At 42.7% G+C, this 144,179-nt stretch overlaps 1 protein-coding gene across 3 annotated transcripts; it reads right to left on the bottom strand.

Annotated features, from left to right (window-relative positions):
* Positions 1-19,819: 19,819 nt before the first annotated feature.
* Positions 19,820-92,893, bottom strand: UBE3A (ubiquitin protein ligase E3A). 3 transcript variants are annotated; one of them, XM_055141243.1, is made up of 12 exons: positions 92,755-92,893; positions 75,528-75,647; positions 71,775-71,819; positions 57,191-57,495; positions 51,218-52,464; positions 41,310-41,454; positions 37,835-38,040; positions 37,180-37,344; positions 35,869-36,024; positions 35,713-35,786; positions 29,769-29,912; positions 19,820-28,585 (listed from the first exon to the last, which is right to left on the bottom strand). In XM_055141243.1, the coding sequence occupies exons 2-12, from the start codon at positions 75,545-75,547 to the stop codon at positions 28,465-28,467; spliced, it is 2,628 nt and encodes an 875-aa protein (XP_054997218.1). In that variant the 5' UTR covers positions 75,548-75,647; positions 92,755-92,893; the 3' UTR covers positions 19,820-28,464. The 3 variants fall into 3 exon arrangements, with proteins under 3 accessions (XP_054997218.1, XP_054997219.1, XP_054997220.1); XM_055141244.1 differs by lacking the exon at positions 75,528-75,647 and having other exon boundaries at positions 92,755-92,891; XM_055141245.1 differs by lacking the exons at positions 19,820-28,585; positions 29,769-29,912 and adding an exon at positions 33,710-35,295.
* Positions 92,894-144,179: the final 51,286 nt, after the last annotated feature.

Raw genomic sequence — 144,179 nt, forward strand, 5'->3', positions numbered from 1 at the left:
TCTTACAGAAAGGTTTTCTAAGTTTCCCTGGGGTAGCTTAAGTAAGGGATTTTTCAAAGTGGACATTTTAAGTATCAAAATATGGCCATTCTGAATTCAGTTGGTCCCTGCCACTACACACACACACACACACACACACACACACACACACACACACACACTTTAGTGTTTGTTGTTGCTGCTTGCTTTGTGTTGTTTGTCTAGTGACTTTAAAAACTGCCTTTGTAAGCTCATATTCTTTGTTATGTGTGACGCTAAATTCAATGTTGTTATGTTTATAGTGCTTTCAAATTTTCAACAAGTTTCTGGAACAACCCCCACCACAAAATCAATGAAAAAAGGAAATGGAGAGGGGATGGTTTTGAAAAAAATCTTTCCTGTCATTGCACACTTGTCTATCATTTGAGTCGCCCACCAGCATTTAGTCTCAACTGTCTAGCATCAAGTGGACATTCAACACCTCAGGGCTTCTCTGGGTCTGAGTTCCCCTGTGGAACTGCCTATGACCTTTAGAAGTCCTAGTGTACACGGGAACTTTTGCAAACCCACTTCAATGTGTCACGACTTCTCCGTCATTGAATCACAGCACTTCAAATAAAAAGGAATTATTTGAATACGACTGTAAACCATAATTGTTGAATAAACTATATATAAAAAAATAAATAAAACTCGTATTCCCCACATAGCTCCTTTCCCCAATCTCCTCCTCTCCAGCACCTTCAAGCTACAGCTGCTGTTCTCCCCCAATGGTTGTGCTTTGCCTACCCTCTTGCTTCCAAGATCAATTTGTGTCTTTCATTGTTTCAGGCACTACCCAGCCCACCCCAAGGTGAGCCGGGTGAACCAAAAGTTAGCCCAGGCGCTTTCAGGTGGTCACAAGACAAGTCACAACTTAAGATTACCATTCCTGAGTGCACTGATGATGAGTGCGCAATTTGTATTCGTTAAGTCACATTCAAACGTGAGCCGTCGTGGTGTTTGCCAGCAATCGTGTATTAAAAACAAGAGCTACGCTGGCTTTCCTGACCCTCCTCATAACCTGTGCTAGAGTTGGCGGTGCTGCTTTCAGGGCCACTTGCTCGCTAGCACTGTGGGATAAGATACAGTTGACTGGTGACAAACTGGGAATTTATTGTCTCTAAGAATTCTTAGACTAGCAGTCCAGCATCAGGGCTCCCACAGCCCTCTCTATGGCTGGTAGTAGGTGACCATCTTTTTCTTGGCTTGTTTTGGTTTTGGGATCCACACTACACCTGTGTTCATGTTCAGTGCTCCCGAGAGTGTCTGGGGCAGTACAGGGGAGTGAACCTAGTTCAGTGCCTTATCCCCTGTACTATCTCTCTGGTCCCACAGTCTCCTTTTTATGTCTTCATATGTTATGTTCTTTAACAATTTGATACTGGCACTGCAGTGCGCGTACAATCAAATTGGAGCCACCAGTGGTACATTCTTGTGTCAACGACTTAAGCATACACCCGTCTGCAATGCCCAAATTTCCCCATTTCATAAAGACAGCAGTCAGATTAGGTCAGAGCCCACCAAAATGACCTTGTTCAGTGGACTTAGTATCTTAACCAAAAAAAATAAACAACATTCCAATTTGGGGGCAAGAGGACAGGTATACAGATCCATCTAGAACATTCCATATTCTGAACCTGCAAGCATGCATATTATGTTTACTCCATCTGAGAAGACCTAACCCACTTCAGAAATCAACTCTGAAGTCCAAGAGTCTTATTCAAATCAAATATTGCTGAGGCTTAAAGTGTGAGTCCAAACTCCTTTCTAGCTACCAACCTGTGGAACCAGCCTGGTCCTCTGGAATAGAAGGAAAGTGCCCAACAAGGCCTTTCCTGTCAGCATCATCCCATGGCAACATTTCCACCCACAACTCGGACGGGTCACAGATTTGCCTGAGACCCTGTCAAAAAGGAGATGAGAGAGCCCCCAGCAGGGGAGCAAAGTCAGGTGAAGAAGAGGTTTCTCAGCTGCAGCAAAGAAGACAGAGGCTTAAAGAAACTCACTGAGGCAATGGGTGTGTATGTGGGAGATGATGGGGGGGACTTAATCAGAAGAAACTACTGATCAGAAGAAGATACTGAGCACTGTCCTGAAACAAGGGGGTTATGCCAAGCTCCTGGCACCCAACTATACAATCCTATTTTTATTACACCTCAGCACTTCCAGCAAAAGACCAAGTTGCATATGGGTCAGAAGCAACAGGAGGAAACTCCTCCATGGCTGCCTCACATCTAGCTGCAGGATACCATTCCTGGGGCCAACTCTGCCCTTCCCAGGCCTTTAGCTGAATTGAAGGGGCAGCTGAGTGACACTTGCTTGGCTGACTGCCAGTAAGTGGGCTGCACCTCCCAAAGCATTGGCGCTGGACAACGGGGTGTCAGGCTCTGCACTTCCTTTCAGCCCCAGAGGGCACAGTGTGTGATGCAGCTTCCAGCTACCTCTTGCATCCACCTCCTTATACACACAGGTTGCCCAGCAGGCATAGTCCTGCTGGTCCCCAGGTTGCCCGGAGACCACTGGGCACAGGTGAAATCAAGTCATTGCTCAGCCTTTTACAATCCTGGCACTTTGGTTCCTTGAGGCACTGGTCAGCTTGCAACTCAGCCCCCAAATGCTGAACAAGCTTAGGGAAGCTCCACAAGCCAGAATTCCTAGGAAATGCTACATAAGAAGTTGGTGTAAAAGGCATGTACATAACCAAAACCTTGTACCCGAGGTGCCCAACAGGCCTTGGTACAGACCTATCACTGGGCAAATGTGCTGGCACAGCCCTGGTTACTACACAGATCTATCTGAATTGGTACACAGACACTGTAGACAAGGGAACATTTGGTGGCACCAACGTTCCACACTTGGTGCCACCAGCCTTGCAAACACTGGCAACACTCCCCTCAGGATACCACCCATGTCTGCTGGACTTTGACTGGTCAGAGATGCTGGCACATGCAAGTACCCTAGGAGTGAGGAAGGCCAGCCCAATAACACCGTGGCTTCTGGACTCATGACCGTGACCTTGACTGGCTGCCCAAAGGCACAGGCATTTGTGAGCCCCAGGTCCGAGGCCCCATCTGCCAGATCACTGGACTTTAGTTGCTACAGCACACTGTGATTGCAGGTTCCCAGCACTCAGCCAGACCCACCACACAGAGATCCTTCTCTGGAATATGTGATCATGAACTTCAGATCACTTCCAGACTGGCTGGACTCAGACATTCACCGCTCGCCCACAGGTAGAACCAGGCTTACATGAAGGCACGGAAGGGTTTGCCGACTGATCCCTTTACCTAGCGATGACCTCACGGATGAAGACAGAAGCCTGAGATATGGCAGTTTTCTAAACTCCCTGATGAAGATTGAGCAATAATATAAATAATACTCAAGTGAGGAAATGAAAAAACTCAAAAACACTCACCCTGCACACAACAGGCTCTGGTTTGATCCCTGGAGTTACATAAGATCCCCTGAGCATTTTTAAGAATGGCCCCTGTGCACAGAGCCAGGAGTAGTCCCAAATGCCCCCCAATTTTAAAAAATACAATGAATAAAACGAAATATATTTGTTAGCACAAAGAAAAGCAATATTCACATCCTGGAATCCCTGTAGAAGAAAGGGACTGGAGAGTGAGCGAATGGGCCAGGGCATGATGCTTCCCAGAAGTGCAGGAACTATCCCAAGCACTCTGGGTTTAACTGAACCCCTATCCTCAAATAGAGAAAGGAAGAGGAAGAGCTAGTGGTTGACAAAATAAAGCTGAGGACCGAAGTTATAGTACAGCGAGTAGGTCATTTGTCTTGCATGCTGCAGACCAGGGTTGATCCCTGGCATCTAATAATGTCCCCTATCACTTCCAGGAGTGATCCCTGAGTGCAGAGGCAGGAGTAACCTGTGAGCATTGCCAAGTATGGCCCCAAAACAAACTAAAACCCAAAACAAAACAAAGCTGAAAATTTTCCCCAAACACATCAATCCAGGGTGCTCATAGAGTCCCAAACAAAATAAACCCAGATTAATAAGATCACTTACTAGTAAAATAGCCAAAAGGAAAGATGAAGACTGACACCTCAAAGCAGCAAGGGAAAATGAAAAACTTAAGTGCAAGGAATGCTCCTGACAGCAACCAACAAACTATAGACCAGAAGGGATGTGGTGTTGAGCCAGTGTGGAGTGAAAAAGACCTGACTGACTGAGTCTTTTTGCATGTGTGAGTCCCTGGGTTCAATTCTCAGAACTAGGAGGAAGAGAAGAAGGAGTAAAAGACATCCCTCACCCCACCCTACCCCATCCTACACTATCCAACTAGGTTATTGGTGAAATTCTAAGGAGTAACAAAAGTGTTTTTCTGCAAACAGTTCAATGAACTCTTGGTCACTAACCAAGAACTGTGAGAAACACTAAATGGCTTCCAACAGAAGTCAAAGAAACTCCACTCAGAGGGACTAAATGCATTTTTTTTAATGAAAAAGAAAATCAGTCCATCAGTGTCAGAAGAAGCATGAACAAAGGGTCACCTGAGGTGAACTTGAGAGATGTGATTTCTTTAACTACAGAATGCCATTTGCATCTAGAACTTTAGGTGCCAACTTTGTAGTAACTGCAAGACAAAAATACTTAGCGGAGACAGGCAGCAGCAAATGAAAGAAATCACTGCAACCATGTCATACAGGTGTGGAAAAGAAAGGGAACGCAGTGAGGCAAAAACATACTGCAAGAAATTCCCTCAGGTCATGTAGAAAATGGCGATAAATTCCTTGATCTCAGCAGTTTCTCCAGACAGCAGTGGCCTGGGCACAACCAATAAAACAGAGTGGCTGGACAGGTCAAGAAGCAAACTTTAGGGGCCAGAGAGGTAGTACAGCAGGGAGGGCACTTGCTTTGCACCCTGGCATCCCATAGGATTCCCTGAGCACCACCAAGTGTAATTCCTGAGTGTAGAGCCAGGACTAAGCCCTGAGCATCACCGTGTGTGACCCAAAACAAACTCCATCGAGCTTTACCCTGGCATGCAACTGACCCTGGTTCAGTCCCTGGTACCACATACAGTCTCCCAAGCACCACCGGGAGTGACTCCTGAGCTTGGAGCCCCAAGTAAGCGAGAACCACCAGGTGTTGCCCCCCTCCCAAATTAAAATTAAAAAATTTGGTGCCAGAAAGATAGTTACAGAGAGGGCAGGGCATTTGCCCATAATGCTCTCCGTTGTAGGTTGACCCGGCTATATCTTTAGCATTCCATCAAATCCCCTAAGCACTGCCAGGAGTAATTCTCAAGCATCACCAGGTGTGGCCCAAAAACAAAAAAAAAATAGGAGCTGGAGGGAGAGTTCAGTGGAAAGGTGTTTCCCTTACACACAACCCACCCAGGTTCAACCCCTCTGCACCCCATGTGGTCCAAAAGATTGATGAAATGAGTTCCTGTAAGAATAAACAAGATCTGCAAACCCTTCACTAGACTCATAAATGAAAAAGAGAAAATCCTAAAAATATTAAGGGACAGAAATGAAAGTGGAGAAGTTATACCTAATACCACAGAAATACAAAAGATCACAAGAATTACTACAAACAATTGTTCACTAAATTGGACAACTGGGAAGAAATGAAGTTTTGCATTGTACAACCTCCCCAGATGAATCAGGAGAAAATATAAAACTGAAACAGATCACTTACTATTGAGGAAATTAAAACAATTAAAAATTCTTCTTCAGGGTCAGAGCAATAGTACAATGAGTAAGGTGATGCCTTGCACACAGCCAGCCTAGGTTTAATCCTTGGCATCCCAAATGGTTCCCAGACCCCTACCAGGAGTGATCCCTGAGTGCAGAGACAGGAGTAACCCCTGAGCACTGCCATGCATACATGGCCCCAAAGCAAAAACTATAAAGCTCCTCCAAAACAAAATCCTGGGTGCAGATAAATTACCACTCCCCTAACCAACCAACTACACCTTCTCTCTTGCCGACTCCTTTGTTTGGGCTGAAAGTTCCTGCATCTCCATCCTTCACAGCCTGCTGTTTCTGCCCAACTTCCACCAGAGCATTGCTTGCAACTGCCAGTATCTCTGCAACTCATACTATTTCTGGGGTTCAAGTATGTTCAAGTGCCATTGTACTTCCTGATGCTTCACGTGCCAGGAAGGGATCCTATTAGTATCCCCCTTTTCAGCACATCAGTCGACAGTTCAGTGAATGTGACACTCTTATGTATGCAAATCTCCCTGATGACTTCATGTCATCTGAAGACTGAATATGGATGGGGCAGCTCAACATGTTCCCTCCTTCACTGTCTCTCCACAGAGTTTAGATTGAGGACACCTGAGAGCAGATCATGTAAGGATGAGGGGGGAGAGGAAAGAGCACAGTGTGGATCTTCAAAGCTGAAGTGTGTTTTTGCAGCCCTAGGCCAGAGAGTGGGACTCAAGTGTTTGGCCAACCTCAAGGAGGTAACTCAGCTGTTAATTTGATGCCAGTTTGGACTGATGACACCTAACAAGGGCTAGAAACAACTTCAGTTCATGGTGCATTTTCCTGCCCATGAGAATGCCTTTCACCACCTTCCACAAGGATTACTGCACTGGTCTTAATTCTCTCTGGTCTCCTGTAATAACCTATCCATGGACATGAGAGGCTCTAATTGTCCCTCAAAAAAAAAAAAGTGTCTGCACAATCATAGGCGCTGTGGCTGTCCTACACAGTGTGAAAGGGATTTCCGACAGCCCTGCCGCTGCCCTGCTCTACAGGTATCATGGTAATTACTGGGGCTGAAGAGAGTGCAGAGGTCGGCCCTGTTTTGTTCCCCACATACAGTCCCCCAGGCATCACAAATGGAGCAGGATTTACAGGCAAAACAACTCAGACCTGCTGGGCATGATCAGGACACAAAGGACTCTGAAAGGTGCAAATAATCTCCATCAGACATCACCTATCACGGAGTCTGAAACAAGCTTCTGGTTCCTGACTCCATTGTCTGCTCCACCACCAAGACTGGACAGCAGTGCCTTGGTGGCCAACAAACCGTGGAAGGGCCACTGCCCATGGTAGTGGCTCTGTGGCTGCCAGGTGGATTGGGTCTGAATCATAGAACCAGCAGCCGTGCTGTGTTCTGGGCAGCTTCACAACCCCTAAATACAAGTATTTCCTTGGGTATAGCTGTGTGCCAGGAGAAAAGTAAAACACCCGCTTTCTTAGCCTTGGGCAGAGAAAGAGAAGGCTGCTCGAGTCTGACCAGGGCTGTCGGGATAAGAGCCATGACACAGACTGGGTCACTCATCCAAGTTGCCAAATTTACAGACAGAATTTGCACTGTATTGTCAGTAGACTCTGAAATGTCAGCTTCCTTTTCCTTTGTAACGTCAGTTTGTGTTTTGTCTTTGTTCAGTTTCATTTGGTGTAAGATGCATCCTAATTTTACTTTTTGTGTGTGTTTGATAGAGTTTCCATCCTATGCCATATTTCTAATTCTATAGTGACCCAAGAAAATATTGAGTGTAATTCAAACACTTTTATCACTACAGTAAAAGCCACATTCATTACACAGAGAGTTTAGAGGGTACAACTCAGTGGTACTTTATACAGCCACACATAGTGCAAATATAATCTCCACCTAGTTTCCAAGTATTTTTATTACTCCAAAAGTAGCCAGTATCCATTAGGTAGCTAGCACTTATTACTCTTTCTAATGGCCCCTGACAACTTATAATCTGCTTTTCTGCCTATAGATTTACTAATATAGGGTATTTCATACAAACAAAATTTTGTTTGCAAATGGAACCTTTCAATTGAGTTAGTGTGATTTTTTCAAGGTTTGTCTGTGTTGAAGCATAAACCTTATTATTTTTATGCTTCACTAATACACTGTATGGGGATATATCTATATCAATATCTATATATAATATATGCACATTTCCAAAAATAGTTGATAAATGTTTGGCTTTCTTCCTTCATTTTCACTCCAGTAAATAGTGCTATTTTGGATATTAGTGTAAAAGTGTTTTTTGGGTTTTTTTGTTTGTTTTGGCGTTGCTCAGGGCTTACTTCTGACTCTGTACTCAGGGATCACTCCTGGCAAGCCAGAGGGACCATATAGGGTGCCAGGGATCAAACCCAGCGCTGTCCACTATACTATTTCTCCAGCACCGTGGTATGTTTTTATTCAAATAGTACCAATACCTCTTCTGTGCAAAGGGATATGATTCTGACATGCAGAGGAGGCCTGAAGTCATGGAGAAGAGGCAAAATACAAGATTAACAACAATAAAATAGAACAATCATGGCACTCTGTTGTAATAAAAGTTATGTAAATGTGATCTTGCTATTCTGGACCGTGGCTGCTACAGGTATCTAAATTCACTAAAAGCTTATAAAAAGTGCTTCAGTTATTTGGGGGTACCTATTAGAATGTTTGGATAATGCATACTTATATTAAGTTTATTTAGAAACCACCAGACTTTTCCACTGTGGTTGTTTTGTTTGGTTTTTGGGTGACACCCAGCTGTACTCAGGAGCACTCCTGGCAGGCATGGGGGACCACTTGGGTGCTGGGAGTCAAAACTGGGTTGGCCATATGCAAGGCAAATGCCCTCCCACTGTCCTAACACTCTGGCCCCAGGACTGACTTCTATTCTTGTGACAGTGGACGAGGATGGCTTGATTTCTCCCATCACTCAACATAACTTCTACTGCTTTATTATAGGCTTCTAACGGGTGTCACTTGGAGAGTGGGGCCATGTCTGGTTTACTCCCAGCCACGTCCTCAGGGGCCACTCCTGGGGCTTACTCTCTGTGGTGCTTGGGAGACCAGGCTGTCCCAAGGACCAAACCTAGAGTTCCAGCATGTGAAACATAAACTCCAGTCCTTTGGGTCTCACTTTTGACAGACATTTAATGAATAGTGACTGTTCACATCTGCTCATAGACATACACCTGATTACTGTTGCTTTAATCATGTGCCTACTTCCTTAAACTCAGCTAGTACTAATATTTTTGTGGGTTCCTTAAAATTTACTTAGTGATTTCCAAACTGGATATATTGCAAAATCAAATGAAAAACTAAGAAAACAAAAAGCAAACAAACAAAAACTACTTCCTGGGGTAAAGCTCAACTAATTGTGCTGTGTAATCCTCACAGGCTGATGCATTTGGTTTGCTACTATTTTGCTTAGAATTGAGAGGGTCTGGGGAGGGGCCACACCCAGTGATGCTTAGGGGCTATTCCTGACTCTGTGCTCACCAAGTGACTTCTGGCAGTGCCCAAGGTGTCAGAGGATGGAACTAGGGCTCACAGCATGCAAGGCAAGTGCCTTAAGCCCTGCCCTTTCAGCCCCTGAATTTAAGACTTTAATATATGTGTTTGTAAGTTGATATTAATTTCTAAGTATCCTTTATATGCTTATATACCAGGGTAATGTTGACCTCAGAAAAGGAGTTAGGGAGCAGAAAAGTCTGAGAAGAATCAGTTGTAGTTTTGCAGTTGTTCAGATGAGCTATCCGGTCCCGCTCTTTCTCTTGTTTGGGAGTTGTTTTGGTTTTGATTCAATATATTTACTTGTCATAGGTCTTTTCAGGTTTTCTACTTATTTCTGAGTCCATATGATAGTTCTTGTGTTTCTTGATACCTTTGGAATCAATATTGATAGTTTGAGTTTCTTGATAGTTTCTTGATATATCCCACTTAACAGTAGTGAATTCACTGACACACATTATGATTCTTTGCTTTATATATACATTATATTTTACTTTTGTCAGGTCATGTGTAATGTTTCTATTTGAGTATTTCCTCTTTTTGTCATGGTCAGTCTAAAGGCTGGTCATTTCCTTGATCATTAAAAATAATATATAATTTTTCTATACTATGACCACCCAATCCTAAATTTCTTTTTCTATTGAGTTTACCTTGTTCTTATTTCTCTAGTAGCAAGATAATAAAGTTAGGTTATTTATTTGGGGTACATTTTATACTTTTAAAGCATAAAATCTCTGCATTTCAGTTCATAAGTTCTCACAGGCTGAACTTTTGTTAATATTCATCTCAAAGCAATTTCTATTCTTGGGTTATTTCCTGGTAATTATTTTTCTGAAACTGGTTCATTTGGACAGATTTGATCTATGTCCGGCTACCAATTTTTGTATTCTTCTACTTCGTCAGAAGCATCTGATACTTGTCTGATTTGGGGTGTTTTAAAATGGCACTGGGCCTCTGTTAAGTTGATGACTTAACAGATGGTCTTCCCTGCATATAAAGTGTGCAAGAACAAAAGTTTCTGTCTTTCTGCTGCTGCGTGACATAATGCTGTGTGAGCTGTGGTGTACTTAGTGGCAGAATCGCCCCAGGCCCCAGTTTCAGTGTCTCTGTTGGAGGAAGCGGGTCACTAGATCCAAATATTAAAAGTATTGTTGAACTACTTTTCCTTTTTGGTTTTTTTGTTTGTTTTTGGCCACTTGGTGGTGCTCAGGAATGTTTTGGACCACTTGCTGGCTCTGCATTCGAGAATCATTCCTGTTGGGCACAGGGACCAAATGGGGTGCCAGGGATTGAGCCTGGGTCTGCCGTGTGCGAGGCAAGTGCCAGCCACAACATTCCAGTTTCAGTGCCTAAGGGAGCTTAACTCTAAATTTGTTTTATCTGAATGGAGTCAGTGCAGTCAGTCTTCCCATTGGTTGCCTTTACACGGAATGTTTTGCATCCTTTCCACTCTCACCTGTGTCTATAGAATCAAAGCGAGTCTCGTATGGCCTTCTGTTTCTTATAACCTAGTATTACCTATAATTTCTTTGATTTGATTTTGGACCACGCCCGGTGGCGCTCAGGGGCTGATTCCTGGCTCTGCATTCAGAAATGAGTGTTGTTATTTGTTTTTACTATTTTTGGTTTGTTTTTGGGCCACACCAGTGGTGCTCAGGGTTTACTCCTAGCTCTGTGCTCAGGGATCACTCTTAATGGGCTTGGGGGACTTTATCGGGTACTGGGATTGAACCTGGATTGGCTACATACAAGGCAAGCATCCTGTCCTGCTGTATGATTGCTTCAGCCCCAAGTTTTACAAAGGTGATTTTAACGATTTTCAATGTCCTTGTCTGCCAATCCAAACAAGCAAATTAGAAGATGCCTGACATCATTAGGCATTAGGAAAATGCAAGGCTGACACTGCACCAACCTCACTATACAGTTCTTAAATTTGGTGAAGATGTGGAGAAACTCTCAGACATACTAGCGGGAATGTTAATGGCACAGCACTATGGGAAACAGTTTGGTAACTCTTCGGAAGACTATGGTATGGCATAGAAATTCTATGTCTAGGCACACACCCAGGAGAAGTGAAAACATAAATCTAACCCCAAACTTAAACACCAGTGTTCATTTTCAATGTTCACCACATTATCCATAATAGCAAAGAGAGTGGGGATACCCAAATACCCGTCGACTTACAAAGGAACAAGTTGTGTGTACCTATTCAATTGAATATTTCTCCAACAATAAAATATATGAAGTGCTGACTATTCGTACTATATGAGTCTTAGATACTTAATTCTAAAAGACACACAGGGCCATATGTTATGATGTAAAATGTTTAGGGTAAGCTAATCCCAGACCACAAGGTAGATCAGTGGTTGCCTAGAGGGTCAAGGGCTAATGAGAATAAGTGATAATGGATTTAGGATTCCTTTTGTAGGTGATGAAAATGGTGTAAAATTTGGGAATGAAAACTCTGTGAAAGTGCTAAAACAACACTGTAAATTATAAATGGGCAAATTGTGTTATTTTCCCACCTTGAGCTTCATGGGTTTGATCACTGAATTCAGGTCCTGATTATGATTAATAATCTGATGAGTACCATTTATCCCACACACACGAGAGAGTGTGGTTCAGTGTGAAAACGGACAGATTCTACATACATGTGAGAGTGAAAATGGATAGATTACCAAAATGGCCAAAATGTTCCTAACTTAAAGATGGACATACACACACACGAGTTATGTAAAAGAATCCTTATAAAGACTAAGAAAATGAACTATTGGGGAAATGATCAGAGTCTAGTATCCTTGTCTTTATATACAGGAAGGTGAGTAGGTTAGATTTGAAACTGGAAAAATGGCCTGGAGCTGAGTGCAGACAGTGGCTCAGAGCCCTAATTCTTTATGGATTCCTTGTGGATCTTTATCATATGATGAACGAAGATCGCCTCTTTGTTTGGGGACCACACTGGCTGTGTGGCTCAGGGGACCCTCTGTAGTGCTGGGGCTCAAACTGGTGTCGGCTGTGTGCAAGGCAAGTGCCTTACCTCTTGGACCCTTTCTTCATCACCTCTCATCACCTAAGAGATACTGGGAATGGGCTCAGAGTAAATGTTACAGGGATTCTATGTGGACACAAGTGGCCAGATGTCTCTCTGTTTAGGTTGCTTTTAGTTTTTTGCCCAATGACCATCAGTATCAGCTGAGAGGAGGACGCTCTTGACCCTCAAGGGAAACAGAACTCACAGCCTTTCATGAAAGGCTACAGAAGTTCTCCCTCCCTTGTGATTTTGGGATATGGTACCCATTTCCGGCAGGGAGAATAACGCCCTCCCTTCTTGGCTGGTGTTCGTGTCCCTTGTGGACATGAGCCCATCCTCTTGGCCACTCCAGGGGAAGACTTTCTCAGTCTCTCTGTAGAGACTTCTGGTTGACCTTTGCTGTGGTAGCAGCTTGGAGTCAGGCTGCAGGCCTGGGAATGCCACCTTGTTGGGGAATTATCTTATTCCCATTCCCCAGAGGCTCTGGGAAAATAAGAGGCAATGAGGAAGCTCACCATGGTCCTCAGGCCAGGAAGAAGACAGGGGCAGAGGCAGAAAGATGGCAAGTCTCTGAGAAATGACGCAAAAGGGTCCTAGAGGAGTGAAATGGTGTGAGACCATCTCCAAGCTCATGTACAGGAAATGAGGGAGCAGGTAGTCAGAGCAGTGTCACAGAGGCCGGCAGTGTCCCAGGACTCTGAGCATGAGGGCCTGGGCACACAGAGGTCACTCAAGCAGGCATCTGATGTGGGATGAAGATATGGTCACCAAATGAATTTCAGGGCAGCGGTGACCTGGTCATGTAAATCCCGTGTAAGCCACACTCAGACACCTGGTTGCACACTTAGAAATCAGGCGAGTTTCTCATGTTACTGCTGGTCACCCCCACTCAGGCCTTCCTGATCCTTTCCTCTTTCTCCAACATCAGCAACCCTGGATGCACATTCTGCACCCATCATCATTTCCAAGGCCATGCTGCGTTAATGGGGTGAGGTAATGCAGAGGGAGGCTTGTCTTATACAAAAATGACCTGGATTTGATCCCTGACACACCACCTAGGGTCCCTAAAGCCCTGCTAGGAGTGGCCACTGACACAGCCAGGTGTGGCCCAGGCCACTCCCAGAAAAAAATGAGTGTTAAAGTCACTTTAACACAAGAGTGTTAAAGTCTAAGGCCTTTGACAACACTACATTGATTGCAGAGTATTGGGGGTATTTAGAAGCTGGATTCCAAGGGCAGGTGGCTCTCACCTGCAAGCAGCTACCATGGCCAGCTAGTCTCACACAGCTGTGTCTTTCTCTCCCTGGGCCGTTTCTGGGTGCAGCGCAGGGCTCTGCGGGCTGTGCAAAGAACACTTCTTCTGGGTAAGGGCTCAGACTAGACAAGAGCACCCAAGGAGAAGGACAAGGTAGTCACCAGGCACTGCTGAGTGAATGCACTCCTTTCCTGACTGACAACGCCGCACCCAGACCACCAAGGTGGCTTGTTCCTGCTTGGTTTACGGGGCCAGAGATAGAACGGGGTAAGGCGCTGGCCTTACACGCAACCCACCCAAGTCTGATCCCTGACACTGATGATGTCCCCTGAGCACAGAGCAGCCAGGACTGAGCCCTGAGCACAGAGCCAGGAGTAAGCCCTGAGTACAGAGCCAGGAGTGAGGCCTGAGGCACCCCCAGGTGTGGCCTAATCCTCTTCCCCCCACAAAAAAAACACCCCCAAACAATAAATCAGCAAGGTCAAAGGATAGAGGGTGAGGGGGTGAAGATTGTCCCACAAGCTGCCTCCGTGTAAGAGGGACTCTGAAGAGTCTGCTCGGCTAGGGAGGGAACTTCCTGAGGCCACGCAGGGCCCCTCACTTCCATTAGCTGAGCACAGCTGCTGTGGTCTGATGAACCTGAGCCGCAGGGCCAGGAAAGATACGGATTCTGTGCCCATGCTCTGCCACCCACAGCTTTGTGCATTTGGGGGTTGTGCAACCTTCCGGAAGGAGCAGCAGCAGGGGTGCTGTGCCTGTGTGCAGACGGCTGTGGGCATGCATCCTCTTACCCCGGGCTGGGGCTCCTGCCAGGGTCTCACCCCAGCCAAGGGCAAGGCAGGGGGTCGTGCCCCGATAGATGGACCCACTTATCATGCCAGAGCCTGGCTAGTTCAGGGGGTCCGTCTGCCCTCCAAAGTACAGCCCTAGAGTGGGGGGGTGGGGGGGCTGAGGCAGGTGAATTCCTGAAAACTGATTTGAATCTCTTGGTAAGTTGTTTAGGTGGGTCCAGTTTCCTCTCTCCCATCCCCTCAGTTGGCTGATGAAAGTACCGTGTGGGAGCAAAGAATCAGGTCCGTGGGAGTCACCACAGCGCTGTGTTTTATGGGACCAGAGGACAGCACAGTGGGGAGGGTGTTTGCCTTGTGTGACCCAGGTTCAGTCCCTGGAATCCCAAAGGGTGCCCCAAGCATTGTCAGGAGTGATTCCCGAGTGCAGAGGAGTTAGCCCTGAGCGCCGCCAGGTGTGACCCCAAAACCCAAACCAAAGCCATGGCTCTGTGGGCAGGAGAACAAAAGGGGACTCTGAGGCTTCTGGGAGGCCCAGTGCTCCCCAGGGACAAGCACTGAGATGAGGCAGAGTCCAGGTGATGGCGTTTGCTTCATTCGCGTCCCCAAGAATGATCCTGAGGGCACAGAGCCAGGGGTAAGGCCTGAGCACTGCTGGGCAGGACCCAACCTCTTCCCCCGACTCCCCAAATAAAAACTAAAAAGAGAAAGAGGAGCTCCAGGGAAGAGGGAGGAGGGAGACACAGAAGAGGAGCTGGCCCCGGGGGTCTGCAGGCTGCAAAGGCAGCGGTCAGTGGAGCCGGAACACAGATCATGGTTGTGAAAAGGCCATAAAAAAAAAGGAGAGGGGCCGGATAGTGTAGTGGGAGGCCATAGGCAGGCCCCAGTTTGCACAGGGTCCCCTGAGCAGTTCTGTGACTAAGCCCAAGCACTACCCAGTCTGCATTCCCCTCATGCCTTTAGGGGCCTCGCAGAATAGAGTGAGGGTCGGGCATCTCCAGGAAGGAGCCAGGACAGTTACAGCCCTGACACGCCCAGGCCCAGGTACTGCTAGGGTCAGCCTTGGTGGCCCCCCACACCTCTGTGCCAGGAATGGCCCTCAGGCCCCCACGTGTACAAAGGAGTCTCAGCATGGAGTGGGAGGGATAGTGGCTGCCACTGCCCAGCCCTGCTCCCGGACGGCCGGGCATGGAGACTGGGGCAGCCTCAGAGCCCCGTGGCCCCAAAGTGGGTGTTCTTTGATGCAATCTGGGTCTACGGAAAAGAGACTTGGGGTCCCTCCAGGACCCTCAGGCACCTAGCCCCCAGAACTCACACCCATGCTGCACAGTGTTCTGGAGAACAAACACTGAGTTCTGAACAGAAGCCCATGGGCATGGCAGTGATCCTGCATCACCGGGCAGGACCCAGGGTAGAACCCAGGCATCAGGCAGCCAGAGGGCCCAAGACATGCTGACTGTCTCCTGGAGATGCTCCTGGCCCTTGCCAGCTGCCCCGGGCATGGCGCTGATGGGGGGCGGAGGGATCTTCCTCCATTCTGACCTTCAACTGGAAGAAAGAGACTCTCCTGCAGAAGCAGCTCAGCTGCCTGGAGTCCAGGAAGAGAGCCGGCGCCAGAGCCCGGCTCCTGGAGCAGAAGGCCTTCTACCGGCAATGCTGCCTGAGACTCCAGATGGCCGAGCTGGCCCACGCCCGGCTGCTCGGCAACAAGGAGCTGGTCAAGAGGCTCACGGCCAGGACCGCGGCCAGCTGCACCTCCAGGACGCTGGCGGATGAGAGTGAAGGGGCCGTGAGGGCCATCGTCCAGAGCAGGGGCAACAGGGGGCGCAGGAAGCCTTCCCGTGATGGCCGGACAGGCAGCAGCCCCCCCACCCACCAGACTGTCCACTTGCCTCACTGCCGTCCACTGCTCCAGCCCGCTGCCAACCAAGGGGCTGTCTCGGGCTGTTTCCAAGGCCACTCAGAGGGCAGGCCTCAAGGAAGACAGTGTAAGAACGGCCCCTTCTTTCTGGGCTCTGCTCCCAGCCCTGGTGTCTCTGGAGAGGAACGGGGGGTTGCACACGGGGAGCTCCTGCGGGTCTGCCCCTCGGAAGAGGCCTCCTCCTCCACAGACCTCTCAGACACATCCTCGAGCCGCGCAGAGCGAGCCTGAAGACGCAGCCGCAAGCAGGACCCCCAAGGGCAAGCTTCTGAGATACACAGTCTACAGGGACGGGGCTACACAGCACAGAGAGAAACAGGCCACCCCCCTCAAGCACCCCTCACACCCTGGCGAGGCGCAGATGGGCTGGGCACAGCCGCCTCGGGACCGCCCACAGCAAAATCTCCAGGCTGGATGGTGCAGTTTCCTGTGGCACAAACATTTTTTCTTCCAAGAATCTCCCCCCAGCAGCCCCTGGAATAAAGGAGGTGAAGGAGGATTGTATGCTCAGGGGTGTGGGGCCTGGGGCAGCAAGAGGGCGGAGAAGCGCCCTGGAAGAGTCCAGAAAACACAGCGGGAGCAGTTCCGTCCCCAGAAGGAAGAGATGCTTTCTCTAAGGTCCCCGGGCTCCATCCCGCCCGGGTCCCCTTCCTTGAGTCTCTGACTTAATGCCCAGCCAAGACAGGACCACCTTGACACCGCTCAGATCAAGGAGAAACATTTGTTCCTGGGCCCCAAGAAGCGGATATCAAGGTGGGCCTGGAGTGTAAGACAGCACACCGCACCCTTGGCAACCCCCTGAGCAGACCCCCACACCAGCACAGCGGGGGGTCACCACTGCGGAGCCCCAGAGCCAGCACCACACTCTGCTGAGGGCGGCAGAGGAGACTCTGGTTCTGGGAAATGTATCTTTCATGGGTGTCATTCTCCTTGTAACAAAGAAAGAAGCGAGAGTCAAAGTGAAATCACTTAGGGTTAGGGAGAACCTTAGCAATGCTCCTTCAGTAGCTACGGGAGGGAGCAAGAGTGGAATCCTGGCTCAAGTTTCTGATCTTGCCACAAGGAAAAGCAAAAGATTTGGTCTGAGAAGTAGGGGGTGATCTCTCTGCTCCCTCCAGTCCCCTCCCGCAGTGAGCCCTGAGACGGTGTAGTTGGCAAAATCCTTCCAATTTGAAGCATCTCTTAAGTGAGGAGTGGGCAGGAATCCTGTTCCTTTGGGGGCTGGAGCTGAGGCCACACCTGGTGGTGCTCAAGGGACACTCCAGGCTCTGAACATGGGGGTGGCTCCCAGCGGTGCTTAGGGGATCTGTGCAGAGTGGGGGTCCCTCCTGGCCTCCTGCAGGTAAAGCAAGTGTCCCAGCCCATCAATCCATCTCTTCAGCCATTTGAGGTCTTTTTCCAGCCTTAAATTTCTATGGAGTGATAGTACAGTGGGTAGGGTGTTTGCCTTGCATGTGGTCAACCCGGTTTCAATCCCCAGCATCCCATATGGTTCCCTGAACACTGTCAGGAGTAATCCCTGATCATCTCTGAGTGTGACCCAAAAGCCAAACAGTCAAAGAAAACGTTTCTATAGTAATTTTTTTTAAAACCAAAGTTGGTATTGGTGAGGTTTCCCTTGTGTGAAACAGAACATCAGTCTTCTGTCCCTTACTGCCAGAGTAGAGGGGTAAAGGCTCTTGCCTACATCCCACCAACCACCTAAGGGGCCCTGAGCACTGCCCAGGGTCATCCAGATAACAGAACTCAGAATAGAACTTCTAGGCATGATCCCCAGGCAAGTGTTCTGCTCCTCCTGAGCCAATTCACATGTGACTTTTGGAGGCAATTTGATTTTATAGATTAAAATACTTCTGATGAGGGGCCAGGTCAGCTAGACAGTGGGCCTCGTGTTGGTCTGGCATGCAACTGACCCAGGTTCTATCCCTGGCACCACTTAGGGTCCCCCGAGCCCTGCCAGGAGTTACTCGAGTGCAGAGCCAGAAGTGACCCTGAGTACAGTTGGGTGTGGCCCCCAAACAAAAAAATAAAGCAAAAACAAAACCAAAAAAAGGTGTATGTGGGGTGCTGGTGGTTTTATTGGGCAGGGCAGGGCAAAAAGCAGAAAACAAAAAAATAATGCTTATGCATAGAGAAAACCATTCAGAGCTGTTGGTTCCATGCATCCAGGTAAAACTGTCCTTTCATTAAAAAATATTCTCAGGGTTGGAGAGAGGGAACAGCAAGTAAAGAAAGTGCTTACCTTGCATACAGCTGACCCAGGTTCGATCCCCAGCCATATGGTCCCCCGAGCCCTACCAGGAGTAATTCCTGAGCACAGAGCCTGGAGAAAGACATGAGCAAGGCCAGGTGTGCCCCAAAATTAAAAAAAAAAAAATTACAAAAATGTTCTGTGTTGGGGCCATTGAGTAAAGAGACAGGAGTAAGCCCTAAGCACCACCAGGTGTGACCCAAAAACAAAAAAAAAAGAAAGAAAGAAAAGAAAAATAGAAAATGCTCCTTGCTCAGGATCAGAGATACTAGAGGGGTAAGTTGCACACAGCTGACATGGGTTCAACTCCAGGCAGTGTTCTGTCCCTGGAGTGTGGACAGGAGTGAGCCCTGAGCACCGCCAGAAGTGATCCCTGAGCACTGCCAGATGTGGCCCAAAGACAAAAAGGAACGCATTTGACTGTTATGAAGTCACTTAGAAAAATGGCATCTCCCCACCTCATCCTCATGGAAAACAAACTGGTTTCCCCACAACCAGGTATGATAGATAGGGTGGGGCGTCTCTGGATACAGGAAGAGCATCCAGATTCCCAGCAAAGGCACCCCACCACACAATCTTATAGCATCTCTGACCGTGGTACATTCTGGGGCCACCCGGAAGCCAATCGGTCAGGCCACGTGGCTCTGCAAACGCCATCTCCCTCATGGGTTCCTTGGGAAGCAAAGGTTCCTCCTATCTCACGGAGATTAAAGAGGGAGTCGGGCCGTGACAGTGCCGTGGAAAGCTCAGGTAGTTTGGAGAATACAGCAGAGTTGTACCAATTCTCCTTAGTGAAGGCTCATGTCATTTTCACCAGAGTGCCAGACCTGAGCCCGGGGAGCGACTCTGAGATGCATGTTTAGCTTGTGGGGACAAAGGCCACGGCACGCTGCAGTGAATTGGTTGCTGTCTCACCTGTCTCACCCCAACACACGTGGTGACTCTTTTGGGGTAACAATGCCTCAAACATTTGAATAGAAAAAGGGAAAGGGCTGGAGTGATAGCATAGCAGGTAGGGGGCTTATCTTGCACACGGCTGACCTGGGTTCCATTCCTAGCATCCCCTATGATTTCCCCCAAGCATGTCAGTAGTGATCCCTGAAAACATGGCATAAAACCAAAAAAAAATTGAAACAATGAAAGGGGGAGGAACGTCAAATCTCTGGCCCCATGTACAGTCCTGAGCGATTCCTGAGCCGTCTGGAGTAAGCCCTGAGCCCCACTGTGCGCCCCCCACCCCAAAACCCCACATTTGATCTCACTGCCATGCCTTCTGCCTACTGTCAAGTAGGTCCAAGCTACTTCTGCCCTGCAGTGATGTCTCCTAAAAGTGGGGGGGGGGGGGGGGGCAGAGGCTGTACCTCATGGTTTGGGACTCTGTATATCCCATGGCAGAAGTTCGGGGTTCTTTCCACGTACCTGCTTCGTCTTCCACGGATGACATGCCCCTGGGTGTAAGGATGGGGCCGGGTGCAATGTGCAGTAGCACCATCTGGCGTGTCAACACTGTGCTCAGAGCCTGGAGCACTGGCAGAGGCGTGGGCAAGCCTTGGCCTTCCCTCGTTTGCTTCCTTGATCACTTAATGGTGTACAGATGAGACCAGGAGAGCTGCGTGCTTCTCAGTGGTCTCTCCTGAGGGGAGATTGCGACTCATTCACCCCACAGGGTCCTGTTCCCTGCCTTTATGGCCCCTTCCTCTAGACGGCTCAGCTGTGAGTTGTCCCCTCTTGGTGTCTCTGCTGAACCCGTGCTCTTAAACACCGTCTGCATGACTCCACTCCTCAGATGTTCAAACTACCCGATCCAACTCCCAAGCCTGCTCCTTTCCAGTGTAGACCCAGCAGTGCTCCGAATGTGGAGACTCGGGGCTGATCCCTGCCCCAGCCCAGTGCCAGCCACTAACATCCTCAGGCCTCCGAGGACCTTCCAGGGTCACGGCAAGTCTCCTAATGGCACTCCTTATAGTTAAGACCGTTAAGACCTCCCACCTGCACCAGCAGGTGCAAATCTGAGCTTGGCTTCTCAATTTCTGCAAAATAAAGTCCCGAGTGCTTGATGCAGCATGCATGCCCCCCCCACCCCCAGCACTTCTTCAACCTTTTACACCTTCGGACCAGCCCACGCGCAGGAGCTGGGCCCTACGGCCTGTACCTGTGTCCTTTCCACCCCCCCATAGAGCCCCATGCTCAGGCAACACCCTCCACAAGTCCTCATAGTTCGTCCCTACCCACGGGTTCAGATGCAGTTAAGCAGCCAACCCCCTATTGAAAGAAAAAAAATTGGGGACTTGAACTCCCTGCTCGAATTGTACTCCTCCATCGATCAGCTCTGACTGCTGTGTTTAATGAGACAGTCTGAATTAACATGCTGGTGCCAACACACACCACCTGTGGCTCAACCCAGAGCGGGATTTGACGTGTTTCAATCTGACACCAACTGAAAGTCGGGGAACCTGAAACCCGCCCACAAACCTCCAATGTGGCAATGTTGGAATTCATGAGAGAGGAAAAGAATATCAGAGCTCAGCAGGAATAGGGTTAGTGGCAAGTGTTTGGAATTTCTCCAGGGCAGATTTTTTCCCCCCTCCATTGTAGATATCACCACTTGGTGATATCTACACCAAGTCCTTTTCACCGTTTGGTTTACTAAATGCGAAGAGGTGTGTGTGTGTGTGTTCAGTGAGCAGAGCACCCCCACCCCCCTGCCCCACCTGCCCAGCCTCACTCTATATTTTTCCAAGGGATGCAATCTCTGACCATGTATGTTTCCTGGTCCAGTCCAGGGTGCCAACAAAGCCCGGGCTCTGAGTATTGGTCCATCCTAGAAAAATCTGCCAGTGTTAGCAGGGAAGAGAACGTTGACGCAGGACTTGAGAACCCTGGATAGAGGGGCACAGGCAGTCAGCATCCTCTTTCCCCTCTCCAGCTGGCTTTGGCCCATCCTAGGAAAGGGGCTAGGGGCAAGGATCACCTTCCTCAGCGGGGGCAATAAGCCACGACATGGAGCTTTCGAGGAGAGGGGGGCTGTGGGGTTTCTTTCATGGCCTGCACCCTGCAAGGACATCCAGAGACTCTCTGACCTTGCTGGTAGCATCTGGCTTTCTCACAGCGGCCGGACACGAGGAAAGCCATAAGCGGGGGGCAATTTTCAAGTCTTGGGCTCCAGCAGCCCCACGTGGGCTGGAGGAAACATTCACCTCTGCTCACAGCCGTGCCACGGTCCGAAAAGCACACTGGGAAGTTAGGAACCACAGCAGGGTGCCCCCAAAGCCCTGTTCTCATTTGAAACACGCTTCATTCTGTTAAGATGAAGAGACACTCCCAACTCACTCTCTTTCCAATTTTACCCTGATATCAAAACCAAGATAGAGCAGTTAGGTCAAAAACAAAACAAAAAAACTGAGCAGTATTTCCTGTGAACATAATGCGAATATTCCCTGAAAAGTACCAGCAAACCAAAGCCAGTAGCATATGAAAAGGCTTGTGTGCCCAGGATGAGGATTCTAGGAATCAAAGCAAGGCTCAGTGGTACATTCAGACCCGTCAGTGTGATATACCCTCTTCACAAACTAGGGAATAAGAATGGGAACAACATAATAGAAGGAGAAGCAAACTCTAAAACCCTTTTCAACAAACACACTACCCAATGAAGAACTGAATGGAACTCCCTCCACCGGGAGCAGAGCACCTCAGGTGCCCAGAGCTCGTGGCAAGGAAAACAAATACTGGCTCCTAAAATTCAGAGCGAGATTTTTTCCTCAGTATTATACTTGCCATATTAAATCAGAGAGGAAAAAGGGAAAAGGAAATCCAGAGTAAAATGAAAACAAAACTATTCACAAGGTGACCTTATATATATAAAAAAAAAAACAACCCACGGATTTTTAAAAAAAAGAAACTAAAGTTCAGAAAAGCTAGACATAAGACCAATATTTCAAAACTGCATTTCCATAACAATCCAAACAGGAAATTTAGAAATTTATAACAGCACCAAAGGAATAAACAACTTATCAAAGTAATCAAGGGTTAAAAACTGACACCATTAATGAAAAAAAAAATAGAAGATCTTAATCAAATGGACATTTTATACTTGTGTGCTAGAAATCTCTGTACTAAAATAACAATATCCCCCAAATTAATCTGCAGCTTCAAATTAAAATTTCTAGCAGCTTGGTTAGCAAAAATTGCCAACATGTCTCGATTCATATGGATCAGCTGAGACCCTGAACAGCCAGAGAGATCTTTAAGATGAATATTCCAAATTCCTAACTATACAAGTAATAACAAAGCTACAGTAACGAAATGGTACTGCATAAGGACATAGATCAGAGGAATAATATCTAAAACCCAGAATGAAGCCTGAGGGTGTAGGACACAGTCCAGGGGTCAATGGGGGGGTGCCTGCATTGCACCTGGCACCACGTGGCCTCCACCATCATCATGGGGTGTACCCTGGAGTACCACTGGGTGGCCTCGGGAATCTGCTGCACCCCAGAGCCAGAGCAGTACATCCTTGCACTGTGCCAGCTGGCAGAGTCACATGGGAGGCCAAAATAAACTGAGAAGTAGCATCAGACTCCTATAATGCGCCCGATGCAAAGGCCTAAAGACGAGCTAAAACTGCAAGATGAGTCTTCATGACTGAAACTAGGCACCAGGCAACATTTAAGAACAAGCACCCAACTCACAACAGACAACAGGCAACTGACTTGTGTGTATTGAGGGGCTCCATCAAGACACTGGGAAAGTAGGGAGAAAAATGGAGAGAAATATTATCTATGTACTCAGAATAAAATTGTCAGCTCTAAATAGAAAACAACTCAGTTTAAATGAAATGGGAGCAGAATTTGAAAGCCTGATTCAGGCAAAGACGGACAAATGCCAGAGTCTAGGTTCTGCTACCATCACTCAGGGAAGTTAAAACCGAGATCATGAGGTGTGACATCATTCCCACTAGAATCCACTATTCAGTGTTCCCAAGCTGTAGAGAAACAGGAGCCCCCAGAACTGGTGGGAGTCCTTGGCCACTTCTGCAAATGGTATGACGGTTCCTTCAGAGGACTGGGCATGGGACCCGCAACCCCACTCTATATATGACCCAAGAAATGAAGACTTACACACCCACATAAAAACGGGTACACACATGTTCAGAGTAGTAGTATTTATAAGTCAAAAAGCAGAAATAACACAAATATCCATCAAATGAACAAAAAAATATATCAATACAATATTATTCAACTATAAAAAGAAATTTAAGTACTCATACATGCTACAACATGGATGCACCTTGAAAACACTGTTCTGAGTTGAAAAAAAAGCCAGACACAAAAGGCCAAATATTGTACGATTCCATTGATACGAAATGTCCCAGACAGGCAGATCTATAGACAGAGAGTAGGCTAGTGGCCACCAGGGGCTGAGGTGGACAGGGAAGGGCAGCAGAGGGGCAGAACAGAATCACTCCACATGAAATGGGTCCTTTTTTTTGTACTTTTTTTCTTCAGTGATGAACACATTCTGGAATTATCTAATAGTGATGACGGAACAATTTTGTGAACACACTAAAAAGCCACTGATTGTAATTTCTGAGAGAGATCATGTCTGAAATTTAACTGACAAGTAAGGGAAGCCTCCTTCCTCCATCTGAGGTGGATGAAGGTCGAGTGCTCAGGAGCAGCTCAGCATTGGTGCACCTTGGTAGGCCCCAACTCCGCCTTCCGGGGCATCTGTCTCGACCTCGGTAAATCTTAACAGCAAGTGGTGGGTTAGGCAGGGCCAGGACTGAACTCCAGACCTAAGACTCTGAAGGCTATTAAGCCCTCCCCACACCCACCCCCAGTGACTGCTGTGGGCTAAGCACGAGCCCACCTGTTTCTGTGTTTCCTGGACACTTGAGGTTGGCTAAATTTGAGAATCCCAACCGGAGGGTCAACTCGTAGCGATGGTTTGAGATTCTGGCAGAGCAGACATTCAGCACAGTAAGTGCTTCGCTTAATGCTTGCCAGAAGGAGCAGCTGCCAACAGCGGGACGTGTGTAGCTGCAGAGATGATGGCCATATGGGGAATCCTTTTGCCAGAGCACATCTGGTGGACAGAGCTGGGGAATACAAAAATCTTGCTCTCAACAGTAAGGGCGTTGTCCTTTTGGTCCTGCCCCTTCCTAATCTAGCTTTCCACAGCTGAACTGACACCTCCTCAAGGAACAAGTCCTGATCACTAAAGGCTCAAAATACTTAAAAACAAGAACCTTGGGGAGGGACAGAGGAGGGAGAAGCAAGGAGTCAGGCCATCTTTAATGAAAAACAAAAGCAAAAACACCGAAACAGGACGCTTCATAGAACCAGCTCGTCCATGCCAGGCTGTTTCCAGGCATCCAGAGTGGTGACTGACTAGCTGAGCCTTGAAGGTCAGAAGGATAAAAAGTGAACAATCTTCATATTAGTAGTGTTTGCTCACATTCCTCGGAGTGGGGCTAAGGGACCCCAGGACTCCTGCCCATCAAACAGGAACCATGTGTGCCACCATGTCTGTGTGGGTTGAGGTCAGAGGCACTTGGGGAGTTGAGGAATCTTTAACGGTTAAGGTGCTTTGAAAAACTGGGTTTTCAGGAGAACTTGAGGAACAGGAAGTAACTGAGCACAGGTGAAAACATTAGGTGGGCTGCAAGTTCTGAGGGGGAAACTGGAAAACAATTTGGATGCCAGACTTGGGAAATTCATTCAAATGGGAACACTAGTGGTGAGGAAGGGAATTTTGTAAATCTGTAAAAACAGTTTTGTTTTGGCGTGATATAAAAAGTCAGCTCAAGGAGAGAGGTGAGGAAGCAAGGGCTGGTAGGGGCAAAAGGAGGAGCAATTTTCAGGAGGAAAAAAAAAAAACACCTTGATAAATGGAGGATTTAGGGATATTGGTAATTGGCCCTGGTTGAAGTTGATGATTTCAAGCAAACAAACAAAAAAGGCAGGGATGCTAACTGAGGTAAAAGAAAGAGATCCTGGGAACAGAATCTTCAGAAAATTCTTGAGGATACTCAACAAAGCTGTGCTGAAACCCCAGCAGAGCTTCTCAGGGCCAGAGACAGACACTGCCAGGCTATAGCTCTGTGTCGCTTGTAGTTAAGTATCCACGCCACGGAGGTAATCAGGAAAAAAACACCAGCAAGTTCCACCTGAGGCCTCATTTCCTCAAGTTTCTGGTTGACATTTACCTCTCAACATAGGTACGTACATAGCCCAAAATACAGCTGGGCAGTTTGTGACTGAACTTTGGTGGGGGGCCATGCCCAGCAGTACTCAGGGATCATTCCTGGGGTCTCAGGGGGGATGAATCAGGTCTGCTGTATGCAAGGCAAGCGCCCTTCCCGCTGTGCTATTACTTTGGCCCCTGTAACTGGATTTGATCACAAATTAACTGAGGCCCGGTATAGCAGCAGTATATAATGTTAAGAAATTCAACTATTGCCTGGTGCCAATAAAGTTTGGCTACAAGCTGCCTCTATGTTTTGAACATTTTATAACAACTGATTAAAAAAAGGTATATTTTATTTAGAATGCCAATTATGTCAGCTTATGGTTCTTTTTATACCCCCATTCCTAAGTTTCTGGGAATTGTGAGCAGATTCACAGAAAACAAATGTAGCTCGGCAAAAAGAAAGTAATTTATAAAGGACATTTAAAACGGAAGGAATAGTCATTACAGTATAAAAATTCTACTGTTTTCATCTTTCTTAACATATTATTCAGTGACATTCTTTAAAGTAGTAGTGAAAAGGTGATAAAAGGAGTGGTAAAAATCCAGTACAATTAATCATCAAACAAATGAGAGCAACTAGTCCGGCACAGTCAAGGGCTTTTTCTTCTAAATTATTTTTTAGGGGTAGGTTTATTTTCAACTGTTGAAAATCTATTTGATGTGAATTCTACATTTCATAAACTATATTCCATTACCATTCAAAAACTTTCATACAGATATTATGAGAATTGTAGAAATTCAATACTGCAGTGATAATAAAACTTGAGAACTGAAGAGCATAAATTTCTTCACGAATTTATTATATAAAATGCCCCCAGAATATTCGATTTCTCCTCTTCTCACTTTCATTATACATAAGCACACAAATGAGGCCTTCACAGTGATGAGAGTAGCATGAGGCCCCCTTGAATCAGGTGATGTACACAGACCTTACAGAATTCTAAAGGCTTGCCCAGAAAAAAACACCATGTTACCTCATCACAATATGGAAAGCATTGTCATCTTTTCCCTCTAAATGATGGTGAAAATGCCACTGTTTTATTAGCATTATGGTACAGAACACTTCTATATCAATTACTAAAAGAATTAAAATGATCCTGAAAGACATCCTTTTTCCCTCCAATGATTTAAAAGCTGCGTTTTTCTTGCCAATTTCAAACAGACCGTCAGGCTGATCTGTCAGTTAAAACAATCATCAAGGCACAAGCTCAGCATATCAGCTATCGCTTGTAGTGAAAGGATATATCAATATGTCTCTCCTTAGTTAAAAATACATAATCCTTTTATTTCATATTGCAATAAAAGAAAGGAACATCACAGACACAGAAGGCTACCATGGGGGAACTACTCACTTCTGAATGTCCAGGGAGTCATTTAGACCTATTGGTACTTTGCCACAGTACACCAAAGGAATATTTAACACTTTTTTTTTTTAAAGTAAAATGTAATCTTTGGGAATATACGATGTGAATAGGTTTTCAGAGGAACAGTTCCGTTCATTTCCAGGTCTCTTGTCACTACTGTACGATTCAGCACGACAAGGCACAGTACTCACATCCTTTCCATTATGTTCAAACACTGATCATGTGCCTTGATAAAATGGCGAATCAGACAGGTGATGGCGACAAAAAGGGAAAACTTTGGATTGTCTATTTAAAATGCAGGTAATAAGTCATGGGTTCAAATTTATTTTAAGTGCACTTTCACATGCTTCATGTTCGTAAGAAACAACAAACTTCCTGACTTTCTTGCGACAGGCTTGACTACCATTTCATTTGGCCAAATGCACTTTTCCCCAGTAAACTTAAAACAACAACAACAATAACAACAACAACAGCAACAGTAACAACAAAAACAAACGAACAAAAATATATTCCCTGTCCTTTCAAATGCTAAGAAAGAGGGTTGGCTACTCAGACAGTTCATTGCAGGACACATGAGGACGACATACCGTGGCATGAGCTGTTTTTTTTTTTTTTTAATTTGTTGTGCTGTTACTAAAGTCAGGTTCTGAGGGCTGCAGTGAAACATTCTAAGTTCTCCCTTCCATCTTTATTGATTCTCAAGATTTTGCACAGAAAACTCTTTGGGGACTAGAACAGCAGCAAAAGCATCACACTGTTTCTCAAGACTTCAAGTTTCAAAAGCAAATTGTTTAAAAAAAAAAAAAAGTTCCTGATTAGAATTAGATTAAATGATACGAGGGGGGGGGAACCCACCCCAACAAATACCCCCCCAACCCTAAAAACACCAAAACCAATAAAATAAACAAAACAAAAAACCTAGCACATACTTGAAGGTTATGTGGTCTACAATTGGTGGCAATGTTTTTTCTTGGGAGAGTAGTTTTGTTGGTAAATATTTTTTAAATAATCAAAAAGGCTCAACCTCAAGCAGTAATAAACACAAGCAAAAGTGATTTAACCCTTAAAATAAATATTCAGCAAAAACTCTCTGTACATACAACGAGTGAAAGAACAACACTTTCACGCAAAAAAAAAAAAAAAAAATTTGTTCATACAAGTAGCTGAAATATGCTGTTCCAGCCCACAGATCCCCAATCAGGAAGGGCGGCCCGGACACAATGTCCGCTCCAGCCCACTATCTTACAGCCTTCTGGAACGGGAGACTATCACCATCAATTTATCCCTCGTGTTACATTTATTAAAAATTTTAATTTCTCTTCTTTTTTGTTGGTTTTCTTTTTTTCTATTTTACAGCATGCCAAATCCTTTGGCATAAGTGATGGCCTTCAACAATCTCTCTTTAAGTTTTTCTTTGCTTGAATATTCCGGAAGTAAAAGGACATTAAAGCAAGTATGAGATGTAGGTAACCTAAAAGGGGGGGGAAAAAAGAAAATTAAGTTCTGGGACACATGTTCGAGCACAAGAAGCCACTTTAGACAGCGTATTTGAGATAATGCAGCGTGAACACTAATGCAAATTATAGTACAACCTACCAAGTATCAGGTTATCTGTATTTCATAAGTCACTTGATGCTCATGATGAAAATGCACTCCATCTCCTAAGTATTGTATATACCAAGGGCTGACTCTTACTTAGCTATATCTTTTCTCCTTCTGCATCTTTACAACAGAGTTCAAGTTACAGAGACGTTAAGGAACTTACACTTGAAGGAGAAATGATTATTAAAGTCTGGATTTCCAGAATTCAGAGTTTGTGATCTTCAGTTTATCAGGAAGTTTGGGCAGGAATGCAATAAATATACATTGATACTATTATATGCATATAGGATATTAAAAAGATGCTCATACATTTAATAATTTAAATAGGCCAGGCCAGGCCAGGCCAGTCCCTACTTGCCCCAACAGTGCTCCAGTGTTTCTCAACATGGCCCCAAGTGGGTCCATGAGGCATTCAACGGGCAGAAAGTGAAAATGGTGTAAGTGGAGGGCCATGAGTCCGGGGACCAGCCAGGATGGGGGAACCACATGAAGGTCAAAGGGAGGCCATAGTCAGAGAAACTGAAAAAATAATGATGACTCTAAAATTAGGAATTCAAGGTTAATCTAATGCTGAACAGGTATATCTCCTGAACCCCAGTGAACTCATCTGTGATTATAGAACAAAGCTTCCAACCAAAACATCACTGTACAAGAAAAAGTCACAAAATTCTAAACCAAGTGAGTTTTATAGTCATTTTTAAAAATAAGATTAGTACTGGAACTACTTCCTCAGAAAATAACAAGATGGGGGCCAGAGTGACAGTACAGCAGGTACTGAGGGTGCATGCCTTGCACACAGCTGACTGGGTTCAATCCCTGGCACCCCATCATGTCCTGTCCCACTCCCATTTCCACCAGATTGATCCCTGAGTGCAGTCAGGAGTCAGCCCTGAGTAACAGTGGGTCCCCGATAGTTTGCTGGCTTCCCAAACAAAAACAAAATAGGATATTCTCTGAAAAACTTTCAAAAAATGACAAAGAGCTTTTTCTGATAAAAGGGAAAGTGTGCTAAAGGCACTGGACAGTTCACACAGACACGATGCCATCCTTACCTTTCTGTGTCTGGGCCATTTTTGGCTATGATCATCTTTAATTTCCCCAGTCCGCCCACAGGAGCTCTGTCTGTGCCTGTTGTAAACTGCAAGAAGAGTCTTTTCTGCTCATCTGTAAATGAATGAACGATTTCCCAGAACTCCCTATCAAGAAAAGATTTAATAGTTTAGCTTAGCATTCTTTACAACAAATGCTAATAAAAGCTTATGACCTATATGTGAGACAAGTAGAAATTGCTAACAACTATATAGTTATCCCTGGCGAATTAGGATCTAGGAATCTCATTTATACAAATGTATCCTTAGGAAACATTGTTTTATTTTATTTTTGCTTTTTGAGTCACACCTGGTAGTGCTCAGGAGTTATTCCTAGCTCTTTACTTGGGAATTACTCCTGGCAATGCTCAGGGGACCACATGGGGTGCTAGGTATTGAAGCTGGGTCAGCTGCATGCAAGGCAAAAGCCCCTCCCCAACCCCTCTACCGTGCTATTGCTCTAGTCCCAGGAAATGGTCTTTAGAATGTAAAAGATTCTAACACATTATTAAGCCAACTATGATATAATCCCAAAACACAGTGAATGACAAATGAATCCAAATTTCATGAATCGTGAGTAAAGGAAAACTGTGAAAGGCACCTGCTTGCATGTGGCTGCTGTGATGGAGCCCAGATCCAAACCCCAGGCATGGCATGTTGGGCCCCATTCTGAGCACTGCCAGGGGTGGGGGATTATTCTAATAGTTATGCCCTATAGCAGAATGATTTAATCCTTTATGGTCCTAAAATTCAAGTGTAAAAGCATGTTCTAAGAATGACTATGTTCACTAGTTACACTCAGGGTGTCTGGCCACACAAGCCCAGTTTGAACAGAAGTGTTGCCCTGCCACGGGGAATAGAGCAAAGTGTGTTTTCTCTGAGGAAGGTCTCTGAGGCCCTCAGCCCTGAAGAGGAAGACCAGAGGGGGCCTTCTGGACAGACCCTGCAAGCACAGGAGGTGGGCAGGTAGGTGCGCCAACAGGTCTCCATAATCAGATTGGATGCTTCTGACTCAGGTTCCATTGCTTTAGCTTAAAAGTATTCCCTTCCTATGTGTTATGCTCTACACTAAAATGTTAAATTACATGGCCAGAGTACACACTGGCATGTGTGGTCCCAGGTTTGACCCAAAGCATAGTAGTAAAACTGAAAGAAAATAGTTAGCATCACAATCTTAAGTTGGCAAAAAACCCAATAAGCAAAGCCAGAAAATATATTTTCAAAGAAAGAAAATGAATTTTCAGACTTTCCAGTTAGGTTCCTACTCCTCTACCTAATATAGTCTAAGAATGAGGAAAACAGTGGTTAACTAAATAAAGAATAAGACTACTAAAATACAAAACGCTCTTAAATACAAGACACCCACCCTCATTCATGATGGGGGAAAGAACAAAATAAAACCACATTGAATTAAGATTTCTCCACTGGCAGCAGGTAGACACCTGAGTTTAACGACCCCAGGGTTGGGCAGTCCAAGAAAACAATCTACAGACTGTTGGTGCAATGCCGGTGCCACTGACTGAGGAGAGGCTTCTACTCACAGGACAGCTGTGCCTGCCTGCAGCAAGGATTCCCATGCTCTGCTCGCCATCACTTCGCTGTGGCACTGATACAGCAGAAATAATCCCAGCTAATACATGACAGCACTTTTCAAAGGCCTTTTTTGAGGAACAAAATCACCAAAAACCAAACTCATCACGTAGTCAAGAGTCAATGCAGGCGCCAGTGAGTGGATCAAGACGCCTACTTCTTCACAAGAACTGAGCATTGAAAGTAGGTAAAGGGATATACATGATATCATTCAGCACCTGTATTACAAACCATATGAGAGAGAGAGAGAGAGAGAGAGAGAGAGAGCGAGCGCAAGAGCAAGAGGCCTGCCATAGGAGCAGGTGGGCAAGCAGGGAGGGAAACAGGGGACACTCGTGTTGAGAAATTACATTGGGGGAGGGACAGGTATTCAAACACTGTATGACCCAATCATGAACAGCTTCATAAAAATGGATGGATGATAGATAGATAGATTAGATTACATAGATTAGATAGAAAGATAGATGAAAGAAAAGAAAGAAAGGAAGAAAGAAAGAAAGAAAGAAAGAAAGAAAGAAAGAAAGAAAGAAAGAAAGAAAGAAAGAAAGAAAGAAAGAAAGAAAGAAAGAAAGAAAGAAAGAAATGGTGGAGGCCACCTCTCAGCCTGAGCAGTCCCACATCCCAGGGCCAGCACTAGGTCATTTTCCTGGGTGGCCCTGCAGGGCTGAATACTGCTTGGAGACACCCATTTTCCCCCACTTCCCAGAAAAAAGTTCAAGAGACAGTGCAAAATCTAGTCATACCAAGAACCACAAAAATCACAAAGAAAAGAAGATCTACTGCCATCAACATTAAAGTAAAAAGATACTGCAATTATCTAATAAGATAATTGTAATGCAATTATCATAAAGATAATTCAACTAACAATCACAAACAAGCTCTATTGTTTCACAACTAAAATCTCATCATAGAAAAAGAAGTTACAGTAAGAACAAGCCAAATGGGAACCACAGGATTGCAAAGAAACAGTAGGTGAGCTCAAAGGAGATGCCAGAAGATCTGAAGTAAAAACAGAAAGTCAGAGTGCAAACAAAAGGAACATCTTAAGTACATGTTTAAGAACAAATGATGATTCCATACTGTGTCACAGTGACCCAGAAAGAACAGGTGAATGGAGCCAAAAAGATGTTCTACAGCTAAAACTTGCCATATTTGGGCAAGAGGAGAAACCCCCAGTTCCAGGCGCTGAGCGAAGCTCATCAACAAAACTTATCCTCAGGAGTAAAGAGGAAAACAGTGACAGAGGGACAACCACTACACAGTGTATTTCATCCATCAGTCTTGGAAGATTGATGACACACAGTGATACAAGGTGGAGTCTTGAAGCCACAGGGAAAATGGAAAGAGCAGAACCAGACTACTGGTAAGTCTAATAAATTAAGTTTCAGTGACAGACAAAATGGTTATGTTAGTGCTTAAGACAATTATATTTAACAAAGAAGCCTAAAAAAAGTTTCCACATTTCACTGACAAGATGACAAGAGTAAACAGCTATAACTCATAATAGAAAACCTACAGCAACAAAGAATACCAATAAAATATTACACAGCAATAAATACCACTATAAAACCAAGAAGGAATTAAAAAACACGCTTACATGGCTTAGTAATCCAGGGTAGGCAAAAACAGGAACAAAAGCAATAAAATAGCTAACTTAAGACCTAAAATATCGGTTATTACCATAAATACAAACGGTTCAAATATAGTGATCAATAGCAGGGATTGACAGTGAGAATAAAAAATTAACTGAAAGACTTGTGAGGTGGGTGCAGCAGTGCAAGGCTGGGAATTGAACCCACAACTTCACACATGCAATGCCTATGATTTAACCACATTCCAGCCCCAGTTATATGACATAAGAAGCTTATTTCAAATTCACAGAATAGAAATCTGTAACATAACTGAATGGGGGGACGAGGGGTGGCAAATGTACCCAGAAAATATTTTTTACAAACCAGAGGCAGGGGCCAATTGGGGGTCGGGGACATAGTATAGCAGGGAAGGCATTTGCCTTGTAAGCCGTCAACCCGAGTTCATTCCCCAGCATCTCATATGGTCCCCCAAGCACCACCAGGAGTGAAAGTGCAGAGCCAGTGGTAAACCCTGAGCATTGCTGGTTTGGCCCCAAAACAAAAAAGAAAGAGAAAGCACAGCTGGTAAGGGGGCATGATGGCACTTAGCCAATCCGGGTTTGATCCCTGGCACTGCATCAAGCACCACCAGGAATGATCCTTGAGCACAGAGCCAGGTGTAAGCCTTGAGTACTGCTAGGGATGGTCCATAAACAATACAAAACCCCCACAAAACACAAAGCCTAGAAAGTTATATTTATATCAGATTCACAGCAAAAACAATTAAAAGGCATAACTTACAATGATAAAAGGTGAAATCCACCAAGAATACATAATGATTCTCAAGAGAAATGCACCAGAAGTCTTGAAATACACGAAGTAAAATACAGAGAAATGTTAAAATAAATAAACAAAATAAAAACACCAAAAAATAGCCCTATGTAAATGTACCCAACTGATTTTTGACAGAAAAAGCACTAGTCTATACTAGAATAGACTAATATATACAGAATTTAGTACAGAGAAATTACTCCCAAATTCAACAGTAAAGACAAGTTACACATACACAATTACACTGCATTTGGTTCCAGAGAAATGAAAGCTGTGTACTTACACACTGCTCTGGCTTGGGTCGGGGCCGGGAGGAAGAATACAGAGGTCAGGTGTGGTCTCGTGCGCCCAGCCCCAGCCCAGCCCCACCACTGAGGCAGTGACTCCAGGCACAGACATGGGTGTGGCCCAAACCACCTCCCACTGCCCCAAAATAACCCAAACTGCATGTTCACAGATTTTTAATCAAAGCCCCAAACCAGGGTAAAATAAATCCCTGCTGAATCAATAGTATTCAGCAATAACAAGAACAAACTCTAAGTGTAGACATTTGGGAACACAGAGGAGCCCCTGCAGGAGCCAGGCTCTGTCCCTGGGCATCGTGCCAGGGGTGACCCCAGAAGGGCAGGAGACCGGGTCCTTAGAAGGAAGCTTGTCACTGTGGGACAAGGGCAGAGGGGACGCTGAGCAAGGACTGGGTGCTGAGGAGGTAGAGTGATATGCATGACACCCTGTCAGGAGTAGTACTGTAGACCACAGTGCCTGCTTGGGAGACTGGCTGGGGGGAGGGGAGGAGGCACAAGGAAAACTGGGGACAATGGTGGAGGAAAGTGGACACTGGTGGGGTGACGGGTGCCCAAGCACTTCCAGATATGACTGAGACCTCCACTCCCCTACCCCATATTAAAACAAACAAACAAACAAAAAAACTAGAGGCTTTTCCAAAGAATCTAGGAGATGAAAGAAGCAAATCCCAAAATATGACTTATAAAATCCATTTACAAAATTGATAAAACATTGGAAAACTGAATAGAACCAATCACGTTAACAGAGAGGATCAGTCTAATATGATTAAAATACAGTCCCTGCTGCTCACCACGCTCTAAAATGCAGAGCGAAGGGCACTGAAGAGAATCATGTATTCACATAGGATCTTCTCACATACATCAAACAGGAATCATGCTATTATAATAATGCTAGGTACAAGATAAACTTTTTTTCCACAAATAAAAGCACCAGGGTATCTTCCGCCATTCTCAGAGAAACTTGCGGCTCCGACAGTCTGCTCCATGTGAGTCTCGAGAGCACACTCTGATCAACAGTGCGTGTTCCCAGAGGTGCAGCCGTCTCCAGCTCTCCCTGCATGTCTTCTCACGCACCCCACCAGTGGGCACCCAACGTGCATTTTTTTTACCAATCTCAGCAGGGGAAGAGGAAGTTGGTTTCTTAGGAACAGACAGCACGGTATAAAAAGCAGAATCCAGGAGGAAGCGGTTGAGCTGGAAGCAGGTAAAACAAGACATTTCTGGCTCTTTCTGTGAAGTTGGGGCTCAGCTTTTCAAGTATAAAACTAATACACAAACACACCTTTCCTGAGTATCCTTGTGTATCAGTACATAAAAAGTGTGACCTTTCACACAGAAGGCCTTCCAACTGAATAGGGAGCGAGATAGCCGGAGTTGAAAAGGAGAGAGTCATAAGTGGCAGTTCTTGCACAAACGTGCATTTCCAGCCACTCAGAATACCTGCTCAATTATATTCATGACATAGAAGAAAAGTAATGACATGCATGAAACTTTCAGGATAAAAAACAATACAAGCTAGCCATTATACTACACAAAGGGAAACTGGTAGAGAATTCATAAGCTTGCTCCCGAGAGACAAAGGGTTAAAGGTCATAAAGTTAAACATCTCACCTAATCAGAACAGAGTCCCTGGTATAGCCGCCATCATATTCTGTAGTTTCTTCTAGTGCTTGGAAATCTAAATTCTGTAAATTTGAGAAAATATGTCAACACTTTTTAATCACACATTACACACAAAAAGACTGCGCAACTCACTGGCTATCTTACCCGGCTTCCGCAGATGAGCAATTCTATTTCTTCTGGTCTAAACAAGTACTTTAAAGGCGATTCATTGGTCACCATATGGAAACCTCTCCGAAAAGCCTTGAACTGTTTTTCCACTGACTTGTTGAGAATATAGTCAGAATAGAGATTGACAAATTCCTGCAAGAAGCAGTCATAAAAACTTCTTATAACATGCTTACACAATGAGACAAAAAGTCACTGTTCTACAAATATGACTTTTTTTTCTATTTTCCCTAAGGAAAAAACATTTGAGATTATGTGAAAGATCAAACTTTATGTACAAAAATACCCTCAACAACTTCAGAGTTCTCTGACAGTCAATATCAAACTTGTAAAAGGTCATGCACAAAACCAGTCAATACAAATGTCAATTGTGATAGTACATTTTATTGCTAAACAATACAATTTAAAAAAATTGAGCTGGGGGCAGCGGCGCTACATCTGGCTGTGCTCAGGGCTCTTTTCTGGCACCGCACTTAGGAATTACTCGGGCAGTACTCAGAACCACACATGGTGCTGGGAACTGAACCCTGATCAATTGCCTACCTGCTGTACTATCTGGCTCAGCAATACAATGTTTTAAAAATGCATCTTTGGTGCACAGTTGAGGTTCTCCACTAGATGTGCTATTGCAGAGACAGTCAGTCAAGTAATAAACACGCCTATTTATAAAAAAATACTTTTTCTAACAGGAACCAAACTATTTTCAAGAAAGTGCAAAATAATGGATCTTATTCTGTTGCTTAAAAGTCTCATACTCTATTTCAAAATATTTGAGAAGCTGCCTAAATGTACACAGTTCAGCAGAAATGCTAGTGTTTGGCTATTGTACCAAAAATTTTATGAGAACATCATCTATGTATTTTATCAAGCATTTAAATATTTTTATTTAGCTTTATTTATATAATAAGTGAAGTATTTTATTAAAATCTGTTGCAAATATTTTGTACATTAAATGCATTTATCATTCGGTTGTAGGACCAGTCCTCAGGAAATCTTGTCTCCCACCTCGCCACCTAGTGTGAGCTACAGCTTTTCTCTGTGCTCCACACTAGTTACAGAGTCAATGACCACGCAGATACCCATTTTCTTCCTTTAAAAGAGGAAGTGTAGAGCCGTCTGGGCTCAAACACCAGCTCAAACTGCGGCAACTCCTACCTTCCTTCATAGTCCAATGAAACTCTTGGGGTCTTCTACGGAAACTATTTGTACTGTTTCTTTAAAATTTATGAGCATATATGTGCTAAAGTTCTGAGAGAGACAAAAACAACAACGACATATACCATTCATTACCTTCCTGTTTTCATTTGTGATCGGAATCTTGTCGCCATTCTCCTTAAGATCATACATCATTGGATTACCAAATAGATCTGTCTGTGAGATCTGGAAAGTGATCATCATATCCTCCTCCACGCTCCCTTCATACTCCAGTAGATCCTTTAGACTCTGATACAGAACCTGATAACCAGAAACAGGAGATTGAGGCTACCACCAGACGCACCAAAGACAGCAAGAGCATTTTTAGTCACTCTTCCTGAAGAGACAAACTCTCTGTCAGTAACAACCATAGCTCAAACTGTGTTTGCAGGATAGAAACTGACAGACTGTGTGTCACTGGTGCTACCCCTCTCTGCTGAGAACCCACGTCACCAAATAGGGGCCAGTTTTCACACTAGGCTGAGGGACTGCAAACTCCAAGCCCCTACCCAGGGCCATTTCACAGCATTTCATTAGAATAAAAAATGTTTATGAACAATTCTAAGGATGCCATCTTACAAAACCTCCCCACAGCTATTGAAGTGTTCATACTGGAGACAACTAACAAATTTATCTAACTAAGTATAGATGAAAAGATTCCAAATGGAAGCTTTAAGTTTTTAAAATATCAATTAAACTCTTAGTTCTAAAATAGTGTTCAAAAATTCAAAGAAGAATGGCAAAGACTTACAGGGTGCGAGTCTCCCAAGTCACGGAAAGTTCCTTTTTTCCCCATTAACTTCCTGTAGACAACCATGGGAAAATGTACATCCAAAATACAATTATTGTAAATAGCCAGGCCCAACACTATGCCGATCAGAGTGAACTGCCCCTCAGTTTCAAAAGAAGATGGATTAAACCAAAACAGTTTTGTGGCTTCATCATATGTGAACATACCTGTAGAAATGGTTTAAAAAATATACATTATTTTATATCTTATAAAAGAATAGCAATACAAATAATTATAATCCAAAGTGCATGACAAGGAACACAAACTTTTTCTTTTTCTCTTTAAATTTTTTATTAGTGAATCACTGTGAGGTACAGTTATACGAACTTTTTCTTAATAACAATGGCATTTGAAAAACAAAAATTCAAATATATGTGATTGGTATCAATTGTGACAAATTGTATATAATTCTAAGAACCTAGGGAAATCATGTAATGAGCAATTTTGCTAACATTTTATACGAAATTAAAAAAATACTCTTTTTCTTTTGAAAGGTTTTGGGGCGACACCCAGCAGTGCTCAGGGCTTACTGCTGGCGGTACAGAAGGACAAGACGTGATGCCAGGGATCAAATTCAGGTTGACCACTAGAGTAAGGGAAGCACTTTATCCACCATACTCTCTTAAAACTCTGAAAAATATTCTATTAATTCAAATTCTCTAATCTACTAATAAATTAAAAATTAGTTTACACCTACACTACATATACAGAAAGGCTGAAAAGTGCAAACCAAACTACCATACCTTGAAAGCATTACATTTATAAAAACAAATTAATCCATACATACTGTTTAAAAAAAATTCCGTATTTCATTCATAATTCATAAGGAAAAGTCTGCCTTTTCCCTAAAACTGCACAATGTTCCCATAAAGTTCCTACACACAAAATCAGATAACAAGGAGATAAATTGAAATAACTTGCTATGCTTAATTATGAGCAAAATAAAATAGTATCTATAGTTTTCTCTTTCACATTCACTATACAAACCCCTAACTTGGAAGCCAGTTTCAGTCTAATTTAAAATTACAAATCTTCAGGGCCGGAGTGACAGTACAGCACCCGCATGCAGCCAACACGGATTCGATACCTTGAGCCTAATAGGAGTGAACCCCAAGTGCAGAGTCAGGACTAAGCCCTGAGCACTACCACGTCCACGTGGCCCCAAACCCCAAAATACATACATACATACATACAGGCATGTATGCTTAAGAAATTAGGACTCTGGTTCTACCTAAATGAATAACCATTACTAAAACAAGATTATCTTCTTAACCAAAGTATCTAATAAAATATCTATGGATAAGTATTTCAGAAAAAAGTTAATATTTTTAAGTTAACAAACATTTGTTAAAATGTGTGTGAAACAGGGAGTATTTTAAGAATTTGGTCTAGGGAAAAAGGAATTTCCAGTACAATAAATTTCAGAAATCAACACAAACATATAAAACAGTTTAACTTTAAAGATGTTTCTTCACTTTTCATTCAGTTAAGTACAAATTTTAAATGTCCCCTTCATCATTAAGACACTATTTCTACGGCACTATAACACTCATGAAAGAGCGGGCACCAGTAACAACTTATTGTTACTGTCTTTGGCATATCCAATACGCACGGGTAGCTTGCCAGGCTCTGCCGCGCTGGCTCAATACTCTCAGTAGTTTGCCGGGCTTTCTGAGAGGGGCGGAGGAATCGAACTCGGGTCGGCCACGTGAAACGCCCAACCGCTGTGCTATCGCTCCAGCCCAACACTCATGAAAGAGTAGTTTAAAATTTATCCAACTTGCACTTGAATTCAAATTTTAAATCTAGAAGCTTCATTTAATGGTAAATATGGCATCTAGCAGGGCCAAGAATTGTCCCACAAAAAAGCAGAACAAATTGATAAATTTGATGTCCGTCATCAAGTGCATGCCTGGGGTCTGAAGAGCAACAAAACAGAAATTAATCAAACACCAATTACATAGTTCACTAGTCAGCTGTGTCAAAAATTTCAGTCCAATGAGAATCCATTTGGGGGACATTTTTCAGGATCCTGGAAGAAAAATGCCATGAAACTTAGATCTAAAATAATCCCTCCAATCAAGTGGAAAAGCCTAGTATTTCTGCAGCGGGACTGTGAGGATGGCAGAATTCAGGAAACAGTCTGGCAGTCAAGGTTCCCACCACTGCACACTACAGAGGTGATCCTGGGGGACCAGGGACTTCCCCTGAAGCTGTCCAGCCCAACTGGCTGAGAATCACTAAACTGGTTGATGAACAATGCAGAGTTCTTCTGACTGGGAGAACACGCGCCCCCTCCCCACTAAGCATTTTTGCACATTATTCTAACTTACAGCTAATATTTATCATTTCTAAACATATCAGATAATAGAACATTAGTTTAAAAAGCTAAGGAAATGTATAAATTAATTTTTACTTCTAAAAGGTGATGGTCCTATGTGTCTTAGTTTATTCTGAACAAATTACCTACAAAAGATAGTCTTAAACAGATACAGGCTTAACTTTGTCACGAGCTTCAAAAGTCAGCTTCCATTTAAGATATGTGTATCAGTAATTATATAACAGATATCAAGAACAGTAAAAGAACAGAAAAAAAAAAAACTCTATGAACACACGGAGAATTAAGTTCGATCCTCGAAGCTCTACATTACATCATCAAAATTCTATCACTCTATTTAAGAGGAATCCTGTGTCTACTACGCTCTCAATTTTAAAATCAAAGCAAACCCTGAGCTAAGTGATTATGTTTAAGAAAATCAGGTCCAAATCATCCAGGTAAATCCCCTTCCTGCACTATTCTACCTAAGCCACCCCTGAGATTCAATCCCTTTAGCACCTGACTGTCATCAGTCCTTCCAACTGTTCAGTGAAAAGTCTTCTAGGAAATAGATATTACTAGATCAGGAATGTAAAAAGGGTCCTGGAGTTTACATTAAGCGCCCCCCCCCCTCAAATCCAGTAGCAAACACACCTTTTTTTAGTTCTTGGTATGTTTGGGGGTTACACCTGGCTATGCTCAGGAGACGTTTGTGGTGTTGGGGATCAAACCTGGGTCAGCTTAGTGTAAGACAAGCACTTTCCCTATTGTACTAGCTCTCCAGCCCCTAAGGGATGTTTTCAACTAAAACAAATGAAATCCTTCAACTGCCCTAATGTGCTAAAGCGTTTTTAATTTCATTTCTCTAGGAGATAACTTCCTATATTAAAATACTTAGCTAAGATATCTAAATTTGAATAAATCTATTCAACTTGAATAAATGAGAAACTGGAATAAATGCGTCCAGGAAATCAGTCCTCAAAACATACTAATTCAGTCATATCAGAATCCATAAAGAAATCTGCTATCACTCTTTATACTGAAAACATTTACAAACCTGATAAAGTTTTAATTCAAAAAGACTCAGCACACCATGATCACATGGTTTTAAATACTCACCAATATCAGGATTGAAGATTTCTTCCACAACTAGCTGAAAAAATTCTTTGGAAACTCCTCCCTCATCAACTCCTTGTTCTCCCTCAAATTCCACATACAACTGCTTCTTCAGGTCTGCGGGGTTCTCCATGGCAATCATCTCTAGCTAGTGAACAAAAAGAGAAAAACAGATTGCCAATTTAGAATAAAAGCAAAATAAAAATAAGAATAAAGTTAAGGAGTAGGGTTAGAGAGCAAACAAAAAAGACATTTTGTTTTAAATGGAGCAGGAGTCAGTAAAGGCAAAGATTCAGTCTTTCATTACATGGAAAATCAGGACAGACAATTGAAAAAGGATTACTTTCTACCTATTGATGTAGACAGTAAAAAAAATGTGTGGCTCTGTTATTAACAAGCAGCAGAAATCTAAGGTGACACAAGAGGAAAAAAAACCTAGATAGCAAAATGACTATTACTCAAAAGATTTTTAGCAAAACCAATGCAGTATAAAAGTTTGATATCAAAATTTCTTAGGAATAATTCTGCTTATTTTTATCCCCAAAATAACTTCATTGACTCTGGATGAATAAACATGACTCTGGTCCCTTAGTAAAGTAAAAGTATCAGACTTTTTATATAATTGAACCTTTCATATTCAATTTATAAAATACAGGTGAGACATGTTTGCTTAGATACTCTAATAGTTACCATACTCTATACGTTCCTGCATTTCAACTATAAATGTTTACCAAAATGGTATTTAATGTCTATAAATTAAAAATACTCTAAAATTAATCTCATAAAAGATAAAATGAGTCTAATGTGAAATGATAACCACAGGTTTATTATTTAACATATCTGAAATTTACTAATAATATGCCTGATTAGTCATCGAGTTCTTATGTTAAAGTGACCTTACATACTCGTTAGCTCTTAAAAATAAATCGGTATTTAAATGTGGAGTGTGTTCAGGTTATTGCAATTATTCCAGCTCAAATTTTTAAAGTAAGTGTGCTACAGTCCTGCAGTAGAATTACTCTAAATAACAAAATCAATTTGGACTCAGTCATCTCTGTAAAAAAAAAAAAATCTCATAAATTCATAGGTAAGTCATTTGCCTTAGTGGACTACAACCAACAATAGAGGGGAAATAAGAATGCACTAGAATGCACTGCTCATAGCAATGGCCAGGTATTATTTTGAGAAACCTTTAAGAAAAAAATGTACTGATAAAAATGAGTATACTGGGTGCTATTCAAATACTACTATTCTGGGGATGGGGATGGGGGTGGGATGGGGTGGCGAGGAGATGTTTGCAGTCAACAATGCTTTAAGGGCAAAAATTAAAATGATCACCTGATTATTGTTCAATTTCTAGATTCTATGATTTTGAGTATACAAATAGTACAGTGGGTGCACAAATAGTACAGTGGGTGTGTGTCTGCCTTACACAAGGCCAACCCAGGTTCTATCCCCAGCATCCCATATGGTCAATCTGTGCACCACTAGGATCCCTGAGTGCAGAGTCAAGAGTAAACACTTGAGCATCGCCAAGTGTAGCTCAAAACCAAAATGAAAAGCCCAAACATTAACTTACTTTTGAAATAAACTGCTGTGGATTAAGTCAGAATATCTCACACTAGTTCCTCCTGGCACTTAACTGTAAACCTTTACACAATGGCCTGGGCACCATTCCCAGCACCACCTGGTCCCCCAAACACTCTGGAACATGTGACCCCTGCCCCCCATCAAGCACTGAACCAGAACCAGCCCCCAAGCAGGTGTGGCGCTACCCTCTGAACAGAAGTCACTTTGCAGTACAGGGCCCATGATTTGAAAATAATCCAGGGGCAAGAAATGATTATAGTTGGAAATAGTCTCTCGTCACAGACTATAAGGATTCTGAAGGCTAGAGGCACCTTCTTAGCTTAAATGTGGTACCTAGTACGTCAGCTTCCCACACAGCCATTCCATACCAGCTGCCTGGAGTAGGAAAACACAATGTTTCTATATGCCTTCAAGACACAAAAACAAACCTGCCTGTACCCAGGTGTAATGTCTCCACGGATCAAAAGAAAAAAATTTCAAAATGAAGCAATGGAATTACATCAGTGAAACAGATTCCTCTGGAAGGATAGGGATCTGTGTGTGCAAGTTCAGCTCCACAGGAGACGGACACCCCACGCTAACTTCTGCTCACTCTTAGGAAACCACTGCACACCCGCCATTTCTACCAACTCTAAGGCCCCCATGTCCAAAGAACTTATGCTATATGGGACCTCTAACTGTACACATTTAACTTGCTCTATCTCTGCTTTTATTATCACCTGTAAAGTGGGCATGATGTGTTGTAATATGGAAGTCAATGGCATGCAAAGCACTTAGAAAACTCACAACAGTCTTCTGGACAATGAGCTCCTGTGACTGGCTCTATACTTCCTTACAGCTTGAAAACCTTGACTCAAACATTACAGGAAAAAAAATAATCCATTGATGACAACATAGCGCAGTTCTATGCTGGGTGCATCTTACGTCTATCAGTTAACATTCCCCCAAATCTCATGCAATTAGTAATGCAGCAACCACAGATGGAGACCCTGAGAAAACGAGCTTCGTAACTGAAAGTCCCTCAGCCAGTGGCAGAACTGACTCTGACCCAAAAGACTGCGTGACTGCACTCAACTGCCGCTTCTTTGTGAAAGTAGCAACAATCTCCTCTAAACTGTGAGTGCTTTACAAACTTCTGCATATGCTTCTGCCTATTTTCCAAAGTTTCCACAAAATAATGTGGTACTGTAGCACTGTTGTCCCGTTGTTCATCGATTTGCTCGAGCAGGCACCAGTAACGTCTCCATTGTGAGACTTGTTGTTACTGTTTTTGGCATATCGAATATGCCATGGGTAGCTTGCCAGGCTCTGCCGTGCGGGCGAGATACTTTCAGTAGCTTTTTTTTGAGGGGGGGGTCACACCTGGCGATGCACAGGGGTTACTCCTGGCTCTGCACTCAGGAATCACTCCTGGCGGTGCTCAGGGGACCATATGGGATGCTGGAAATCGAACCCGGTCGGCCGCATGCATGGCAAATGCCCTACCCGCTGTGCTATTGCTCCAGCCCCTACTCTCAGTAGCTTGACGGGTTCTCCGAGAGGGACGGAGGAATCAAACCTGGGTTGACCCAGTGCAAGGCAAACGCCCTACCCGCTGTGCTATGGCTCCAGCCCTCCATAAAAATAATACAAATTCCTTTTGATTCAGATGTATACAGATGTAAATACACCAAAAACTTGTGGAAACTGATTTGGTGGTAAAATTTCCCTTAATTTTAATCATTCTCTGATATATACCAGTGATTCTATAAATTACTATATCTTATGTAAGCAGCCTATCTTAAAAAAAAAGTTTTAATTGTGGTAACACGATTTAGCAATCATCATTTGACAAAAGCTACTTTTAAGCACTGCATTTTTCTTTTTTTTTTTTTTTGTTTTTTTTGGGTCATACCCATGCATAGGGGTTACTCCTGGCTCTGCACTCAGGAACCACTCCTGGCCATGCTCAGGGGACCATATGGGATGCTGGGAATCGTGCAAGGCAAATGCCCTACCCACTGTGCTATCACTCCAGGCCCAGCACTGCATTTTTCTTTAGAAAATAAGAAAAACCTCAAACCCAGTGTTCAAGTAAAAAATGATTTAAGAATCAATTTATAAAAATATATCACTTTATGTAGTATACGCATACCATTCAAAACTGAATTTTTTTTTTATCAAATGCTGTCTTAAATGCAGTAGGGCATTTGGAGATTAGAGGACTATGTCAATGAACATTCTGAACAGTGGTGCCTGTATTCATCCTTGCCACAGCAGGATATTTGGAGATCAGAGGAATATGTCAATGTACATTCTGAACAGTGGAGTCTATATACAACCAGAACTCATTTAGCATAGACTTGGAAAGTTTTATAAATTTTTAAGGCGGGGTATTTTTTTGTGCTAATTTAACAATTACTGTCACTGTCATCCTGTTGCTCATCGATTTGCTCAAGTGGGCAACAGTAACGTCTCCATTGTGTGAGACTTGTTACTGTTTTTGGCATACCGAATACGCCACAGGGACAAAGAAATCGAACCCAGGTCAGCCACATGCAAGACAAAGGTCCTACCCGCTGTGCTATCGCTCCAGCCCAATTTAACAATGAGACTGTCAAAATACTACTAGGGACAAAAAGAGACTGGATGTAATAACATCTACCACTTCTTTCATATGACTTCCTCTTCTTACTAAAACTCATCATTTCATCAATTGTTGGATGAAACAATTTTAAATTTCTGAACGTTAAACTAGCCATGATGATGAAATCCTAATTATTTTCTTTAAAAAAGACCTGATTAGGGGCTAGAGAGATAGCACAGCGGGTAGGGCGTTTGCCTTGCACGCGGCCGACCCAGGTTCAATTTCCAGCATCCCGTATGGTCCCCTTGAACATCGCCAGTAGTAGTTCCTGAGTGCAAAGCCAGGAGTAACCCCTGTGCATCGCCAGGTGATGCAAAAAGAAAAAAAAAGACCTGATCAATGCACTCCCAGAATACTGAGGTAAGAGGACATTTCAAAATAGAAATATCATACTTGTCAGATTGGTGAGGAACAAAAGAAAAATACCGTTTTTCAAATCTCATAGGATACTGGGCTGTTGTTCATGTAAAATCCATCCTTATCTACAGTTGAAATTCTTTGAAGACTAAGAATAGTATTTAGTCTATTTCATACTTCAGAATACCCAAATTCTGTACTAATGGCTGTTTTAACGCTTCAATCTCAGTCAATGGTTGACTCCTCTCTTGTACCTGAACTAGACTACAACAAGATTTTTAGGTAACTCAATTAGACTCAATTTTCTTACCAATTAACCACTAACAGAAAGTTTGGATGATTAGCAGGTAAATCACATAATGACATGGGTCTAGGAGACTAGGAACCCGGGGTTTGAACCCCAATTTCATCATTGATTTCTCTGTCAGAATCTGAGTTTCATTCAGAGAGCTGCAGTACTATACTAAGAAATTCGACAGATTCCATTCTTTGAAATTATTATATGATGCTGAGAACAGACCCATTTTATTATTCTACTTTGAAAAAACATTACAGCTTTATCCTGATTAGAATACGATTACAAGAAATAAAAAGTCACTGCATACACCACACCATGCAATGTGTAGGATACAATGAACTATGGAGAGAAGAACAGAGTTTTAACAGTGTTCAAGCATTGCAGGTAGGTGGACAGAAAATCCAGGTTAAAGTTTGTGCTTCAACAATTACAAGGAAAATGCTGAGACAGATAATGCTCTCCAGAAAAGATGGAAGTCATTCTCAGAAAATAATATGGAGAAAAGTTCGTGCTTTTCACATGTTGCCAATATTTTCATCTATTCATCTCGTATTTTTGAACTTTCTTAACCAATTCTACATTTCCAGCTCTCCTTCTGGTCATAATTTTTAGCTCTTATTTCAGATTCCTAAGACTCCTAATCAGAACCACAACTCTTGCTGTCATCATCTCCTATTCTAAGTCTGCTGTTCTCATCATCCACTTATACAAAGTCTAGCTGTCTCCTACACATGTTTATAAAAATGCTTTTTTACAAACGTGTTTTCGCCGATGGCAACACTAGGGATCCTCCCAAATAAGAGGTCTACAGTTTGGCTTTGTGAGTTACTTTGGGGTGTCAAAGAAACAGAGATCCCAAGATCATGCAATAGCACCCCTAGTCTGAATCTAGAGGATAGAATGCTGGATTTAAAAACAAATTTATGCTCAAATGGGAAAGCATTTGGACTGATGGCAATCCCACTGTTTTCTCAGAGCCTCACATCCTAGTCCTCTCTTTATAGACTTAGACCCTCTTTCTTAGGGAATGCTTACAGGAAAATGACAAAACATTTACCGGAAGAATCTAGAGATAAATATTGTCTATGAAATACTGTAGAAAACCTCCTAAATCTCAAATACAAGGTGGGGTTTAGGTTGTGTGGATCATTGTGCCATTTTCCTAAGGAACAATAAGCAGAAATAGGGAAAACAAGTCCTGGAGACAAGCTACAATAATTTAAGCAGGGCCATAAATATAGTTCTGTGTTCTAGAAAAAAAATTCTGTTGTAAAGACAATTTTATCCTATTTCGTTGCTTCTAAAGTTCACTCTTCTGATTATACTATACAATAACCCCTTGTAGTTAATTGGAAGAATTTTTCCTTTCTTAGTGATAATAAAAATAATAGTGTGCTTAAAATCAGTCTCTTAGATTTGATAGAATATTGTAAAAAAATAATGTTCTGGTAATCAAGGACAGTTCCTCTAAACTCTACACATAAGAAACAATTTTTCGCTAGCCTAGTTCAAATCACATAGCACATGAAAGCAAAGAACATGTTTTTCTTTGAAAAATGTTTCATTATTCCTGTAAGTTACTACCCTTTCCTTCGAAGCCAGTCTTTCCTACAATTAACTGAAAGTAAGACCCAATTAAAAAAGTATCCAACTAGTGTCATTTATATCATCACGCTTTTCTGACCCTCATTAATGACTACTACACAGATGTGCCCCTAAGGGTCCTCTTTTATTTTTAAAGGGGAGTGGGGGAAACACACCTGATTTATTCCTGGCTCTGTGCTCAAGGATCTCTTCTGGCAGGTTCTGGGACTATATTAGATGCCAGGGATGGAACCTGGGTCAGCCACGTGTGAAGCCAGTGTCTACTCGCTGTGCTATCACTCTGGCCCTACCCTAAGACTCTTCGAGCTTTAACTATTTCTTTACTGAGTCCAACATAGTGCTTCTCATTTCCTTTTCTCTTCCTGACCCTATGTTGTAGTTTAAAAGAAGCAGGTCCTAAGAAGTGGTCAAGAGGTTTATTTCATCTAACTGAACTCAAAGAAAGCAAGAGGCTTAAAATGTTCACACCCATCAGCACTGGCAAGATTAACCCAAGATGACCCTAAACCACTGTTTCTTACATTTTCTAAATTTTTTAGGTGGGTGGAATGTTGGGGAGGGGGCACTGGGCCACACCTGGCAGTGCTCAGGGATTACTCCTGGCTCTATGTTCAGGAATCACTCCTAAACTATGTTCAACAGATCATATACAGTACCAGGGATTGAACTGGGGTGGGCCTCTGCAAGGTGATCTCTCTAGCCCCCACTTTATCTATTCTTTGTTGCTAAACTAATATGACTTATTAAATTTTATCTGCTATGACATTTAAAAAAGAGCACTGTAGCACTGTCATCCCCTTGTTCATCGACTTGCTCGAGCGGGCACAAGTAACATCTCCATTGTTAGACTTGTTACTGTTTTTGGCATATCGAATACGCCACAGGTACCTTGCTAGGCTCTGCCGTGTGGGCAGGATAGGTACTCTCGGTAGCTTGGCGGGCTCTCTGAGAGGGACTGAGGAATCGAACCCAGGTTGGCCGTGTGCAAGGCAAACGCCCTACCCACTGTGCTATCACTCCAGTCCTTTAAAAAATAAGCATATAATTAGTTCCAAGGCCTACTCTGATACTTACTTTTTAATAAAAATCTATGTGTAAAATCTACATAGTGTTAATATCCAGAATCCCCAAGAAGGTTCTCAGTGGTCACAATTCATCTTTATCTTTGTGCTGTTGTTATCTCTCTCCCTCTCTCTCTCACACATGCACACACATTTTTGAGGTTTTGTATCACATATGGCAGGGCTCAGACTTACTCCTGATAGTGCTCCAAGATGGTCTGCAAAGCCAGACAGACACCTTCCCACTGAACTCTCTCTCTGGTCCCCACATGATTTTACAGGCAAACCGCTTTTGTGGAATGGTAATATTCACTTATAGATATTATCAACTGATTAATAATAGCAACTGATTATCAACAGATAGGTACAATAATAATAAATTTTAAAGTAATTAAACAGAACGGACTAAAGGTTAAGTTAGCATAATTAAATACTTCAGAATGAACATTATATTAAAAACCTAAAGACCTTACTTAAAATCCTTTGGGGCTGGAGAAATCATAAAGTGGGAAGTTCGCGTGCCTTGCATGCAGCCAACCCAGGTTAAATATCCAGTACTCCATCGGGTCCCGTGAGCCCTCTGAGTGATATGCCCTGTCTGGAGTAACCCTGAGCACAGCCAAGTGTGGCACTAACAGTCTCTCACTCCCCAAAAATAAATCACTTGACAAGGTGGGAAAGATAGTACAAGTAAGGTGTTTGCCTTGCATGCAGTCAACTATCCCAACACCCAACATGGTACTCTGAGTCCACCAGGAGTGAGAATCCCTGAACACAAAGGAAGGAGTAAGCTCTGAGCATTGCCTGGTGTGGTCCAAAAACCAAACAAGATAATTTGAAAAACAATAAAAAGTACCTAATCTTTTGTTTGCACGTAGCCTTGCTTTTACCAGGAAAGGAAATGGGACCTAGGGGAGAAAAATAAGCCTGGGTAAACTGGATTGGATTCTTCAAAGAGCTTCTGAAAGGCCAGGTTTTTGCTAAAGCCAGGTCCCAGTCCAGAAGCCCAACAGAAAGTGTGCACATCAGCATTTGCAACCTACTCTTAAGAATGGAAATGCAAGACAGACCACAGTGTGTTTTCCACAAATCATCATTCGTGCCCTTATTACTCCAGTAAGGTTAATAATAATAATCTGATTACTCCCATGAACTCTATAAAGTAAGTTACTGGCTACCCAACAACCATTATTAACTATATTAATTATCCATGAAGCGTGAGACTACGTAACTAAAATGATAAAGGCATAGAAACCAAGTGATGGTAACAGTTCTCCGAGCAGTTACCGTCCTTTTACTGTCTCTGATGAAAAACTGCCTTAACTTCTTGAATGTCGACTTCTTTCCTCAAGACAACATGCCTCATTTTTCTGAAAATCAGTAATAAAAGACAAGAGGGGCTGGAGACAGTCCAGGCGGGGAGGGTGTTTGCCTTGTATACAGCCAACCTAGATTTGATCCCCAGCATCCCATATGGTCCCCTAAGTACCACTAGGAGTAATTCCGGAGTGCAGAGCCAGGAGTAACCCCTGAGCATCACTGGGTGTGACCCAATAAGCCAAAAAGCAAAAACAATACACAAACCCCCCCCCAAAAAACACCCATAAGAACTAGACTATGTTTTAAACAGCTGTTTTAGGTGTCCAACAATTAGTTCAATTTTATGAACTCTTAAGGCAATTCTAAAACATCTTGAAAAGTTACTATTCCCTAGTTCAGCCGTCATGGGTTCTACTAGTATGGAATAATAACTGTCTCTACTTTAGCTAACATTATACTTTATTTACAGTAGTTAAAAAAACATTAGCAATGATGGGTGTGTATAACAAATGGTATGAGAATAGCCAAACTCTGCCTATTAAGCACCTCAGGACAAATGTAAATGTTGGAACAAAGTGACTGATAATTTCTATCTTCTCCTGAGGCCCATGTCCAGAAGTTAGGAGAATTCTGTAGTTCCCCATGTTCTCCCAGTCAGCACTCGAACTAGGCTGGTCAGCCAGGGCCCATCCATATTACACACTCCCAGAACAGGATCTCCAGCAACTCTAAGACCCATGGGAGTCCCTCTGGATAGTGCAGTGTGAGTCAACTACCACCAGGAGGCAAGGCAGAGGTGTGCAGTGATGAGTGACCCAGCAAGAACTCCCTGCCTAATCCATTGACCTCACAGTCAATTTGAGAGAGAGAGTGTATGCTGGTGTGTGTTCACCAACCAATTCTAAATTTTATGTGAAGAGGGGATGTGTGTTGTGTTTTCCAATGTACCAAATGAATTCACTCAACTACACCAATCTTCCTACTACTTTTCTAACATAGTCATAATGCTTTTATTTTTTTGTAGTTGCAATTTTTAAACAGTAACCCAACTTACCCGAACAAGAGCATCATCTATAATATGGTCACGTCTGACTTTGAGTCTCAAATATGGATTCAATTGCTGTCCTTGAACCAAACTGTAGAGAACAGTGATTCTTCGTTCACTGTACATGCGAATTCTATTGTCATAATATAATCCCAAATTCTTTGTGACAGCATTCAGTATAAAGGGACATGTCATGAAAGAGAATTTGTTCTCTGTTTCTACTTTGAAAAAAGTATAATCTTTGTCCATTTCTAGAACATCATTCAGTGGTTCATTAATAAACTCTTCAAAGGGGATAAGTGGTTTCCGACAATCCAGAGTTTTGACACCCAGTTCAGTTTCCAGTGGGTCTACTCGTGGCCCTTTCTTATTTCTCCTTTCCTCTCCCAATAGCTCCTGAAGTGTCAGCTCACTGGACTCTGGGATGGGCTCCTCATCATCTTCCTCATTGTGGCCTGTGTCCACTTCCCCTCCTACTACATTTGCATAGTAAACCATTTTCAAGCACTTTGAAGCAGCAACAATAGCATCATCATCGTTCACGAGATTCCGACTGTTAAACTCATTGCTTATAACTTTGTAAGTAATAAGTTGCTGAAATGTCTCCATCATTCTCCGAATCTGGTCTGCGTTGTACTTAGACCACAATCTAACCAATTTTCCTTGGGCAGCCAGGGGTAGCTTACTCATTGCTTTGCAAAACAATGGCAAAGCCATTTCCAGATATTCAGGACTATGGAGATTTCTATTCTCCATTACAATAATGAACAAATTCAGATAATTAGGATCTCTGGAGTACACATTGTGATACGTCAAGTCACATTCCACATTAGGTGACAGATATACAAGTGCATTGAGAAAGGCAGTTTCTATTTTTTCATTTGACAGCAATCTAATATAGACCCTTCGAATGGCCTCGATATCCACAGACACATCATCAGGGCCTAGTTTGTGTAAATTGTTTTCTCCTTGTGGGTTCTCACTTATTCTTGAGGAAGATGCTTCTGAATCTTCTTCCATAGCAGCAGCAGAACATGCAGCCTTTTCCTTTTCATCTTCATCTTTGTCTTCATCCTTGCCTTGAAGAGATTTCAATTCTTCCTTGGTGTGTTGTTTGACTTTCCGAAAGCTCTGTACCAATGCTTCAGCACTTGAAAAAACTCTTCCAATAACACGGATTAAAGGGGAATAATCCTCTCTCTCTCTACATAATTCAAGAATTTCATATACTTTCTCTTCCGTTAGGTAAGTCACATCTAGAAAATTATAGCAGAAAAAAAGAAAATTTATTTTCATAATACTTGTAAAGCTCCTTTTCAATAAGCTCAAAAGTTAAAACAGCCAACTATTTGCACTCAATCCCATTTATGATTTACAAATCTTTTTTTTTCTTTTTTTCTTTTTTGGGTCACAGCCAGTGATGCTCAGGGGACCAGACAGGATGCAGGGGATTAAATCTGAATCGGCTGCATGCAAGGCAAACCCCTCCCTGCTGTACTATGGCTCCAGCCCCAAGTCTCTTAAAAAAATAATATTTAGATTCACACACACAAAAATACTATTTAGATTATATATTTTTACCTTTTTCAAAAGCACCTCTAATCTTCATAATTGCATTCACTACAACATGCAGCTCTAATTGTAAGCATGAAATAGGATGGCATGGGATAGTTAATCACAATACACCTTTGACACCAATACTCAAGGGTTTTCCTGAGATGCCCCATTCTGATTTTTCTGTTCTCTAATAGTAAGATTCCTAAAACACAGGGTTTTCGAAAAATTCTTCTAGTATCTTCTTTTGGAAGTTATTCCTCCCCTACTTTCGAATGGACTATAAAACACAACTAAGTTATTTTTGATGGGCATTCCATGGATGACTAGGAAAATTAATTTTGATCAACAAACACTGTCATTTATAGTTAGAAGTTAAGCTGGAATGTACCTTATGGAACAAAACAGTTACTGAACAATCAAAAGCAATACTAGGGAAGGCAGCAACTGCTTTATTTACAAGTGAAATGGACACTACCATGGGGTGCCCTTCCAGAAGAAGGCAACTGATTAACATACAAATGAAATGGAAACTATCATGGGGTGCCCCAAGTGCTCACCCACCCTGGGCACAGAGCTGGCCCACATTTCCTGCCTTCCTGGTCTTCTGTAAGAATTGCTACTTGACTTTTAGGCCACAGCATTTCTTCTTCCACTCTGGGATGGAAGGGTCAGTGAGTGTCACCCTACTGCCTGCCATGCTCTCGGATGAGTCACACAGATCCCTGCTTATGTTTAATGAGCAGTGCTCCTTTTGGGTTCTATCTGACAAAGCAGCCTAACCAATCATAACTACAACAGACCCTTTCCATTTCTATCATATATTCAGAATCTTAGCAACTCCAGCCCAGCCACCCTGTTGAAGCTATGCTTAGTCCTTCTGGGTACTGTGCTAGAAGTTAGATTAGTATACTATCATTTCTGCAGGCAGCAGTGTTTCATACAAGGGAGTGTTACACTACTATTTTTCCATGATGCCAATTCTCTCCTATAAAGAAATAGTACCAGAAAGGCAAAAAGGACAGACAGACATGAAAGGATAAATCTAGTATAAACTTCTGAGACATTTTCAGTTACTAAAATGTGCACAAGGTGAAACTAAACTAATAAGAGTACACAGAAACAAGAAGAGCGAGGATTTGACCAGTGTCATCTCTATATATAAATAATTTATTTTCTGTAAAGCAACATACCTGAATTGTTACTCAAGATGACAGGCTGATTCTGAGAAATATTATTTCAACATATGAGGATTTCTGGGAAGAATGTCCACTCTGGTAACTCTCAAATGAGGCAGGGCCCTGCACTGCCACCTTTGCCCCTGGACACTTGCTGTATTTATCTATCGTTACTGCCTTTCCGACAAAACCAGAAAAACTATGGCACTCATCCTCTTCACCACTCCAATTATAAAATTCCCTTTTAAGTTTTGATTGTGATAACTAATATTTTGGAATAATTTTTCACCACACAGGTCAGTAAAATCATTATCACACTGGAAGAAATAAAGAGCTCCCCAAGTTAAGTTAAATAACTTTCTGATCAGTTTTGCATTTGAAACAATTCTCTGTATTTAAGGCAACTGATAAATGCAACTGTAACTGCATTACCTTATGTTGAAATAATACTTCTCAGAATCAGCCTGTCATCTTGAGTAACAATTCAGGTATGTTGCTTTACAGAAAATAAATTATTTATATATAGAGATGACACTGGTCAAAAAACAGACAACTAACAGAAATCAAGCTATCTCTTTGAAATAATTAAATATGCAATTAAATACTAAGAGGATAATTTTTGTCATACTAGCAGTCCAGTTTTTATTGTGATAAATGGATCCTTATTTCTGTACTGTACAACATGTTCAATGTCTTAAAACAGGTAGCAGGAGCTCAGCAGTAGAGAAAGTCTTTGAGTTCAATACAAGGCAACTCCCGCACCCAAAAATCTTAATACTCCATACAGTCCAGTGTTTTTTTTGTTTTTGCTTTGGTTTGGTTTTTAGACAACACCTAGCCATACTCAAGGAACCATATGGAGTATAGAATGCCACGAATCAAACCTGGGTCGACCACTTGAAAGGCAAATGTCCGACCTGCTGTACTCTTCACTGCTGTACTCTGACCACTTAATACAGTCTTTATCTCTGGGCTAAAATAGATGTTTCACAGCAAGTGACCACAGAAATGGCCACCAAAAATTAAAACACAAAAACAAACCAATTTGATAGCACCAGAAATCTGCTCCATGTCCCCTACTACTGTATTGGCACTACCTGCAGAGTTTCTTCTACTAAAAGGCAACTTCTGTAATCTCGTCCTGAAAAGCAAAACTAGGTTTATTTCTCGTAATTTTAACTTTAAAATATTTAATATTCTTTTAGGAAGAGGGGAGACCCTCCAGTGATACTCAGCAAACCAGGCTGGTTGGCATGAGGATGCCAATCTCTGTGTGACAACTGGGAGCCCTGTACCATTTTCCTGGTCCTAGTACATTTTTTCTAAAATAATGTAAACCCCCAACATAATTTCCTACTATATAGCTAAAACACAATCAATACCTGTTATAAGTTAAGTGTCCTGGTAAATGTAAAACATCTGCTTCCTAATCTTCACAGCATAAAGTTATTGACAAAGAGCTGCTTGACACATGTATCGTCAATCATACTGAATGCATGTGCTTTACCAATATGCCCTTTGTTGAAATACAGTGCCCTTCAGAAAATTTTCCTCCAGAGTTTTGTTTAGAAATGAACATGCATAGAATTTGGAAACCGTAAAAAAAGAGGTGGTCTACTGAGAAAACAGACATTCTAGCACTGTATGTCTGCGCATAATGTGAAGGATGCACAGTTCTTCTACTTAAAAAACCTAAAAGGAAAAATTTAGAGTGGGCTATTATAATACTTATGGAATGCTATAACCAAAACTAACAAATCAATGTTAGCATTCATGCAGTTATAATTCCTAATAGAAAAAAATCCTAATAGTAAATGCAGAATGTTACCAAAAAGACACTAGCATTCTGGGTGAAAGTGTAAAGAAGTGTGACAATGACTAACTGCTGGAACATCTAAGGACAAATAGCACATAAAGACAAGGACTATCCATCCACTCAACAGACTGGCCAATTCTTGGAAAATTGCCCCGTTGACTGGCTGCATTTGACTGTGCCAGCACAGTCTCTATGCAGCAACTATTGTTCTACAGTATATATTTGCTGGAGAAACATGTATGAAACTGTGTACCTTCCACAATATACACAGCTAATTTATAGTAACAGAACTATGTATTCTGAAATAAAGTTATGGAATTACAGCTCGTGGAAAGCTGTAATAATTTTGTAATTTATTTAAACTTGACTTAACATATTACTGGAAATTTTAAAGGTATATTCCGAGCCACGCATGTCAAATAAAAAAATCTCTTAAAGGGGCTGGAGCAATAGCACAGCGAGTAGGGTGTTTGCCTTGCACGAGGCCGACCCGGGTTCGATCCCCAGCATCCCATATGGTCCCCTGAGCACCGCCAGGGGTTAATTCCTGAGTGCAGAGCCAGGAGTAACCCCTGTGCATCGCCAGGTGTGACCCAAAAAGCAAAAAAAAAAAATCTCTTAAAAAACACTGCCTCTGGTAGCGCTGAGCCAGGACAATAATTCAGAAACCTGTTTGTTTACCTTGTTACTGATTACTTCCACTGAGAGAAAGAAAGAGGATATAATGATCACAACCAATTTAAAGCCCTGAATTATTCAGAAAACTAAATAAGGCCTAAATGAAAAGTCACCAATTCAAGTCCTGCTAGCATGAATGTATCAAAGACCTGGAAGACAACTGAGCAGGTTATAAGAACAACATATAGGAGGGGGGGTGGGGGGAACCCCACAAATTACTTCTCAAGTATCTATTGTAAAATAAGAGAGTAATACAGAGGGTATGCAGTTTCCCTTGTATGCTGCTGATTCAAGTTTGATACTCAGCACTGGATATGGTGCCATTGAGTCTTGCCAGGAGTGATCCCCAGAGCACAGACCAGATGTGCAAAACAAAACAAAACAAAAGCAAAAACAGACTTGCCTGCCTCTGAAAATGGGAAAACCTCCAGTTTCCTCTGTTTTTTTTTTTTTTCACTCCACACAAGGCAGGTTCAACTATGTTAAAATTTAAGCAGACTTTGTGACCTAGTCCAAATGAATATCTCACTTAATGTCTTTCTCCTAGAGGAAACATTTACGTTCCAAACAATCTATCCACAAAGAAATTTTTGGATTGTAATCCGCTTCTAGAAACCACTGAACATTAAAAACCCCACTTCTGCTATCAATCTTTTCAAATTATTGCATAATTAAGACAGAAAAGCCTCACACATTATTTGAATCTCCAACGTAGTCGCCACTCAAAAATTCTCCATTGTTAATAGAATAGCTTACCTTTAAAATCATCTCTAGCTCCTTGACCGTCCTTCTTGTTCATTTTTATCTCAGAACAGTTGTTAGAGGCACCTTTTGAGTTTTCAAGGTAAGCTGAGCTTGCTCCTTTCTTGGAGGGATGAGGGTCACAGAGTTTTGCATTAATCTTATAAAGCTCAAGGGCTTTAATAGCTGCTGCATTGTTATCCATACGAAGAAAACTTGGACAGGAAGCACAAAACTCATTTGTGCAGGCCTCATTTCCACACCCCTCAGTTAACTGGTGGTAGTAGCGTTCTATTAGATGCTTTGCAGCTGCTCGCTTCCTGTACCAAACATTTAAATAATAAGCAGAGTGATTAGTACAAAGCTCAACAGATCATCACAGCAAGGCAACAGTCAGGCACTGACATAATAAACCGCTAGAGTAAGAAAGAGCAACTGACCACATGAAACTTTATAAACTAGTAACATACTTTCTATTTCCTAAAGTACTATCACAGACTATCATTGCTCATCCAAATCATTAACAGCATATGCTTTACTTTTTAAATACTGTTTTAAGTGAGGGGGAGGGGAACTTGATTATATACTGTGCTTAAAATGTAGCAGAAGCTACATAAATCACAAAGTTTATGGCTTAAAGTTTATTTTATTACTTTTTCAATTAACATTGGGAAATCAGTTTAGTATCAGTCTAATTTTCCTCTACATTGTTTCAATAGTCTATACATACTTGATTTAGAATAGAAATTCCTTTACCAGGAAAAAAAAGAATTTTATTCTCCAACACCCATCAGATGGGAAATTTAAAATTAGCTTATTATAAATACCCAAAATTTGTATGTAGATGTGTTCATTCAGTGCAACAGAATGGCAATGCATACAATCTTGAGCCCAAAACATATGACTGAACCTCTTTATTAATTCCATATCAAAGACTCACAGAACCGGTGAAGAGCATTATTGCAAAATATTACATTCTTATGCTTCTACTATCTGTTGATTTAAGATTTAAGTTGTCTACTGGGTTCAAAGAAACATAACAATTATTCATTTGGTCTGAAATTCACATAAAATAAAAATATAAAAATTCTAACTATAAAAATTTATCTAACTCTTAAAATGTTTTTATATTTTTCTAACAGGTAGAACTAAATTGCAAATGGCATTAAAGTTACATCTAGTTAATCATGAGAAAAAGAACAGGAAGCAAATGTGTAGTAAATAAAGGAAAGAGCAAGACCAAGCAATCTTAAGTCTAAAGGAAACACTCCTGTATCTAAGTGACAAAGGTAAGTAACAAAGAGTAGCCACTCAAACATAACCATTTCATTCCATTGCTTCTATTTTTCAAATGTCTCAATGCAAACTCGCCACTTCTCATTACACGCAGAGAAGGTAAAAATCTCTGAAACACACATGAGCATGACTGTAAAAGAGATCTGTTCACTATATGCAGCTACAAATAACCCTAATTTTATAAAAAAAAAAAAACTATTCTAGATACTACTTAAGTGAAAGTGGCATGAAAATGGCAACCAAGAAAACACAAAAAGAGGGACTGGAGAAATAGCACAGCGGAGAGGGCGTTTCCCTTACATGAGGCTGACCCGGGTTTGATTCCCAGCATCGCATATGGTCCCCCGAGCACCGCCAGGAGTAATTCCTGAGTGCATGAGCCAGGAGTAACCCCTGTGCATCGCTGGGTGTGACCCAAAAAGCAAAAAAGGAAAACACAAAAAGAATGTAACTCACTAACTACTAAATATCCACTGTCTTATCAAAGTTTATTTGCCAAGTTAATTGTGATTTTGAAGAAATTATTGTTTTCACATTAGAAGAAAAAGAAATATAGAATCTAGAACATTCAAGTACAGTTTACAGGTTGCTTTCTTCTATAAAGAATGCGTGATTAATACCACCCGCTTCCAAACTGCAGTTGCTTTCTCTAGTGAGAATAAAAATAAGCATTTTCTTTCTGGAGGAAAATTATGAACTTGTATCATCTTTAAAAATGAGTCAGAGAATGAATCATATGAATCAGAGATCCACTTACAGGAAATAACTAGACAACTTTGCAAAACTGTGCTGTTTCTAAGAAATCTGGGGGTGGGGATACCATGCCCAACAATACATAATTATGTAAATGAACTGACAACAGTTCACATGAAAGAATTGAAAATGACCCAGGCCAGAATCGGACAAAGGAACACTCTTCTTTCTGTACAGAGTCAGGTAGAGTGGTGAAGGATGAAGCTATCCCCCTCCTTGATGGAGTGGGGATCAAGCTGGCACCCCACACACAGCAAGGTCTGTGCTCCATCACACTCCCTCTTTGAGCAACAGCTCTAGCTCCAAGACGATTTCAAGTCTTAAAAATCAGTTTCTGTTTTGTTTGGGAGACACACCTGGCAGTGTCAAGGGCTTCTTGGCTCCTTCACTCTGGAATTACATCCTGGTGGGTTCAGGGGATCATTGTGGGATGACAGGGATTGAACTCAGGTGGGTCGTTTGCAAGGCAAATTTATCTGTCACAGATAAAGCTATTTCACTTTAACTTCACAACTCAGAATTTTCTTTAGTCCACAGTGACAAGACAGAATGGAGTTAAAAATCACACAAAGCAAACGAAGCAAAGTGCAGAGCCATGGCCACAACAGGAGCCTTGGGGGTCTCCCCACTCCAGACCATTTCCACTACACTGAGGCCATCCATTTAAAAAGGATGGCAGTACTAAAACCGTCTACGCAGAAGTGCCATAAATAATGTGTGCATGAAAATATTATTTTAAAAACCACACCTCAAAAATAATGGAATCTCTGCTTGGTATCGCATATGCACTGAGGGTGGAGGTAGGGATGGTCTAACGGAGAGAAAGGTTGGTAGGTGAAAGCAAATTAAAAATGCAGGCTTATAATGTCAACTGCAAAATTATTTTAAACTTGCTTCATTTGTGCCTGGCTGATTGCTCAAAGGGCAAGAGAGTGCTGCCGCTGCATGATCAGCTCCCTGAGCATTGCTGAACCAAACACAAGGAAATCTTTGGAGTAAACACTTTGCTAACTACAACTTCAGAGAAGGCAGTTCACCTGAACGAGGAAATGGTCTCACCCAATGAGAGAGGGAGAAAGGAAGAGAGAGAACAAGATCTCCTACCACATGAGAACCACTTACTTACAGCCTTAACTAGTGATAAAAAGGAAGAGGGAGAGGAGTAATATGCTGACCATCACTTACAAAGCAACTCAACTGGCCTGGCAAGAAGACTGCCTGTAGGAAAACACAGCAACATTCCCAGCCCTGAGGCGAGGAGAAACAAAGTTGCCAACAACAGGAGAAAGAGCTAGGACAGAACTTAAAAGGCAATGGGAAAATAAGAGATGAATACAAGGACCAACATTAGGTCATAAAAAACTCGAAGAACTGAGATAGGATCATAAAACCATGCTTTCAGAAAAGAAAGCTGGGTTAGTGAACATCTGGCAAACAAGACTGGAATCAGAATCTAAAACAGCAATGACAGAAATGAAAGGAATGATGACTGTGACATGAAATGTAAACTGATGTTGGCCAAAGTACAGACTTGTAAGTGATAAAAAGACAAAGATAAAAAAAAAATCATAAACCTAAGTAGAGTGACATTAATTGACCACTGACTTTGACTTACTTTGGAGTTGAAAAGAAAAGATGTAAGGAACTAAAAAGTCAGAAATGAAACAGCAAACGTCCAAAGCTTGATAGTCCAGAAACTAATAATCACTACTCACCTAACTTCCCTTTCTAGAATGCAATCTTTGCAAATACTCTGGACCCTTTCCCTAATGCTATAGTTAATGCAATGGTTTCAAAGAGAGGACAGTGATTTTCTAGACAATTTAGGCCTTAGAGAAATAGAGCTGATGAAAAAAATCTGACACAACTGTGGTCAGGTTTAAGGTCAAGGTCTACACCAAAACAGTGAACTGTTTACTCAGTCATCTACAATTTTGAGCTGGTCATTTCAAAATTCTACCATATTATTATAAAAATATTTTTTCATGAAAATAAATTTAAACATAAGGTTTTTTGTTTTGTTTTTTTTTTACTGTATGAAGTGTTTAACAGGAACTCAGAAAATGTGTTAATCATTACGATCCCAATGCCCAGGCTGCTTGTTGTTATGGTGAACACAAAATAAAACTGCAGAATCAAGTATTCACATAAAATTACAGTAAAAGTATAATAATCCAAAATGTATCTACCTCCCTCCAATGCAGATTTTAAAGAGCAAGGAACACAGCACACAATCATCAGAGTTGTGCTCCTATTTAATTCTGAGATAATACATTTTGATATCTGGTTCTAATTCTAAAACTTTGTTTATTGTGGGCCAGGCAATATATGAAAAATTCTTCAATAATGATCTGAGTGGTCAATTATTTTGCAGCTATATGGCTGACTGAGTTTTTCCAGAAGGCGAGGAAACTTTGAAAACGGAGTAAATTTGCTAATAAAAATGCTGTGAGATCTTTTAGTTTTAGGGTGAGAAAATCCTAGATACTGACTTTCGGCAGCTTTATTCTAAGGATTATTTAATCAAATTATTGCATAAAGTTAGCGTTGTATGAATAGTAAGTGAACCAATAGGTATGTGTTTCCTACCAAATGACAAGTTTTCCTAAACAAACCAAGTGAATTGTAGGAATACTAAGTTTCAGTGAACAAAAACTAACTGGGGGCGGGCGGGTGCAGAGAGTCAACACAGCAGGTAAGGCACCTGCCTTGCATAGAGCAGACCCATCTTGTCCTGGAGCCCTGTCATGGTGATTCCCAGGCACAGAACCAGGAATAAGCCTGAGCACACTCTGGTGGAACCTATAAAACAAAAGTAAACAAACCAGCAACTAGCCAGGAATGACTACCAGCAAGACAGACAAAAAAAAAAAAAGTCAAAAAGTCAGTCAAGAACAGTCACACTGGAAAAAAATGTTTCAGCTGCCTTTCACCCACCCCAGCGCTTGCATAGCTCATAATCCTGATAACAAAACCAAATGCCCAACTTCATCCCTGGGAAAATAAGAGACCAGATTACAGTATCTAACAGTGCACGATTTCAAGGGGTGCAAAGATAGTCTTTAAACCTCCTACCACTGCAGGAACAACAGGCAACACATAGCTGCAAATAGCTCCTGTTCCCCTGTCAGCTTCTTACAACCTTTAAGGAGGATCAAGACTACTTAGAACAGTTCCCAATCAGACATAAGACTTTAGTCTCTAGGCCAGACTAAATGATGAAGGCCTTGTCTTCCCTTTCTAAAGGGCACTCCCTGAAAACTGAAGTGGATGCTTTTGCAAATGCAAAATCTATAACAACAAACTAGGCAGATATACAAACAAATACACACACCCCCACACCCCCCCCACACCCCCCCAGCATAATGGTCTGAACTTTGTAATGTAACCCTGTACTAACAGAATATGCATTACCTTAAGGAAATACAATGAGCTACAACAGAACAGACTAAATGAAATCATGAGACACAAATACAAGAATACGTACACCAACAATAATTTTTAAAATATGCACAAAACCGAAAGAACTTATCGAAGTTAAGGACATAGTCAATGAATTAAAGAAGTCACAATGGGTGATCAGAAGTTGTTCCACTGTCAATAGACTCGATTTAAAATGAATCTTAGTGAAGTGGAGGGACAGTACAGTGGGTAAGGGTTTTGCCTGGAATATAGCTGACTCTAGTTAGATCCCTGGCACCACCTGATCTCCTGGTCCTCTGGCCTTTTCCTGAAAACACAGGCTAGGTTGTCAGAATCCCTGGGCGTCCAGAACCTGTGGGCCTCCTGAATGCTCATGGAGGCCCAAAATAAAGAAAAACATTTGAAATAAAACAAAACAGATTTTTTCACTGTATAATACGGTATGTGATAATCCCACAATAACTACATAGAAAACAGAGATTCACAAAAGCAAATGACATACAAAGAGTATAACCAAGTGTAAGAAATGGAAAACAACAAAAAAGCAGTAAGTTCTTCCCTACAGTAATTATTTTAAACAAATGAATTAAATCCACAAATCAAAAGAAATAAACTGAACTTAAGTTTTTTAAAAGAAGTGAATTCATACGCTATGCACATAAGTCAATTTATAAGAATATTTAGACTCAAAGTGTAAGGAATGGAAAAGTCAACCTTTACAAATGGTAATCAAAAAAGAGTATATGAGAACAAAGAACTTTAAGTCAAAATTGTCATAAGAAAAATGTTTATATCACTATAACAATTATATATAAAATCTACATAGAATGCATATACATGGTTTATGGTTCATGTTTATATATTCCATATTATAGTACATATAGTCTGTTACATGCCTGCCAATTCATTCAATAGAAATTCATAATATAAACTCAATGTGAAGATCATATTCATATTTTTAAACATTCATTTAACAGAAGAGCACCAAATATATAGCAAATATCAAACAAACTGGAGAAAGGTTAAGTAGTAAAATAACAGGACACATCAATAACAGACAGATCAACCATACAGAAAATCAATCAGGAAAACAGAAAGTAAACAATACAGACACAATGGATCTGAGACACAGGCATGCACCCCATCTAACAGAATTCTTGTTTTCTCAAAGGCTTATGAGAGGATTTTCCAGGGCTCATACCAAGTAGCTTTACTCATCACAAAAGAATTGAAGCTAGAAATTAAAAGGAAAACTGTTGTGAATGGACATAGTCTTGTACAATCAATGAATAATAATTTTTTAAAAATCACAACAGAAATTAGGAACTACTTAGGACAAATGATAATGGGAATAAAACATAACCAAGTGTCTCAGATGCAGAAAAAGCAAGACTATGAGGGAAGTTTAGAAATATGAAAAGAACCTGAAATTAACAACCTAACTTTGGACCTCAAGAAACCAAAGTAAATAGATCAAATGTAAATAATCAACATAAATAGAAATTAGTGATACTAAGAGTTGTTTTTTGCAAAACAAAATAAACCAAGGGTTGGTTAAAAAAATATTTCAAATTAAGAAAAGCTCTAGCCTGTAACAACTTTTGCTAAGTCAACATTTCCACTCATTTTACTAGACCACGTGGAGAAACCATTTGTTATTTACCATTCAGACCAGCCTTTCCCGATTTTCTGTTCTTCAGAGCCTTCCTTTCTTTAATGACCAAAGTATAAGGGTCCCAGGGACCAGCCATTACACCTCATCCTTCAAATAGCCTTTAAATAACTTAATCTTTAAGACTTTAGCAATCCCTTCCAAGGTCTCCCTTTAGTATGATGTAAACCATTTCAGGCCCCAGTACTATTCTAGGGCCACTGGGCTATCCCACATGGGCTTTCTTCAAGGAATTTAGCTGTAAAGGAGAAAGCCAAAAGGCTTTCAAGGAAATGCAGAGTCTGATTTTACTACGGGGACCTCAGAGGTATATATAGAGACACCTTCAGCCACATGAATCAAATGAGGTGAGTAAGGACTGTCATCCCTTTGCTCATCAATTTGCTTGAGCGGGCACCACTAACGTCTCCATTGTGAGACTTGTTACTGTTTTTGGCGTATCGAATATGCCATGGGCAGCTTACCAGGTTCTGCAGTGCAGGCGAGATACTCTCAGTAGCTTGCCGGGCTCTCCAAAAGGGGTGGAGGAATTGAACCTGGGCCAGCTGCTGCAAGGCAAACACCCTACCTGCTGTGCTATGACTCCACCCAGAATCTTTCAGATTAAAGATAAATACTATGAGTAAAGGCCCAAGGCCCTGCCTGAGGACATGGTTCTATGATAAGTGTCAACAGTTCAATAGCACAAAGCTCAAGGAAGAACTGAAAATAAAGTGAAGATACAGGGAGAAACCAGATTATGGGGTACTTTGTAGTGGTTTACAACCACCAGCCCATGGACTAATGCCAAGCCACTGGTCTGCAGGTGTAAAAAGGCTGAAACCACCACTTTGTAGATATATTAAAGCACTCTGATTTTAACAGAGGAGCAGTGGGATAAAGGCTAATGGCACTCTCACCATAAAATGCAAACACGGGCCAGAAAGACTGCTTCAGTGGTCAAGGATGTGTGACCCTAAACTTAATCCCATGCACCACATGGCCTCCAAGCACAGCTAGATTTGGCCCTGGTGGCTCCAGAGAACACTGAGCCTTTCAGCCTGCGTCACAGGACCAAACTCCCCAGGAGTGGTTCCAGACTGCTAACTTCCAGCAGAGCACTGCAGGACGTGACTCACAAAGACTTCTTTAATGCATATATATTCCACTTAGCAAGAAATTTCATATTTCTACACCATCATAAACCACTAGATAAAACTTGCAATCAACTGACCAATGACCAAGTCAAATTCATCTTAAGTAACTTTGCTTTCTAAAACTTGGATCATAAATGACGAAACTAGAGACAATCCAGTTAGGTGATTACTGCAATAGACCAGTCAACAAAGTAGCAGAAACAAAAATATATATACAAAATGTATTTAAGCATAGTTTATAGCCGGTCAAAGAGTGAGAATAGCTCGTGGGAAAGAGGTAAAGCTACAAACTGAAGTGGTAATAATATGAACAATGAGAACCCACTAACAGAGAGTGGTCCTCAATTAATCCTCTATTATCCCTAGATAATGGGAGTAGAGACGCCAAGAAAGCATCAAAATGCTCTAGTAGCTTTTAAGCTGAAAGGAAACACAAGTAGTCTTTAAGAACCCCTTTTCACTTTGAACCCCATCAACAGATGACAAGCTCTGTGGATTAAAGGTAAACTGTTCTCCTCAATGTTGCTTAGACAGTTTCTTAGAGACACATAAGATATACTAAATAAAATTCAAAATTCACATCAATTCTTAAAGCCCTTTCCAATGGAGAACAAGTCCAACACCGGAAAGACTCCCTAGAAGCTGCAATTCCAGAAACCAAGAGAGCAGACTGCCTTATGTTTAAAATAAAATGAATGGGCCTAACAGATGCTCTGCCTATCCAAGAGTGAATAGACCATGATGCCTGTCACTTCTAACACTCCCAACCTTGCATCAGCTCCTCTGTGTCTAAAAAGAACAGAAGAACTTTTCAGCACCATCAAAGGCTCTCAGTATCTAGTTGGGGTTTTCTACTTCCAGCTACATTTTTATTACATCTCCTCTCCTCCTCTCTGAAGTAGTACTGAACTTCAGTGCCAAAGACTGAATCTTCCTGGGCTTTCAGATCTTAGAAAAGCTTTTCTCCCAGTCTGGTACACTCTGACCCCTGGTGTCCCCCCCTCATCGTTGGGGGATCCAGCTAAAGGGTCACTTCACAGCTAATCAAGCATCCCTCTCCTTGGTTCTAAAGGGTCCTGTTCCTTACTCTTAGGACACTCTCAGTTCACCTGTTAACCGACTAATGCCAAGTTCCTGAGACACAAATCCCAGTAATTCGGTTCGCTTTCAGAATCTCAAGTTTATTCTGCAAATGCTCAATCTAGAGGATGTGAATATTATCAAAATTCATTGAAATGACCTTAAAATTATTAACTAGATTAAAAAATTTGTATTTTTTATTTCAAGTTGAATTTAGATGTCATTTAATCCATAAATTTAACACCCAAGTTGGAAGCCATATAAAAATGAGGCTATAAAAAAAAAAACACTTGAAAATTAAAAGCAGCCAAACTATTTTCAACTTCTGATTTCTGGATCTCGTGTAGGAGCTAGGTCACTGCCCAAGCCCACTAAAAACAACGTGGAATAGACTACAGTCAGAAACTCTTATTGGATCTGTGAGGGGAGGGAGAAAGAGACACAAGGCAGATGAGAAACAAGCCAATAAAGGGTATCACAGTTTACAGGCGCAGTCTCCTGAAAAGGGAACTGCCAGAGGAAATCTGGGACAACCAGGAAAATCTAAATTGTAACAGACAAATTCCTGAAAGCTCGAGAGAGGCAAGCCTATGGGGCCGGAGTGACAGCATAGCAGGTAGGGTATTTGTCTCGCACAGGGCTGACCCAGGTTTTATGCCAGGCCTCCTATATGGTCCTCTGAGTCTGCCAAGAGTGATCTCTGAGCTCAGAGACAGGAGTAAGCCATACTGCCAGGTGTGGCCCCCAAACCAAAAGACAAAACAAAAACTAACATAGGCAGCTTAAGAATAAAAATCCATAGAGGAAAGATTCACAAAGAAACCCCAGATTTTTGTGAAGTTTGTTCCTGCAGAGATGAGAGAAAGGCTTCTGGTGGACATAGTGGCACACCTTCAGAGAAAGGAAGTACCTCATCTCCTGGGATACTTGGAGTCCTGGGTCCAAGAGGAAGGGAAAGAGTCAACTGCAGCTCATTGGAGGCATCATGCACCAAGCAAGGTAGAGAAAAGAACCAAACTCATTTGTAAAGTCAGAGACAGGAGCAGGCTCACCAAGGGACAGAGACCTACCAGACTGGCCTGAGAACATTTCCCCTCCCCTATACCTCATTACTTCATAAAGGCTTATTGAAAGACATTTCTTTTACCCATGAAATCAATCAGCTAAAAACTCTTACAAGATAAAAGCCAAAAACACTATCTAAAAAGACAAAGCAAACTTAAGAAAACTTAAGAACTAGGACATCACAAGAAGTTCGAACTATCACATCAGGAATTTAAAAGAACTCTGAGTAAATCATGAAATTAAGTGCTCTAGAAAGAATACGGAGCATATAAGAACTGAAGATCAATTAATAGAGAAAGGCATCAACTGGACACAAATGAGGAGAAAACATCTGAACATGAAGAAGTATCAACAGATACTATGCATAGAGAAAACAAAGAAGACTTTTTAAAAAATTTTAAAAAGCCAAGGAATATGGAGGAAATTACAAAGTGCTACATACACACAAAAATACAAGAACAAACTGAGAACAGACTATGCAAAACAATTATCCCCAAAATATCCCCAATTTAGTACCTGATATCTAGGAAGGATAAATGCCAAAGAAATCACACCAAATACAAATCTACAGGTAACTGCATTTTTATAATTCCCTAGACTAGAAGACCTGTGGCTTTGCATATGTGAGACTCTGGGTTTGAACACTAGCACCACTGACAAGAGGGACAGTCCCCAAGGACCCCTACACCAACAAGCAACCACAATAATTAATTCTGAAAGTCAGGAGATGAAAAGCACCTTACCTACAAAACTTGCATCTCACCTAGAAATCACACCAAAAAGGCAAATGAACTGAAAGAAAACTGACACCAACCTAAAGTTTTGTTCCCTGGGATAGTTTTTTTTTTTTTTTGGGGGGGGAGGTCACACCTGGCATGCACAGGGGTTACTCCTGGCTGTGCACTCAGGAATTACCCCTGGCAGTGCTCAGGGGACCATATGGGACATTGAGAATCGAACCTGGGTTGGCCGCATGCAAGGCAAATGCCCTACCCGCTGTGCTATTGCTCCAGCCCCTGGGATAGTATTCTTAAAAAAATAAAGGCAAAAATACTCTGGGATATTAAGAAAAGGGATTGACTTGTTGTCTGTAGACCTCCCTTGGGCTGGAGCAATAGCACAGCAGTTGGGAATTCGCCTTTCACTCGGCCGACCCGAGTTCAATTCCTCTGCCCCTCTCAGAGAGGCCTGACAAGCTACCGAGAATATCGAGCCCATGAGGCAGAGCCTGGCAAGCTACCCGTGCGTAATGGATATGCCAAAAGCAGTAACAATAAGTCTCTCAATGAGAGACGTAACTGGTGCCCACTCGAACAAATCGATGAGCAACGGGATGACAGTGACTCTATGAGGCCTGCCTTGAAAGAAATGTCTCTTAAAAGTTCTCAAGAAAAAAAGGAATACAATTCAGATCAGAAATCTGAATCTTAAAAAAAAAAAAATAATCACCAAATAAAGGCAAAATAAACTTTTATTTTTCTCACTGATCTAACAGCTAAGTCAGTTCAAAATAGTAGTAACAACAACTAGATTATGGATATTTAGGTGTTCATTTAATGTACGTGTGTGTATAAGGTTTGTACAGATGTGAGAACAAGGAGAAATTAAGGTTTTGCTTCATTTTTAGGTATTCACATTCCCAAGTTAGACAGTGCTATCTGAAAATGGACTAAGACTAAATATAAAAGCATATAGCAAAATATAGGACAACCACAAAACATTTAAAAGATGGATAATTTAAACGCTGACAACAGAGAGAAAACAAAATCATCCCAAACGCACAGGTAAAATAAGAAAAAAACGTAGAAAAAAAGACTATGCAGTGAAACATTAATGAACTAAATGGAGCAGTTAAAAGACAGATGGTCAGGGGTCAGAATGATAGTACAGCAGGTAGGGTGCTTGTCTTGCATACAGCAGGCTGGGGTTTGATCGCCAGCATACCAAGATGCCCCGGCCCTGCCAGGACTGATTCCTGAAGTACAGAGCCAGGAGTAATCCTTGGGCGTTGCCAGGTGTGCCCCCAACCTCAAAAAAAAAAAAAAAGAGACAGATGGCCAGAGTGGACATTCCTTTCAATATCTATTGAACTATACATTATCTGAATTTTTACAAAGAAAATAAAATGCATTAATAAATCCAGAATAAAATGTAATAAGTCCAGAATAATCATTTAAAGACTAAATAACAAGTTGTCCTTAGGTTATTTTTGCCTGGCCTGGCCATTCTATTAGGGCAATAGTTGCTTGTGTAGTAAAAACTGCTCTCCTGACACTTGAAGGATTTTCTTTAAAATGTCTAACTTACAAATTAAGTAAGTTTGTTTTTTATATTCTATCATTGAACTTATCAACAACAAAAAGCATGTAAGAATGCATCATATAGATAATAAAATTTTTGAAAATGAACCTTTGCTTTATAAAACTATGAATCAGATTTGTGGAGAGCCTTCCATATTCTTGGGGAAAAATGCTGACTAGGCTTTAAAGTGTTCTGAAAATGCAGTACTAAGATACTATTTCTACAAGCAAAATTATCCCAGCATCCCATATGGTTCCCTGAGCACCGCCAGGAGTAATTCCTGAATGCAAGGCCAGGAGTAACCGCTGTGCATCGCCGGGTGTGACCCAAAAAGCCAAAAATTAATTAATTAATAATAATAATAATAATAATAATAATAATAATAATGTTACCAGGGTTAAAAAGGGTTTCTGTAACTGGGTTAATTCTCCAAGAAGACTACCAGTCTTAATGCATGAAAAATAGAAAATGAAACTGCATGGGGCAAAAAGTCACAGAACAAGAAAAACAAATGAATCCACTAACTAGAGACTTCAATACCTTTGTCAAAAATGTGTAGATCAAGAAGCAAAATGTCACTAAGGATGCAGCTAAACTCTACAGCAAAATCATTCAACTGCACATAATGAACATGTGAACTACTTTCATTCAACAGGAGCTGAATCACACATCCTGTACAGACTCACAGGAAGCACTCACCAAGACAGAACACATGTCATGGTGATAAAACCTGACTAGACATAGTACAAGGGCAGAACCCATATAACATCTACCTTCAAGTTTTATAAAGCTAATGAGAAACCACCAATAACATTGAGCACTAGAAAATCTCAGAATACATGCAGATTATGGAGCTAGAGAGGTAGTACAGTGAGTAGGGCACTGGCCTTACATGCAGCCAACCCGGGTCAGTCTCCAGCGTCACCAGGAGTGATCCCTGAACACAGAACAAGGAGTAAGCCCTGAGTACTACTGGGTGTGGCAAAAAACTAAAAAAAAAAAACAAACCACAAACCACACGGAGATTGTATCTACTGAACAGAAGAAAACAATTACACATCATTTATCTGGTAAGCAGCAATACCAAAGTTATAAAGAACTTTCACAACTTAATAGCAAAAAAGCAAGCAATGTAATTTAAAATGTGCAGGGCCACAGAGTATTTTTTCCAAAGACAGCTTCCCAAACATGGCCAACAAATACACGAAAAGATGGCCAACATAGTAATCAATCATGAGGGAATGTAATCAAAATCACATACGTTACCACCTCAGACTTACTAGACTTATCAAAAAGAAAAGAAATAACAAGTGTTGACAAAGATGTGAGAAAAGGAAACTCCTGAGCAATGTCAGGAGGAAAACTGCATGGAAAGTACTTCAAAAATTAAAACTACAACTACTTTATTACCCAGCAATTCCACTTCTGGGTACTTACCCACAGAAAGTGAAGACATTTATTTGAAGACATATATGCAACCCCACGATCACTGAAGCATTATTTATAATAGCCAAGATATGGAAATGATCTAAGTGTCCAGAACAGAGGAATATATTTTTAAAAAGCGTGCTACAGATACAGATTCACACACACACACACACACGTTATAAATAAGAATGCAGTTCATTGCAGTTCATAATTTGTGACACAATGGATGTACCTTGAAAAAATTATTCTATATAAAATCAGAGAAAAACAAATACCATCTCTCTAGCTTACATGTGAAATGTCAATCCAAACCAACAAACTCAATCACAGATACAAACTGGTAGTTGCTGGAGGCAAGAGATAAAGGGTACAAGACAGGTTAAGGATGTTAGCATAAAAACCCCACACAGCAAAGCCACTACAGCCTCAAACGATTTGCACTTACATTCGGCTAGCTTCGATGTCGTCAGACTGAGGTTCTCCTGGTGATCTGTAAAATGCAATTGAGTAAAGTTAGAAAAATATCCCACATTACAGAAGTAAACAAACATTTGGAAGATAAATTAAAAAGAACTGAAGATTTTAGCACTTAAAAAAAAAAAAGGGGCTAGGGCTAGTGACAGTATAGCGGGTAGGATGCTTGCCAGCACACAGCTAGCCTGGGCTCCTCAAGTACCACCAAGTACTACCAGGAGTGAGAGCACTGCCAGGTGTGGCCCCAACCCCCCACCCCCCCAAAAAAAGGTCATTAGATCAAACTGCCACACAACACACTTATGATAAGGGCTGACCTAACTGATAATAGAGGCTATACCCCATGGTGCTTGGGGTTAAGGGGGGGAGGTTTGGGGGAGCCTGGAATGGAAATGCATTTTCCTGTTACCTTCAGCCCCAAGGTTTGGTCCTGACTCAGGTGCTCAAGACCACCAAGTGTGGGTGTGTTCAGGACCACCAGAAATTCACCAACAGTGGCCAAATGGTGGTGGGATGGGGAGGGGGGATGGAGGGAGGGGAAAGAGAGGGACAGGCGGTATTGGCAACAGAACTCAGGGCCTCGCACATGCTCTATTATTTGGTCCACCTGCCAGACCTTGGTGTCTATTTTTCATTTAACAAATGCAAACTGTTGGGGCTGGAGTGATAGTACAGCGAGGTGGGTGCTTGCCTTGCATGTAGCCAACCCAGGTTCAATCCCAGCATCCCATATTGTCCTCTGAGCACGTCAGAAGTAATTCCTGAGTGCAGAGTGCACGTCAGGAGTAATTCCTGAGTGCAGAGTCCAAGCATCTTTGGGTGTGACTCAAAAAACTTTTTAAAAAAGGAGAAAAAAGCTGTGGGGAGAAAAGATAGGACAGGAGTTCGGGGGTTTCAATTCCCAGCACCATTCCCTCAAGCCCTTATTGGCAGAGTACCTCTGGGAGTGGCTCCTGAACCTCTGGAGGCCAATTAAAAAATAAAGAAACAAACATACAAACTAGTATAATAAATCAAAATTATTCGCAAAACCAAACATTTATAACAAAAGCATACCACTATAAAACGTTCTATAGTCAAATATTGGCTATTCAAAATGTCAAAAGTGCTGAAGCCCCAGCCTTGGGCCAGCAAACTCGCCTGGACAGTGCCGAGGCCTGGTGAAGTCACAGCTTTGCAGGAGCATAGCCACATAAATGCAGTCACGTGCTGTCTTCGGCTGCCTTCATATTACAGAGCAGAGCTGAAGAACTATGACAGAGACCACACGGCCTGAAATGCCTGAAATATTGATGATCTGGATCCTGCATGTATGGATCTGCCAACCTACACTCTAGGGTAATTCAAACCAGCATAATAGCCTTTGTGAATTTAAGCCTGATTTACCTTTTGATCATGATTATCTTGGTTGGACAATGAAATTCATTTTTCCCTGAAAATACACTGGCAATAAGATGTACTACCTGTCAAAATAGACTATTCTGGAGGTAATGAAATTTTGCTGTGGAGGATCTGTGAAGTTAATTCAGTCATAAATAACTGCCAGATTGTTTTCTATTATTTTGTAATATACTATCACTATCTTATGTATAAGTATTTAAATTCTAAACACTAACAAGCCTTTTCACTTTGAGGTTTGAATCAATGTTACCTATACCATGACGTTAAAACAATTAATTCCTATTAACATACTTTTGTATAAACTCTTAACTATATTCACTTTAGCACTTTACAACAGTGTAAAGTGTTCAAAATAATATGGTGTTCTCAAAATACGCAAAATATTTTTAAGAGGCTTAAGAGCCACCAAAAAAAAAAAAAAAAAACCTAAAAAGTACTTTCCACATAGCTTCAAAAACTCATTTCTTCAGATATATGACATTATCCCTTACTGCATTTCATTGGGACAAAAATGGAATGTGGGAATATTTCAGTCCTCAGAATCTTCTCAGAGATGCATTTCCATACTAACTTGCAGAAGAGATGCATGAGAACTAAGAACTGGGTAGAGTGGAGGTGGCATTGAATTGACAGTGAGACACAAACAGGAACTTCACTCTGCCTTTCCCCCAAAGGAGCAAGTGAACCACCACTATGACACAGCTGCCTCCAGGGCCCCGTGGGGAAGACCACAAATGCTTCCAAAAGTCTCTCTCAGACATGAAGAAAAGCAGGAAACTGGTTAACAGCCCCACATAGAGCTGACTTGGTTGCCAAATGCAGCCCCCAGTACCCGATGCCATACTGCAATACTGCACCTAAGAGTCAGAGCAGGATGCAAAAAAAAAAAGTAAACCTGCTGTCACTGAGCAAAAAGAAGCAGATTAGAAGCTTTCAAAAAATATTGGCAGCAAAAATTAACCGAGAAAAAGAGGGGGGAATGAAGATACAATGACAAGAAAATAAAAAAAGATAAGCCACAAGCAAGATCCCATCTAAGTCTTAGAAGCACAAATATGAAACTGCAGTAAAGTTCTTATACTCTGCAAGGGGATAGAAGTTAAATGTATCAAATTGAAGCTATATTCCCCTTTTCAATGTGTTTCCTAAAAAGAGTATCAAACTGCGACCATATATTATAAAAACACTCATTATTTCATAGTAACACACTAAAGTGAGTAACTAAAAAAGTTAAGGAAAATCAAGTCATTTAAACCAATTTTATCTATAAGAACTAAATAAGAAAAGGATTGTAATCCTAAAAAGATCTATTTTTATTTTAAACATGGTAATTGACATATTTTCTACTTAAAGTAGAAATTGCATTTTACTCACAAAAAAGTAAACATATGTATAAATATATATATATTTATATTTATATAGGTCTAGGAGTCCTATATAAATTTACGGTGTAGAAAAACACATGACATTACCTATCTGAATAAGTTCCTAGTGCTGCTTATTCTACATTTCTCTAAAATTCTAAATAATTTACCTAAAATTACATGAAATTAGGATTTAAACATTCAGAACTTCCAGTTACAAAGTATTTAACACCTAGCTTTGGGTGGGAGTGGTACCTAAACAAGTCTCTATTCTTTACTGCCAAGATCTGAGAAATAAGAATCTATTAAATTTTCATAATTTTACCAAATTTAATCGAAGAGCAGGGGGGCATATCGGTATGGGGGAACTACTGAAAGGTTAACCTAGATTTTCAGAATAACAAATCAGGAGAATCGTAATACTGAAAAAATAAGCAATTTTAGAACAATTTTAAATTCCATGAAGAAGGGTCTCTATTTTAGGTCCTGACTTGAATCCCAGAAAAATGTGAGCACAAGCACCCCTTAGTCTGAATACTACAATCATGAGCTAGGAAACTCAAATGGACAACACTGAATGCAATTTCTCCAGCCTGCAAGCCACCAACCATCATAAAAAGAAGTTTACTAGCTCCTGAAAGTTGTACTCACTTCAGAAGGGTTTAGTTAAAAATTTATCATGTAAAAGGCATAGTTTAGATGCACATGTAGATGCTTTTCCTATTTTTATTTATAAGTACTTAAGAACTTGGTATTTTTGAGAAATACTTCTTGTATACTCATAGATAAGTCTGTCTGAGGAATAAAGCAAGTATTAGGAAGGACAAGTAGGTCAACTCCTAGGTCCACTGTTCTCAGCAGTATTCATGACAACTACACATTTTTTTTTCATTTCATAGCACGTATTTTACTTGACAACAACAGCCTTTTACAGGCTGTAAAATAACGTTCAAAATTACCTTTTACAAGCTGTGGCCATTCGGTGACATCAGGGTGATCACAGCTTTGAGTCACTGATTAAAAACAGGTTGTCACACCAGTCTAGCTGCTAACTTGATCTGAGCGTAGGTTTAATAACTCTAATAAATTAAACAAATCTTTAGTTAGAACACTTCAATTCACCGTTCAAAAAGTAATCTTCAAAGCTTTGAATTAGGTGTAAATGCAACATTCATCAAGAGTAAATTATTACAGAAATGCCTTTAAGGACTGTTTTCCAGCACACTTTTTTCTTCCTTCACTTGAGAAGATGTGGCACTGATCCCTTGACTTTAATGGAGCAGCTTACAAAGTACCTGGTCAACAGGATCTTGCTGGAGTCTCACAACTCTACCTTAATTAGTGCCAATGCTATAGCATGAATAAAAAAATTTAAAAATCTTAAAAAAAGCAACCTTGGAGTGATCAATTAACTTGGCCAAGATTTAGAAATTTATTGAAACTAGAACTAAAATCCAGATTCAATAACTTCCTACTCAGTGCCCAATTTATTTTAGTTTCACTATACAGAACTTTGTGCTTTAAATATATGCAAGTAAACCAATATTTATTGAATCACCACGAGTTACAAAATTGTTCATGATTGGATTTCAATCACACAATGTTCAAACACTGTCCCTTTACCAGTGTATAGTAAACCAGTATTTAGCATATGGATTGAGACCCAACCACTATGACAATAATTTTTAAGTAGAACTAATAGGTATAGGATTTCAATGAAGTCAAATACTCCCATTGTCTAGCTGTCTCTCTCTCTCTCACACACACACATACACAGCACCACTTTTTCTGTATTTATATAGGTTAACCTCTTGGATACTTTGCAAGAGTGTATTCTACTTTCTTAGCCATAAAGCCACCAAGATTCACTTGTTTGTGAGAGAAAACATTTTTTCCCCCTCTCAACTCAGTCTTCTCATCTCCCTTACTTGGCACCAGCTGAACTTTTCTGATTATCAGGAGTAAGATTTATCCGGCATTCTAAACATACCATAGCACTGGCAAAGTCATACTCCTGAAATACCAGTTTTCAAATGTGCAACTGCAGCTGACGTTCAACAGGATGGAGTGAACAGTGCTGACCCATTAGCAGCTGGCAGAATCTATGAAATGTGGAGTCCCGGAACAGAAAGGGGGGGCGGGGAAGAAGTCATGTACACATGAAAATACACTATTCGAGTAAACCTATGTTATTCGAGGTTCACGCTCTAATTTTTTGCTTGATGACTTCCCTACCAAATAGCATATCCAAATGTATTATGTGAGAAAATTAGGAGGAAATAAGGTTCTGAATAGTTAAAACCATCAAAGTGACAACAAGTGGGATGAGGAGGCAGTACAGAGGCTAAGGTATTTGCCTGGCTAACTCAGGTCTGATCCCTGGCACCATATATACCAGTCCTTGGGAACCACCAGGAGTAACCCCAGAGCACAGAGACAGGAGTAAACTCTGAGCACTAAGAGGCGTAGTCCAAACCCTCCCACCAAAGTGACAGGTATCTAGACAGGTATCTAGAACCCAACATAAAATAGCAAGGTATCAAAAGAACCAACAAAAGTGTTGAAACATCAGTTCTTAACCCATACCTTATATGTACAGTCTATGAATTTAGATTTCTAACAAGTGACTTTAATATGTGAAAGAAATAATTTATTTTCACAAAACTTCTGATCACAAGGTATTGGGTTAGGAATGCTGACCTGTTAATAGTTGGCTGAATCCATGAAATGTGGAGCCCAAGGATAGAAAGGGAGCGGGGTAGGGATAGCCTATACATGGATCCACACTATTCAATCTCCTAATGATCAAAAACATTCCTTGGGTCATAGGAGGCTCTTGAAATAAAAAATGTGGTGACAACATAGTTTCTCTCTTATGTTCTCATAAGACTTAACTCTGTACATGGATTTATTTTATTTTTTCTTTTTTGGGTCACACCTGGCATTGCACAGGAATTACTCCTGGCGGTGCTCAGGGGACCATATGGGATGCTGGGAATCGAACCCGGGTTGGCCGAGTGCAAGGCAAACGCCCTACCCGCTGTGCTATCACTCCAGCCCCTGTGTGTACATGGATTTAAAAGATCCAAACAATTCTAACTTTACAACCAGCATAAAAATCAAGAAGTGGTTCTGTTTTGATTTTTTTTGGGGGGCGGGGTGCACAGGGGGAGCACCGCCTCCAAAGCAGTGGGGAAGCTGGGGACTGGCCATACCAGGTGATACTTGGCCAACAAGGATGGCCATTTCAGTGCATGGGCCACAGAAATGGTCATCCTTGAACCCAACAACCTGGGCATCACCAAGGCCACTATGCAGTACTCTGTGGTTTTCAGGGATACACTCAGCACTACTTGGGGCAGGGAGGAGTCTTAGGGTACTGGGGGGTGACCACAAGGCTGACTTCTGAGCTATCTCCCTGCCCTCCCAAAAGCTGAAGTACTTTCAACTGTACTGAAGCTATTCATGTATTAAAAAGCTACGTGCATAAAAAAAAAAAGAAAAAAGCTATGTGCATTCTGAAAATCACTAGGTCCAATTGTCCATAGTCCCTTTCTTTAAGAAGGCCAAAACAGAGCAGACTGCAGAAGCAGCCCAGACTCAAGTTCCTGTTGGCTTATTAAAAATGAGAAATCCTGGGCCAATTACTAACTGAACTTCTCTGGGCCTCAGTTTCCTCATAGGAAACAGCATGCATAACGTATAATAGTAAATTATGTAATATACAGATAGTAATAGTATGTAACAGCAAAGCAGTATATTAAAATAATAGTAGCAGCTATTTCAGGTTTGTCATGAAGATTTACAGCCAACACAGAAGCTGACTGAACAGTCCAAGCTTAACAAATGTAAGCTTAGACACAGCATATCGGTTAAACCTACCCCTTTCCTTATGGATATTATTTAACTTCTAAACCTTCTAAACTCTTATGAATCATACTTTTAAGTCCCTTTCCCAAACTACCATAGTTATTTAGCACCTATCACAATGATATAGAAGTGGCATGTACCCAAACTTCCTATAGTAACTTCCCATTATTCCAATTATATTGAAATATTCATTTTTGAATGCCAAAATATAAAACAGAAATGTACCATATTTCACCAAACTTCTGAGGCACTGGTGAATTCTAGAAATCGGGCACTTAGGGATTTTTAACCTAAAATGTAAAATACCTCACTCAATTCTTTTCATATAAACTGGATAAGCTTTTAAAAAGAAGTTTTAGTCCCCCTAATTTTACTATAAAAGCAACTTCATTTTCTTTAATTGTAGGTATCCAGGTGCCAGGCAAACCCCTGCTCCGTGGCTGGGGAACACAGAGCGAGATTTCTGTGGAAGCTTTCAGCTACCACTGCCATTCAGAGATGGCTAACACTTCCCTACTTCCTCAAGATCTGAGAACACTTGAAAACGGTTTCATGCATACTGAGCACTGAAGGTGACAGGTCCGGGCACTGAAGGTGACAGGTCTGGGCAAAAACAAAACTCAAAATTCAGAGTAAAACTGCAGTGAGCAGAGAAAGAAAAACAGAATATGTAGAATTCTGATAACCTGGAGAAGACATTCTTTTATGATGTGACATAAATTGAGAGTGATATATCAGACACAGAGGATAGAAGAAAGGTAGTGGTAAGACAATCAGTCTAGCTGCCCAAAACAGTTAAGTTCATACTGGCAGATTAAAAGTTTAAATTTTGGTTCTCTACCCCACCCTACCCCCAATTATTTTATTCCTTAGGACACTTAAAAATACTTTGTATCTTTTACTATCCTCCATCTCTCATCAGCTATCAGGCCTGTTTTAAAAAAAAAAAAACTTTGAAAGGCTCACTGGAGTATTTAAAATCTTCTATAAGGGGCTGGAGCAATAGTACGGTGGGCAGGGCATTTGCCTTGCACACAGCTGACCCAGGTTCGATCCCCGGCATCCCATATGGTCCCCAAGCACCGCCAGGAGTAACCCCTGAGCATCGCTGGGTGTGACCCAAAAAGAAAAAAAAAAACCTTTTGTAAGTCATAATGTCTTTTCTGAATCTTACCACATGCTAGTATCAAAATAATCTTGATTTCCTAAACTTACTAACTTATATCATATGTATTCTAGCCATCTCTGTGTCCCTGTCAGTGCTGCTAGTTGTAAGGTATTGACAGTGGGGTTTGTCTTAGACATAAAATCCTATTTACATAGTGAAGTGAAATATGCTCACTTGAAACCATACCTCCCCAAGAAGATTAGATTTGTGGCCTGTACCAAATTCAGTTCACGGACAAAAAAGATAGAAGCAATGCTAGAAAACAGGACGGCAGCATGAAAAAAATGAATAACAACTATCATACACAACACAAAAATATACTCAGAAAGGACAAAAGATCCAAATATAAGACCTGAAACCATGAAATACACTTAAATCATCACCAAAACAGAAAGGCAACTGGGAGAAGATACTTAAAAACCCCTTATCCAAAAAAAAAATTTTAAAAACACGAAAAATCCCACATATCTAACAAGAAACTAATGCCCCTAATATAAACTCTTAAAATTCAACAGCAAAGACAACTCTATTAAACCCCTAAAGAGGGTTTAAGTACATATTTCACCAAAAGCATATGAATGGTCAGACACTAGAACAGATACTCTTCGTAGCTTAAGAGTAGGAAATGTAAATCAAATCAAATGCAGGATCACCTGACACCAGTTTGTACAGACCATAAGGAAAAGACCAGAAACAATATTGGCAAAAATAGGAACTAAAGGCCAAGAAGTCTTTGTAAATTGCTTGTGGGAATGTAAATCTGATGCAGTCATTATGGAAAAGTCTATGGGATGATTCTCACATAATTAAGAAATTAAAAGTGCCTTTTCATTATGATGCAACTAATTTACTTTAGAGGTATTTACCCAAAGAATACTTAAGACCCTAGGTTAACTGTAGTATTATTCATGATAGCCAAAGTAAGGAAACAAACTACAGCCCAACAAGGGATGCACTCATGCAGTAACATATACACAACGATAAAAAAAAAAATCTATCATTGTGACAACTTATGGATCTTGAGGGAATTATGCTAAGCTAAAAGGACAAAGTATGATTCAATCAAATATGAAAGATAAAAAAATTACCCCTTGGAGTTTGATGAGAAAGGTAGTTGCAAGACAGGTAGATAGATTTAGGAGGGAGTTCTATGCTAGATAAAGGAGGTACATTACTTGGGGATAGATAAAAATAAGGCTTTCAGTGGTAACCAAACTTTATCAAAATATAAAGCAGAATAAGGGTCAGAGGATAGTATAGTGGGTAGTGCATTCATTTGCCCTGCACGTGACAAACCAACCTGTGCTCAATCACTGGCACCACATATGATCCCCTGAGTCCTGCCAGAAGTGATTCCTGCTCAGAGCCAGGAATAACCCCTGAGCCACTCCGGGTGTGACCCATGAAACAAAAATAAAGAATGAATAAAATAAAACCCAACCATGAAGAGATTTTAGGGTCTGATATAAAGGAACATTTTATATAATTTATAAATAATAAAAAGAAATTATGGATCTGATTATTTAAAGGATTGATAAATTTCTCTAAAGAAGATGATCAGCTGACATGTCACCATTCATCATTTGTCATGAAAACCATTAAGAGAAGCAACAAGGAGACAGCTCAAAGGGATACCAGAGCCAGGGATCTTCTACCACAATCCATGTGCTGGTCTGCAGGTGTAGAAACCTTCAAGCTTGCGGGTTCAATACAGGAATCAGAGTTTCTAGGGCAACACTAGGTACAGAAGCCTTGGTGGCTCCTAGCACAGCTGAAAGGCCCAAATTACAAAGACACTACCACAAAGAACAAAGTTAAAATCACCTCCAGGATGGTGTCAAAACTCACATAATGATTGTGATAAAAAGGGACAGACATTAAACTTTGGCAAAGAAGTAAAACCAGAAAAATAAAATAATCACCTGGATAGTGCTGATGTAATTGCAAGACTAAGCAGCCACTCTGAAAAGTTTGGCAGTGCCTCAAAATGTTAACATAGTTGCCCTATGACCCAGCAGTTTTGCTTCCAGGTACTAACCAACCCAGCAGTTTCTCTCTTAGGAACAGATCCAAGTGACCGATGACATTGGAAACTCAACTGTGGATTCATACCAAAATACTTTAGATCCAAGTCTGTACTGAAAACAGATTTTCTTTCCTTGTATTATTTCCTTAGCTTCTTAAATGGGTCACAGTCTCACATGGAGTCACATAATTTTCAAATGTTTTAATTTACATAAACTTATGACTCAGGCAAATGTTAGAACTGTATACCTATTTTATATACCTCTATAATACCGGGAGCAAGTAAAAAAAAATTTATCAGGCAAAAAGGGGTCATGGGTGGAAAAAGTTTAAGGAGCCCTGTCTGAACAATTCAGCAGCTACTTATATAGTATTATATTACAAATAACCTAAAGCAACTAAAATATACAGAAAGACATTCCCAGGTTGTATACAAATATGTTCTTGTGCGTGTTTGGGGAGAGCTGGCATGGGGGGAGAGGTCAGTGCTTAAGGCTTACTCCTGGATCCACGTTCAGGGGTCACGTCTAGTAATGTTAGGCATCCAACTGGGGACTGACCTATGTGCCAAGACAGCAACTTACCTGCTGCACTATGTCACCAGCCCTGCTATGCCATGTTAGTGAAGGGACAGGTATCAAAGGCATTAGCTATCCACAGGAGGTCCTATGAGCAATTCCATCAGTAACAATTGTTCATAAGAAAGCTCACATATAAATGTTCACAGCATCACAGGTCAAAGCGTTACAATTAAATATACTAAAAGCACTGACACTTCCACTTAAAAAGGGTCCTGTCTCAACAAAGCTGGAAATTCTAAGCTATATGCCACAATTTTTAAGAAACAAAACCCTCCCAAGTAAGTTGCATTGATATATTCAGTGCCTGTCATTTTATAGAAATAATGTACTTAAGATCAAATAATGTATTTATTTGATCAGGCTATGCTTGGTCATTTACATATTACTAAGAACTTTGGAATCTATCAAAATCTACCTAATAAGAGAACTTAATTCTCCAAAGTGTAAAGCCTGACCCTCTGCTATGAACATTTCTGAAAGCAAATTACACACACACATATGTATATTCTGTATGATATTTTATGTATGACAGGGATGGAACCCAGGCCCTCAAAGACAAGGCAAATGTTCCCCTGCTGAGCTACATCCCCAACCCCCTGTTGACATCTGGAGTATCCAACCTAAATCTAAACGTAGGATAATTTTCAAAGCCTATTAGCGCCACACATAAAAATGACGCAGTACAACCTGCTAAAGGTGGATGGATTTCCCTTCAAACAATCATTACTAGCTGTTAAATTGTTGTTCTCAAGTCTATCCACAGAGAACATAAACAGGAAGACCTTACAGGAAGGGTAGAATTTGCTGACTGTGGTCAAGGTATATTGAAATGCACTGGGAAAAGGTTTGGATATGAAAGAAGTTGGGCAGCTGAAAAAAAAAAAATGAAAGAAGGTATGTCCTGTGAGACTGTTCTGAACAGAAGGAAATGTGAAGGCTGGGGAGATAGGTCATGTGGAACCATGCAAATCAATGAAAGGTTCTGAATCTTTTTCTAAAGACTCTGGAAAGCCAGAGTGAATTTTAAATAGAAAGTATCAAGTTAGACTTGTACTTTTGCATAGGATCACTTGAAAATGGCATGACTTGGTATTTGTTTACAGTATACAAAAGAATTACAAATGAACAGCACAGACAATACATCCAACTTGATGGGAAAAAAATCAGTATCACCAAAGGTCAATGAAATTTAAAAAATGCCATTCACACTGCAAAAAAAAAATCTAGTAAAAAATTTAATGATGCGTGAGCCATTTATGAAAACTGCAAAGTACAGAAGAATCAAGTAGGAAGACAAATCATATTAATTCTCCCAAGAGTTAAGATATATTTGATGAAACAAAATACAACTAATTCCCCAAAGGAATTTAATAAACTGGTTTTAATTTATTACAAAAGAGAAGTCTGAGACTCAAGACAATTCCAATTTCTTTCTAGGCTCTATTGCAAAGAACATGAACAATATGATCTCCAAAGTCGTTATATGAGTTATATAGTAATTTTTTTAAAAAAAAACATTTAACTTATAAAAAAAATTAACAAAAAACTTTTAAACATACAGAAAATGATGAAATTCGGAGTAAAAGGGGGACTGAGGGTAAGGCACTTACTTGTGATGCTGATAACACAGGAGTAATCCCTAAGGCTAGACTCAAAAGTAAGCCCTGAGCACACATCACGATGTGGCCTGGAATCCTCACACACACCCCAGGAAAGTGTAAATGTACTGCTTCATAATCATCAGTTGTGGTGAAGCCAACTTAAACCTGACAATGCCAAGTATGGGCTACAACACAAAAAAAGCAAATGCTCATACTATTGATGTAAGATAAGAGAATTTAATAAAAGAGTAAAATTAGATATTAATTTATTCCCCAGAAATTTCACTCGTATGTATCTTTGCAAAGAAATAACTGCACAAATGTGTAAAAATTCTCATTACAACACTGCTTATAATAGCACAAACCATCCATCAATAGCAAGACATGTATATTTTACAGTTACATATACCATGTTAATAATAAACGGAATAAACTAAACCTACATGTATCATTATACATATCTCAAAAAATACTTGGAAGGGACCCTACTTGCACGTGGTTAACCTGGGTTCCAACCCCAGCATCCCTATATGGTCCCCTGAGACCAGTCAGGAGTGATCCCTGAGTGCAAAGCCAGGAATAAGCCCTGAGCAGAGTCAAATGCGGCCCCAAAACAAAAACACAAAGCATTAAAAAAAAAAAAGCTGAAGATATGTAAATATAATTCTGTAAAAATATAAAATAAGTAAACAGCATAAATATCAATATCTAAGAACCTTAAGTTAGTTGTTACAGGACTGTTAGCAGGACTAGTAGTAGAAGAGTTAAGAATTACAGTGAATATGTAAAAGTGTACTGTTTCTCAAAGGATCAAAACTTGCACAATCTGTGATTAAAGAACTTATATCACTTACAATTAAAATCTTTTTAATGTGCACATATCTAAGCTGAAAATTACTTCTGATCATCATACTCAAATTACTCACTCTATAAAAGAAGGCGGGGGTGGGGGGGTCAGCGGTCAGCCTCACTCACTCTGCACCACTTGAGTGGTCCTGGCAGTCCCCAACACAAGGCACTACTATTGAACCACCAGCAAGGTGACTAAGGAGCACCAAAGTCCCTTGGCTCCTTAAATCCCAACCCTAAATATGAATTTAGGAATACACAGTATAACACTAAAAAATCTTTAGCCTTTTAAATTTTGCAAAACATCTAAAATAGCACTGAGCGGGGCCGGAGCCATAGCACAGCGGGTAGGGTGTTTGCCTTGCACGACCCGGGTTCAATCCCCGGCATCCCATATAGTCCCCCAAGTACCGCCAGGAGTAATTCCTGAATGCAGAGCCAGGAGTAACCCCTGAGCATCACTGGGTGTGACCCAAAAAGCAAGAAATAAAAATATAAAAATAAAATAGCACTGAGCGGTCTGGATCATTTGGGTCCAGATCAATTCAAAGCATGTTAAGAATCTAGTAGTAACTTACAAATTATGATCACTATTTCTTAAAATTTGGTGGCAGGCAGAAATAGAAAGACTTCAAAGACACCCTCCTTCCCACCCCGCACTCCCAAGAAATGGTCAAATTCAGCATAGGCCTTGGCCTGCTGCCCAGGTTGACCCCAATCCTAGCTATTTAAAAATTACAATTTTTGAAGCCCAGAGGACTACTAATCATACTCAGTTTACCAATTCAAAGCATGTTAAGTTCAAAGTATCCCTCAACCACTTTTCATGTAGCACTTTTCCAATCAATACTACACAGGTAAGGGGAGGGGGGAAACCTTTAAAACCAAGTATCTATTATGCTCATAGAAACTTTATCAAAAAGAAATTATTTGATTCTGGGATCTATGCAGATCTATGTTAATTGTAGCACTATTATTTCTAACAGCAGATATCTGGAAACAACCCAAATGTCCACAGGACAGACCAGTGGGTAAACTGTTCAGCAGACACATAAGGAATACTACTCAGCTGTTAAAATGACCTCTTGTTTGCTACAGCTATGACATTCAAGAGGTTATTTTAAGCAAAATAAGTCTGAAGGAAGACAAATAACACACGGTCAAATGTGGTACATTAAGAAATAAAGCAAGGGAATGGACAGTTTCCAACAATAATAAACCCTTGCACTTTTGACTCTACAATGAAGGTCCATGCAGTAGAGGAGGGTTGGGGTGGACAAAATGACAAAGGACAACAGTGGAGGGTTTGTAAGACTCTGGTAGTGGTGCATTAAGTCTGAATACCACAAATATCAACACTTTTAGCTACATTACTTCAAATACAAGTTTTAAAGTTATTTCAACTATATAGCAATTTATTCCCCAGTAGAAAACCAATTGTATTAAGCAGAGGTGGGGATAGACTGACTTCCTTAGTCTACCAAGTTAAATGAAACCTGAAATTTTTTTAGAGTATTTGAAATTACTCTGGGCAATAATTAAATTCAAAGTAGTAATATAGCAAATGCAAAGCTAATTTTATGCGTATGAAAGACTAAAATTAGTTCCACTTTTTGAAGATACTTAAGTGTTCTCATCACAAGGCAAGTCAACTTTAACTAAGTATTTGAATTCTGTCAAGCACAGTATAGCTCTACTTAAGTGACCAAACTTGATCCATTCTGCTTTTCCTCTTTGTTCTTTTATGTGTGTGTCTTATTCCACTTGGGTTGCTGTAACAAAATAACATAGACTGGGTAGCTTGTAAATAACAGAAATTTATTTCTCAAGAGTCCTGGAGTCTAGGAAATCCAATGATCAAGGTTCTGGCCGAAGCAGTTATCTGGTGGAACCAGCTTCCTGTCTCCTAGACAGTCTTCAGGCTGAGTCTTTCTTCCAGTGGCAGCAGAGGCGAGGGAGCACTCTGAAGTCTCTTAGAGGCCACTAATTCCATTCATGAGGGTTCCAATCTCATGGTTTAATCACCTACCAAAGGCCCCAAACTTTCTAGTACCATGGAAGCTACAATTTTATGTATGAACAGGAAGGGGAGACATAAACACTGCCTGTATCAGTGCTACAGACAACAATGTGTAAGAATTCAAACCAAGGATGTAACTCAGGGACAGAACTTTGTACTGCACATGTATGGCCCTGGGTTCAATTCCTGACACTGCAAAAATAACAAAGTATAAGAAACTGGACATAAATAAAACAACTAAATTAAAGAATAATTTCTTAAAACCTCTAAGTTAAGATAATCTGAAACAGCATAGTCCCTATCACCAGTATAAATACTGTTACCTTCAGAAAATCAAAAAATTGCCCACTTATTTCATATAGGATTTAACAATCAATACATATCACATGCAATAAATGTTCCAAATATGTATTTTAATTCCAATTTTAAATATTTAGCAAATTATTCAATATCCTTATTTATGTATGGCATGCCTTACGGACATCAAGAACACAATGGAGAGATGAAATTCCTGTAGAGGGATCATCTGAGAAATAAAGAACATTAATTTTAGAAAGGGACCTAAGGTGTATGGAAGTGACAAAATGTGACATCTTTTTACAGTGAATAATTAACTGAATGGTTATTATTTGAAGGCGCTGTGCTATATACTATCAATGTATTTCATTTTAGAAGAGATTAACAATTCAGATTTTATTCTGCATCACAAAAAAAAGCCTTAAGATTCTGAGTACAATACAGAAAGACAATTCTTGATCACCTTCTCACATTCAATGAAGGCTACCTCATGTAAAACTGTATTAGAAGACTGAAATAGGTGAAGCTAGTTTAATCCTCAAAGAAAAGAACGTTCAAGCACAGCACTAGGAGCACCTTCATTGAGAGCCCATTTGTTATTTGTGTGCAACACTCCTCTCAAATACGAAAAACATCTTGTAAATGGGCACACACCAAGAAGTACAAAAAGGGCTACAAGCCTGCACACAGACAAGCCAAAAATACATTTTCAAATCTTGTTTATTCTTGTACAATAAAGGGATCTGTGCTAGTCTAACACAGAACAATTAAATGTCACATTAGACTCCACAGGGGCAGCTCAACAGGCTGAGCAAACACTTTGTATGTAGGAGGCCAGGGTTCCATCCCTATCATCGCATGATGGTCTGAGACCACCATGAGTAAGTAGCAGCCCCTAAGCAACACTTAGGTATATTCTTTCCACCCTGCCCCCATTTTTTAAAAGACGAGTTTTAGTCTATCCTCCTTGTACAAGTGTTCAGAGTTAATATACTACTTCCATCGTACTATTTCCAACATAGCTACTAACTTTTCCACACAGGTTTCTCTTCTAGATTCACATGTTTTGTGTTTTTTTTTTTATGGGATTCCAGCAGATTTCCTAGAATTTAATTTCAGAAATAATCAACTAGTAAGGTTCAATGTCTCTAAAAACTTTTCCTTCCAGGTCAATTTTATGATTCACTTGTCATTTATCAAATTAACACAGGTATAAAGTAGAACAACTTACAGATAGGATAATACTACATAATTTTTTAGTGGTTCATAAATGTAACAGGTAACCTAAGATCTGTTGCTTCCTGTCTCAAATAACATCTACTAATTTAAATAAATTAACACACTAAATTCTTTCCCAAAATAGTGTTTCGAACAAATGATAGAAATGTCAATAGAGAAAAAACATAAGATATACCAAGACTCCAATTACCTACCAACCACTAACAATGTTTATTGAATTTTAGGTCAATGGTGTCAGTTAAGAGATAACTTTATACAACATTAGTCATTTTTGGAGAATGATTACATTTGAAACCACAATCCATTGAAACAAAGGAAGTATCACCTTCATTTGACAGAAGGAACAAAGATTTAGGAAGCTAAACGACCTGCTCACGTCCAGTGAGGAAACTAGAGAAAGGATGAACCCCAAATCTTCGGAAACCAGTTCTCCTTCCTTCGGAACAATGATTCTTGATGGCTTCTGTTCACTAAACCTGCAGACTCCGAAGCACTTAAAATCTTAAGACATAATTTCAGGGAGTTCACAGCCATAAAATTTATCAGCAAACAATGTCAGCTAAATCTTATGTGCAAACAGGACGTATTCAAAGAAATAGTACTAGATTTATTTCATTCTCAATAAGCCTGACACGCAACAATCTGATTACATCCATCAAGGTACTTATTAAAAGATGAGTTAGATAAAACACTATAGGTGACATATCTGACATAAAATTTGGCCAAAAACTGGTATTGTGTATCATCATTTCATTAGAAAAAAAAACTTTTAAGTACTACATATATTTAGATAGAAGATGTTAAGTTTGTAAACTCAATACCACTTACTGCAATCTAATTTATTAGAAGAAAAAAACCACACTCCTGCACTAACAGCTATGGTTAGAAAACAGTCTACCAAGGGCATCATGTGAGTTTCACCTGTGCTTTCCAACAGGCAGATAGAACACGGGTCTGTGTGCACAGCCCTCGATGCACACAACTCAGGCTTAGCCACCTGAATAACTACGAAAACCATTCTGAAACCTTGCTCTTCCATTTCCTCCTAGGTAAAAGAAATAATTGAAAAAACTGCACTCAAAGATAGTCATATTCAGGTTTAAAACTCCTAAGAATCTCCAACCAGAAACAAGGATAATTAATCACCCAAAAATATAATGGTATAATAAATTTCTCTCTCTCTCTCTCTCTCTCTCTCTCTCTCTCTCTCTCTCTCTCTCTCACACACACACACACACACACACACACACACACGCAAATATGCACCAGGTATTAGGTGACAGGGACCAAGATATAAAGATATGAAATATCCGGCATGTGCCAAATAATTATATAAAGGGGTAAAAGACTATTTTTAGAATAGCAGTTGGAGGTAGATGTTGAGTTCACAAAATGGCACAGGAGAATGAGGGTCCCCTTAAATGTGATTGGTTTCTCTCTTACACAGGTACAAAGAAAGTTTATGAGGAAAACAAAAAATCATGACTCAAGAAGCATCAAGACAAAAAATGTTCTTCTATCTGTAATCCCAACACCTAGCTCAGCTCATAGTAGCCACAGTGAGTAGCTAATAAATGTAACTTAAGCATATAAATACTCAAGCTAATAAATGTTACTTAAGTGAATTTACTGAAAACTGAATCACCACCACATTCTGAGGTAGCATTTTCTGGTAAACACTATGAATTCCTGCCCTTACCTTCAAGAGCTGAGTTCCAGCTAATAAGAAGATGGGGATTGGGAAGGAAATAAACCCTTCACAAAAACTGGGTAGAGAGAAATGTATTAAGGATAATGCTTATTAAATGCTTCTGTTAGGCATTCCACACACTCAATTCCAACAATCCACAACCTTTATACAATGCACACCTCCACAGTTCCCCAGTGATAAACAAGGCAGCAGGCCGGTGGGTCTTCAACCTTCTCACACCTGCAGACCAGAGGTTGAAGGACACTCCTTTAATCCTCAGGACAACTGGGTAGATGACACCATTCCATTTTACAGTTTTGACAACTGAATCTCACTAGGATTTATTAACTTACAAAAAAAGTTCAGACAGCAAGGCCGAATTTAAAGCAGGATTTAATTCCAAGGCTATTTCCACTATACGTTGATTTACATGTCTTTGATTTTTATATTTCATCTTAACATTTGTAGAACAAAAATGAGAATAAAATAAATAACAGTTGCCTTGAATTATCAAGTGTCTTAAAGATTTTTTTACTCAAGACATTTTTAACCCATGTATTTTATGTGGTCATTTCTAAAATATCTTGACTCAAAGACAAATAATAATTGTTAATGGCTGTACATATATTTCTTACGCTTCCACGAGTGGAGGACTATGGGTAAGGAGTTCAACCTGGATCTTTAGTTAAATCAATTTTTTCATTTGGCACAAAAAAATAAAATCAAACGAACCCAAGGCCGCATATATGCAAAAACATTCTTCCTACCTCTGAATTACAACCATAGCTCCCATTTTTACATTTTGATCTATACAATTATAGGTCTAAACAAACATGTAGAACATGACCAAAGGACATACCATTTTAAGAACTTGGGCTGAGAATTAAGAAATGATAGTTTTAGATCATTCCACTGACTATATGTCGAGAGAAACAGTAAATTAATCGAGATTTGGTTTGAGGGTTTTGGGGAAAGCTAGAGAAAGAATCCCTGAAAAGTGACATAAATTTAGAAAACAAAACTGATTAAATCTAAGGCACAGTGAGTTCCCAGTCCATCTTAAGTGGACAACTCTGGTAAAAAGTGTTTCTCATGTTGACTATTAAATGCCCTTAAAATTTTAAGTCATTAATAAAAAATTTGAGAGAACAAATTAAAGTAGCTTACCTCTGAAAAGAAATCACAGCACTATAATTTGTATCTTTGTGTACATTAAATGTGTCAGACACAAGGGCAATTCCAGAGGATGGTGTACATACTATTTGGCACAATAATGCACGTTTATAAATATTGCCATAATACTGCCAGGATTTACATTCTAATTTTGTAAACATAGCCATCATTTCTTGAAGCTGAAGATTGTTTTTGTTGGGCTTATCCGTTTCTTTAAAGGGCTTCTGGTGATCCTTAGGGCTTATCAATACTGTATTCACACATGTTGATTTTCAATGGAGCACACCTAAAACTTACATAATGTTATAATGCAGTGTTACTTCAACTTCAATATGACCTAAAAAATTACTGTATTCATTTCACTAAATATTTGGTAAGTAGCTCAGATTTACCAGCAGGATCAAATTCCAAAGTAATTTCCACTATACATCATGACAAAGCTTTTTATCTTCCTAAATTCTAAGCTTTTTTGCATGCGCTGACAAAATCTCTTCAAATCAGGGTTATTTACTGTTAGTTAGAGATTGTGAAATCACATTTCTCATCCTTCTCATGCCTATTCCACAAGATGCACGGGGTACCTACAGCATCTATATTAACACGCTTTTTAGAAACCCAGTCTTAATTGATTTGTAAACTAATGGCAATTGGTTTACAATACCTTAAAAATTCCAGAATAGAGCTTCACTCCTTACCACATCATGTTTTTTCACCAGTCATCTCTCAACTTCAGATCTTTTCCACTTCAAGCCCGCTAATGCCCGCCCCCCTCCAAAATATTCTGCAATCATCTCAAAATCGCTGGCAGTGGATCCCAAATCACGGCTCAGATCTCTAATTCCTTCGAAGCTCGGCTGTCGGCAATTTTGGCCTCCAAGTCTCATCTGCCTTCAGCATGCATTCTCGGTAGCGCCCTGACCCCTTAATAAACACAAACCCCAGACACATTTTTTTAAACAGACTCGACCTGAGCCTGCCCAGGGGGCGTTTAAAGAAAAAACAAAAAACAAAACAAAACAAAAAAAAAAAAAAGAGAAAGGGGAAGGAGGAGAAAAAAAAAAATCAGAGTCTAAAAATTTATCTTCCCATTCTAAAAGTCTCCCAAACAGCGCCTGCATTCTAAGCCATTTCAAACGTACTTGCCACATGCAAATCTAATCCCCCACTTCTTTTTTTTTTTTTTTGGTGTGTGGCAGGGAGGGAGGGTGGGGGTTGTTGTGTTAACCAACAATCCGTGCATCCCGCTCACAGGCTCGATCCCCTTCTCAGTGTCTCATCTGAGTCGGGGGTGGGCGGGGGGATTCGGGGGACCAGGCCCCCCTGTTTGCAGGTCTGCAGTGAGGAGGCTCCACGGGCAGCCGCCGCTCTCACGCTTCCCTGGCACGGGATCGCGGGCAACAAACGCGCCAGTACCCCCCCCCGAGGCTGCGGGGTGCGTGTGCGGGGGTGGGGGGGCGTCCGCGTCCCGCCGACCCCCTCGGGCGCGCGCGGCTCAATTGTCCCCACAGCGCCGCGGGGGGCGGGGGTCCCCCGCCTGCCCCGGCCGCCCCGGGCCCCGCTCGCGTCCCCGTGTCCCCGCGGGCCGGGACTGACAGTTAGGGCGGCCGAGGCCGCGGCCTCCCGCCCCGCCGCGCACGCACCCGCCTCAGGCCGCGGCGGCCGCGCTGACTGACCTGTCGTCGCCCCCGCAGCCGCGCCGCGGCCGCCTCACTGGTCGTCGTCGTCGCCCGCGCCCGCCGCCTCCGCCCGCCACCGCCTCGTTCCCGGTCGCTGCCGCCACCGCCGGGGCTCATGCGGGACCCGCGCTCCGTCCTCCCGAGACCGAGGCCGGCCGACCGGGCCGCCGCGGACGCGCCGAGCGCAGCAAACGAGGCGCCGCCGCCGCCCGCGGCCCACACAGCCGGGCGGCCTGAGGCGAAAGGCGCGTCGGCGCTGGCGGCCGAGGGCGACGCGGCGGCGGGAGAGGCGCGAGCGAGCGAGCCGAGGGCGCTGCGGCGAGCTTCCGGCGGCGAAGGGGGTAGGCGAGAGCCCGCTCGGTCTCCTGCAGCCAGTCACCCCGAGCCCGGCGCCACCATGTTGAGGGGGAGGCGGGGGAGACGCGCACGTCGCGGCCGCGGCGCAGGCTGGGAGGACCCGGCGGGGCGGGCCGCGGCTCCGATCCCGGCAGGCAGCGCGCGCGGCCCGGCTGGCCCAGGGCTCCGGGCCCCGCGCGCAGGCGCGAGGGGCGGGTCCCGGGCGCGCGCGGGAGACCGCGGCGCGCTGGCCCCGCCCACTCTCGCGCGATCCGCCCTCCTCGCGCTCGTCGTGCCCCCGGCGCGGGGGCGCCTGGGAAGGGGAAGTGGGGGCCGCGGCTCCTCGGTACTCCCACCAGCATCTGTCGCCATCTTGGCGCCGGGCTGAGGGGAGCAAAACTGCGGCAGGAGAGAAAGAAGGGGCTGGGCGTCCCTCACTTCCCGGGCCCCCCGGGAGTGTGAGAGACCCCCCAGGCGCGGGTCCACCCGGCGAGAAACGTGCGAAGTCCATGCTGATGAGGCCGAGTGAACCGGCCCCGGAAGCCGACCTGGGAGGCTTGGATGACGCCCGCCCCCGAGGCGACACGGAGCCCCCTGATCCTGGCGTCCCCCCACCACGGGCTGCCGTTGTCGGGGTTGCCCGATTATGGGGGCCGGCGTGCAGGGGGCCAAGGTCACCCACTTAGGTCCTTTGCCGGCACGTGATGTGTCTCTAGCGGCCATGCAAGTCCAAGTCCCGTGGCCTGCGGATCTGACGTTCTGCAAGCAGGGAGCTTCTGGATGGACCCCAGCTGCCCACAGGACAGTCGGGTCCCGCAGAGCCCTGCGAGTCCCTGAGGCCTCCTGGTCAGGACCAAGGTCACGGTTTTATTTTCAAAGGATGCTTTTTGCTCTCCCCCTCCCCCCATGGCTCTGCAACATTGAACAAACAGCTGGTTAGTGGAATCACTAATGAGTAGAGTAGTATTCTGGTCTGGTATTTAAGCCTTTGGGTTCACAGTCCACTGTCCCTCCTATATTTCGCCGTTATCCTTAAAGAATCTTTTATCCTATGGTCGAGGATATATATTATATATATTAGATGATACGCATTAGGTCATACACAACACACACACACACACACACATACACACATATCCTCGCTTCCCAATTATAGCCAGCTATAAGGGGAGAAAGTGGTCAGCAACTCAAAATAAGTAAACCAGTGTGATTTATTCTCAGATTACGGGGATCGTGACAATATTAGAGCACGTCCTATTTTAAAATGTTTTAGTTCCTATTCTTTCAATATACAATATTTTAATTCCCAAGATAGTTTTTTTCACCACCACCATCCCCCCAACCTCAGCTAATGAAATTTTTCCATTCAGTTTTATAGAAGAGGCTAGCTGAAATCATAGCCTTTCAGTATTTCTCTTTGCTTGTTGTCAAAATTGGCCACTAAGCATGCGAATGTTACAGAGAAATGGATATGTTAAAGAGAAATTTAGGCAAAATGTTACTACTTCATGGACCTTTTAGCCCTTACTTTTCACTCTCTTGCTTCCTCTTAAAAACGTCAGAATAAGTGAAATGTAACCGTGATGTATCAAAATGTTGCCGAAGTGCCTGTACTCCAAAAGAGAATAAAGACAAGAGAAAGAAGAAATTTTTTTAAATGCCAGAATGTCTCCGGTTCTTAGCTGGGGTCACAGAGGGTCCAGATTTCCTCCTTGCGAGCTGGGGAAATCACACACAGCTCTTTCAGTTCATTAATATTAAATATATACTGTCAGACAACGGTGTTGACTTTATTTAAAAAAAAAACTGTGCTCTCAAATGTGCAATGTTTTCTGGTAAAACTCGTGTGAATATTGTTGAGATACGTCACTGATGCATACATGCGTGTCCAATTTTACTAGATTTTTCTGTCATTTTGTTTTATTGTGGGGCAAGGGGCTCCCTACTAAGTAAGCCATTAAAAAGTTAAGACTATTCTAATCAAAATAAGACACAGCCACTTACAATATTTTTTATTCCAGGTATAAAGTGAAAGATTATTTGTTGCTCTGTTAGTTTATTTTTAGCACAGTGTGTGAATTCCTTGGATGAATTTGGAGCATTATGGTTCAGGGAAGGGCTGTTCTTGGGGAAACAATAAAAGATCAATAACTTGCAACCCAGTGAGGAGCATGTCAAAGCAGCCTTTTCAGAAGGGTCCAGAGTTCATCCTTCTAGGCATGGATTTGTCTAATACACATAAAAGCTGATTTGGGGGTTGTTTTCTTAACAGTGTTCATCGGGTATTTCAGAATTTTTGCTGCTAGTTGGTAAAGAAGACTAAGAAATACAAAAGCACAATTTTGCATTATCTGACTCAAGTATGATAGAGTTCGTGTTGCCTCTTTTAAGCTTTCTGCAAAGTGCTACTCTCTCAAGGGAAGAAGATTCTGAGTTCTGGGGTGCAGGACTAACTGTCCTTAAGGAGCACTGTGGACACAGTTGATTCTGTAAAGAATGTCGCCTGGTGTGTGGGTGCTCACTGCATGTCCACTGATAATAGCACAGCGTGCCCTCACTTATGTCCCCCACAGGCTCTGTGAATGATAAATCAGCCCATGTTGCATACAAGCAGATCCTCGGGTAGCCTTTTGTTCACTGTGAGCAGGGATTGTTTCTTTCTCAGGAAAGAAGAGAAGGAAAAAAGAAAAAGCTTTGTGATTCTAAGACCTATGTACACATCATCCTGACCTGTCTTCTCTGTGTTAATTAGCACGGCACAATGCAGACAGGAAGTCTTCCCTGAATCCTCCCCTGCCTAAATATCTGTTCTCCGGTGGTACCCTTCCTTTCTATAGGGTAAATTGAGCAGGGGAGAGGAATCTGTTCCTCTGTATTCCCCTCTCCTGCTGTCCCTCAATGCTCCCTCCCTGGCAGCCCTCTGGTCATTTCCTTCCATGTGTTTTCCTCCAAAATTGACTGCCCCATTTTATTCTTCTGTCCACCTTACATCTTCAACCCAGCTGTGGGACACATGTCCACCTTATAAACAGTTAATGCTGTTTATATTTACCTTTTTTAAAATCACATAGTGATGGAGACTATTCTGATATATTTTATACACAAAATGAGATCTTTGAGAACAAAGCACAAGACATGCAATGTTGGATTGCTCCATTGGATCCCAGATGTGACTGATAGGAGAAAAGAAGGTTCAGCGGGCATGTTAGGTGAGGAACCAGAAGTCATCTAATGCACAAATGCACACATCTGATGTGGCACACAACACTGACAGCATTGGCAGCAGTGCCTCCAAGTGGTGCATCACCGTCAGTAATGACTTGGCCCAAGTCCCACTGTTAACTTTTCAGTGTTCATGGTATCCTACCTCTTTGCAGCCTGACACACCACTGACCCCAGACAGCGTTCTTGACACAGCTCTGGGACATACATCCAACCTCTGCTCCTCTGTCTCCATCTGAATTTCAGATATGCACCTCACCCAGAAGGTTTGACCCAAATCTTCAACCCCTGCTTGCAAGATTGTACTGGATGTTCTCCTGGCACCACAAGATGTGAACACATCTGAAACGGACCCATGCAGCTTCCAGACCAGACTTCCAGACCCCCTGCCCTTACCCTTTCCTGGCTGGAATGTGCAAGGGTTGTGCCTCCCAGGGCACAGGGCCCTAGAGAACCTCCAGAATTAGAGTCAGGGTTTGCTGGCACCTTGTGGTGATGCTGTGATTTGTTGTGGTGGTTCTAGATTGCTTTTTCTACACCTGACCTTCGCTCTTCATAGGCAGTGAAGAAATGGAAGGTGCAAGAATGTGGTCTGTGGAGTTAGGGAAATTGTCTACATTCCTTATTTAGGGTCCTGCTGTCTGAGGCAGCCACTGGGGGTAACAATGGTCATAGTCTTGCTCTCTTCCCTCCCTGCTCCTTCTGGCCACTGGGAAGCAGCTGCATCCTAATGACTAGAAGATCTTTTCCCCTTTGCTCTTTTGTAGTAGTTGTTGCTGTTCTGAACGATACTCAAACTTAACCTAAAAATATAGGTTTTAGGATTAACAGGAAAAGGAGTTAAGAATACCTGTTCCCAATCTCCTAGCAGGTGTAAAAATGCTGGACAAAATCCCAAGCTCTTTTACTCATCTCTGTCAGGTGTTTGTGAGGATTCAATGTTTGTGGGTGAAGCTCTTCCAATAGCGCTGGGTCCGTAGCATAAGCTAAGTGAAGCTGAGGTCTGTGTTTGGTTGGTTGGTTTTTTTAAATTCCATACAAATTCCTGTTCTGCCACTTGCCGGCCCTCTATTCCTCATCTCTGAAGTGGAGGGGATAATTCTACTCACCTCATTGGGATACTGTGAGCTCAGTCCAGAGCTCTTTAGCTGCTCTGAGGGGTTGGGTGCAGCAGTGACTAAACCGAAGAGCCTGCCCTGGTGGTATGTAGGGCCCGCCAGAGGTGTGCCTGAATGTGGCTGCTAAGGAGGGACCATAAGGCCACGTGAATAGTCTACATAAAAATGGGGGGGGGGGGCTGGAGGTCCACAGCACAGCAAGAACAAAGGAACAGGCTAAGGGACTCTGATGGGAAGAAGGATGTGGGCTGAGAAGGCTCCGAGGTAGACACAGAAACAGGCCCAAAGAAACCCAGGAAGACAGTGAGAGGTGGTGTTAGAGGAAAGAAGTAAGCTCAGAACTATGAGCTGCCACCTGTGCTGGTTGCATCCCACAGAGGAAAAATGGCATCGACTCCCAGAACCAAGTCAGTCAGAAGCCCCTAAAAAGGGTTGGGAGCCTTATGACAAGGTCCGACCTGGAGGAGTCAGTCTTTCTTCATTTATGGATGAACAGAAGCACCTACTGGGTTAGTGCCTGCCACATGCGAAGTGTTCATTGACAACTGATAAACACTGTCCTCTGCCTCTTGCATTGCACCAGCCCTGTTGGTTGAGAATTGCCCAGATGGCTCCCCAGAGCTTCCTGAGTACTGCTCCAAAGAATAATAAATATGATTTAAAACAAATAAACAGCAACAGAAGAGATAGTGCAGTGGGAAATGCCTTCCTTGCACAAGGCCAACCTGGGTTCAATCCCTGGCAACAAGTCATCCCGTTGCTCATCTATTTGCTTGAGCAGGTACCAGTAACATCTCCATTTTGAGACTTGTTACTGTTTTTTTGGCATATCGAATACACCACGGGTAGCTTGCCAGGCTCTGCAGTGCGGGCAAGATACCCTTGGTAGCTTGCCGGGCTCTCCGTGGTCCCCAAGTCTGGTAGGAGTGATCCCTAAGCACTGCCAGGTGTGACCCAAAAAACAAAAAATAAATATATAATATTTGCTATTGTCATTATAACATCCATTTCCTCTGTATAATCTCACTGTTGCTACCTTACTTTAGAGCAAATGTACAAACTCTAGAAATCTCTCTCCTTACCCTAAAGAGAATGTGTAAGCCCCAGAAAGGATCATACTATCTGATGCATTCTGTTATATCCACGGCACCCAATCAGATTTCATTCATCTGATGATACTTTGCTATTGATCACCTTATCAGGAATATTTGGGTTTCAGGAGGGGACCGGGGTGTGGGGTGCAAGGAGGGAGCCACTCTGCACTGTGGGAAGTGCTTGGAGCCAACTCCTGACTCTGTACTCAGGAATTATTCCTGAGTGGTGCTCAGGGGATCATACAGGATGCCGGGGATCGAACCCAGTTTGGCCATATGCAGGGGATCGAGCCTGGTTTGGCCATGTGCAAGGCAAAGAAAGGCCTTCCCCACTAAATATAGTCATAATAAATATAAGTCATAATATAATGACTTCAGCCCAATGAATTTTATTTTTTAATGGAAGCCAGTACCACATGGCTTTGCTTAAAGGTCTACACAGCTTTCTGAGATGTCCAAATGCCAAGAACAAAGCCCTGCCACCTTCCAGGCCCCATCATCTTCTACCCACCCCCCACCATGAGTTTTGCAGCACTCTGCATACCCCTGCTTCTGTCTCCCGCACCAGTCCAAGTGTTGCCTCTAAGAACATCCCTCCTGTCACAGGGCTATTGCATTTGCCTCTCTGTTTGTGCCAGGATTCCCATCCTGACCTTTGATAGGTGCTGTCGTGCCTGGGCCCCACTCCAGGACCCTGAGATATGAGGCACCTCTGATTGGCTTTCAGTGTCTCCTATACTGATATGCTAAACCGTGGCACCTTCTCAAAGGCATCAGAGTGAATGAATGGATGATGAATGATGGCAGAGGGGCATGTCCTGGAACATTCCATTCTCAACAGTTTCAGAGAGACAGGGAGAGGAGGCCAAGGGCCCTTCTCATCCAGATTCGGGATGAGGGTGCAATCTGGGAAATTAACTTTCCCTCAGGAAAACAGTGAACTCCAGCAATCAGGAATAATATCAAAGTCTTTGTCTTGCAGGACCTTCGTGTAATAAGATAAACTGGGAGGAGGAAAAGATGGCAGCAGTGAGAGTTCGATTCCAGGCACCATATTGCTCCCCTCCCCCAACTCCCATAGTATGACTGGGTGCAGCCCTGAAGGTCCCAGCACAGCCATGGGGCCCCAAGGGCCCAGGCACTCCAGACCTTGATCAGCACTATATGCTCTGACCTTTGTGCTCAATCAACAGGCAGGCGGGCTGAGAATTGCAAGAGGTGGCCCAGAACCTCCTAAGCACTGCTTGAAAGCATCCCATTCCCATACCCCAAAACAAAACAAAACAAAGGAAACAACAATGAATTATTAGGTCCTCTTAAAAATGCAACTCACTTGGCCACTAATTTTCAGTTCTTGTACCTAGATCTAAGACTACATGGGAAATCAAGCAAAAACCTGGAAATCCTATGAAATCAAGCTATAAGCTACCCTCCTCCAGTCCTCATGTCCTCTGCGCCCAGGTGAAGAGGAGGCAGGAACACATAGAATGTTCTCGACTGCTGTGTGGAGCTATTCTGAATAGAGCCATTTCCCTGGAATCAATGAAGCAACCCTTAGAAAAATGTTCCTTCTGACAAGTGTGTCATTTCAGCTCTTTGAAAACATTCACACTGCATTCACATGTCTAATACCATTTAAATACATCCCATACTGATTTATCCTAACAGGAACCCAAATTTATTCAAACCAAAGGAAGTGCACTGCTTAAAGACTTAATTTTTAAAAGGGTGTCAATAACATTTATTGGTATTATTCAGGATTTCACAAAAGGCACCTTGACTGGGGAGGAACCATAACTGTTTTTCTAGTAAGATTTTTTTTTTAATTCTTGCTTGACACTAATTCACAATTGTCTTATCAAAACAATAAATTTGCTCTTGAATTCTTTGAGAATACTTATCAAAAGCTTGCCTTTTTGATTTTTTTGTTTTCTTAGGGTAAACAAGTATGATAAGAAAGACAAAGATTCTAAAAAAGACAGTAATGTAGATATTATTTATGATCAAGAGTGTGTAGTGTTGCTTTCTTTCCATATCCTGCCAAGCACTATACTGGCTGCACTTGCACTTCAGAAATTAGCACCAAAGTCTTGAAATGACTGTTTATTTTCACATACTATAGTAGGTAGACACTTTAGGTGCACTATTGCTTATGTCTCATTAATTCATAGAACAATCTTGGTATTATGCATGATGTGGATTGAAAACATTTGCACTTCAAATACTGTCTTGGAGCTGTCATCTCAATGACTGATTAAAATCCAGGTATGTGTGTATGTCTGTGTGTCTGTGTGTCTGTGTGTGTGTTTCTGTTGTTCTCCCAGAAAACAAAACTAACTTCTTTGAATCAAAAAAATTACATTTCAGAGGCCAGAGTGATAGGACAGTAGGTAGGGTGCTTCCTTTGCATGCAGACCATCCAGATTCAATCCCTGGCACCCCATCTAGTGCCCCCCAGCCCCACCTCCACACCCACAGGAGTAGTTTCTGAGTGCAGAGCCAGGAGCAAACCCTGAGCACAGAGGGGTATGGCCCAAAAACAAATCAACAAAATGATATTTTGCTGAATATCTTCTTAATCATCCAGATATCTCTTTCATTCATTGCTTCCTCTCTACAACATCAGATTAATATTCTCAAATAGTTCCCATTCTGTTCTCTCTTTTTCACTACTCTTCAGTTCAAAGCTAGACTTCTGAGCTCCGTGGCCCACCCAATCAGCCACCATCCGCTCACTGCAACTCTCCATCCTAATTATGTGCTCTGGGGCTGCTGCTTATCTTCTTGAAGTCTCCATTACTTCACCGGTGAAGGAGATGATGGTGTGGTGATTAAGAGAACAATATGTCACTAAGAACTTATCTCTGAGCCGGGCATATAAGTGCTCCAGAAATTTTCATGAACAAACGGGTGAATGGGTGAAATTACCTTAATTTCATGTTCTCCCAGAAATCCATCTCGGGACAATAACATTTTTAGTACAAGGGGTTTCTTGTATGAGGGAAGTAAGGATGCAGGGAAGTAAAAGTAAGGAAAGAAAACAATATATTATGAGGCGACCACTGTAGGGAACTTAGTCCTGATGGGCTAGGAGCTGGTATATACCACTCACTTCCCAGTTACTTTGATGAAAGGGAGAAAGACTTCACACACACACACACACACACACACACACACACACACACACATAAATCCATTATTCATGTCTTTGGTTTGTTCTGGTTAGGGCACAATTGTACTAGGAGGTCAGAGAGAACCCAAAGAAAAGAAATGCAAATGTTGACCCTTGGAATTCTGTTTGGCATATTGGTGAGACCTGATCTGTCATTTGCTCCTTGAATGAATGCACAAATGAGTGGATGATGAAAAAAATCACCATTTGAATCTTCGAGTTTAGAAAATTGTTAGCAGTCCACCAACCAAACTCCTATCAACCCAGTTGATATATCAAATTATAATGTTAGAATGCCAGTTTATTAATTCAATTTGAACAATAACTGTGGCAGAGATAGGAATATTTGAAGTGCATATGATCAGAACATTTTTTCTTTTCCTTTTTTAAAATTTTCTCTAATTTTATTTCACACTCCACCATTGACAGGAACAGATATGCTTGAGAAATTTCTTATGTATTCCCTTTTTTTTTTTAAATTAGTGGATCACCATAAGGTACAATTACAGAGTTATAAACTTTCATGCTTGTGTTCCAGTCACACAATGATCAAGTACCCATCCCTCCCCCAGTGCCCATTCTCCACCACCAATAATCCCAGTATCCCTCCCACCACCACCACCCCACTTCTGTGTCAGGGCATTCCCTTTTGTTCTCTCTTTCCTTTTGGGTGTTGTGGTCTGCAATAGATGTATTGAGTTTCCATCATATTTGGTCTATAGTCTACTTTCAGCACATATCTCCCATCCTGAGCAGGTCCTCAGAACACACTTTACCTGGTGTTTCCTTCTCTATCTGAACTGTCTTCTCCAGAACATTTTTTCTTGATAAGAAGACATGCAGAATAATAGCATGTAACCTGAGAAGCGTGAAAGCCGGGGCTGGAGTGATAGCACAGTGGGTAGGGCATTTGCCTTGCACACGGCCAACCCGAGTTTGATTCCCAGCATCCCATATGGTCCCCTGAGCACTGCCAGGGGTAATTCCTGAGTGCAGAGCCAGGAATAACCCCTGTACATCGCTGGGTGTGACCCAAAAAGAAAAAAAAAAGAAACATGAAAGCCAAAGCAGTTGACTTAGTGGGGAGGGCATTTGCCTTGCAAGTGGCTGGGCCCTGTCAGTCCCCACCATCCAATATGGTCCCCTGAGCTCCACTGGAAGCACAGAATCAGGAGTTAAGCCCTGAGCACTGCAGGGCATGGTCCCCAAACAAAACACGAATGTAACAAAACAAAAAAGTAAGAAAGAAGACTTGTTTTCATTTCATTTTCAAGTTTTGTTTCATCTTGATGAAGCCACCAAGGCATAACAATATTATACTTAATTATGAAAATTATTGTAATCTCTCATCCTGAAGTGTTTTCTTCCTATACGTATCAGAACTTCAAGTCTTAACTCACACCTTTGACTCAATGGAGTATTCCTTAGAACCAGCAAACACAGAGGAGAAATATTTTGATTACAATGAGTCAACCCAGGATATTGGCATGATCAGAATGCGGAAAAACATTACTGTGGGTCAGAGAAATAATGCAGAGGCAAAGGCGTTTGCCTTGCACAGAACTTCTTGCCCCAGTTTCATCTCTGGCACCGCATAATGGTCTCCCAAGCACTGCCAGGAGTGATCCTTGAGCACAGAGCCAGGAGTAGTCCTTAAGCACTGCCAGGAATGCCTCAAAAGCAAACCAAAACAATAAAAATGGTGGGAAGGAGAAGTACTTTTCATAAGAATGTAGTATCTCATCTACTTTATGTGGAGAGAAAAGCATGAACATCTAGCTTTAATCACAGATCTTAAAGCAAAATAAAAAAGAGTTGTAGAAAGCAATTTACATGTTACTATGGTTTACTGAGATTTGGAAAACTCAAAACCAAGGAAAGCTAAAGTAGAGGGGAATTAGGTAAGCAGAGACCTTTCTTTCTCATTTTATCTAAAAGAAAATAACTTTGGCAAGTGCCAGAAACTGAACTACAGGATTTCTGGTTTTGATTCTGTGGCATTTGGGAAAGGCACATCACAGATCAGAGAGATAGTCAGCCCTAAGTTCTGACATGTACGCTTTGCATGCAGGAGGCCTGAGTTTGGTATGTATGACCCCATGAGCAATGCAGTCCATTACTCTAGCAAGTCTAAGTGAAAAGAATTCAGTATGTGCTATAAAATCATTTACAGAATCATTTAGGGGGCTAAGGCAATAGGATCTAGGTTGGACATTCTGGAAAGACTTACAAAATGGTCCTGGAGTTCACCAAGCTCTCCTAGAGAGTTAAATATCTACCACTATCAGAAGATAGTCCCCATGGGTTGTAAAAATAGTACAATGAGTAAGATACTTGCCTTGAATGCAGTCAACTTGGATTCAATCTCCGGTACCCCATATGGGTCTTGAGCACTGTCAGGAGTAATCCCTGAGCACAGAGCCCACAGAGCCAGGAGTAAGCCTTGAATACAGTTAGGTGTGGCCCCAACACCAAAATAGATAAATGAATACATGTAATTACACTTTAAAAAAGGTTCTGGGGGACCCTCTGCGCCTAAAGACTTTGATTCCAAAGATGTAACACATTCGGGCATCCAGCGCAGCATCCGATAGCGATGCACTGGGACACCGAACTGGGCTACAACTCTGTGCTGCCGGGGGTGGATTTTTTTTCCTCCCCACCCTGTCTTCCTGCATGGAAAGTGGCGGGCTGGCGGCACCCATGTGGCAGGCGCCATCTTCTGTGACTCCAAACCCACAGGTATTCGGATTTTACTTTTGGGGCTCCCAGGAACTCATGGGAAGGGGGCGTAACCGGCACACCCTCGGCCCAGATAAATCCAGAGCCGCTGAGCGCGAATCGGACACTCTGCGCCTAAAGACTTTGAATTCAGAGACTTCTTACAGCAATGCACTGGGACTGTGAGCTGGGCTATGTAATTTCTGGCAGAATTTTCCCTGGACTTTATACAGAAATCCAAAACCGTGCAGACGCTGCTGCGTGCGCGCGACTTAACATTTATAAGTGTCAGCAATGTGAAACAGTTCCATTTGAACAGGTCTGACTTGGGGGGGAAACTCCAAATAATAACAGTAAGTTTTTGTTGAAATATTAAAGGTTTTTAATGTAGCAGTCACCTCTGGACTGTGAACTAAGCAAAAGCCCCACGCTGGCCGACGCGGCGTGGCGTACACCATACTATGAGGCGCAGGAAGGGGGATGAGGGGGAAAAAGAAAAAAAAAAGGGAAAAGGAAAAAGGAAAAAAAAAGAGAGAGAGAGAGTTATGTACTTGTAGCAGTGGGGCTACATATCTCTTCATTTCCAGCAATGAAAAACTAATTATCAAATGTAGTAGGTCTGTCTCTCTTGGTTGGAAACTCCAACAACTATAGTGAGTTTTGTGTTGAATTATGGAATGTAATCAAGGTAAAGAAAAAATGAAGTGAAATTCATTAGTTAAACAGTAGGGGGTAGAGGGTGGGGGCGGGGGGTATACTGGGGTTTCTGGTGGTGGAATATGGGCACTGGTGAAGGGATGGGTGTTCGAATATTGTATAACTGACATATAAACCTGAGAACTTTGTAACTTTCCACATGGTGATTTAATAAAAATTAAAAAAATTTAAAAAAAAGGTTCTGGAAAAAAAATTGGAAAAACGAGGATGAAATCAATAGCTATATTGGAGATTAATTCCATAATTTATTAATTACAGTGAATATGAATAACTAAATACTTCAAACAAAGACAGGTTGCTGGGCCACAGTTGTCACACAGCTGCAGAGCACTTTATTTGCATGAGTGAGGCCCTGTGTTTGAACCCCAAGAGCTCAAAATAAAATAGATACAGATCGACACACTGTATATGACAATGATACATGAGTATCTGCATTTTGTAAGGTAAGCAAAGAGCAGGGCACAATTAAATTAAAAGTAGCTGAATAGAAAAAATTATGCCATGCAAATAGTAGCCCCCCAAAAGTTGTCTATCCATATATAATATCAGATTAACAGGCAAGAAAAAATGCTGGAAGCAAACAGAAATTTCTTATAATAATAGAAGCATCAATTAAATAGATAACAATCCTAAAATGTTCTGCTTTTACTTAGGTGTATTAAATACATAATGTTTCAAAATACATAATGCAAAATTTAAAAGACCTAGAAAAACTCACCTAAAAATCACGTAATATAAGATTTTAACATACTGTCTTTCAATGTTACAACAACAACCAAATCAATAAGGATATAAAGTATTAGAGCAATATGATTAATAAGATAAGTAGGTATGAAGAAATGCACTTAGATGCAGGTCCAACTTTTTTGAATGCATGGAACAGTTATCCCTGTATATGATAATTAGTCACTAAATAAAATCTACTGACTGAAAGAGGTTAGGGTCTGCTCTCTGGTTACTTTGAACTTAAAATGGAAATCGAGAATAGAGAGATAAATAGGCAAATTCTCAACAGCTTAGCATTTAAGCACCTGACTTCTTAATAACCCACAAGGAAAAGAATAAATTATAGTGATTATTAAAATATAGTTTGAACTGTATGGTAATTTAGGATGTCATATCAAAAACAGCTAATATAAACAAAGGAACGCTTAAAGGGATTTAATGGCTTTAAACAGAATACATTTTAAAATCAATGAACTAAGAGGCAAGAAAAAATTTTTGTGATAATAAATGTTTTAGAATTTGGGGGTGAGTGATCTTTGTTCCAACTATTCATCTCTGCCATTGTAGAGTGAAAACACCCATAGGCATTAATAAATAGCTGTGTGGCCCACCAGTTAATTTTTGTAGGCAAGGTTCGTAGGAGTTATACCTGCTTAAGGGTTTATGAATAATTCATGCTCTTTAGATGAAGTGGAAATAAGCAGTTTATCTCACCAACTTAGTAGACAATGGTGAAAAAAATGCACAAAACCTCACCAGAGCTCTTTGCCATCTTTCATCTTCCCTGGGAGCTGAAGCAGTGAAATTCCAGCAGGTTCAAGCGCTACCCTGGATGTGGGTAGGCTCTATGCCAGGACTGAAGGAAAGATTTTCTAGTTTCTTAACGCAAAATGCAAATCTTTGTGCCTTTCCAAGAGAGGTCCACAGCAAATAAATTGGGGTGTCCTCTACAGAAAAACAAACAAACAAACAGCACCAAAATGGGACCAACAGAAGAAATTCAAAAGGAAAGAACTTGTGCAGTTCTAGAGGGTGGTGCAGATATAAAGGCCAGTGTGGTCCCGGCACCCTGCCAGGAGGGATTCCTGAGCATGGAGCCACGGAGCTCTGAGCTTAATCCAGTGTGGCCCCCAAACTGAAAAATAAATAAAATAATAAATAATTTTTTTTGCTATATTTAGATAGTCTCATCCTTGATTTTTTTCTCCAACAAGAACATGGTCGCCTTCAAAGAATTAAATCTCATGCCAGTCTGAACTCCTCCCCACCATATCCCATATTCCCTACACACACACCTGAAATTCAGGGTGGCAAGGGGTTAATTCCCAGACTGAGTAGTTGCAGGGGAAGTAGGAGTGTCCTAATGGCCACTTAGTGGGACTGGCAGGGGCACTGCCCACAAGGCTAAGCAAGAACTTGTCCAGGTCCTCCCCTTTTTCTCTTTGTTATTGTTGTCGTCATTGTTTTTGTGCTCAGGGGTTACTTCTGGCTCTGAACTCAAGAATTACTCTTGCAGTGCTTGGGAGACCACTTGTGGTGCCAGAGATTGAACCTGGGTCATCTGTGTGCAAGGTAACTGCCTTACCTATAGCACTAGGGTCCCTCCTCCTCTATTTTCCTCAAGGTTCAAGAATCAGAAGAAACTCGCTGATTCTCCCCTTTTCTCTGAGATCTCTCCTTTTCTCTGTGGCCTCCCCAAGTCTGTTTTCAGTTATACTTTCTTTTTAAAATTTTTACTTATTTAGTTTTTTTTTTTTTTTTGCTTTTTGGGTCACACCAGGTGATGCACAGGGGTCACTCCTGGCTCTGCACTCAGGAATTACCCCTGGCGGTGCTCAGGGGACCATATGGGATGCTGGGAACCGAACCTGGGTCGGCTGTGTGCAAGGCAAACGCCCTACCCGCTGTGCTATTGCTCCAGCTCCCAGTTTTTTTTTTTTTTGGGGGGGGACTCATACCATGCTATGCTCAGGGCTTACTCCTGACTCTGTGCTCAGAGATCTCTCCCAATGGGCTCAGGGTGGAGAGGTTGGGGATTGAAACTGTGTTGGCTCTGCAAGGCAATCATCCTCCCCTCTGTCCTATTGCTTCAGCCCCTCTCTTATGGCACTTTCACTCAGTCGTGTTTGTGAGATTTCTCTACGTTGAGACCTATCGCTCAACTTAATTTTCACTGTGACATCATGCTGACAGACAATATCTGATTAATCCATTCCTCCTGGGGACAGGCCTTTGGTTCTGCAAGATCATAAATAAACGCTGCCAGGGAACTACCCAAAGTGAATGTCATCTACTTTTGCCTGAATGAGGATCACAAGAGACTTATGCCCACAATCAATACCCGCTGTTCTTGTGTTCTTGAGCCTGTTGTTGCTATTGTTTTTTGTTTGTGGTTGTGACGGGGGGGGGGGGGGGGGGCGGGGTGCTGGGGAGGGGAAGAGAGAATGTGTGTTCTGGAAAAACTCTGCACATGTGTGGCACTGATGCTCATGCTTGGCCAGTGGAATGGTGCCAGGGATCAAATTCAGGGCCTCATGCATGCAAGACAGGTGCTCTGCTACCCGTCGCCCCGCTTAGGACCTTCTAGAGCTGTCAGTCAACTCTTCCTCCACTGGAACCTATGATTCATCCACACAAAATAAGAACTGTCGTCTTCTTTGTCTATCAACGCCTGTTGGCCACTAGAGAAGATGATGAGAATTAATTAGGTTTACTATGCCTTTTTTTCTGGGCCCTCTGGTAGGCACACAGCAGGGAAGAAGCACCCAGAGCTGCAGTGCTGGGGGCGTGGTGCGGGTGGGGCTGATGTGATGCGGTGGATGGAACTGGGGTTTTGGCACATGTACTTAGTCCCTGTACTATTATGCAGTCCCATGAGCCACAGTTCTTGAAAATATTTGAGCCCAGTAAAGGAAAAAAATGTTTACAAGTTATTTAATGTAAAATTTGAGAGTAAGTCAGACCAGTAGCAAATATAGGCCTTGGGGGGATTAAAAAAAAAGTCAAAATTTTATCTAAGTTCATTTGGGGGGGTTGCTTTGGTTTGCTTTGTTTTTGGACCAGAGCTGACAGAGTTTGGGGGGTGGTACTGTTGGTGATATGGGAGCACCCACATGCAAAGCCTAGACTGAGGCCTTTTTCAGCATCTCCACACTAATTTATATTGCTAAAATTGACATTGCAATTTATTGCCTATCACTTGAGTTTGCAGGCACGTCTGGGTCACTTTGCATGAAGTGGAATTTTTCCTTTCACTGTATCTGACCGTGGTGAAGAAGCGATCTGAGTTCCCAGCATGTATTTTAGGAAGCAGCAGGTGAGGCCCTTGCATTTGGCATGTTGCTAAGAACTGTGCCCGGGAAATAAACCCTGACATCAACTAGTCATTTTAGCTTCCCACGAACAGCCCAGCTTCCTTTATCCGCTGCCAAAGATCTCAGCCCTGCTCTGAGCCAGAAACTGGGAAAGAGTGTCGGGTGTCATTGCTGCTTCATCTCAGAAGTAATCCTCCAGATAATTCCTCTGGGCCTGTGGGAAGCAACTGCCAACTAGCTTGTTGGAAGTGTGTGGCCCTTTCTCAGAGATGCTAGTTAGCTCAGCGCTGAACACAATGGATTTTTATTTTATTTTATTAAAGCACCATCATCTAGAGCACAGCGGGTAGGGAGTTTGCTTGCATGCGGCTGACCCGGGTTCGAGTCCTCCATCCCTCTCAGAGCGCCTGGCAAGCTACCGAGAGTATCCCGCCCGCACAGCAGAGCCTGGCAAGCTACCCGTGGTATATTCAATATGCCAAAAACAGTAACAACAGGTCTCCCAATGGAGACGTTACTGGTGCCTGCTCGAGCAAATCAATGAACAATGGGGCTACAGTGCTACAGTGCATGTAGAGTTATTCACATTTGAGTGCGAGATATACAATGTTCCAGCACCAATCCCATGATCAGAGTTAAGTTCTCTCCACCAGGGTTAAGTTCCCTCCACCAGGGTTAACTTCCTTCCATCAGGGTTAAGTTCTCTCCACCAGGGATAATTCCGCTCCCTGCCCCCCTTGCTTTCCATCTATTTCTTCTTACCTCCCATTGACTTCTTTCCTTCTCTGGCCTTCTCTTCCCTATAGCCAAGGGTGACAAGGCATGCCTGTTTTAACACATTGTATTTCCTCATCCAGTTCTTCTATATACACATGTAAGTTATATCACCCTGTGTTGGTCTTTCCTCTTCTGGGTAATGTCATTTAACATGATATCTTCCAGTTCTATCCATGTTGCAATAAACTGCATAATTTCATCATTCCTCACAATTGTGTAATATTTCGTTGTGCATATACATATCAGATCTTTATGATTCACTGATCTGTCACTGGGCATATAGGTTTCAATGATGTTTTGTGACACCTTTCCCTCAGATGTAGAACAGATCAAAACAGCTGGGTCTCTGAAGACTTTGAAAATAGGATTTTCAAGGGAAGTGTTCACTCCAGACCAGGACTAGTGAAGTGATATACTGTCACTGTCAGTGTCATCCCATTGCTCATCGATTTGTTTGAGCGGGCACCAGTAACGTCTCTCATTGAGAGACTTACTGTTACTGTTTTTGGCATATCCAATACACACGGGTAGCTTGCCAGGCTCTGCTATGCGGGCTTGATACTCTCGGTAGTTTGCCAGGCTCTCTGAGAGGGGCGGAGGAACTTGGGTCAGCCAAGTGAAAAGCAAACGCCCAACCGCTGTGTTATCGCTCCAGCCCAAAGTGATACACGTGACATTCTATTAGTAACAGAATTGTAAATCACAGTGCCTAAAGGAAAAAAGAAAAATAAAGAAGTGTCCGCTACAGAAGCAGGCTGGGCGTGGGGAGTAGGGAAACTGGGGACATTGGTGGAGGTAAGTGGACACTGGTGAAGGGATGGATATTGAAACATTGTATCCTTGAAACTCAGTTATGAATAACTTTTTAATTCTTTGTAATTCAATACATTTTTTAAAAAAGTGGATCCCGAGGGGACTGATTTATTTCTCAGGATGCCCAGACTAATGCGTCGAGAGGGACTGCTCAAAGCAGGACTTGCCTTCTGGTTCCTGATAGGTTAGCACAAAGAGGCCAAATGCAGTGACAGGTCAAGTGAAAGCTGGGAAGAAAAGTTTCTAGGGAAGAAATGGGGAGAGGAGGAAAGGGTGGTTTTTGGGTGTGGGAGACTCAGGCCGCCTGCAGAAACACAGGTGGTAGCTGCTTTGGGCTTTTGGCTCTATTTTGTTCCTGTGCTGGGGATTGAACCCAGGCCTCATATCTACCAGGCACATGCTTTGTCACCAAGCCACAGCCCGGGCCAGGTGCTAGTGCCTACAAAACAGAGCAGCTGGAGTTTGATGGTGCAAAGTCTTAAACCAGCAGAGGGGTCAATTAGAACTTGTTCTAACTAAATAAACTTACTCTAGGAACTCAACAAAAGAAATAAAAATCAGGTACGTTTAGTATGCACCCAGAGAGACAAAAATACCTCACCACTGTGTAACATCTGGTCATTCCTAATGGAAAGAATGGCCCAGGTAGGGTTTTAACGTGACTGGTGAATGGAACTGTAAAGAGAAAAGTTGCTCTCAAGGAAAATTAAAAACAAAAACCTTTTGGAACAAAGTTCTTCATTCTCAGTGAAAACTATGTGGAAAATTTTAGTTCACAAAAGGTATATGGTAGTTCACAAAAGATAGATGGTTTTAACAAAACACTCTGCCCTCATACCGTTATTATGTTTTTGCTTTTGGAATAGATTTGAAATCTGCACTAAAAATGCCATCAACTTGTTTTTTTTTGAGTTTAAAAACTCCCGAACTTTATTTACATTTTAAAATGTTACATTTATTATTTTTGAATTGAATCACAGTGAGATACAGTTACAAAGTTGTTCATGACTGGGTTTCAGTTCCAATACCAGTATATTTCCCACCACCAATGCCTTCAGTTTTACTCCCACCAGTGCCCCCACTTCCTACCCCCACTCTTCTCTCTCTCTCTCTCCCTCCCTCCCTCCCTCCCTCTCTCTCTCTATCTCTATCTCTCTCTCTGTCTTATTTTGAAAAATGCCATCAACTTTAAAGCAATCATCTAATTCTAGGATAAACTTTGCCAATGATACAGTTGACTATAGTGGCTGAATAATTAAATTTTTTTTTGAAAAATACATTTCTTGTTAGGAAAATAATGCACACTCATATCATTGTGCTTTTCTGGCTAGAAACTTGCCTATATTCCTGAACTTTCCCTATAATGAAAGTTATCATGGGGATAACATGCTGTGGGTCTATGGAGGGACACTGGCAATGCAGGTGTGAGGCCCCTTATTAGATCCTCATGCCCCCCACCCCAAAGGAATACAGTAATTCATACTTTCCCCAAAGCATTCATAATTTCCCCCAAAAGCTCTACTCCCCCAACAAGGAGAAAAATAACATGCTTGCATATTCACACACTCAACAAGTGTTCACTGACCTGCTCTGTGCCAGATATGGTAGAGACAATGCTGAAACCATGCGTTAAGAGCACCTCTCGCTTTAAGAGCACACATCATCCGTCCACAGGGGAGCCCAGGGTGCAAGCTGTGCCAAGGGAGGGGGCAGGAGGCACACAGGCTGGAGCACCGTGGAAATCCCCACCGAAGGCCGGAGGCGAGAAACCGAGCAGGAACCTCAACAAGTGGGAAAACACTGTTTGAATTACACCCACGAACTGGGCAGAGCCAGTGCTCCAGAATTGGGCCCAGAACAGAAGCCAGAGATCCATTTTATGGAATATCTGGTGGGTGATGGGGTTGGGCCATATGTGGGCAACTGCAGGAGGGCACAGTAGCAGAAATACCCAAGCAGGGCCAGCAGATCTGGAGGTCGTTTCTAGCTTTCCCAGGTTACAAATGAAACCAGGACTGAGTCAAGGACATCCCAAGTGAGCTCCATGGTTTTTTCATGTCACCCAGGCACTTCTGTCCCTTTGCAGGTCCTGCTCTCTCTGTGTTAGTCTTCTTGAAGCAAGCAAGCCAGTTTTTGAAATGTGAGCAGGAGGCTCTTTTCCTACTCAGATGCTCTGGATAGAGAGAACCAGAGACAAGTGTCAAAGGAGAGCGGGTAAGGAGGGCCCAGGCTGAAGAAGCAACCTGGGCATGAAAAAGCAGCAGTTCCAAGAAGGCATTGTCGTTGGTTGAGGCCTGGAGGCAGCCTGTGAGCCTGATTGCCTATGATGCCAATGATGGGGACTAGAGTTGTGTGTCATAATGAGAACACAGGCTTGCTCTGAGCTTTCTCCTATTCCTGCTCCTTTACACTCTCAACTGTTGCAGGAAATGCAAACTGTTAAGGAAATGTTACCCCAAAATGCCTGGACACGTTACACACCAGAACCAGGCAGGAGCCTGTTCATGGGGCGAAGGAGGGTGTGTGTGTGGAGAAATACCTCCAGGAGTGGATTCAGTGATGTCAGCTCAACGTTATTGCCAAATGCACATATTCTTAAAGTCTTGGCTTATAGGAGGCCCAATCACTCAGAGTTCAATAGTATTGGCCTATCACTTTTTCCTCTCTCCTTTGCCCCTGGTCTAATCCCTTTCAAGGCTATATGTTGTGGTTAGAATGACTTGCTGAAGGCATACAGGATGATTTCTGTGTTTTAGGCATACGTGACTAGGGGTGGCTAGTGAGGCTCAAGGTCGGACACAAGACGCAGGCCTCTTGTTTTGCTACCTATGCCCAGTTACTGCCCCTTGCAAGGTTTCACTTCAGGGCTGTTTTGCAAGGTCAGGTTTTTCCTGCTCCAGAGAAATCATACAGTGGGAAAAAATGTTTAAATGACAAGTGGCTGACCTAGCTTTGACCCTTAGCACTATACAGGATCTCTTGATCATGGTCTTCAGGAGTGATCCCTGAGCACAGAAGCAGGAGTGAGTTCTGAGTACTGCCAGGTGTGGCCATAAAACTAGCAAACAAAAAAGAAGCTGGAAAAATTATTACAGAAATATTTTAGATGGTTTTGGCACGGCATAACTTGTTTTTTTAAAAAAAATATTTTCATTTTATTTTTATAAAGTTGTTCACATAATTTGTTTCATTTAATATTCCAACACCAATTCTACACCATTACATCTACCCACCACCATGTTTCAAATGTTTCCACCCAGACCCCCAGATCCTACCCCTAAAGCGAGACCTAAATAATTTAGTTCGCATTCCTTGTTATAAATAATCCACTAAAAATGATCCCCAAAAAATTTCCTTAGAGGAAAGTAGAATGAGGTGTCACACAGCTGCAAATGAGGCTGAGCACTCCAGGAATTCTAAAATTTTAAATACTGCTAATATGGCTGAGATTAATTTAATTTTTTAAGTGGGTGGTGACTTTGGGGTCTGGTCTTTATGGCATATTGCTCTGTGTTGCTCTGTTTGAGAAATTCATTTCTGAGTCTCTGGATCATGGCCGTTAAGGAGATTATATGGTGCCAGAGGCAGTTCCTGGGCATGACTGCCAGGCACAGGGATATGGGGGGAGGTCACACATTCATGAGTCCATGAAAACCTGGAGATATCAGTCACAATTCCTGCATACCTGGGATTTTCATCAGATTTGCTTGTGGGTGAGACTTGTCCGAGCCTGTGGAGATTGGAAGAAAGCACTGTGGCAATTGAGTTCTGGAGGTTTTCAGCTACTGGGGCTCTGTTGAGGTTGGGAGGGGGACTCACCCACACCCCTCAAGGTTTCCCCGAGTGAGAAAGTCTGATGCAGGGTCTGGAGGCATATCTATGGAGTATCCCAAGTATTGCATAACTTGTTAAAGACCCAAGAGACCAAAGGTGTTATAGCTTGTCCAGGCTTCTGTCCAAAGCCAGGGATCATCCAAGACCACAAGCTCGCATAAGGAGAATGAATGTGAAATCCCTTTCAGTAAGGTGGGGAAATTTGTGGCATCAAAAGTAGCTGGGGCAAGGCTGGAGTGATAGTAAAGTGGGTAGAACATTTGCATTTGTAAGCAGCAGACCCGGATTCCATCCTGGGAATCTCATATGGTCCCTCCAGAAGTGATTTCTGATTCCTGAGGACAGAGCCAGGAGTAATCCCTGAGCATTGCTGTGTGCGACCCCCAAACAAAAACCAAAATAGTGGCTGTGGACTGGCAATAACTCAGTGGTAGAACCTGCCTTGAATACGTGAGGTTGAGAGTTCGATCCCCGGCACCATCTCACATGTTAAGGATGTTGGCCCTTAATGAGCTTATATGGCGCCCAGAGGCAGTTTGAGCATCATATTTTATTTATTTATTTATTTATTTTAATGTAGGGTACTGCTATTTATTCAGCCACTGATTAAGTTGATTGAACTGGGCATGAACTCCACATTACTTCTTTTTTTAAAAAAAGTTTTTTTTTAAAATTGGATATCCATGAGATAGACCATTACAAAGCTATTCATAATTGGGTTTCAGTCCTACAATGATCCATCACCTCTCCCTCCACCAGTGTACATTTCCCACCATCAATGTCCCTCGTTTCCCTACTACCATCCTCTAACCTCCCACTCCCTACCCCCTCTTTCCTTCTTGCTTTCTCTTTTTCCCTTTGTGCATTATGGTTTGCAATACAGGTGCTAAGAGGTCATGGTGTTTGTTCAGGGCATTTGGTATTTTTATCGGGATGGCAAGGCTGGAGAAGCTTTTCAATTGGGTGGCAGCTTTGGGGTGTGGATGTGACTGCCGAGGCTTCCGGAATTAAGGAAGGTGGGGGTAGGTAGCCCATCCTGACCCGGATAAAGCCTGGAGATTTCAGTCACAAAACCCGCATACCAGAATTTTCAGCAGATTATATCTTGGTGAAGTCCATCCTGAGACGGTGGAGTCAGGCCTGGGGTATGAAGGCGATTTTGGATCATGGAAGCAAGTGGCTGCTGGGGGCTCTGCTTGGGTGGGCACAGGCTAACTTGCACCCTTCTGATTTACCCCAGTCTCTTCATTCATGCGTGGGTCTGATCTTAACTGTGGCTTTTGATCTCTTTCGAGATTTATCTATGGGTTTCTGAAATAAGGCCAATAAATGAACATGTATAGTTGAGGCGGCGGTGGTTTGTGGGCATGGCTCCCACATACCTAACTTTTGGCAGTTTAATTTCTTGGTAAACTTTGTCCCAAATTGTTGGGGGCTGGCCAAAGGCACAGCTGCAATTTTTTTTGATTTTTTTTTTTGGGTCACACCCGGCAATGCACAGGGGTTATTCCTGGCTCATGCACTCAGGAATTACTCCTGGTGGTGCTCGGGGGTCCATATGGGATACTGGGAATTGAGCCCGGGTCAGCCACGTGCAAGGCAAACGCCCTACCCACTGTGCTATTGCTCCAGCCCCCACAGCTGCAGTTTTAGGGTGTCAGGAAGCCTGACAGCACCATCAGGCTGCTGATGCACTTGTCTCACAGATACTGGTTGACCAGTTGGCAGTACCATAGCCCCTGTGCACCACATTTTATTTTATTTTATTTTAATTATTATTATTTGCTTTTTTGGGTCATCCCCAGCAATGCACAGGGGCTACTCCTGGCTCTGCACTCAAGACTTACTCCTGGCGATGCTCAGGGGACCATATGGGATGTTGGGGATTGAACCCAGGTTGGTCAGATGCAAGCCAATTCCTTCCACACTGTACTATTGTTCCGGCCCTGAGCACCACATTTTATTTATTTATTCATTTATATTAGTGAATCATTGTGAAGTACAGTTACAGACTTACAAACTTCCATGCTTGCATTTCAGTCATACAATGATCGAATATCCATCCTTCCACCAGTGCCCATTTTCCATCACCAATGGTCCCAGCATCCCTTCCACCACCCCCAACTTGTACCCCCACCCTACTCTGCCTCGGTGGCAGGGCATTCCCTTTTGTTCTCTCTCTCCTTTTGGGTGTTGTGGTTTGCAATACAGGTATTAAGCGGCCATCATGTTTAGTCTATAGTCTACTTTCAGCGTACGTCTCCCATCCTGAGCGGATCCTCCTAGCACCCTTTACTTGGTGATCCCTTCTCTAACTGAACTGCCTTTCCCCCCCAGTATGTGAGGTCGGCTTCTAAGCTGTGGAGTAATCCTGCTGATACTTATCTCTACTATTCTTGGGTGTTAGTCTCCCTTTCTGTTACTTTCTTTATATTCCACAAATGAGAGCACCACATTTTAGAGACACCATTTCCACCTGCTCTGATGGCTTCCAGGATCTGGATTTGAACCTGTATCTCGACCTATGGTGAGAGATAGGTCAGCTACAGGTGGGTTACCTGTGTTGACACAAACTGAAGCCTGATCAAGTTACACCCACCGCATTCGTTACAGCTCATTGGCCAACAGTAAATATGTCACAGTGCCAGACCACCTGGGTGTGCTTGCAAATGCTGCAGTCGACAGCCTCCCAACTCTATTCACTTTTGACCCAACTTCATTTCTGGGATCTTGGTGCCGTGAGGAGACTGTGCAGTTTCCAGCACACCAGGAACATGGTGACACCATGACCGAGGATACAGCCCCTAGTCATCCCCGTGTCTGTGACAATGACAGCAAGAATGTCAGCAGAGAGCGGAAAAAAGGGACCAGCCCAAGGAGTGGCAACATTTTGTCCGTTGTTAGGTGTGAGGTGAGGTTTCCAAGAACTGAAATCTGGGTTTATGAGGGAGCAAACACTACCATAGCCTTTGGTATTAAATCCTGAGCTTGGCACCCTTTGTGGGTAGCTTTGTGATCTTGAAACACGCTGCATTATCGAAAGGCTGGTGGTTTCCAGATCCCTTCAGAATGTGCTGAGGGGCCCAGCTTGGCCTGGCACACAGGGGACTGACTTCCTGCCCCATCATCCAGGGAAACTCAGAAGTGCTTGAAAGCAGCCTTACCAAAGTCACTCTGACACCCTTCTGCTCCCCAGGGGTATGGGGCCCATGGGGAGGGCTGAGTCCTCTGATGTGACTGTCGCAGGTTCAGATGGATGCTAATGAGGACAGTTATATTGACATCCAGATGCCCTGTTACGATAGCACATTTATTTTTTGATTTGGCCCAGAATACCATTTTCACCCTGTGCCCTCCTCCTCCAGCACAGGTTTAATAACTTTGCTGAAAAAACAGGAGTTAACGAACATTTTAACCAATAATTGGCTTCTATAGCCATTTCATGATTGTGGGCTGAGGAGGGAAATCAGGACCACATGAAAAGAAAAACCGATGCTTTCTGCGTCGGGGTTTGTTGGCGTGACCATCACGCAGCGCTGCTCACAGGATGCATTCACTATCAAATCCACGCATGAGGCAGACTTCATCCTGGTGGGCACCACTTGGTGCTTCCTGTTGGAGGCCAACGGAGACTTGATGAGGAACCTAGCCAGTCTGATGGACCCTGCACCACCAGCTCTCGGACCATCCCAAGATAGATTCTGCTGCGTAACTGGCAGCCTCTGGACATTCACACAGAGATGCCGGAGGAATACCCAGTGAAGAAGTGTTTTTCACTGGAGTTGCAAACACTCTAAGTGGTTTGGTCTGATCTGTTTGCCTTTTGCTCCTAATATCTGGCTTCTGTGGTGTTCTAAGGGATTCTCATCCATGCTTGCCTGGGATACAATGCCATTTCCTTCTGGAGCTTAATGCAAAGTATCACTTGTATCACTTGTCATCCCGTTGATCTTCGATTTGCTCGAGCAGGCACCAGTAACGTCTCCATTTGTCCCTGTCACTTGCTAGTGTAGCCAAATGATATCTGCTTGCTTCAGGAACAGGAAGAGCCTCGAATTGTTCATTCGGAGTTTTGACAAAGAAGTCTGACCATTTTGTTGGTGGGCAGCCATGTGGTCTTTTGACGTCTTGTGGAATCCAGTCGGTAACAGCTCTAGACCAGTGGTCATCTCTGAATCGCATTACATGTCTGGCCCATCTGATTTTTGATGCCTTGGCAAACGAGACAGCATCCCTGATTCTTGACTGTCGACGGAGGTCAGAACTCCGGATTCCTTCTCTCACTTGAGTGGAACGTGGTACTCCTAGCATGGCTCTTTCGATTCCTCTTTGGGATACTCGAATAGCGTTCTCATCCTATTTGTGTAGGGCCCAGGTCTCTGAGGCATATGTTAGTGCAGGAAGAACAATGGAGTTGAAAAGATGTGCCTGGAGCTGGAGGTTCTTTGTGCTCTTAACCACGTCTTCGACACTCTTGAAGGCGTTCTACGCTGCTCTCTTCCTCCTGTGCAGTTCTGGCGCCAAGTCGTTCCTCATGTTGATTTTTCGACTTAGGTACACGTAGCTGCTGCATTCAGAGATGTTCATTCCATTGAGAGCAAATGGAACGTCAGGGACTGGTGCATTTTTCATAAACATCGTTTTTCTGAGATTCAGTTGCAGTCCAACATTTCCATGTTTCCGGTCGAAGTCAGCCAGCATTTGTGCTGCTTGGCTAATGTTTGGCGTTATCAAAAATGATGTCATCAGTGAAGTGGAGGTGGTGTAGTTGCTGACCGTCTATCTTCACTCCCATTACTTCCCATTCCAGTCATCGCATGAAGTTCTCGAGGGTGGCACTGAAGAGTTTTGGAGAAATGGTGTCGCCCTGTCGAACCCCTCTCTTTAGGTCAATGATCACTTCCTTGTAGAATACAAAGTGCACTTTCTAATTTCTCTCTCCTCCCTCTCTCTCTCTCTCTCTCTCTCTCTCTCTCTCTCTCTCTCTCTCTCTCTCTCTCCCCATACACACACACACACACACACACACACACACACACACATACACACACCATGTGGTGCTCAGGGCTTGCTTATGACTCTATACTGAGGGACCATATGGGGTGTCAAGGATCAAACTGGGTTGGCTGCAAGCAAAACAACTGCCTTGGTCTCTGTGCCATCTTTCTGGCCCCCATTTCTCTCTCCCCTCTTCTCTTTTTTCCTCTTGGTTTTTGGGCCATGTTCACTGGTGCTCAGGGCTTATGCCTGGCTCTGAACTCATGAATCACTCCTAACAGGGGTTGGGGGACAATATGGGGTTCTGGGGATTGAACTGGATGGCTGCATGTATGGTAAGTGCCCTCCCAGCTGTGCGGTCACTGTGGCCCTCCATTCATGTTTTTGTTAGTTTATTTTTATTTTGTTTGGTTAGGGCCACACCTGGAAGTGCCAGGGCTTACTTCTGGCTTGGTGCTCAGGGATCATTCCTGGTGGACTCAGGGGACCATATTGGGTGCTACCGATCAAATGTGGACTAGTCATGAGGAGGGCAGGCATCCTACCCACTATACTATCTTTTCAGTCACTTCATTCATTGTTAATAATTGGCACTTAAATGACTAACATTTTTTTACAATACCATTTCCATAGAAATCTTTAGCTTGAAATAATCAACAAACCCCAGGAATCTGCCAAAAATGCAACAGACACTCTTCCTCCCAGTTTAAATCTGGCACTAGGCCCTTTCATGAAGATGATGAAATTCTGCCACCTAGCCCAGGGCGGGGATGTTTCTGCCTCATCCTTGACCTCAGAAATTTGTGTCTTTTCTCTTTCCATCTTTGTTCCTTGGCTCTTTTGCCCAATCCTATCAATGTGTTCCAAAAACCAATTGTCATGTTTGATTGTGTTTTCTGTTTTCCATTTCATTGATTCCTTTCCTGCTTGCTTTAGGTTAATTTTGTTTTTCTCTGTTAATTTTCTTAATTTTGGGGGAGGAGAGTTTCCCATTGGTGATTCTTGGCCCAGCAGTGGGCAGTTCACTGTGAGATCCTGAGGAGGTAATGCTACCAGGGATATGGGCGCCCCTGGGCTTGTTGGGGGCCTCCAGAGCTGTACCTGGTGATGTCTGGAGGGACCAGGTGATACTGGGGTTCTAATCTGAGCTACCATTTTCCTCTTACTTTTTCTAATTTCTAAGAGTGAGACTGCAAATAATTGATTTGAGTTCTCCCTCTGCCAACGTAACATTGAATGCTACCAATTTTCTCCAGCTCCTCATGGATGCATCACACAAATCTTGATAAAATGTATTTGCACTTTTAGGTGGGGTACTATATCTGTTAATTTCCTTCGAGTCTTCAATAGGAATCAGGCTTGTTTAGAAGTGTCTGTCTGACAAGGCAAACTCCATGAGCTGGTATAGGATGGCATCTCCACAGGGGAGATCAGGGCTGGTGGGACCTGAAAGTTACAGTGGTCTTCTTGGATGGCAGTGGACTGGGTGAGGGGACACACACATAGTGCCAGAAAGCCGCTGAAATACCCCAATATTGTAAACCCATTCGAACTTCCAGGAAAATACAAAAGAATGAAACTCTTTGGGGAAAAAATTAGGGGAAAGGAGGAGATGAAAGCAAAACCTTTAGTGTATTTTTGACTACACCCAGAGATGCTCAGGTTACTCCTGACTCTGTGCTCAGGAATTCTTGGCGGTGCTCAGGGCACTATATGGGATACTGGGGGTCGGCCACATGCAAAGCAAGCACCCTATGTGGTGGACTATCATTCTGGCCCCCAAAGAAAAATATTGTATCATACATATGTATCATTTAATTTCCAATGGGGAGGAAGTCTTTCTGCTCTTGTCTGCTTATTGATTTCTAGCTGGAGTGTTTATGGCCCAGAACTACTCTGCATGACTTTGCTTGTTTTCAATGTGCTGAAGTCCATGGCAATGACCCAAGACATGCTGCATCTAGGTGGATGTTCTCATGTGCTTGAAAGAAATTGTGCCAATTGTCTTCATGAACGGCTATGTTAAGTTGGTATCTATTTAGTACCACCAGCTGACGGCATTATGCTTTATCCATGGCTCTCACAATTTTCTGTCTGGTGGTTCTATTCTTAATTATGTTATCATTATGTAATTAAGTTAGCATCTTTTCTCTGTACAACTGCTTTTAATATTCCATTTGGCTAGATATTTACCCTAAGCACTGACTGCCTAGGCCTGGAGCCACACATTCGAACGATCAGGGAGTTTTAAAAGATGAGGTTGCCTGGGCCCCACTCCAGACCAATTCAATCAGAATCCCCAGAGGAGAGTCCTGGGTACTAACTTTAAAGGGTCCCCTGCTGATGCTCAGATGCAGTGAGGATTGATCACTACAGAGCAGAAGCTTTGCAATGTGGACCAAATTGCGCCCCTGGCAACTCATGAAATAGAAAAGCAACAACAGGAGCCAGGGAGGTAGCACGTGGGGTTAAGTCATGTGCCTTGCCTATGGCCAGCCTGGGTTGGTCCCCAGTACCACGTGGTCCTTGAACAGTGCTTAGAGTAATCCCCCGGGAAAAGAGATGGGTGTGGCATCGTTCCATGCACCACGGAGTATGACCACTCGAACAAAAGCAGAAATGGACTTTGGGTCAAAAGCAAACAGAGCCACGAGGCTGTTGGCTGTGGTGTCACAAGCACACCCAGGTGGCCTGGGTACTGTGGGGGCACACCCAGAGAGCCCACCTCTTCTTCCCAAACAAAGAGAATGAAGCAGAAAGTCCAAGAATACCGCCATGTAAAATCCAGCCAGTCTTGCCATACCAGCTTTCAACAATCAGAGCTGCACTTGGCAGGTCTCATTTGCACAAAGTGGACTGAGAGGGTGCCCCAACCCCACCACCACAATGACCACGTATTTCTCAGATCTGTATCTTCAGACTGTAGCTCTGTAGCCCCAAATAAACCTGACTGTAATATTGGACCTGTGACATATTGACTGTTGGCCAATGAGCTATAATGAATACTGTGGTTGTAACTTCAGCTTGTGTCAATGCAGGTAGTCTACCTGTAGCTGACCCACCTCTCACCATGGGTCATGATACAGGTTCAAATCCAGAGCCTAGAAGCCATCAGAGCAGGTGGAAAAAGCATCTCTAAAATGTGGTGTTTGAACTGCTTCTGGGCACCATATAAGCTCATTAATGACCATGCTCCTCACCCCATGCCAGGCTGATTTCGTGCAGGGCACCTTGGAGGGTGGTGGGTGTGTCCCTCCATCTGCCCCAATAGAACTTGGCAGCCACAAACCTCCAATCACCACCATGCCCATGGCCAATCTTCACAGGCTCGAGTTGAACCCATTACACATAGGAATGAATTCGCTGAAAAACCCAGGCATGTGTGTCTTGTGACTGAAACAGTCTTGTGACTGAAATGAGTTCGTTACAGCTCATAGGCCAACTCCAAGCTTGCATGGAGTCTGGAATGGCCCCCTTCTCCCATCTCCCTGTGCTTCTGGATTCCTGGCAGCCATGCTCACAAACTGCCTCTGGGCACTATATAAGTGCATTAATGACCATGATCCAGAGACTCACAAATCTCGGAAGAGAGAAACATGCTGCAGAGATGCCTTGGGACCCCAAAATCAACTCCAGTTAAAAGTTTAACTCTAGCTCTAGCACCCTATTTAAAATTTTAGAATTCCTGGAGTTCCATCTCATATTTTATGACACTGATGTACCAAGAGTAAGACATCACATTTGATGGGGTGTAAAGTAGAAGGCAAGGGATCTTGATTAATATATATATACATACATATATATGTATGTATATATATATTTATGTGTGTGTGGAGAGAGAGAGAGCGAGAGAGAGAAATTAGCACACAAGACTCAACCTGTAATAACATGTTAGTGATCTCTTATATTGGGGCTTAATGGCTTCCAGTGAGATACAACAATTTTCACACACTTTCCTCTAAGAAAACCTTTTGGATAATTTTTAGTTGATTATTTACAACAAGCAACACAAAATAAATTATTTAGCATCTGTCTTTGGGGCAGGCTTGGATGGTGGGAAATTCAAAATAATGGTTGTGGGAAGGTGTAAGAGTGGTGGGGTTGGTTGTTGAAATATTGAATGTAATAAATTATTGTGAAAAAATTTATAAAAATAAAATAAAATAAATTAAAAAAAAGAAAATTCTCCAATACTAGCAGTTGCTGTTTTCTGCCAGGTGTGTCTACTGATGACCCAAGCCTCACACCCAGAACATCCACAGAAAAATCCAGAGGAGCTGACATCTGGCTGAGAACTCATGCCAGCTCAGTAAGATCCATCTCAAAGAGGAACTTATCCCACATCTTTTATTGGAGAGGAAGGAGCACAACCGATGGTGATCAAGATTTACTCCTGGTTCTGTGCTTAGAGATTGTTCCTGGCAGTATTCAGGGAACCATATGAGGTGCAGGGCATGGAAGGCAAGAGTCCTACCCCCAGTACTCTGGCTCTAGGCCCAAATAAAACCCTGACATCTTTTGAACAATAAATAAACAAATAAATAAATGTGGTGCTAAGAATCAAAGCATTTGAAATGTGATATTGAACTAAACTTAAGTCACTACATATGGTTATTGGCTATTGTAGGAGGTAGTCAGGTTTGTACGCATATTCTTATTCTATTTTTTTAACCAAATGCATATATTCACCTGAAATGCATAGTGATAAATGAGTTTTACTTAGAAATTTCATTAAAATATATTATTTGTGGGTCAAAGAGTTAGTACAAGGGCTAAGGCTCTTGCCTTGAAAGTAGCTGACCCAAGTTTGATCCCCAGTACTCCAGAAGGTCCCCTGAGCCCCTCCAGGAGTGTTCCCCAAATGCAGAGCCAGGAGTCAGTTCCAAGTACTGCCAGGTATGGCCTCAAGTGCCCCTAACCTGCCAACTTTTTAAAAGGTGTTTCTTTTATATTAAATGGTGTGTTTATCAGGAAAACACATGAATTGGTATTATTTCTTTAGTGGAGAAATACAACCATAGGAAAAAGTTCAAAATGCCTTTTGATTTCAAAATCATCCAGATGGAAAATATTTGTAAATGATTTGGCTAATGAGTAACACTTGTGCCCGAAATAAACCGTGCTTTCTTTCCAGTATGCAATTGTTGTGTGTGGCTTTTTCACTCGGAGGAGAATGGTGCTCTCTTCACCCCTTCATCAGGAAAGGTGTGTAGCTTCCATGAATGTGACTGTAGCACTTGGACCACTTAAGACATGCGTGTTTGCTCCAGCATGTCTGCAATCCCTCCTTAGGCTGTAGCCAGATGCCGGGATGACATGTACTCACAGGAGCTTCTCGGAGCTTCCAGCTTTTTGAGCGAGGCAGACTGGGTCATGGGCATTGCTTAAAGGACTGGGATCCTGGGTCCACTTTGGGCACTACATAATTATCCAAACACTGCTGGGAGCAACCCCCCAGCACTGAGGCAGCAGGAGCCCCACGTGCTGCTGATGTGGCCCCCAAACTCAAACCAAACCCACAGATGAATCAATCAACAGACTAACTGATAAATAAAGTGAGTCAGAACACCAATTTTTCATTCAGAAGCCACCATAACTTGGCAACGCCTGCTTTGTGATAAATCCAAATATGGAGAGATTTTTCACATCAGATATGAAATCAGGACAAACAAGTTGGTCTTTATTTTAAAACCTTTATTTATTTTTTGTCTATTTTCAAATGAAGGCACTCAGTGATGGAATAAAAACTAGGAAGAGAAGTGCTGTGCAAGTTCTTCAAGAAAAAATATCACAATTTTGTTTGTCTTTTTGGACTACACCCAGCTATGCTCAGGGCTTACTCTTGGCTCTGCACTCAGGAATTACTCCTGGCAGTGCTGGGAGGACCCTATGGGATGCCGGAGATCGAACTGGGTTGGCCACGTGCAAGGCAAACAACCTATCTGCTGTACTATCACTCTGGTTCCAATCACATATTTTAAACAAAATGATTAGAATAAGTTCCAGGGCATGCACGCTATAGTATAGTGTTATAGCTAAGGATCTGACATTATATACTTAGAATTAGCTAAGGAAGTAGATTCTAAAAGAGAATCATTATCTTGAGATACCATAGGTAGAGAATGAATGTTTAATCTTGTTACCACAAAAATCATCATAATAATAAGGAGTGGGAGAAGAACATTAGGAGGTGATGAATGAATAAATTCTTGATTGTTAATGATCTTTGCACAGATATTTACTGATTTCCCAGCTCATTCACTTTTAACAATAAATCTGTAATTATTTTTACATGACAGTCATTCCTCAAGAAAAGAGACACAAAAGTACAAAAAGGAAGTGGGCTAAACAGAATTATTTTTGCTTTTCTTTCCAAAATTGTTTTTGAAAATGCAAAATGATAAAACACAGCCTATTTGGACAGCCTAAAGACTGGGTGTAATTTCCCCATATTTGGTCACTCAAAAAAAGAAAGACACTAATAATACATGTTAACTTAGCAAAAATTCTTGAAAAGAAGCTTAATAGAAAATGATTCATTTTTGCTTTCCAGAGCTACTTTCAGTCTGGGGTACTAAGTGTCTTAATTCTACTGAGGCCAGAACAAATTCTAAGAAAACCCAAACCAGACCTAACCCCCTGGGTATTAATGGATTCTTCACTAGTCGATTAAATATGAAACTAACCTGAGTTAAAAGAATCCGATCTTTGTATTCAGAGAAATGCCAGGACAGGTTGAGTGAGAATCCTGTTTCTAAGATGGCCTCCTACCTGTTTAAAGTAACAAAATTACAAAAATACAATACTCTGGGCCCTTTTCCTAGGAAAACACAGAGAAAACCCAGCCCTGCTAACCAAGGCCAATTCCTGGGATGTGGGAATGGGGAAAAGCAAATGAATAAAGCTGCCTGATCCCACATTACCCGCTCCCTCTGTCCCACACTGCAGCTGGACTCAAAGCAAGGAAGCCCTGAGCCAGGGCCAGCTTCGTCCCTGGGGTGGATCTCAGTGCCGGAAGGGCCTTCAGAAATGGAATGTTAGAATCATTCCAGTCTGGCAGAAAGCAGAGATCTCATTTATTCCTCTGTAGGGAAGATGATTTTGCTGTGAGTTCACGATCACCAGCTCCTCTGTAGAAAACCCTAAGAGATGTGGGTTTGCTTGCTTTTGCAGAAGGAAGAAAATCAAGGGGGAACTAAAGCCCTCTCCAGGGCCCTGTAACTCGTTGCAGAGTTCAGGCTCTGGCCAGAGCCTCCCGGCAGCTCCCGGGACGCAGCCCAAGCACAGAGCCTAGTGGGTTCCTGTTGTTGCTGCATTCCACATCCTTTGCAGTCAGAATCTGTTGGCAGCGATGACTATCCAGCCGTGGAACGGCTTGTGCAGTGTGTGTAGTGCTCCCAACATCAGCTGAGGTAGTGGAACTTAGCTGCTTTCCTGAATGGAGCCCTGGAAAAGTTGCTTTAGAAAAAGTGGCTTCTTCCTTCCCAGGAAGCTAAAATGCACGCAGGCACTTGCAGGCACACTCACACACATACGTGTGCCCATGCATACACACATGGTCACATGTGCACATGCACATGTATACATGCACACACAGACACACAAGCATCATGCACATGGATAGGTACATGCACACACACAAGGACACACACAAATGCACACATGTGAATACAAATGTACACACTTGTACACACGTGTATGCACTCAGATGCACACACATGTACACACACATGCACACACACAAAAGCACACACATGCACACATGCATACACTCACACATGCATTCAATCCCACACACACACACGCGCGCGCTCACACATATACATAGCCATACACACACACACACACACACACACACACACACACACACACACCCCAACCAGTTGTTTGTTTTTCTGTTTTGTTTTGATTCTGGGCCATATCTGGCAGTGCTCAGGGATTACTTGTGGCTCTGTACTCAGGGATCATATCTGGTGGGACTCAGGGGACCATATAGGATGTCAGGGATCAAACCCAGGCCAGCCAGGCAAGTGCTCTCCCCGCTGTGCTATCCCTCTGTCTGTCCCTTCAGCCAGTCATTTGACCTATCCTTTCAGGTGAGGAGATCCTATGGTGATAATCTGGGCACTTTTTTTTCTTTTCAATTTTTTTGGCCACACAAGACAGTGCTCAGGGTTTACTCCTGGCTCTGTGCTCAGGAGTCACTCCCGGTGGGGTTTAGAATGGGAGACCCGTGTGGTGCCAGGGATCCAACTGAGGTGCTGCCATCCTTGCCTATTTGCAGTGATGCTGTTAGCCTGAGGTCTGCTCTTTATTCTGGTTCCAGAATACTTCTCCCCACTGTGACGGAAATGCTGGCAGCAGTGAAGACCCCGAATGATGCTCCCCATCCACCCCCCAGGCTTCAGTTCATGGCCTTAGGCTGCAGGTGCTTTGGTCACACAAGTCAGCTCCCAGCCACTACTTTATTGTTTCTTTTTCTAATTTAAACTTTTTTTTCTAATTTAAACTCTTGGTATGGAATTTTCTCACCATGCCTCAGGGATCTCAGGGTGATCCCCAGCAGTGCTGGGTGCAGGGGGTGCCAGGAATGGGACTTGGGACCTCCTCCGCGCCAGACCCTCCAGCTCTTTAAGCCCTCACCCCAGCTCAAGTACTTTGGTTTTAAATATTTATTTTAAATATTTATTTTCTTTTGCATCCTGACACTTTTTGTAATTATTCACAAGGGAGTCTTTTACAAATTTTTAATTTTAAAAAAATTTTAATTTTTTAAATTGAGTCACTTGAGATGCATAGTTGCAAAGCTATTCATGATCAGGTCTCAGTCATAAAATGATCCAATAAACCTGTCCCTCCACCAGTGTCCATTTCCCACCACCAATGATCCCAGTTTCTCAGTTTCTCTCCCACCAACCCCCACCCCCAGCCTGTTTCTATGGTAGGCACTTTCCTTCTCTCTCTCTCTCTCTCTTTCTCACTCTCTACCCACCTCTTTCTATCTCCTAATTTTTACTTTTCGTTGAATCACCTTGAGCTATGCTGTTACAAAGTTGTTCATGATTTGGTTTAAGTTACTCAATGTTCTAACACCCATCAATTCTTCAGCGTTTTTTTACCCTGTTACTTGGCAATGGCAGTGCTCACTCATTTTCCTTTTGGAGGGAAAAATCTATTTCCTACTTCTGCTTCATCTGTATTGTATTTCAAAACATTGTATCTATAAAGGAAGTCGGGCAGTGATACATTCTTGCACCACAGTCGTGTCTAGGATGGTGCTGGTCTAACCTGTTAGATGCTTAGAGAATTTAAATAACTCTGGCAGAAAGCATGCATGTTCTGTTTTTCTGAGGGTGAGGGCACACCCACCTGTGCTCTGGGGTCGCTCCTGGAGAGACTTAAGAGACCATGAGTGGTGGTGAGGTTCGAACTCTGGTCATCTGGGGTGAGGCAAGCGCTTGTCTCTGCCCTGTCTCTCTGGCCTTGCGTGTGTCTTCTGAAAGGTGTCTTAGGTCCTCCTTGAAACAGAAGACTGTGAGCTGGTAGCTTATGCCATTCCTTCTGCTCTCTCCTGCTGCCCAGAGGGCAAGCAGCTTTGCAGAAGTGACCTGTGGAAGGAATTCCTCTGCAATGTGGCCTTCAAGCCCTGCTCCGCAGCCTGGCTCTGTGGACGTCCACCCTGGTGTTCCTTGTTCTCACCTTTGATTTCCCTGGGACTGGCTAAACTTGGCTGACTGTGGGGCTAAGTATCTGGCTTGTGTTAACTCAGAATGAAGGAGCAGGACCAGCTCAGGTCTTAGAAGCTAGGACAAAAGTGAGGGGAAAGAGACTTGAGTCAGGGAGACTCTGAGGAGTTTTTCTCGGGACAGGGGAGAACTTGGGTACCAGATAGGTAAGGAAAAGGCAGTGCCTGCAGACAGGAAGAGTGAAATTGAAAACTCTGTGTGTGTGTGTGTGTGCGCGCGCGTGCACACGTGTACCTATACACGTATGTTTAACAGCACTGCATATGCATGTTGCATGTTATTGAACTCTGGGGGTCATAACTTCTTCAAACCCTCTACCCACTAACCCCAATGTCTGGCTCTCCAACTTCTGGGACTCTGAGGACATAAAAGTTATTATTACATTTTTATTTAATCTGATTGGATTTGGGGGCCCACACCTGAGTGTGCTTATGTCTGTGTTCAGAACTTCTAGTTCTGAACTCGGGGATCACTCCTGGCAAGGCTTGGGGCGTCCTTTCGGTGCTGGGCATCAAACTCAGGTCAGTCACATGCAAGGCCAGTGCCTCAGAGCCTGTGCTGGGTCTCCAGCCCTTATATTTATATTTTTATTAATAGTCTCGTAGGGATCTAAAAGAGGTCATTAAGCATTATTTTGGATCTGTTTATTTATTGTTGATTCTGGGGAGTTGTTGTCATTGTTTTAAAGACGATTTATTGTGGATGGATGAAGCATTTGAATAAGAGCTGTTTTAAAATCCTTTTGATTACATAAATTCAACTTTTTGTTCATCTCATTGACCTTGTCAATCAGTTGGTTTTCTGTTGCTTTGGGTTTCAACCTGGCAGCTAACTTCTCCTCTTCTCCCCTCCCCTCCCCTCCCCTTCTCTCCCCTTCCCTTTCACTGGGAGAATTAAACCACACAATGGAGTTGGAGAAGGAGTGAGAGGGAGGGGTACTGGGGTCCTTGGGAGAGAGTGGTGGGGACACCAGAGATAAGTGGTGTTAGAATTATGTATGATAATTTGTTATTATTAATTATTATTATTATTATATATGCCAAAAACAGTAATAAGAAGTCTCACTTGGAGACATTACTGGTGCCCGCTCGAGCAAATCAGTGAGCAATGGGATGACAGTGACAGTGACAGATTATTATTATTATTTGGTTTTGGGACTACCCCCAGAGATGCTCAGGGGTTACTCCTGGCTCTGCACTCAAGATTTATTCCTGGTGGTGCTTAGGGAACTTTATGGGATGCAGGGAATTGAACTCTGGTCAGCCACATGCAAGGAAAACACCCCACTCACTACACTATGACTCCATCCCCCAAGAAACCATTATCAATATTATTATAAACCACAGGATCCCAATTTTAAAATCAAAAATAAATTTCTCCCCTTTGTGCAACCAGATGGCTAATGAACTGCAGGTAAGAACCAAGCAGATTTGAGCACCTCCTGTCTCTTCCATCAGGCCGCACCCTGCTGTGTGTGTGTGTGTGTGTGTGTGTGTGTGTGTGTGTGTGTGTGTGTGCGCGTGTGTGTGCTGATCATAGCTGGGAGCAGAGTCCCCTCAGCTGAGGCGGGGGAGTGTGCTGTGACATGACCTCCCTGAGCCTGGAGTGTTCTCTGCATGGATTGTGGAGATTTGGAGGTGACCTTTGCCACTGTAGCCGTCCCCTAACCTGGCCCGCTGTGAAATTTTCTTTTAAGGAAGAAAATGGAATAAAGAGGCAAAAATGTTCATCGGGCCCACAGGCAACACTTGAAATGCCTGGAAGCAAGCAGCCTTTCCCTCCCAGGCATGAGGCATTCTGCTAATTCAGCGTGTTTCCTGTAGCTTCACAGAATTCCAACTTTGCCTGTCCCTTAGCTGGGCTTGGGAGCAGCTGTCTGTGTGAGGTAACCAAGGGCTTTTTGGACACGTTCTCAAGAAGGCTGCTTTCTGTTAGGAGGACAGGTGTGTGTGTGTGTGTGTGTGTGTGTGTGTGTGTGTGTGTGTGTGTGTGTGTGTGTGTAAGAGAGGGGGGTATGAAGGGAGGGAGGGAATAAAGGAAGAAGGGGGACAGAGTGTATGTGAGAGAGTGCGTGCTAGAGACAGTGTGTGAGAAAGTGTATGTGTGAGAGAGTGTGTGAGAGAGAGCATGTCAGAGTGTGTGTGAGTGTGTGAGACAGTGTGTGTGAGAGAGTGTGAGGCTGTGTATGAGACAGTGTGTGTGAGAGTATGTGTGTGAACATGTGGTATTAGTGACAGCTTGTGAGAAAGTGTATGTGTGGGAGTATGTGACAGTGAGTGCAACAGTGTGTGAAAGTGTATGTGAGAGTGAGTGAGACAGTATGATACTGTGTGTGAGTGTGTGAGTGAATATGAGATTATGTGTGTGAGTGTGAGAAACTGTGTGTGTAATTATGTTCAAACAAAGTTTTATTTCTCTACTTCTTATATCTGGTGTCTGGATAGACCATCTCCTCCCCTGTTCCACACACACAGAGCTTAGGAGCTGCTTCCTAAAGCCCAATAGATCAGGATTAAGGTATTATATAGCTCATCATGAAAGATTTATACAAATATTTTGCAGTTCTGGGGTTCGAGCCCAGGTCACACCCCACCCCTCATATTTTGCTTTAATTTTTTTCCAGTGAAGTTAAATAGTTTTATTTAAAGAAACTTAGGGAAATACGCGTGCGCGCGCACACACACACACACACACACACACACACACTCATTCAAGAGAGAACATGGGCTTCTCCAGAGTGGGGAATACCTGTCTTTTGCTTTAATGCACCCCAGCATTAAGGATATTCACTTTATTGGTTTATGCCTGGGCCACTTTTGGCCATCCTCAGATTTTCTGCTTCTTTGTCACATGCATGTTCATCTCGGAGCTTTGCATCCCTCCCTGGGTCAGAAATGGAATCAGCTCAGCTGGTGTGCCACCCACGCTGGGCCAGGCTGCAGAGATAGCTGAGCAGTGTGGCTGCCCCAGTATTCGGGTGGGGGGGGGCACGGGCTCAAGGCATTGCTGCTGCTGCCTGGTGATGTTTATCAGATTCCACTGACCTTTCCTGATGCTTAATAGCATTTGCGACAGAGGGAAGGATCTCATCGTTTTTTTAGGAGAATTGCAAAAATATTTTCTGCAAATTGGGTCAAAGGAATCAGCACCCTTTTTTTAAAAAAAATTTTTTTTATTGAGCCATTTCTGGGAATATATCCCAAGGATGCAAAAATGCACAGTAGAAATGACATCTGTACCTATATGATCATTGCAGCACTGTTCACAATAGCCAAAATCTGGAAAGAACCCAAGTGCCCTAGAACAGATGACTGGTTAAAGAAACTTTGGTACATCTACACAATGGATTACTATGCAGCTGTTAGGAGAGATGAAGTCATGAAATTTGCTTGTAAATGGATAGACATGGAGAGTATCATGCTAAGTGAAATGAGTCAGAAAGAGAGGGACAGACATAGAAGGACTACACTCATTTCTGGAATATAGAATAACATCACATGAGACTGACACCCAAGGACGGTAGATACAAGGGCCAGGGGGATTGCCCTATAGCGGGAAGTCTGCTTCATGAGTGGAGGGGAGAAGGCAGATGGAATAGAGAAGGGATCACTAAGAAAATGATGACTGGAGGAATCAGCCAGGATGGGGGATACCTGTCGGCACCCTTTCTATAGCATTGACTCAAGTCAAGTGAAATCACTCGGAAATGAGATGAGAATGGCGTATGCACCCTGGCATCCGGGAATCAGACTCAGGTCAATTCTCCACCCTGGGCGTCCTGTTCTAGGAAGGAGCATCCAGGTCATCCCATCTGTCATCCTTTCTCTCTTCCTTCATTTTTGGGGGAACCTCCCAAACAGTGCTCTATGGGCACTGGGGGCCAGTCTTGACCAGACTGGGATAACCAGTGCTTCAGTGCCAGGGTCCGAAGGGTACCACCAAGGTGCTGGACACCACCTCGGCCTGTCTGGGAGGCCAGGCAGTGCTGGAATTTGTCTCTGGGTTGGCCACATAGTAGGCATAAGCCCTAAGTCCCGTATTATCTCTCTCTCCCTTCCTACTCAGTGACTGCCAGCACTTCCTCACTCTTTAAAATAAGGTTGCTTTTGGAGCCAGAAAGAAAGCACAGCACCCTGTGTAACCTCAGAGATCCAGCACCTGAGTAACCTCAGAGAGCCAGCACCTGTGCAACCTCCGAGAGCCAGCACCAGAGTAACCTCAGAGAGCCAGCACCTGTGCAACCTCAGAGAGCCAGCCCTGTGTAACCTCCGAGAGCCAGCACCTGAGTAACCTCAGAGAGCCAGCCCTGTGTAACCTCAGAGAGCCAGCCCTGTGTAACCTCAGAGAGCCAGCCCTGTGTAACCTCAGAGAGCCAGCCCTGTGTAACCTCAGAGAGCCAGCACCTGTGTAACCTCAGAGAGCCAGCACCTGTGTAACCTCAGAGAGCCAGCCCTGTGTAACCTCAGAGAGCCAGCACCTGTGTAACCTCAGAGAGCCAGCATGCATGTGCCATCCCATACATCTAAGCAACAACCCCCATGACAAATGGAGTTATTAATATGAATAAATTTTTACTGCATGTTGTAAAAAAAAAAGAAAGAAAGAAAGCACAGCAAAGAGGGCGCCCGCCTTGCCCACAGCCTTATCCCTGCCAGGAGTGAATCCTGAGCACAGAGCCAGGTGAAAGCCCTGAGCACCCCCGACTATGTGCCCCAAACAATAACAATAACAACAGCAGCAGCAGCAGCAGCAACAACAACAACAACAACAACAGCAGCAGCAGCAGCAGCAACAACAACAACAACAATAATAATAAATTAAATGTCCTATTGCATGTATATAAGAATAAACAGGAAAATACGCCTTTAACATCAGAAATGTTCAGATTCACTGGCTATCTAAGGTGCCCGGAGACTGTGGGATGGAAAATAGGGGAAAATTCTTCCCAGCCTCCCACTCATCAGCTCTCTCTGCTAGGGAAACTGTCATCCAGGAAGCTATTGGAGTATGTGATAATACTAACAAATTGTCGCAGTGGCCTGGAGATGGGGATGATGGCAGATAATGGAGCTGCTAACGCTCTGAGTGGATAATTATTTAGCACTCCTAGCCAGAGTGACAGGGCTTGGTGGGGAGGGCAAGGTTCGCCTGGACCCAAGAGCCCAGGAAGGCTATTCAAGGGAAAAGGAGGGACAGATTTGCACAGAGATAGCATTATCGCTTAATGCCTTTCTCTTGTCACAATGACACTTTAAACAATTCTGGGTCTCTGAATTTCATTTTGCTCTGGGCCCCACAAACGAGGGCATCTCATCTCCTGTGAGGAGACATTTCTATGAGTCATACTTAATGCAGAAATCATTAGAGCTACCATTTACTGTTTGCTAGTGCCAGGGAGGATCAGAGGTGGTTAAAGGTATCTCTTCTAAACCCACGCAGAGAAGAAAAACACAAAGGCACAGAAACATTACCCAAAATCAGTCAGCTTTGGGGGAAGGCTGGATTCAACCTTAAGCACATTTCTTTTCTTTCTGATTCATGCATATTGCATTTTGATATCAATCCTTTAAATTCGTGATTCATACTTGGTAAGAATTCAAAATTTTGAGCAACCCACCTCGGTGAATATTTTATTCTCAAGGCTCCTAAACATTCTCAATTCACAGTCCCATTAATGTTTTAGCAATCCCCCCAGGGCAAAATAAATACTGAAGAGTTATATGCATGAAGTAGCCTGGTCCAAAAGCCTTAAGAAATATTTATGTTACTGGCCAGAGAGATAGTACAATAGAGAGTTTTCCTTGCATGTGATCAACCTGGGTTCAATCCCCAGAATCCCATATGGTTTCCTGAGCATAGCCAGGAATGATTCCTGAGTGCAGACCCCTGAGCAATGTACTGTGTGAACCAAAAACAAAAGCAAAAAATTATGCCATAGCAACTTAGTAGCTGAATAAAATATCCCTTTGCTCATCGATTTGTTCGAGTAAAATATAATACACATATTATATTGAGGGAAAATTAGGTTATTTTTAAAACAATTTTTAAATTCAATCAAAATGATAAATACATTTATAAAGTTGTTTGTGATTGGATTTCAGTCATAAAATGTTCCAACACCCATCCCTTCACCAGTGTACATTTCCCACCACCAATGATCCCTGTTTCCCTTCTGCCCTTCACCCCTACTGCCTGCCATTATGGCAGGCACTTTTCTTCTCTTTCTCTCTCTCTCTCTCTCTCTCTCCCTCTCTCTTTTTCTATATCTCTTTCTATCTCCTTTTGGGCCTTATGATTTGCAATATATATGTTAAAAGGTTTTATCATATAGGATATCTTTTTTTCTGCTTTCAACACTCAATACCTGTCCATCATTTCCAACTATCATTCATGCTGATCTGTTTCTCTATCCTAACTATCCTTTGCCATCCCCCCCACTCTTGTGGCAAGCTTCCAACCATTGACCAGTCCTTCTGGTCCCCATTTACCCAATATTAGGTTGTTCTTTATTACAATTTCTTACTAATGGCATGACTGTATCTTTTGGATGCTAGCAATGTCTAAAATCAATTTTTAATTATTATTTTGGTTCTGAAGTACACTAGACAATGTTCAGGGGCTCTGGGTATCACATGGAATGCTGGGGGATCAAGTATGGATCAGCTGTGTGCAGGCAATGGCCTCCACTGTACTATCTCTCTGGCTCCAGTATTGAGAGTTAGATGGATGAAATCGGACACACTACTTTTCATCTAGAAAGCCCACTTGGCAAAGGTGGGATATCACAAAGGGCAGTTGTGATGGAATGTGAAATGATTCACCTAAAGGGTTGTAGCTCTGGGAAGCCCCGGTTTGATCCTGGTACATGCACTTCCCACCTTCTCGACACAGAGCACTGAGCCAGGAGCAGTTCCAGAGCTTCACTCATCATGACCAAAAAAAAAAAAAACCCAAATGAAATGAAATAATAAAGCTGACTTGCAGGGTTAGAGAGATACGACTGACTACCTGACAAGACTGACCAGGGTTTGATCCCCCCCTGCCCCAGAGGGTCCCTTGGATCCTGCCATGAGTGATCCCTGAGCACAGAGCCAGGAGTAAGCCCTGAGCACTACCAGCTTGACCCTCAAACTGTCACTGTCACTGTCACTGTCATCCCATTGCTCATTGATTTGATCGAGCGGGCACCAGTAACATCTCCATTGTGAGACTTATTGTTACTGTTTTTGGCATATTGAATATGCCATGGGCAGCTTGCCAGGCTCTGCCATGTGGGCGAGATACTCTCGGTAGCTTGCCGGGCTCTCCGAGAGGAGCGGAGGAATCAGATCTGGGTTGGCCTCGTGCAAGGCAAACGCCCTACCCACTGTGCTATCGCTCCAGCCCGGTCCCCAAACTAGTAATAACAACAACAACAATAATAATAATAGTGCTGACTTGTTCCTCTGTCCTGAGATATCTGTCAGATGTTTCTGTTTCCTTTGAAAATTGAAATTATTCAGAAGCTCTGCCTATCTTGGGACACAGTATGTATCTACCAAACATGATCTCTGCGCGTTCCCCCGGAGATCTCTCCGGCCCACGGAGAGACAACAGTGGAAAGCGCTCCTAATTGGGTGGGTTCTATGAGCGGTCCCGATCTGAAATAAAACTAGTGAGGATAATAAATAGGGGGCTCAAGACGATAAGTACCAATCAAGAGCATCTTTATTAACAGCCATGCTGGTTTTATACCTTTCTTAGCAGGGGGTTGGTACATGAGTTGTCAATCATCAGGGAAGTGTCTTCTCAGACCAAATAAGGAAAAGTTGGGGTGTTATTTGGTGGGCTTACAACATTCTCCAAGAGTAGGTTGAGAAATAGTGGGGAGAGGAAGACAAGGGTTTATCTGGCAGGAGCATCTGTCAGGAGGAATGCACAAGGCTTTTAGTGTAGAGGAAGGCACTCTACTTTACGGGCTTTTTGGGGTCTCGTAGTTACCTGCCCTGGGCTACTTTTACTTCTTGAGTTTAGCTATTTCCTTTGTCACAAGGGCACCTGTGCCTCAGGTTATGCAAAGCTGGTAATGGAATTTTCCGGTTTGTCCAGGGTAAAGGTTTCGGGGTCCTCTTTTGTTCAGGGTCCTGAACAGTCCCCAACAGATCTCTGCTGGGGAGCAGAGAAAAGAAGTGAGAAGCAGTTCTTTTCCCGCTGGCAGAGATGTGGACCATCAGGGGTGGGATCGAGCCAAGAGAAAAATGTGAACAAGAAACAGAGGCTGCAAAAGTAGCCCTAGAAACGCACTTTTTTTTATGAAGCACCACAAAAATCAACTTCCTGTTAGGATACAGTTACAACTGGGATGGGACATTGGGGACTCCGATTCTCCTACAACTTCAGTAACTTAAGTGCTTTTCTGGAGTAATCCCCAGTGGAGACAGAGGCAGTACTTAAAAATGTCAATGCTCTAATATTAACCCCTTAGTAGATGGTGCCTGAATAAATAATTTTGGTAGTGGGAAATGTACACTGGTGAAGGGACAGGGGAGGGTATTGTAATATTATATGACTGAATCCCAATTGTGAACAACCTTGAAACTGTGTATCTCATGGTGATTCAATTTTTAAAAAATCTTTAAAAATATTTCAATGCTCTTCTGGCTTGCAAACTCTGAATTGTTGCTATGTTTTCTTGCAGGCTGTTCCAAACATTAGATCAGTCTTGAACAATCATAGTTTCTTTGTTCTTCAAGCCTGTGGAAATCTGAAACTTTTTGCACCACTCACTGAAGTCTCGTTCCATTCTGACCAGCGTCAGAATCTTCTGGAATCTCCTCATTGAAAACAAATCCCTGAAACCAAACGGTGGAGTCCCATTTGTGACCAGGGACGTGTCCTGAGGGGGGATCTTGGCAATTTTTCTCAAGCAGGGATTAGGGATGTTCTGTGTGAAAATTGCCGTTCAAGAGGCTTTGAAGAAGAATGGATGGAAGAGGATGGAGAAATTGATTTTTGACAGGAAGGTTCTGACATCTCTTTCCAGCAGTTCTTTTCCTTCTGGATTTTATATAAAAACAGTATGGTGCTACTGCCATCTGTTGGGCAGGAAATGTGTGTACCCTACACACCTGCTGTCGCCTCTGCTTCCTCCCCAGCTTCTCTCCAACTTAAACCCTATGGATTCTGAGATTCTACAGGGCCTGCGGGGAGGGAGGCCCTAAAGAAGTTCCCCAAACCCAAACCCCAATTTACTTTCGGAACACTTTCCTCTTTGAGGCACTTTATTTCCAAAAGTCTAAATTCTTTCCATCCAAAGACAGAGAGAGGGGGAGACTTTTCATTTTATTTCTTTTATTCTAATTTTTTTGTTTTGGGGGCCATACCAGGTGATGCTCAGGGTTGACTCCTGTAAGGAGTGACTGAACATCCATGTGACTGAACATCCATAGATTTGAAAATAGCTTTTCCTTCTCTGGGGGAAAGAAATATGACATCTCCCAGCAATTTTCTTGATGATGGGTTGGATTCAGAGACTCCCCCACCACCACCCCACAGGCAGTGGGGACAACGTGGAGGCTTACCAGGAGGAGGAGGCCAACCACTGAAGAAACCTGCTCATTTTGGAGCACAACAGCTACTTCTGCATTCAGGGGATGATTCACTTCCTCAGTTACAGGTCGGTGAGTGCTGGAACTAGAAACGGTCGTTTCTCCGTCTGGTGGGGAAGGGATGGGTGCATCTCGTGCCCGCAGCAGTAGCTGCTGTCATCCTGGGTACTGTCGCTCTGTCCCTGTCCTGAGAAGTGTACACAGTGGAGCTGTCACATTCACATCCTGGCGCATATTATTATAAGAGCGCTTCCGCCACCAACCTCCTTCGATTAATTATACAGGCTGTATACTGCGTCTGCACGGGTGTGCCCATGCATGGAAATGTAGGTTGAGTCTCTTGTAGTTGTTATGCTATTACCCGCTCCCCACTACCCCCTGCTTGGAGGAACAAAAGCCATGGACAAAATGCAAGACTCCTCTCTAGCAGGAAGAGCATGCGTTTCCTAATACTGGATGTGCAGGTGGAAGGTGAATGTCCCAAATCCATCAGCCAGGATTGCTCTAGCTTTATTTGAGAAAGCAGGGAACAAATAATTATGATTCAAGAGCAGGAAGAGGAGCCTGTCAGGAGTAGAGTCTATCCATTCCATAGGCTACACTTCTCCAGGGCTTGGAACCCCGCCAGGAATCAGCCCTGAGCACTGAGCCGGGAGTAGTCACCACAAAACAAAATGAAGTAAAACAAAGAAATCCTGGTTCCTTTTAGACAAGACAGCTGCAATGAAGACAGGAGCTGGGCAGCCTGTTGCTAATAAAGTGATTTTTTTTTTTTTTTGCTTTTTGGGTCATACCTGGCGATGCTTAGGGGTTACTCCTAGCTCTGCATTCAGGAATCACGGAATCACTCCTGGCGGTGCTCGGGGGACCATAGGGGATGCCAGGGATCGAACCTGGCTTTTCTGCTTACAAGGCAAATGCCCTAACGGCTGTATTATCACTCTGGCCCCTAAAGTGCTTTCTTGACCTTCCATGGTGGCTTTTGTTTCACTGGCCCTGGAGTGGCAGTCCTGGGACTCCCAGAATCACGACTCCATAGAATTTAGTATCTTGGTCATCTTCCACAAGAAAGAGCCGAGGCATGAGTGGTGTCTACTGCAGCCCCTCCTGGAACCATATCCAGGTGGTTTCCTGTGCTGACAGTGGCCTGGGGCCTGTGCTCATGTTTGTGACCATATAGTCTCTTCCAAAAGGACCCAGGGGGACTGGAGGGATAGTACAGCAGGTAGGGCACTTGCCTTGCACACAGCCAGCCTGGATTCGAACCCTGGCACCCCATACAGTCCCCTGAGTGACAGGAGTCACACTGAACACTGCCTAAAACAAAAGGCAAAGGACAGATGCCCCAGAGAAATCCACACTGCAGGTAAGGATTGAGTTCAGGTGTTCTGTCGCTCTGGCCCTGGAAGGGCAGAACTTTGAAAGGGAGAACATTCCCAGTGAACAAAGGGGCAGACGTGGAAAGTTTGATGGGGGCTGTTTGGTCATGCCCGTGCTGGGGCTGAGCTCGGCAAGGCTGAAGCAGAGGGCGGGAGCTCAGGCTGAGTCCAGGAGGTAGCAGGTCCCTGAACGCTTGTGCGTTTACAGCTGCAGTGGATGATATTCCACATAACATCATACTAGTGATGCTGCAGTGAACAGCAGAATCAACCCCCACCACGTTGCATCAGAGTCACAGCTTGTTTTCTTGTATGTATGTTTTTGGGCCACACCTGGTGGCACTCAGGGGTTACTTCTGACTCTGTGCTCATGAAGGACACTTGGCAGTGCTCAGGGGACTAAATGGGGTGCCAGGAACCCAACCTGAGTAGACTTAGTACAAGACAAGTCCCCTGCCCACTATACTCACTCTAGATTATGATAAAAATCTTCTAAGATATCCACTTAATGTTGGTACTAAACATAGTACATAAATACCTAAAAAGATCATTCAAGTGAGAAAAAAGACATAATGGTCAAAAGAAAAGAAATGTTAGAAATGACTTTATTCACAGATTATTTTCTTATCCACATTGTAAATTTCATCAAAGAAAGTAATAATTTAACATATTTTAGAGAGTGCTTAAATAAATTGGGCTGGAGCAATAGCCCAGCAGGTAGGGCATTTACCTTGCGTGCAGCCGACCCAGGTCCGATTCCTCCATCCCTCTCGGAGACCCCAGCAAGCTACCGAGAGTATCTTGCCCCACGAGCTTGGCAAGCTCCCCATGGCATTTTGATATGCCAAAAACAGTAACAAGTCTCACAATGGAGACGTTACTGGTGCCTGCTCAAGCAAATCGATGAGCAATGGTATGACAGTGACAGTGACTTAAATAAATTATGGTCATAGGATATATAATTAACATGTAAAGTTGGTCAAATTATATATATATATAAGCATGTGACAACCATAAGTAAATATAAATTAATGTTTAAAATTTATCCAAAATAAGCACCTTTATGTAATTCCAATGAAATATCTGTATAATCTGTATTCAAATGCTTTGAAAGGGAAGAAACCCTGAAGATCTGCTCTCTTAGCTGATGTTCAGTTGTGAGCTACCCTTACTGCCTGCGTTTGCTAGACTGGACAAAAAATTTCCCAGGCATGAAGGCTGTGTGATTATTGGCCATTCATGACCTCAGGGGTGTGTGTGTGTGTGTGTGTGTGTGTGTGTGTGTGTGTGTGTAAAACATTTGATGTATTTACTAGTTTGTTGATTTTGGCCACATCCTGCTGTGCTCACGAGATGTGGTGGCAGATCTGAAGCCCAGGGCTCCTGCATGTAAAGCCTGTGCTCAGCCTTTGAAGCATATGTTATTTTTTGGCAGGGAGGTTTGGGCCACACCTGGCTGTGCCCAGGCTTCCTCCTGCCTCTGTGCTCAGGGACCACTCCTGGTGCTGGGGATGGAACCCAAGTTGGCTGTAAGCAAAGTGGGAGCCTTCTCCCTGTACTAGTTCATGGGCACTTACACATCATGCGTTTACTTTATATTTGTATATTTTTTGTGTGCCCTACTCTGCAGTGTTCAGGGCTTACTTCTGCCTCTGTGCTCAGGGTTAACTTCTGGCAGTCCCCAACTTCTTGGGGACCATATGGGGTGCCAGGCATCAGACTCAGTTTGGCCGCATGCAAGGCAAGTGCTGTCCCTGCTGTCCTATATCTCCTGCTCACGTCACACATTTTTTAAAATTTATTTTAATTAATTAATTTTTTGAGGGTACAGTTACAGATTTATACATTTTTGTGCTCATGTTTCCCTCATACGAAGTTCGAGAACCCATCCCTTCACCAGTGCCCATTCTCCACTGCAAATAAACCCAGCATCCCTCCCACCCTCCCGACGTCACACATTTTTGAGGCAGGAATCCTGGCTTGTGCATGAGTCTCACGGCAGATCTGGTGTCTGGAGAGCGCTGTCTGGTGAACTGAGTCCAGGGGGTCCTGTGAGGTGCTTGGGGCCTGCACTTAAAGCTAGGGTAGCAACTGAACATAAACTGGGGACCAGAGCAATAGTGTTAGCCTATGACTCGGTTTCCAGAAAGTCCGCCAAGAAGCTGATTTTGATGCAAGCGCAAGAGAATCTTTATTGACTAGCTTGAGCTAGGTTAGCTCGTGCTAGGGCCACCATCCAGCTCACCAACATAGTGGCTTCTTGTGGCCCCGAGCCACAAAAATGCAGGATTGTTATACATAACAGTTAGTGGGGTCTTTCCATTGACAACGGTCTAGGGGACTTTTCACAACTTAGTAACTTATGATTGGGTGTGTGTTGGGATTACACGGGTGGAGGCGAGGTTACATGGTGGGCATGGTGGGGGTCTTTCCTGTCTGATTAGATTAGATGCTCTAGTTGGCATCATGTCTGAATAGTTGTTCTGCTGACCTTGCCACTCTATTTTGGGGAAACTGCAACTCAAAACTTAGGCGTAGTCAGGCCAAGTTCCTTTCTGAGCCTGTCATGGTGCTGCCGTGGCCTCTATCTTTCAATAGCACAGCAGGGGAGGTATTTTCCTTACACGCAGCTGACTCAAGCTCAGTTCCTGACACCTATATAGTCCCCCCATACCCACCAGAAGTTATTCCTGAGTGCAGAGCTGGAGGTAACCCCTGAGCATCACTGGGTGTGGCTCCAAAAGTCAAAAGAACAAAAACTGGGACAGATCCCAGGGAACCAGAAAGAATGACCGGCTGGTGGGAGAGAGTCTAGCTGCTTGAGATATGTGTTGTACATGCAGAAGGTCTGGGTTCCATCCCAGCTCTTCACAGCCATCATGGCCAAGAGTAATCACTGAGCACTGAATCCAGAACGCCCACTGGATATGATTGCAAAACACAATAATAAGTATGAAGGGGATCAGGAACTGGGGTGGGTACCCGAGTTTGCTCCCCAGATCCTGTACTTGCTGGACCCTCCGGCAGTGTCGGATGTGACTCTGGATGTGACCCACATGTTGGGTTGGAGCATCGCAGCTACACGGTGTCACCAGGAGTGGCTATTGGGCTGGCCCTGGTCCCAGGAGAGTGGGTGGAACTAAAGCTGCAAGGATACTGTGGCTATAGCTGAGTGGACTGTGAATGGAAACACCGTGAGGAAATTCGAAAACTCCCCAGTTCAGGAAGATGGTGACTTGGGGATGGTCTTTCTGTGGAAATGCCAATTTGTTGTTGCTAGTCTTGAAACAGGCACATATTTCTGGAGTTCCTCAAGTTCCTGATGTCTGTTGGCAGAGTTTCAACTGCAGGAGTAGGGAATTGGGTGCCTCCTCCCTACCCCCTGCATTCCCCACCCTGGCAGTCCTGCTTTGGCCAGGAAGAGAAGGTTCATTGCTGTTACTGCACTTAAAATTTACTGCCCTGCAGGAGCTGAGCTGTCAGTGGACCGGGCATAATGGCAAGGTAAGAGCAGCTTCCTGTGCACGTGAACAGTCAGAAGAGGCTGACCCTCCTGTGCACGTGAACAGTCAGAAGAGGCTACACACACACACACATACATACACACACACATACACACCAGGGACACAGTCTTCTACACACAAACACACAGACACCAGGGGCCCAGTCTCCTGTACATACGGATAGACACCGGGACGCAGTCTCCTGTAGATACACAGACACCAGGGACACAGTTTCCTGTAGATACACAGACACCAGGAATGCAGTCTCCTATACATATACACACATCAGAGACTCAGTCTTCTGTATGTCACACAGACACCAGGGGTCCAGTCTTCTGTACATCACACAGACAAAAGGGGTGAAG

The sequence above is a fragment of the Sorex araneus genome, chromosome 6, assembly GCF_027595985.1.
Source record: "Sorex araneus isolate mSorAra2 chromosome 6, mSorAra2.pri, whole genome shotgun sequence".
Taxonomy (NCBI): domain Eukaryota; kingdom Metazoa; phylum Chordata; class Mammalia; order Eulipotyphla; family Soricidae; genus Sorex; species Sorex araneus.

What these genes read in the sequence shown, in the direction of transcription:
- UBE3A (XM_055141243.1), bottom strand. Translation starts at nt 75,547, where the DNA reads ATGGCCACAGCTTGTAAAAG. An exon ending in AGCTAGAGATGATTTTAAAG is followed by an intron (nt 52,465 to 57,190) that starts GTAAGCTATTCT and finishes ATAATTTTCTAG; the next exon opens with ATGTGACTTACCTAACGGAA. An exon ending in AATGGCCCAGACACAGAAAG is followed by an intron (nt 28,586 to 29,768) that starts GTAAGGATGGCA and finishes CCCCCCTTTTAG; the next exon opens with GTTACCTACATCTCATACTT.